The sequence below is a fragment of the Panthera tigris genome, chromosome X (genome assembly GCF_018350195.1).
Source record: "Panthera tigris isolate Pti1 chromosome X, P.tigris_Pti1_mat1.1, whole genome shotgun sequence".
NCBI classification, from domain to species: domain Eukaryota; kingdom Metazoa; phylum Chordata; class Mammalia; order Carnivora; family Felidae; genus Panthera; species Panthera tigris.
Genome location: NC_056677.1, coordinates 96,512,408 through 96,656,586, shown reverse-complemented (window position 1 = coordinate 96,656,586; position 144,179 = coordinate 96,512,408). Strand labels below are relative to the sequence as shown.

General features: G+C 40.7%; 1 protein-coding gene across 1 annotated transcript; it reads right to left on the bottom strand.

Annotated features, from left to right (window-relative positions):
- Positions 1 to 42,801: 42,801 nt before the first annotated feature.
- On the bottom strand, positions 42,802 to 123,610 carry WDR44 (WD repeat domain 44). Its single transcript, XM_007091734.3, has 20 exons — positions 123,017 to 123,610; positions 93,746 to 93,779; positions 87,297 to 87,371; positions 81,911 to 82,547; positions 81,291 to 81,421; positions 79,606 to 79,701; positions 77,102 to 77,238; positions 75,987 to 76,070; positions 72,727 to 72,833; positions 71,600 to 71,751; positions 69,197 to 69,335; positions 67,795 to 67,859; positions 57,412 to 57,525; positions 53,482 to 53,604; positions 49,260 to 49,451; positions 48,976 to 49,077; positions 48,396 to 48,511; positions 47,414 to 47,541; positions 46,268 to 46,402; positions 42,802 to 43,343 (listed from the first exon to the last, which is right to left on the bottom strand). The coding sequence occupies exons 1-20, from the start codon at positions 123,091 to 123,093 to the stop codon at positions 43,249 to 43,251; spliced, it is 2,739 nt and encodes a 912-aa protein (XP_007091796.2). The 5' UTR covers positions 123,094 to 123,610; the 3' UTR covers positions 42,802 to 43,248.
- Between the last annotated feature and the right edge of the window lie 20,569 nt (positions 123,611 to 144,179).

Genomic DNA, 144,179 nt, shown 5'->3' with positions numbered 1-144,179 from the left:
TGTTGTCGAGCGAGGTGTTTGTGTTCCTCTCTCTTCCCCAATGAATCTATTCAGAATGGTTCCTTCAGAATAAGCTACAGTGAAAAAATATATATATATGAGGTGATGGTTACATGTATATACAGATATATTAATATATATATAACAAGTGTGCTTTATTATTTATAAATGTAGCTTAATAAAGTTGAACGTGTGTATATATATATATATACACAAAATATATTTATATACTATATATGTGTGTATAAACACTATATATATATATATACACTATATACATAGATGATAGATGATAGATAGAGGATAGGTAGAGATAGAAATAGATATTCGCGTGTGTGTGTGTGTGTGTGTGTGTGTGAATGTTGGCATGCCTGAAGGCTCAGTCTTTGGACTTCTTTAGCTACTCTTGCATCCCTTGATGATCTGTCTTGTTTTTTTCAATGTTTATTTATTTATTTTTGAGAGAGGCAGAGAGTGATCAGGGGAGGGGCAGAGAGAGAGAGAGAGAGAGAGAGAGAGAGAGAGAGAATCTCAAGCAGGCTCCTCACTGTCAACACAGAACCCAACCGAAAGATCAGGACTTGAGCCGAAATCAAGAATCACATGCTTAACCGGCTGAGCCACCCAGGCACCCCTCCTTGGTGGTCTATCTTATCCAGTGTTCATGACTTTATATTCCATCTGTACCAGCACTGTCCGATAGAAATATAATGTGAGCCTCATATATCATTTAAACTCGATTAGCCAAGGGGCACCTGGCTAGCTCAGGCAGTAGAGCATATGACTCCTGATCGCGGGGTTGTAAGTTCAAGCCCCACATTGGTATAGGGATTACGTAAAAATAAAATCTTTAGGGGCGCCTGGGTGGCTCAGTTGGTCAAGCATCCAACTCTTGACTCAGTCATGATTTCACGGCTCGTGAGTTGCAGCCTCACGTCGGGCTCTGTGCGGACAGCTCAGAGCCTGGAGCCTGCTTCGGATTCTGTGCGTCCCTCTCTCTCTGCCCCTTCCCTGCTCACACTGTCTCTCTCTCTCTTAAAAATAAATAACTGTTTTTTAAAAGTTAAAAAAAAAAATCTTCTACTAGACATGATCAAACAGTTAAAAAAAACCCACAACAGGTGAAAATAATTTTCTTTAAGATTTTTTTTAAAAGTAAGCTAGCTCTACACCCAGCGTGGATCTTAAACTCACAACCCCGAGATCGAGAGTCACATGCTCTACCGACTGAGCCAGGGAAGCGCCCCTCGGTGCATTTTCTTTAACCCAATACAGGTTGTGCCCACTACGTTAGAGGAGAACATTGCCCTAAGTGAGATTTGTCATAAGCCAAAATGGCATAAAGCAAAGAAGCAATTACCATTAATTTATACGGAAAAAGGTTTGAGTGTTCCCAGACCTCAAAACAACCCGTCTTGGGCTTTTCTGATACCGTAGGACACATTTTGCTAATGGATGCACAAAATAAGTGGAGACAGAGCACAGATTCTCACAGACACAGCTCAAAGCTAAGGCTGCTGAGATGCCGAGATGCCGAGCGCTTTCCCAGGGCAGGGGCTTGGTGGGGCCACTCTCACGGTTTGGGGTGCACTGCCCCGATAACAGCTCACTGCCAAGCAAACGTAGTTTTCACCCTTTTTGCCTTGTCTGGTAAAAGTGAAAAAAAATCCTTGGACTTCTTTCAGTTAGCGAAAGCAGGTCCCAACGCAGGTTTTTAGTAAAAGCCAAGCGGCGGGACGCGACCTTTCAAAAGGCAAGGGAAAGCCGTCCATCCAAAATGCAATTTCAACGTGTGATTAATATAAAGTAAATATTCGTGAGATATTTTACTTTCGTTTTTTTCTGTGTTGTCTTTGAAGTCCAGTGTGCGTACGGGGCGCCTGGGGGGCTCGGTGGGTTAAGCGTCAGCCTCTTGATATGGGCTCATGTTGCGATCCCGCAGTTCGTGGCATCGAGCCCCGCGCTGGGCTCTGCGCGGGCAGCGTGGAGCCTGCTTGGGATCCTCTCTCTCTCTCTCTCTCTCTCTCAAAAAAATATCCACCCCCAAAACCAAGAGCACACTGTATACACTGTATTTTAGCCAACTTGACAGTAAATTATATTTAAAAAGTAGAAATAAATAAATAAAATACAATACAATTGCACCCACCTCCACCCCCAGATTCCTTCTTTTTTCCCCTTCCCTGTTTGATATTCTCCCTGAAGTACTTATTACCTACATCTTTTGTTTGTCTCTCCCCCGTAGATTATAAGCTCTGTGCGAGCAGGGGCGCCTGGGTGGCTCAGTATGTTAAGTGTCCGACTTCGGCTCAGGTCGTGATCTCGCGGTCTGTGGGTTTGAGCCCCACGTCGGGCTCTGGGCTGACGGCTCAGAGCCTGGAGCCTGCTTCCGTTTCTGTGTCTCCCTCTTTCTCTGCCCCTCCCCTGCTCATGCTCTGTCTCTCTCTCTCTCTGAAAGATAGATGAACATTAACATTTTTAAAAAAATTTTTTAAAGAATCAGACGCTTAACTGACTGAGCTATCCAGGTACCCCATATATATTTTTTCAGATTTTTAATTTTTTTTCAACGTTTTTTATTTATTTTTGGGACAGAGAGAGACAGAGCATGAACGGGGGAGGGGCAGAGAGAGAGGGAGACACAGAATCGGAAACAGGCTCCGGGCTCCGAGCCGTCAGCCCAGAGCCTGACGCGGGGCTCCAACTCACGGACCGCGAGATCGTGACCTGGCTGAAGTCGGACGCTTAACCGACTGCACCACCCAGGCGCCCCTTTTTCAGATTTTTAAAAAGTAATCTCTACACCCAACGTGGGGCTCAAACTTACAACCCCGAGATCAAGAGTTGCACGTTGCACCGACTGAGCCAGCCAAGCATCACACACTGTTCTTGTTTTTAAACAAGATTTAAAAATTCTTTTTATTTAAGATTTTTTTAATTAAAAAAAATCTTTTTGAGGGAGAGAGAGGGGCTGCAAGTGAGCAAGGGGCAGAGAGACTATCCCAGGAAGGGCAGAGGGAGAGAGAGAGAAAGAGAAGCGGGGCTCACCCAAAGTGGGGCTCATGCTTTCCCAAAGCGGGGCGCGAGCTCACCCAGTGTGGTACTCGAACTTACGAACCGTAAGATCGTGACCTGAGCCAAAGTCAAATGCTTAACAACCAAGCCACTCAGGCGCCCTAATGTCAACATTTTTGAACATTGACTTTTATGTCACATTTTATAACAAAACTTAATAAAAATCTCTGGGCTTAATATATTGTGTTTTTCATAAATTAAAAATAAAGGCACCTGGTCGGCTCAGTCGGTAGAGCACGTAACTCTTGATCTCAGGGTTGTGAGTTTGAGCCCCATGTCGGATGTGGAGATCAAATTTTTTGAGAGAGAGAGAGAGAGAGAGGCAGAGAGAGAAAGGGACAGAAGATCCGAAGTGGGCTCTGTGCTGCCAGTGGTGAGCCATACGTGGGGCTCAAACCCACAAACCTTGAGATCATGACCTGAGCCAAAGCCGGAGGCTCAACCGACTGAGCCACCCAGGCATCTCTAGTGTGGAGATTACTTTTAAAAAATAATAGAGTCAAGGGGCGCCTGGGTGGCACAGTCGGTTAAGCGTCCGACTTCAGCCAGGTCACGAACTCGCGGTCCGTGAGTTCGAGCCCCGCGTCAGGCTCTGGGCTGATGGCTCGGAGCCTGGAGCCTGTTTCCGATTCTGTGTCTCCCTCTCTCTCTGCCCCTCCCCCGTTCATGCTCTGTCTCTCTCTGTCCCAAAAATAAATAAAAAACGTTGAAAAAAATTAAAAAAAAGAAATAAATAATAGAGTCAAGGGGCACCTGGGTGGCTCAGTCAGTTAAGCCTCTGACTTAACTCCAGAGTTAAGTTTTGGCTCCAGTCATGATCTCATCGTTCATGGGTTCCAGCCCCGTGCTGGCCTCTGTGCTGATAGTGTGGAGCCTGCTTGGGACTCTCTCTCTCTCTCTCTCTCTCTCCCCCCCTCCCCTGCTTGCTCTCTATCCCTCTTTGTCAAAATAAATAAACATTTTTTAAAATTTTTATTTATTTATTTATTTAGATGTTTTTATTTTTGAGAGAGAGACAGAGCTCTAGCAGGGCAGAGGCAGAGAGAGAGAGAGAGAGAGAGAGAAGGAGACACAGAATCCAAAGCAGGCTCTGGGCTCCGAGCTGTCAGCACAGAACCCGACGTAGGGCTCGAACCCACAAACTGTGAGATCATGATCTGAGCCAAAGTCAGACGCTCAACCGACCGAGCCACCCAGGCGCCCCATCATTAAATAAAATAATAATGATGATAATAATAATAAAATCTTTAAAAAGAAATAAAATAAAAATAATTTAATCTTCTAAATATGCTACCATTGGTATTTTGGCATCTTAGACAATTTCTAAAGCCTGTGAATCAAATCACAATCTTTTCTTGAAGCAATCAATTTTCCAGAAAACATGTTTGGTTTTTGGCTGTCTACTTTAATTCAAATGGGCATTATGTCTTGAGCTCCTGGTGGAGTTCTGGTCACATATGATAATTTTAAGAGTGTCCCTTGGTCACATACATGTGGGAAATGCTGTTCAGTCTATTACCTTGTAGAAACTACTCTGTCTCCTTGGCCCTTTACTTAATTTTCTAGACTTCCGCCAGCTTGATGACTTATTCTGGTTATTTGCTCTTCTCCCGATTTGTTAACGTAGGAAAGCCCGAATCTCTCCACACCAAGTGCTTTGCCATTGTATTGCTTTTCCCCTAGTAGTTAGGGAGCGATTTTCAATTTTTCCTCTGAAAGAATATATTTTTTGTATCTAATCCTTGATGGTTATTGACTTTGGCTTCATGTTTCTCTCGAAATGGCTGAAAATGTCTACTGAGTCAGTATATTTTTAAGTCTTTGTCCTCCTCAGAGTGCTCCATGTGAAAAGCTTTGTGAAATTTTCTTTTTTTTTTTTAAGTTTATTTATTTAAGTCATCTCTACAACCAACGTAGGGCTTGAACCCACGGCCCCGAGATCGAGCGTTTCATCCTCTTCTAACCAAGTCAGCCAGGGGCCCCCTGGAATTTTCTTTTTCCGCAGTTGTGACTGGTAGTTCATTTGAAATTTCGGGGCTGGGATCAATCTAAATGTTCAACTCTTTCCTCATATCCTCCTTGCACTAGCAAAAAATTACAGATATATAATATGCATACCTATCGTTATGTATATATCAAATGTGTATGTATGTTTGTACATATTTGTTCACTGTGGCAGATTCTGAATAGTCTGTTAATTAGTATGGTGAATGATGAAAATATATTCCATTATGCACACGTATGGTTATGGTCTGAATGTTTGTGTCCCCCCCCAGATTCTCATGTTGAAATCCTAATGTTCAGCGTGATGGTATTAGAAAGTGGGGCTTTTGGGGATTGGTTAGGTCATGAGAGCAGAGCCCTCATGAGTGGAATTAGTGTCCTTTCTAAAATTTTTTTGTTGTATTTTATTTTATTTTTAGAGACAGAGTGCGAGTGGGGGAGGGGCAGAGGGCAAAAGAGAGAGAGAGAGAATCTTAAGCAGGTTCCATGCTCAATATGGAGCCTGACACTGGGCTCGATCTCACAACCCTGGGATCATGACCTGAGCCAAAATCAAGAGTCAGATGCTCAACCGACTGAGCCACCCAGGCGCCCCGGGATTAGTGTTCTTATAAAAGAGACCCCACAAACCTCCATAGTCCCTTCTTCCACGTGAGGACACAATGAGAAGTCTGCATTCCAGGAGAGGGCCTTCACCCAACCATGCTGGCTGGCACCTTGAACTCAGACTTCTAGTCCCCGGAACCGTGAGCAATGAATTTCTTTTGTTTATGAGCCTGTGGTATTTTGTCACAGAAAAAAAAAAAAAAAAAAAGAGAAAGAGAAAAAAAAGAGACACATGCACACACATAGGTAAATATACATATATTCGTACACACATGCATATGTGTGAATATTATGTATGTGTATACATAGAGTTGGTGTATATATTTCCCATGCGAGTTTGTCTACTTTCACTACATGTGTACTTATCCATAAACAATATATAGTACCTCCCCTCCATTCCATTGCCTATTTTCTAGAATGAATCGGCTACCACTGCCTCTCCTGCCTTTGACACTTGTTCCTCAGCTGCCTGCCACCTGGTCTCTCATCACTGCCTGACACAATCTTCTTGCCTGCGAGTGTTCACCATGTTCAGCAACCTTTCCCCAGTCCTCACTGCCTGGCTCAGCACTGTGTCTTGCTCTTTTCCTCGGGAGTCTCTTCTCTGTGAGGGGCTTATATGAAAGCAAGCAAGCAAGAGGGAAGGAAGGAAGGAGAAAGAAAGAAAGAAAGAAAGAAAGAAAGAAAAGAAAAGAAGGAAGGAGAAAGAAGAAAGAAAGAAAGAAAGAAAAGAAGGAAGGAAGGAGAAAGAAGAAAGAAAGAAAGAAAGAAAGAAAGAAAGAAAGAAAGAAGAAAGAAAGAAAAGAAAGGAAGGGAGAAAGAAAAGAAAGAAAGCAAGAAAGCAAGCAAGAAAGAAAGAAGGGAGGGAAGGAAGGAAAGAAGGAAGGAAGGAGAAAGAAAGAAAGAAAGAAAGAAAGAAAGAGAAAGAAAGAAAAGAAGGAAGGAGAAAGAAGAAAGAAAGAAAGAAAAGAAAAGAAAAGAAAAGAAGGAAGGAAGGAGAAAGAAGAAAGAAAGAAAGAAAAGAAAAGAAAAGAAAAGAAGGAAGGAAGGAGAAAGAAGAAAGAAAGAAAGAAAGAAAGAAAAGAAAAGAAGGAAGGAAGGAGAAAGAAGAAAGAAAGAAAGAAAGAAAGAAAGAAAGAAAAGAAAAGAAGGAAGGAAGGAGAAAGAAGAAAGAAAGAAAGAAAAGAAGGAAAGAAGGAGAAAGAAGAAAGAAAGAAAGAAAGAAAGAAAGAAGAAAGAAATAAAAGAAAGAAGGAAGGGAGAAAGAAAAGAAAGAAAGCAAGAAAGCAAGCAAGAAAGAAAGAAGGGAGGGAAGGAAGGAAAGAAGGAAGGAAGGAGAAAGAAAGAAAGAAAGAAAGAAAGAAGGAGGGAAGAGGGAGGGAAGGAAGGAGAAAGAAAGAAAGAAGGAAAGAAAAGAAAAGAAGGAAGAAGAAAGAAAGACAAAGAAAGGAAGGAAGGAAAAAAGGAAGGAAGGAGGGAAGAAAAAGAAAACAAAGGCTCGTGTGACCTGGTCCCGGTGACGTGAAAGAGTGGGCTTCAGGGCCAGTGTCCTGCTTTGCCACTCCCTGTACACAGGCCAGTTTCCTGTCCCGACCTCTGGCTTCTCACATCCTAATGTGTGTTTCTTAGCTGGATGTTCTGCTGTTTCTTTAAGCTGAACGTGCCCGAAATATACCTCCTTATCTTCTACAAAGCCAGCTTCTCCAGCTTCTCCTTTCCTGTCAATGACATCATCACCAGACACGAAACCTGAGTCATCTTGGACTCCTCTCTTGACTTCAAACCCACATGCACCCAGTCGTGTTGGTTCTTTAAAAAAAAAAAATGTTTTGGATTTGTGAAATATTTCAAACACGTAAAAAAGGATCAGAAAATAAACGCCTATTTAATCACAGCTCAGACATGACAAATCCTACTATTTTCCAATATGGGCTTCAGAGATTTTCTTTCTCTTTTTTCTTTAAAAGTTTTGTTCCATGGGGCGCCTGGTTGGCTCCGTGGGAAGAGCGTGCCGCTCTTGATCTCGGGGTTGTGAGTTCGAGCCACACGTTGGGTGTAGAGATGACTTAAATAAATACATTTTAAATACATAAATAAATAAATAAATAAATAAATAAATAAAATTTTGGTTCCAGTTTTCTTTTCTTTTTTTAAGATTTTAGTTTTGTAAGTAATCTCTACCCTCAACGTGGGGCTCAAACCTACAACCCTGAGATCAAGAGTCGCATTCTCTACCGAAGGATGTACATGTTTCCATGTGCACCTGTGTAAAAGTGTCTCTGGAGTTTGGAGAGCCAGGACCATCCTTACCTTTCCCATGAACTAGCGATTTGCGAAAATTCCCTTTTCTCCTTATCCTCATGACTGTGCTTACCAGACTTCCTTCCGAAAGCATTCACATTCTGTTTTTGTATTTAAGTATTTAGTTATCCCGGGATTTATTTTCGCGCACGGCGTGTTAGTGATGTAACCTTATCAATCTCTTCCATTTGGACAACCGATTTTTCCAGAAGCATTTAATAACGAACAGTCCATCCTGTCTCTCCTCTTACTTATAGCCAGCTCAGTCATGTAGTAAGTTTCCGGATATGAGAGTCTGTCCTGGTTTCTCTGTTCCATTCCATTGAAACGCTTATCTATCAGGGCGCCTGGGTGGCTCAGTCAGTTAAGCCTCCGACTTCGGCTCAGGTCATGATCTCCCGGTTCGTGGGTTCGAGCCCCGCGTCGGGATCTGTGCTGACAGCTCAGAGCCTGGAGCCTGCTTCGGATTCCGTGTGTCTCTCTCTCTTGGCCCCCACCCCCACGCATACTCTCTCTGTCTCTCTCTCTCTCAAAAATAAATTAAAAAAAGACAAAAAGAAACTTACCTATCACTGAGCCAATACCACAATATCTTCATTGCTATATCTTTATAATAAGTCGTCAATATCTGGTACAAAAAAATTCACTCGTATTGTTCTTCAGAATGTGCCAAGTTGTTCAAGGGCAAATACCATGCCGGGCTGTCTTAACAAAATATTGAACTTTTAAAGCTTAACAAGACAGAAAAGTCATTTATAAGCTAAAGATCTGTGCTGATTATCTGCTCTGCCAATTGACTGGATAACCATCCCATGTTGTTTTAATCACGTTCTTTCAGTTTTAGATATTTTCATCTGTAGGCTTATATCCACTAAATGATAAAGGCCAGGTTTGTCTTGTTAACTATGAGAGTCCCAGGATCTTGTGTTTTATTCCTGTCAACTCTGCACCCTGCACATAATTAATGCTCAATAAATAATTGTTGGGAAAAAAAGAACGTGTGACTTATTGACACTTTTCTCTTACGTACAATTGGAGGACCAACTTATCAAATTTCATACACACACACAAACCTGCAGGGATTTTTATTGGAGTATTGAATTTATAGATCAGTTGGGGGAGAATTGATCTCTTTACGATATTGTGTCTTCCCATCACTGAACATGGTGTACCTCTCTTTAGTAATGTCATCTTCTAATTTTCACTAGAAATGTTTTACATGTTTTGTTAAATTTGCCTAACAAAAAAACTAGCTTAATAGCTTTTGTCCTATGATGAGTATGATTTTTTTCTACTTTATTTTTTGATTAGTCATTCTCAGTATATGGAATCCTACTGAATATATATATATATATATATATATATATATATATTTTTTTTTTTTTTTAACAGTAAGTTCTAGGTCCAACATGGTGGGGCTTGAACTCACTACACTGAGATCAAGAGTCATATGCTCCACCGACTGAGCCAGCCAGGCGTCCCCATTGGTTAACAATTTAGAGAAAAGTCTATTTATCATCACCCCACTCCATGGACATTCAAAGGTAAAAATAAATAAGTAAAACCATAAAAGTCTAGAAGACAATATAAGTGAATATTTATCTGATCTCTAGAAGGGGAAAATTGTTCTATGTACAGGGGCGAGGAAGTAAGAGATTGATCGTGTAAAACCTCTGTAAATAAAAGGGTCATGAATTAAAAGATTAACAATAAACCAGACACAGGAATATTTAGTATATTTATAGTATACTATTGTATATTTAGTATATTTATTGCATGAAGACCCCAACAGAGAAATGATTTGCACAAGACTGATCTGTTCACAAAGGGGGAGATAAAAATACTGAAGGATTGAAAAGTGGTTCAGTCCCACTAAAAATCCAAGAAAGGTAGGGGCACCTGGGTGGCTCAGTCGGTGAAGCGTCCGATTTCTGCTCAGGTCATGATCTCACTTTATGGGTTCGAGCCCCCCAGCAGGCTCTGTGCTGACAGCTCGGAGCCTGGAGCCTGCTTCAGATTCTGTGTCTCCCTCTCTCTCTGCCCTTCCTCGACTCATACTCTGTCACTTTCTCAAAAACAAGTAAACATTAAAAAATTAATTGAAAAAAAAGAAAGGTAAATTAAAGCAATAATTAAATATCATTTCTTACCTGTAAACTAGCAAACATTTTTTTGAAGTGAGACTGTTGGTGAGTTAGAAATTCCTGTTTATTGTTGGTGCTTCTTTTTATTTATTTATTTTTAAATATTATTATCATTATTATTTAGTTTAGAGAGAGAGTGTGAGCAGGGGAGAGGGGCAAGGGGAGAGAGAGAGAGTCCTAAACAGGCTCCACGCTCAGCACAGAGCCCGAACTGGGGCTCAACGTGGGGCTCGATCCCATGACCCTGGGATCGTGACCTGAGCCGAAATCAAGAGTCGGACACTCAACCAAGTGAGGCACCCAGGCTCCCTTCGGTGCTTATCTTAAGTAAAGCGATGTGATAGTGTGGGGAATGTTTGAAATATTCACTCGTGGCCGCCCATCGCCTTTGGAACAGCATTTCTGTTCACGTTACCAGGTTTAGCAAATAGAAACATAAGACACCTGGTTACCTTTGAATTTCAGAGAAACCACAAATAATTTTTAAGCGTAGGTATGTCCCATAAATGTTTGGGATGCGTGGATGTTAACTATTATTCATCGCTTCCCTGAAATGTGGACTTAACCAAGTATCCCGTATTTTATCTGGCAGCCTTATTTTCTATATTTGTGGAAATTCCGAGTTTCCAAGCCCTGCGTCAGATTCTCAGGCCCTTGCGCTAGCCTGGAAGCAGGTGACCTCACCCCTGCTTTCGGGAGACTTAGATCTGACAGTGAGGGTGGTAATTAAACCAGACTCTCCATGGAGCTTCTCTTTTTGCTGACATAGATGATGAAAGGAGAGATCCTGCTTTTTCCTGGTGCTGGTGACAGTGTAGGGCAGGGGGGTTTTTTATAGTGAGGTTCAAAGCCCTCGTCTATGTACACCTCCAGAATGTGCCATTTCCTTAGGCCGTGATATCTTTTTCATCAAGCTTGTTCAGTGACCTGGTTTCAGGCATCGTTTCTGGCAGTTTAGACTTGATTATCCAGTCCTGCCAACAATTCTGTGAAAAACTCCATATTCCTTAGTCAACTCCTTTCCTGCTTAACCTTCCAGAGTCAGCTTCTATTGCTTGTGATTAAGAATCCTGACTGATCGGGGCGCCTGGCTGGCTGAGGCGGTGGAGGGAGCGACTCTTGATCTCAGGGGTGTGGGGTTCTAGCCCCACGTTCGGTGGGGAGATTATTTAAAAATAAAATCTTGGGGCGCCTGGGTGGCTCAGTCCGTTAAGCATCCAACTCTTGATTTCTGCTCAGGTCATGATCGTAGGGTCATGGGATCAAGCCCCTAGTGAGGCTCCATGCTGACTGTGGAGCCTGCTTATAATTCTCTCTCTCCTTCTGCCCCTCTCCCCTGCTAGTACTCTCTCTCTTTCTCTCTGTCTCTCAAAAAATAAATAAATAAACTTTAAAAAATGTGCATAGTGAGTCCCCATTCTAAAACATTTACCTAAGTGTGCACTCTGTAATGGGGACAAAAATTTGTGCACAAAGGTGTTCATCTAAGTATTATTTCGAAAATTGAGGGACGCCTGGGTGGCTCAGTCAGTTAAGCATCTGACTTCAGCTCAGGTCATGATCTTGCGGTTCATGGCTTCGACTTTTGCGTCAGACTCCATGCTGACGGCGATTGGAGCCTGGAGCCTGTGTCAGATTCTGTGTCTCCCTCTCTCTCTGCCCCTCCCCCGCTTGCTCTTTCTCTCTCTCTCTCTCTCTCTCTCTCTCAAAAATAAACATTAAAAAAAAAGAAAATTGAAAAACTGGAAACAGTCTAAACCTCTAACATCTAATTCTAGGAATCAGGACTCTGTTCTAGAAATCATTAAATGGAATCATTAGGAGAATATTTAAGGACACAAAAAATGCTGTAATATTAAGGGACAAAATGAAGATAAAAATTTACATATGTAGTATGATCTCTATTGTGTAAAAACAAACAAACAAACAAACAAACAAACAAACGGCAGGGAAAAAAGCTGGAAGAAAATTTGCCAAGATGGGGCTGCTCTGGGTCATCAGCTTATTTTTTTCCTGCCTTTTTTTTTTTTAATACTTTTCATTTGATTTGTTACACAATGAATAAGAATTACTCCTGTAGGAGCACCTGGCTGGGTCAGTCAATGGGGTGTGTGACTCTTCATCTTGGGCTGTGAGTTTGAGCCCCATGTTGGGTGTAGAGATGACTTAAAAATAAAATCTTAAAAAAAAAAAAAGTGGGGCACCTGGGTGGCTCAGTCGGTTAAGCATCCGACTTTTGGTTTTGGCTCAGGTCATGGTCTGTGTTTCGTGGGTTTGAGCCCCGCACTGGGCTCTGTGCTGACAGTGGGGAGTCTGCTTGGGATTCTCTCTCTCTCTCTTTCTCTCTCCCTCTGTCTCTGCCCCTCCCTAGCTTGATCTCTCTGTCTCTCTCGAAACGAATAAATAAACTCAAAAATTTTTAAAAACAGAAAAAAAAGAATTACTCTTGTAGTCATAAAAAGAAATCTCTTCTCAGGGCGCCTGGGTGGCTCAGTCGGTTAAGCATCCGACTTCAGCTCAGGTCACGATCTCGCGGTCCGTGAGTTCGAGCCCCGCGTCGGGCTCTGGGTTGATGGCTCGGAGCCTGGAGCCTGCTTCCGATTCTGTGTCTCCCTCTCTCTCTGCCCCTCCCCCGTTCATGCTCTGTCTCTCTCTGTCTCAAAAATAAATAAAAAAAAAAACGTTAAAAAAAATTAAAAAAAAAAAAAAAGAAATCTCTTCTCTAACCCTATTGGACCATCTATATCTTACCAGGCAGACACATTTGCCTTGTGTAAACAGTCCGTGGGGGTGGGGATTCTGTAGGCATGGGAGGTGACATCCCGAGTCAGGCCATGAGAACACAAGAGCAAAAGAGCTCACTGCTTCTTTCAAAACGTTCACAACAGAACTCCTGGAAAAATACCCCAAGCCCCTTGGAGTAATGTCTCACTTTGAGTCTCATTATTTGCTTTTCACTTGTTTAGGAGCCCCTGACTCCCTTCTGGCATCCTTTTTGGGGGATCCCTCCTGTATGAGGTGGAAAAGCCTAGCCAGGCAGATCTAAATATTAGAATCTGGTTAACAGCTTCATCATGATTAAAAAAGCCTGTTTCTCAAACAGAGATAAACAAGCCTATGGAAGAATGGGGTCAGATGGAAAAGGGGTCATGTGTAAAGCAACAAAATGCATCTTCTTGGAGTGTCCATTTTTACGAGATGGTGAGTAACTTTAAATGTTTTTTTTTTTTTAAATCTTATATTTAAGTCATCTCTGCACCCAATGTGGGGCTTAAAATCACAACCCTGAGATCAGGAGTCTCAGGTACCCAACTGAGCCAGTCAAGTGCCCCTAAGTGGCGTTTTTTTTCAAGTTTAAAAACACTTATCTATTTTGAGAGAGAGAGAAAGAGAAAGAGAGAGAGAATGTGCACACACACGCACTCGTGCGCAAGGAAGTTGGAGAGGAGCAGGGAGAGGGAAAGAGAATCCCAAGCGCAGAGCTTGATGTGGGGCTCGAACCCACAAACCATGAGATCATGACCTGAGCCGAAATCAATAGTCAGACGCTTACATGATTGAGCCGCCCAGTTGCCCCTTAATGGTATTTTTATATTATAACAATCCTAGATGTATTATGTAGTAAAAAGCAAAATGTTGCATGGGCTTTTAAAGTCAAATCCAAGACTTCATGAAATTTTATGCTTGTAGCATTCATACACCTCTACTTTGGAATATTTCTGTGGGAAAATGTGGGAAGCACCGAAGGGCATACTTTTGCTTCTCTGTAAGGTGGGTATTCCATTTCTCCCTGTATCGGAGCCATATGGTTCTTCAGAGAACGTCTCCGACTGCGTAGGGAGCCCGGGGGAGGGGGGAGGTTGAACTTGAGAATAAGACCCGTTTTATTTAATAACAAACGTGGATTTGGGGGGGGGGTGGGTAAAGAAGTTGCGGTAGATATACAATGGAATACTATCTGGCCATTAAAAAAATGAGGAAATCTTACCATTTGTGACATGGATAACCCTTGGAGACACTATGCTACGTGAAATAAGTCAGACGACGAAAGACAAATGCTGTATGATCTCACTCACACGTGGACTCTAAAACGAAACAAAACCGAACAAACCCCAAACTCATAGGGACAGCTGGCTGGCTCGGTTGGTAGAACATGCAGTGCTTGATGTCGGGGTTGTGAGTTCAAGCCCCACGTTGGGCTCTCCACTCTCCGAAGCAGAGCCTGCTTCGGATCCTCTGTCTCCCTCTCTCTCTGCCCCTCCCCAGCCATCTCTCTCTCTTTCTCTCTCTCTCTGTCAAAAATAAACCTTTAGGGGCGCCTGGGTGGCGCAGTCGGTTAAGCGTCCGACTTCAGCCAGGTCACGATCTCGCGGTCTGTGAGTTCGAGCCCCGCGTCAGGCTCTGGGCTGATGGCTCGGAGCCTGGAGCCTGTTTCCGATTCTGTGTCTCCCTCTCTCTCTGCCCCTCCCCCGTTCATGCTCTGTCTCTCTCTGTCCCAAAAATAAATAAAAAACGTTGAAAAAAAAAATTAAAAAAAAAAAAAATAAACCTTTAAAAAAAATTTTAAAAAGAAAACACACACTCATAGAAAAAGAGATCAAATGAAAAGTACAGAATAGGGAATATAGTTAATAACATTGTAGTAACATTGTATAGTGGCTACAATTATCATCGTGAGCACATGAGTAATGTATAGTATTGTTGAATCAATGTACGGTATGCACTCCTGAAACCAACATGCCATTTTATGTTAATTATACTTCAGTTAAAAAAAAAAGAGAGATCGGGGCGCCTGATCTGGCTCAGTCAGTGGAGCGAGCGACTCTTGATCTTGGGGTTGTGAGTTCAAGCTGCACATTGGGCACAGAGCTTACTTTACAAAAGAGAGAGAGAGAGAGAGAGAGAGAGAGAGAGAGAGAAATCGGATTTGTAATTATGGTTGAGGGCAAGGGTAAGGGGGAATTGGAGGAAGGCGGCCAAAACGCACAAACTTCCAGTTATCAGATAAGTGAGTACCAGGGATGTAATATACAACGTGACAATAGCTAACACTGCTACGTGATATATAGGAAAGTTGTTAAGGGAACGAATTCTACAAGTTCTCATCACAAGGAGATTTTTTTTCCTTTTTCCTTTTCCTCATTTGTTTCTTTTTTTTTTTTTAACGTTTTTGATTTATTTTTGAGACAGAGAGAGACAGAGCATGAACGGGGGAGGGTCAGAGAGAGCGGGAGACACAGAATCGGAAGCAGGCTCCAGGCTCTGAGCCATCAGCCCTGAGCCCGACGCGGGGCTCGAACTCACGGACCACGAGATCGTGACCTGAGCTGAAGTCGGACGCTTAACCGACTGAGCCACCCAGGCACCCCTCATTCGTTTCTTTAAGATATTTATTTATTTATTTATTTATTTAGAAGTATTTATTTATTTAAGTAACTCTGCCCCCAGTGTGGGGCTTGAACTCATGACCCAGAGATCCAGAGTCACATGTTTTACCAGCTGAACCAGCCAGGGCCCCTCTTTTCTTTTTATTGCATTTATATGAGAAGATGGATGTTAGCTGAACCTATTGTGGGAATCATTTCACAATACATGTAAATGAAGCCGTCATGCTATATGCCTTAAGGGGTGCCTGGGTGGCAAGGTCGGTTAAGTGTTTGACTTTGACTCCTGTCATGATCTCACGGTTCGTGAGTTCAAGACCCGCGTCGGGCTCTGTGCTGACAGCTCGGAGCCTGGAGCCTGCTTCGGATTCTGTGGCTCCCTCTCTCTCTGCCCCTCTCCTGCCCGCACTCTGTCTCTCAAAAATAAACAAACATTAAAAAAATTTTTTTTTGTAAATTACACAGTGACATATGTCAATTATTTTTTTATTTTTATTTTATTAAAAAAACTTTTTAATGTTTATTTATTATTGAGAGAGGCAGAGTGAGAGCAGGGGAGGGGCAGAGAGAGAGAGGGAGACACAGAATCTGATGCAGGCTCCAGGCTGTGAGCTGTCAGCACGGATCCCGACGCGGGGCTCAAACTCACAAACTTCGAGATTGTGGCCTGAGTTGGAGTCGGATGCTTAACTGACTGAGCCACCCAGGAACCCCTTTCTTTTTATTTTTTTAAAGCAAGCTTTATGCCCAATGTGGGGCTCGAACTCATGACCCTGAGATCAAGAGTTGCAAGCTTTACCAACTGAGCCAGCCAGCCACTCCAATTATTTTTTCAATAAAACTGGAAAAAAAGATGTATTCAACACAACTAAGTAAATGGGCAGCAATGATTTCTTTTCCCCCCTCCAAGCTTGCATGAAGAGTTTTTCTTCTTTGTCTACCTGGTTTGTCCTAAAGTTTTTGTGCAAGACTGGACAACAATGTTATCTCTACTCAACTTAACCCTATATATGCCAGAAATCAAGTGTCACCAGAGAGGACTTTCTTATCAAAGCTTTCCAGATACATTCTATGATTGCAGAATCAGACCTAAATAAATTCCAGCGTGCAGGTTCCCCTTCTAGAATCTCTTCAATGAATCTTTGTCCTTTTGTAATATTTTCTTCCAAACCCTGACAGTGACCTTTGTTCTCTGAAGTGATTGCAGGGCATTTCCGGCTGCACTGTGAAACACTGAGATTCTAGAAGGAGTGGAGGGTCATGTAAAAACTCTTAATGGAACACACAGAGATCTATTTATTCATCCATTATTTCAACAATGCTTAATAAATTAAGCGTCTACTAGGTATCCAACAATAAACCAGAATTTTATTTTGTTGAATTGTTATTTTCTTTTCTTTTTTTTTTTAGTTTTTTTATTTATTGAGAGAGAGAGAGTGAGCATGAGTGGGGAGGGGTAGAGAGAGAGGGAGAGAGAAAATCCAAGTAGGCTGTGCACCGTCAGCAAAGAGCCCGACATAGGGCTTGATCTCACAAACTGAAAGACCACGACCTGAGCCGAAACAGCAGTCAGACGCTCAAAAGACTGAGCCACCCAGGGTGCTGAGTTGTTCTAAAAAAAACAACAAAACAAAACAAAACAAAAAGCATCTGCTATGTATGAGGGACTGTTCTAGATGCTGCAAATTCAATGATGAGCCAAACCCAACACCATCCCGACCCTCGAGGAGCTCTTACCCTGTGTGCAAGGGATAGGCCTTAATTAAATAAGCCGTGAATGCATGAATAATTATAATCAGAATAACATAAACAGACATGTCAACTCTTCTCTGGTGTATGGACAAGAGTGCCCGGAATGTGGGATCACTAGTCTCTTCTCTACCTTCTCCCTACAAAAGAAAGATACATGCTCACCCTTTGCCGGGCAACTTCCCAGCACATCCCACCCAGGGGAGTAAGCGGAATGTATTTCCCCATTCCATGGACTCTGGGCTTGGTCATCTGACCTATTCTGAACAACAATTCCATTTGGTCCATATTCATGGGCCAAGTTGATAGCGTCTCAGTCCTGAGCAGAGGCTTTAAGAGGCGTTGTGTTTTTGCTTTCGTATGCCTGTATTTTTGCTTCCTGCTGCTCTGCTTTGGCATGGGTCCTGAATGAAGGAGCAGACCTGAACTCAAGCCTAAGAAGCCAGGTTAACTGAGCCTAGGGGGCCCACAGCCAGCCCGCAGAACCGCAAGGCAAGGGAGAAAGATTTGTCGTCTCTGAGATTTGGGGGGCTGCTACTTAAGCAAAAGCTGACAGTCCACCAGTTTGTGAATATTTATTGAGTACCTACTATATGCCAGGCACTGGGCTAGGGGCTGAGATTAAGTAGTTAGCAAAACCTGACCTTGTTCTCATGAAAATCACACACTACCTCTTCCTTTTGTTTGGCTGATGTATTTTTTTTCTCATTCTTTCTGTTTATTTCCTCCTTGAGGTGGGGCCAGCACAATGTACTAAGAAATGCTTGAGATCTCAATGTTGTCTGATCTGGTCTTGAGTTTCCACCTCCTTCCAGTCCCCCAGTATTTTTGTAGCCTTTCCTTGGGCTCTGAGAATGGGGATATTACCATCGAATTTTCATGTCCAATGGCATGGAAAACCTGTCTTCTTTGGGAAAAGAAGGGTTTCCTTGCCAGTGTCCAGGAGCTGAAAAAGATTGTTAACTACCCATATTTTAAAATTCTGTCTTTTAGTTAAAGTTTATTGATTTATTTTTTTGAGAGAGAGAGAAAACACAAGTGGGGCAGGAGCAGAGAGAGAGGGAGAGAGAGAATCCCAAACAGGTTCTGCACTGTTAACACAGAGGGCGATGCAGGACTCCAGCTCACGAACTGTGAGATCATGACCTGAGCTGAAATCAAGAGTTGGACGCTCCACTGACCGAGCCACCCAGGCGCCCCTAAAATTCTGTCTTAAGTTGTAAAAAACTTTCCAGTAACTGAGTGCCTTTAAGATGCTTCATAGATGGGGCCCCTGGGTGGCTCAGTTAAGCATCCGACTTCGGCTCAGGTCATGATCTCACGGTTCGTGGGCTCGAGCCCCGAGTCGGGCTCTGTGCTGACAGCTGGGAGCCTGGAGCCTGCTTCAGATTCTGTGTCTCCCTTTGTCTCTGCCCCTCCCCTGCTCGTGCTCTGTCTCTCTGTCTCTCTGAAAAATAGATACACGTTAAAAAAAAAATTTAAAAAAAGATGCTCCAGAGATGGGGGCGTCTCGGTGGCTCAGTTGCTTGAGCGTCTGACTCTTGATTTCAGCTCAGCTCATGATCTCATGGTTTGTGGGTTCAAGCCCTGCCTCAGGCTCGATGCTGATAGGGGGGAGCCTGCTTAGGGTTCTCTCTCTCTTCCTCTGTCTCTGCCCATCCCCCACTCACGTGCGCGTGCTCTCTCTCTCGCAAGATAAATAGATAAAAACCTAAAGAAAAAAAGATGTTTCATAAATGTAAGCAGAGTGTGCCTGTTCCCTGTTTCCTATCTGATCACAAGCATGCAAGGTAGAGGCACTCCCACCTTTGTTCTGTGAGGAGACATCCTCATCACTCCCGAAGCTTTGATAGAACTGCCGGGGCCTCAGCTCAAAAGTTACAAACTCGTTCAAAAGTTACAGCAAAGGACATCAAGTGCTATTTACATCGTCTTCTTTAATCTTCCCAGCATTCCTAAGGTGTAAGTCTTCGTGAAAAACATTACTGAGGGGCGCGTGCGTGGGTGGCTCAGTCGGTTGAGCGCCCGTCTCTCGATTTCAGCTCAGGTCACGATTTCACAATTTGTGAGATCGAGCCCCGTGTCGGGGTCTGCACCGAGTGTGGAGCTTGCTTAAGATCCTTTCTCCCTCTCTCTCTACCTGTCCCCCGTACTCTCTCTCTAAAATAAAAATAATAAGAAAGAAAGAAAAGAAAAACATTACTGAGGGCTTACTACGTGCCAGACGTTATTCCAGATGCTTGGGATTGCATCATGAAACAAAACAAAGACCTCTGCCCTTGTGGGCAGTGGGGGAAGACGGAAAAGAAATGATTCCATTGTTAAATAAATAATATTTTAGAATATCATAATTACTATGTAAAAAAAAAAAGTATGACTAGTATCTTCTTTGGAAATGGGGTATCAGTGTCAGACCTGCGTTCAAATCTCAACCTTGCCACTTAATAACTAGGTGATTTAGGGGCGCCTGGGTGGCTCAGTCGGCTGAGCGTCCGACTTCAGCTCAGGTCATGATCTTGCGGTCTGTGAGTTCGAGCCCCGCGTCGGGCTCTGTGCTGACAGCCTGGAGCCTGCTTTGGATTCTGTCTCCTTCTCTCTCTGCCCCTCCCCACTTGTGCTCTGTCTGTCTCTGTCAAAAATAAATAAAACACTTAAAAAAAAATAACTAGGTGATTTTGTGTAAGCTGCTGAACATCTCTGAGCCTCAGTTTCCTCATCTGGAGAACCATGATCGAACCTCTCTTCAAGTACTATCTCAGGGACTGAGATAATGCAGGTAAAATGCCTGCCACAGTGCCTGACCCATGGTAAGTGCTCGATGGTCGGTAGCTGCCTCTGCTGTGAATTCGTATATGTTGTCTGTGGTCATAGAGATCTAAGGGGCGTGGCCACATCTTCTATTTTAAGCTTTTAAATTGAGAAATAATTTCAAAATGACAGAAAAGGAGCACAAATAATAATGGTACAGAGAACACGTATTGCTGTCATTATAGCTCATTTGTACCTGCTCTCTCTCTCTCTCTCTGTACATATTCTTATTTTTTTTCTGAGCCATTTGAGAATAAGTCACATAACTTATGACCCATTACCCCGAAATACTTCAGTGTATATTTCATAAGAGCAGGGAGATGCCTGGCTGGCTCAAGTTGGAGGAACATGCAACTCTTGATCTCAGGGTTGTGAGTTTGAGCCCTACGTTGGGCGTAGAGATTATTTAAAAAAATAAAATCTTAAAAGAAATAAGACTAGCGATATTCTTTTACTTAACCATAGTACAGTTACCAAGGTCATTAAATTTAATATTGATATAATTTTCTGTAATCTGTCATCGTATTCCACTTTTGTCAATTGACACAGTCATGTTCTTTATGGTGTTATCTCCCCCACCCATACAGGCTCCAGCCTAGGATCAGTTATGCATTTAATTGTCGTATCTTTTTAGTCTCCTTTAATCTGGAAACATTGCCAGAGATTTACTTTGTTTTTATGACGACAGGTTTTTTTTTTAATGTTTTATCTTATTTTTTTTGAGAGACAGAGAGTGAGTCGGGGAGGGGCAGAGAGAGAGAGGGAGACACAGAATTCCGAAGCAGGCTCCGGGCTCCGAGCTGTCGGCACAGAGCCCGACGTAGGGCTCGAACCCACGCTCGAACCGTGAGATCATGACCTGAGCTGAAGTCGGTTGCTGAACCGGCTGAGCCATCCAGGCGCCCCATGATGTTGACACTTTGTAAGGTTTTATTATTTTTTTTAATTGTTTTCAATAATCTTTTTGCCCCAATATGGGGCTCAAACTCACAACCTTGAGATCAAGAGTCGCGTGCTCTACCGACACGGACGTTTTTGAAGAATACAGTCTTCGTGCCCTTCTTCTTCTTCTTCTTCTTCTTCTTCTTCTTCTTCTTCTTCTTCTTCTTTTGTCTGTTTGTTTCCTTCAACAGAACTTTCCTTATTTGGTGTTTGGTGAAGTTTCCTCATGATTAATTTAGGAGATGCATTCTCAGCTGAAATACTACGGAGGTGACGCTGGGGGTCTTTCTCAGGGTCTCACGTCTAGAGACACATGTCCACCTGTTAATTTGTGGTGTTAATTTTGATTGCCTGGTGAAGGTATTGTCCAATTTCTTTGCTGTATCATTATTTTTCTTTTTACTGTGCAGTGAGCAAGTACTTTATGGGGTAATATGTTAAGACCATGCAAATATCCTAGTCCTAATCAAAAGCCATTGATGATTCTTGTCTGACTAATATTTAAGTAAGATCCGTCCCCTCTCCTTCATTTTACTTATTTAGTTAGTTATGTTTCTTATTGATACGGACTCATGGCTTTCTATTTTTTTTATTTAAGAGAGAGTGTGTGAGCCAGGGAGATGGGCAGAGGGAGAGAGAGGGAGAGAGAGAGAGAGAGAGAGAGAGAGAGAGAGAGAATCTTAAGCAGGCTCCATGCTCTCTAGGGTGCCTGACTCAATCCCACGACCCTGGGATCACGACCTGAGCCAAAATCAAGAGTCAGATGCTCAACCAACCGAGTCCCCCAGGTGCCCCTGGCATTCCATTTTTCCAATGTTTCATAATTTATTACTGTACTTAATTATTGTGATTCTCAGTTTGTCCCAGATTTGGCCAATGGCCCTTTCAAGCTGCTTCCTGTCCTTGTGACATACCCCTGTCGTTTATTTTGAGCACTTCCTTAATTTGTGGCATAACAGTATGTTCCAGACTGGTCTTGTGCCTACCTTGCCCAGCCCTGAAATCAGCCATTTTTCCAAGGAGCTCTGCGCAATAAAATCTTTTGACTCTGGTTTGCAGCTCTTTCTATCACACCACGCCTGGGTCAGTCTTGCCAACACCAAGGCAATGTTTGTGAGATTTTTATGGAAAGGTGCATCTCAGGGGTGCGGGATAATTTCTGGGGAGTAATGGGACACAAAGTTGATTAGAAAGTTGCCTAGAGAGCTACAACTTTTTGTGGTAAGCAAATGGAAATCAGTGAAGGTTCCTGATCAAAATTCTCAATTGGGAATCCCAGGAAAAAGAATGGGAAAGATTGACTCAGTAAAGATTGAACTTCTTAGCTGGGGATAGACTGTCTGGACACAGCATTATTAATCAAGTTTTTTTATTTTCTCCCCGAAGATTTTATTTTTAAGTAATTTCTAAACCCAACGTGGGGCTCAAAGTCACAACATCAAGAGAAACATGCTTCACTTACTGACGCAGCCAGGCGCCCCAGCAATCAGGTATATTCTTGATTTCCTTAAATGGAATAAAAAGGAAATCATGTAAAACACCTCTGTCATAATCTCTTTGTGTAATATATTAGGAGCCTAACAGCTACAATAAATGAAACCAACAGAAAATCGCTATTTTGTTTTTGTCCATGTAACATCAATTTTTTCTGCCAACTTTTTCTGGGGGGGCGGGCGGGGTCAGGACTAAATGCAAAGAATACAAGTAACTGTTTCGAGCCTCATCTCCTTTCTCTGGCTACCCTCTAGTGGAGGTGAGCTGAAATTATACAACGGCCTAAAAACTGATTGCTGAAGGGAAAATAACAAACCAGGTGAATTAAGGTGGTATAATCACCAGTTAGACCTGGAAGGCCTTGAAATATCATTGTGTCCAATCTCTATTCTTGCAGATAGGGAAACTGAGGTCCCAGGAGGGAGGAAGCTATGTGGTCAGTCATGAAGCTAATGGCAGAGAGCCAAAATATATGTTGCTGTCTGGTAAGCACCACCATTTTAAATAAATCCTTAAGGGACGCCTCGGTGGCTCGGTCAGTTATGCATCTGACTTCGGCTCAGGTTATGGTCTCGCGGATTGTGGGTTCTGGGTTCGAGCCCTGAGTCTGGCTCTGTGCTGACAGCTCAGAGCCTGGAGCCTGCTTCGGATTCTGTGTCTCCCTCTCTCTCTGCTTCAGCCCCACTCATGCTCTGTCTCTCTCTGTCTTAAACATAAATAAAAACTTTCCAAAAAAAAAAAAAAAGAAATTCATTTTTAGGAAGAGGGGGGCAGTCAGTAGTTATTCCAAAATACCAATTCCCAATTTTTTTTTTATTTTTTAAAAAATTTATTTATTTATTTTGAGAGAGAGAAAGAGAAAGAGAGAGAAAGCACGCATGGGGGAAGGGGTAGAGAGGGAATCCCAAGCAGGCTCTGAGCTATCAGCCCAGAGCCCAATGCGGGGCTCAATCCCACGAACCATGAGATCATGACCTGAGCTGAAACCAAGAGACAGATGGTCAACTGACTGAGCCACCCAGATGCCCCCCGTCCGCAATTATTTTTTTAATAACAGCTTTATTAAGATGCATTTCATACACCATAGATTCATACCATAACAATTAACAGTTACCACCATGTCCTTCAAAAACACACAGGCAAGCTCTTCTTTTAACAGTTGCAAACAATGGTTCTCTTTTCTCCTTGAATGTATACAGTAGTCCCTCCTTATCTGTGGTTTCAATCACCCATGGCCAGCCACAGTCCGGAAACAGGTGATCCTTCTTCTGACATGTCTTCAGATGGTTGATAGCAGCCTAAGGCTACGCCACAGTGCCGACATCATTCCCCTCCCTTCGTCTTGTCACGTAGACGCTCTACGATCTCACGTTGTCGCAGGAAGAGGGGTGAGGGCAGGGCCGTGAGATAATTTGAAAGACCACATTCACATAACTTTTATTGGAGTATATTATCATAATCGTTCTAGTTTATTATTGCTGTTCATCTCTTACTGTGCCTAATTAATAAATTAAACTTTATCATAGGCATATGTGTATAGGAAAAAATAGCATATAAGGGGTTCAGTAGCAGTATCTGCATTTTCAGGCATCGACTGGGGGTCTTGGGACATATCCCCCATGGATAAGGGGGAACTACTGTACTTCCATTCCTCTTACCTCAGATTTGTATCCTAATGTAATATATTTTTATTCTTGAAAGTGTCTCTATTGATCATCCTGTCATCCTTCTCTGCAGCCAATCTAGATACGCACATTAAACTTGTATTTTTCATTTCCTGTGACCACAAAGCTCTGAATGTTTAACACTTCTCTTCTGAATCAAGTTAGCCTTACAGTTTTGTTACTACACACGTGATCGATATAAATGCAACGATTTTAACCAAGGGGCACCTGCGTGGCTCAGGCTCGGTCGGTTGAGCGTCCAACTCTTGGTTTCAGCTCAGGTCATGATCTCACGGTTCGTGGGATCGAGCCCCGCGTTGGGCTGTGTGATGAGCGTGGAGACTGCTTAAGATTCTCTCTCTCTCCCTCTGACCCTCTCCCCTGCTCGTGCTCTTTCTAAAAAATGAAAAATAAATAAACAATTTATCCAATAATTATTAAACATGAGAAGCAAATTTTTGTTGGAAGTATGGGGGTGCCTGGGTAGGTAGCTCAGTTAGTTAAGCGTCTGACTTCGGCTCAGGTCGTGATCTCATGGTTTGTGAGTTTGAGCCCTTCAGATCCTCAGTTCCTCGCTCTCTCACTCTCTCTCTGCCCCTCCCCAACTCACGCTCCCTCTCTCAAACATAAATAAACATTAAAAAAGAAAAGTTTAAATGAGGTGTATGGGACCATATGTAATTAGTTCATATTTCTGTGGATGACTATTTCTTAGTGCTAAAAGGAGACAGGGTTCTGCCTCAATTTTATTCCTATTTTTCTTTCCTTTTACAGGTGTAAACACTGAAGAACCTTATTCACAATTTTAAGTAGATGACAATTTTGCTATAGCAATGCCACTCAATTCTTTGACTCCTTTCCAAGTATATACAAAGAATAGCAGTGACCGATTATCAAAGTTAATTTTTTTAATGTTTATTAATTTTTGAGAGAGAGAGAGAGAGAGAGAGAGTGCAAGCAGGGGAGGGGCAGGGAGGGGACGGGGACAGAGGATCCAAAGCAGGCTCTGCACTGACAGGAGCAAGCCCGACGCGGGGCTCGAACTCACAAACTATGAGATCCTGACCTGAGCTGAAGTCGGGCGCTCAACCGAGCACCACCCAGGCGCTCCTCAAAGAATTTTTTTTTTTAATAAATGGGCAAATGTGCCTACATTTAATTTTCTTTTTAATGTTTATTTTTGACAGAGAGAGAGAGAGACAGAGCATGAGCGGGGGAGGGGCAGAGAGAGAGGGAGACACAGAATCTGAAACAGGCTCTAAGCTCTGAGCTGTCAGCACAGAGCCCGATGTGGGGCTCCAACTCACAGACCGCGAGATCATGACCTGAGCCGAAGTCGGAGGCTCAACCAACCGAGCCACCCAGGCGCCCCCTTTTTTTTTTTTTTTTAAAGTAGGCTCTACACCCAACGTGGGGCTCGAACTCACAATGCTGAGATCAAGAGTCGCATGAGCCAGCCAGGTGCCCCTACCGGAGTTCCTGCTTCCCTGTTGTTGTAGTCACTCATTTTCTGAGCCCCAGGCCCAGTCGTTTGAATTGTCTTTCTGTTTCTGTCTAGGAGGTTTTTATACCCTGGGGGCAGTCCCCGCAGTAAGTTTTGGGCTGGATGAGAAGGAGGATTTTCTTTTGTCTCTCAAGGGAGCTACAGGCACTCAAGAAAGGGGACACAGGAAAGGAGGTTCTGCATGCTGCCTCTTCCTCAGGTGGATGGATTTTAGGAAGCCTGAGAACATCTGAAGTGCAGAGTCTGGAAATTGATTCCTCTGACACTATTTGTGCCCATACTTGCCTTGGAAGGTCTTCGCGCACCCTCGCGGGTATGTGTACTTATCTTTACAGTGGTGGCAACCCAGGGGTTCTCAGATTTTGGTGCTTATCAGAATTGCTTGGTGAGTTTGTCAATATGCACGTTCCGGGGCCTGGCTCCCCGTGATTCGGATTCAGGAGGTTTGGGGCACGGCCCAGGACTCTGCATTCTCAGCTGCCCTCCCCCCGTCCTTCCCCACATGACTCAGGTTTTCTGTGCTTGGCACTCAGGGTCTCCTGGGCTAGAGTTTGAGATGCAGAGGACAGCCTGCCTGTGGGCTGCAGGCATACACACATACCCAACCACCTGTGGCCTTTTTTCTTAGCTCAAGGTCTAGAGCAGGACTCTGACTGAGGCTAAAATAGCTGCCTCGTGGGTTCTGTGTGGCCCCCGAGGAGTGAACAAACCAATAGCAATGGGTGGATGTTGGTCACTGGCAAAACCCATCCTTTTTATTTATTTATTTTGAGAGAGAGAGAGAGAGAGAGAGCAAGAGAGAGAGAGAGTGCATGAGCAGGGGAGGGGCAGAGAGAGAGGAAGACAATCCCCAGCAGGCTGTGTGTTGTCAGCACAGAGCCCGACGCAGGGCTTGATCCCACGAACCGTGAGATCATGACCTGATCTGAAATCAAGAGTCAGATGCTTAACAGATTGAGGCACCTGGACACCCCTCCTAGCTCAGGGATTTTTTTTTTTTCTTAGAGATTTATCATTTTTAAAAATTTTAATGTTTATTTATTTTTGAGCGAGACAGAGCATGAGTGGGGGCGGGGCAGAGAGAGAGGGAGATACAGAACCCGAAGCAGGCTCGGGACTCCGAGCTGTCAGCACAGAGCCCGATGCGGGGCATGAACTCATGAACTGCGAGATTGTGACCTGAGCAGAAGTTGGCACTTAACCGACTGAGCCACCCAGGTGCGCCTCAGGGATTTTTAAACTCAAAGGTCCAAACGGTCTTCTAGAAAGGTTTTCAGAATCGATTCCTGACCCTCCCCCCTAATTCTGAATCAGTGTGACCCGAGAGTCTGCATGTTTCACGGGCTCCCAGGTGCTTCTGAGGACGGCGGGCCAACCAGACAGACCACAATTTGAGAAGGGCTGCCCCATCAGACTGAAGGGAGAGGAGCTGGAAAAAGGAGAAACAAAATGTCCTGTTCTTGACATGAATGCATGAGAGTGAAATGCTTTCATGTAATTGTTTATATTTATAAGCTTAAAATAAACCCTTTCCCTAATGGAGATGCATGAGAGCTTGGCCGATGGGACCCAGCCTCTAATGGTTTATTGCTTTGATTTAGTGAATGCTCCTGTCAAGGAAAAATCGAACCAGGGAAGTGACACATAATTTCCAATCTCTCTCCCGTTACTCTAACCCTTTCCACATTGTACTGTGCAACGCAGCAGACACAATTCAGATGGGACATTTGTTGAGCACCTCATGGTTAGAAGGCCCTGCGGTCAACTTCCATATGCATTCTATGGGTCAATCCATAATGACCAACAAGGAAGTGGAATGATTCTCTTCTGGCTTCTGTATGTAGTTCAGCTTGACTCCCAGGGGGTTTTAAGACTTTCCAGCACCTTCCAGACCCATTGCTGCCTGTGCAGTCTGCACCTCGCTGGCCTTGTAGACCAACCGTACCTTTCTGGGGCACCTGGGTAGCTTAGTCGATTCGGTGTCTAACTCTTGGTTTCAGCTCAGGTCATGACCTCACAGTTCATGGGATTGAGCCCTGCGTTGGGCTCCACGCAGACCAAGTGGCGTGCCTTTCTTTTTTGCCTCATCCAAAACTCACCTCTTAGAAGACTCTCCTGATTCTGGACTCTGACTTTCCCAAGCGAGATTCAACTGAAGTTCTCTTTGGCCATTATTTTAATAGTTAAGTTTTACTCAACGTCAACGTTTTAAGAAAATGGGTTTAGTTCTGGTTGGCACTTTTTTTTTTAATGTTTTTATTTATTTTTGAGAGAGAGAAACAGAGAGCCAGCAGGGGAAGAGCAGAGAGAGAGAGAGAGAGAGAGAGAGAGAGAGAGAGAGAGAGAGAGAGAGAGAGACAAAGAATCCGAAGCAGGCTGCAGGCTCTGAGCTGTCAGCACAGAGCCTGACACGGGGCTCGAACTCATGAACTATGAAATCATGACCTGAGCTGAAGTTGGATGCTTAACCGACTGAGCCACCCAGGCGCCCCTGGTTTACATTGCTTCTACTAAACCCTCGGTTTTGCAAATAACTTAGGTTAGTTTCATGGTTCCCTAAAATATACATGAAGTTTGTTTTGGCGTCCAGCAGACTAATGCCGTTCATCCCTGTGTTTCGGTTCCCTCCGTTTGGTCTGGTCCCAGGAGAAGCAAAGCACTGCCATCTGCCATCTGCTGCGATATTCCTCCCCACCCCCCACCCCCAACTAGGGATGGTGAAAATCTAAGCCTTTGTGTTTGGGGAAAAAACATTAGGGAAAATGCTTCTGATTTGGAGCATCGTCAGTTCTAATTAGAAAACCTAGGGGTAGAACTCGGTCACCGATTGTGCCATTTTGGTGCCCCCGGTCAGAAGTTACAACGTCAGCATGAACATCAAGACACTAAGAACAAAAACCAGTGGATACACAAACCAAAAGCAGAGCCAGACCTATACATACAGAGAGCAAACTGATGGTTGCCAGATGGGGGGGGGGGTGGAAAGGGTGAAAGCGAGCAGGAGATATAGGTTTCCAGTTATGGAATGAATAAATCACGGGAATAAAAGGCACAGCACAGGGAAGACAGTCAGTGATACTGTAATAGCGATGTAACGGGACAGATGGAAGCTATATTCGTGAACAGAGCATAAGGTACAAACTTGTCAAATCACTGTGTTGTACACCTGAAACTAATACTGTGTCAACTATACTAAAAAAAAAAAAAAAAAAAAAAAGGCATTAACAGCACAAAGCCGGACCTGTCCTGGCAGCTGGGTGAGACAGGCGATGGGCTTTGGCGCAGATGGGATTCCTAGTTGCCATTCCCAGCTCCCACATCTGCTTCCCTTTCTTCCTTCTTGGTATCTTCCAACATTTTCCCAGCGCCCTATTTTTCTTTTTGCTCAACTAAACTAGTTAGTCCTTCCCAGGGTGAAACACCTTAAGACCCAGACAAACGAGGCTATGGAAGTATAACAAAGGCGGGGGAGTGATATCCCTGGATGAGGCGGCTGACCTCCTAGACATGTGGGGAGAGGTGAGCCGATTCTGTCACCCACCCAACTTCTCCCATCAGTCAGTTCTGTTGCCAGGAATCCCATCTTGGGAAACGAGCTCCCAGGGGTGACTTCAACAGACTGTTCACATGGCTGTGACTTTACAGGGGACGTGAACTGTGAGTGCCTTGCATAGCAAAAGTCCTCCATCGTATCTGAGGAGTAAATAAATGAAGGTGGGTAAATCCTTAGCTACAATGCCTCTGATGGATGGAATGTGGACAAGTACATGGACCATTAGAGTTAGAAGGAATCTTAATAATCTAAATACCTCATTTTAGGGGCACCTGGGTGGCTCAGTCGGTTAAGCGTCTGACTCTTGGTTTTGGCTCAGGTCACGATCTGGCTGCTATGTGGGTTCAAGGCCCCAGTCAGGCTCTGTGCTGGCAGCACGGAGCCTGCTTGGGATTCTCTCTGCCCTCCCCTCTCTGCCCCTCCCCCACTTGTGCTCTGTATCTCTCAAAATAAATGAATAAAGCTGAAAAAAATTTAAACACCTCATTTTATTAAGCTCTCAGAGAATTATTGTATTTTTATTTGTTTCCCAAATTTTTATTTAACTTCTAGTTTAGTGAAGATATGGTGTAAAGTGTTTTCAGGAGACTCCGATACAACACCCAGTGCTCATCATAAGTGCCCTCCTCTATCACCCATCTAGCCCATCCCCCTGCCTACCTCTCTCCATCAACCCTCGGTTTGTTCTCTATCCTTAAGAGTCTCACGGTTTGGGGCCCTTGGGTGGCTCAGTCGGTTGAGTGTCCGACTTTGGCTCAGGTCATGATCTCGCCGTTGTGAGTTTGAGCCCTGCATCAGGCTCCCTGCCATCAGGGCAGAGTCCACTTCAGATCCTCTGTCCCCCTCGCTCTCTGCCCCTCCCCCACTCTCTCTCTCTCTCTCTCTCTCTCTCTCAAAAACAGATAAACATTAAAAAGAGAGAGAGAGAGAGAGAGTCTCATGGTTTGCTTCCCTTGCTCTCAGAGAATTATCTGACTGTCCTGAAGTTACAAAGCTACCAGAACCAGAACTATATAAACTGGGGCTCCCAATTTCTGTGCAGAAGATCGTTGTCATCTATGATACTGCTTATCCTTAAGAGTTCATGTTTTATGTTTTCATTTAAAACATCTACCATCTTAAGTCAATAATTAGAAATTCTGACAAAGATATTTACCTCCATATCTCCCATTGTTACTCATAGTGATAAAATACAGGTAAATCCTGGATGTTGGATAGATTGCTTAACCTGTGTTCGTATGATGGAACATTTATACACCAGAAAAAATGGAAACTGCCTATATGTAGCATGAATATTATTCAAATTACGGTGTATAACTGTATAAGCTCTTAAAAATATGTATGCATCAAGTTAAATACACCAAAATGTTAGTACTGGTTATCTCTGAATTACGGGATTACGGGTGATTATTTATACTCTTTGGAATAGGTCAGGTTTTCTGCGTTGAGCAAGTATTACAGTAAAATAAATAAAATTTTAAGTTAAAAGGGATTTCTCATAAATTTGTGTCAGCTTACAGATCTGGTATGCCAGCAGCTGAATCCTCTCTAACGTGTAAGCCTGGCTGCTAGTCCCAGCCAGCAATCAGCATATAGACCCCAACTCTGCTCCCACGGACGCTGCTGCCCTGAGGGTAATTGTTTGCATGTAAATAAACCTTTTTTTTTTTTTTGGAATTTATTTTTAAACTTTTTTTAAAAGTTTATTTATTTTGAGAGAGAGAGAAAGAGCGGAAGAGAGAGAGCCAGTGAGCGAGAGAGAATGAGTGGGGGAGGGGCAGAGAGAGAGGGGGACAGGATCAGAAGCAGGCTGGGGCTTGAACTCACGAACCATGAGATCATGACCTGAGCCAAAGTCAGACACTTAACTGACTGAGCCACCCAGGCGCCCCTGCACGTAAATAATCCTTAAGTCATGGCTTCTCTATAGATTTTTACCAAATCCTCCTAAGATTTAGGTTTCCCACAAAACTGAAAGTTGAGTAAATGTGTAACAGATCTTCACGCTGTTTATGCCCTTGCGTTAATCTGAAGAAGCTTTATTAACAATTCTAATAGTGGGAAAGCTTTGTATTAATGAAGGGTGTTCTGGCTGGGACTTTTGATGCCTTATTATCTTTCTATCCTTTACATTACCTAGTATAGTGGGAACTCAGAAACTATGCAGCAAAATGATTGAAGTCATAATTGTAACTCTTTCATGAGTTTCCAAGATCCAAAGTGTATATATTATAAATGGTTCAAGGCAACCCAGGTGATTATCTGAAAATTATTTGCTTTGAAATTTTCCTGTGTTGTTTTAGCCTCAACCAGCTGCTTCAAACTGGGTTCACACAGACTTTTGAAGTTCTGATGAGCCCTTCAGAAATACATCAAAAATATGTTTCGTCAGAGAAATTAGGATTACTTTTCCCATGAAATACCAAAAGTTTCTGCAGAAATCACCAAGCTGATCCTCAAATTTATATGGAAATGCAAGTGACCCAGAACAGCTAAAAGAACTTTGAAAGGGAGAAACAAAGATGGAGGTCTCATAGTTCCCAATTTCAAAAGTTATTACACAGGTGCAGTAATTATGACAGTTCGGTACTGGGAAGTCAAGTGACTTTCGCAAAGGATGTCAAAGCAATTCAATGGGGAAAGAATGTTTTTGGGAAATGATGCCACAACAAGTGGATATCCACATACTCAAGAATCAAATTGGACTCTTTCCTTATAACATACATAAAAATTAAGTGAAAGTGGATCAGAGACCTAAATGTAAGAGGTAAAAAACCGTAAGACTTTTATAAGAAAACGTAGGAATAAGTCTCCAATTGAATTAGATAGTAGTTTGCTAGAATTGGAGAAAATATTTGCAAATCATGTATCTGATAAGGGATTTGTATCCAGAATATATAAAGTACTCTTATGAGTCAATAACAAAAAGAAAAATAATTCAATTTAAAAATGGACAGAGGCGTCTGGGTGGCTCAGTCGGTTAAGAAATCGACTCTTGATTTTAGCTCAGGTCATGATAACTTGGTTGTGGGATTGAGCCCCGTGTCCGGCTGCACACTGAGCAGGGAGCCTGCTTGGGATTCTCTCTCCCTCTCTCTGCCCCTCCCCCGCTTGTGGTTTCTCTCTCTCAAAATAAATAAATAAACATTAAAAAAAATAATAAAAATGGGCAAATGATTTGAATAGACATTTTCCCAAAAATCTACAAATGCTGAGCAAGCACATGAAAAGATGCTCAACATGATTAGTCACTAGAGAAATGCAGATCAAAACCACAATGACAATGGACTTCACACCCACTAGAATAGCTATAATTAAAAAAATGGACAATAACCAGTGTTGAGGATGTGGAAAAATTGGAACCCATACACACTGCTAGTAGAAATGCAAACTGATGCAGCCATTGAAGAAAACCGCTTGGCAGTTCCTCAAAAATTAAAAAGAGTACCATATGACCTAGCAATTCTATTCCTAGGTATATACCCAAGAGAACTGAAAACAAATGTCCACACAAAAAGCTGTACACGAACGTTCAACACATTACTACTCATAGTAGCCAAGGATGGGAATGTCCATCAACTGATGCGTAAACTAAATGTAAATGGAATATTGTTTAGAAATGGAACGGAGTACTGAAATATGATATGATATGGATGAAAATATTAAGTGAAAAGAGCCAGAGACAAAAGAACACACATTTTAGGATTCCACTTATATATCTAGAATAAGCAAATCCATGGAGACAGAACTAGATTAGTGGGGCTGGGGCTGGGTGAATGGAACTGGGAAGTGGGGAGAGATTGGTATGGGTACAGGATTTCTTCTGGGCGTGATGAAAATATTCTAAACTTGGTGGTGATGATTACACACCCAAGACTATTGAATTGTACACTAAGTGGGTTTTGTGGTATGTGAATTATATACCAATAAAAATGTTTACAAGTGCATGAGAAGGAATGACTTTAGATTTTAGACATTTATTTTAGTATCTGTATATGCGTAAACACCACACACACACACAGTTGACACTTGAACAATGTAGGGGTTAGGGGTGCCAAACCCCCACGTGGTCAAAGATCCACTTACAACTTTTGACTCCCTAACAATTAACTACTAATAGGTTACTATTGGCTGGAAGCCTTACTAATAACATAAATAGTTAATTAACACATATTTTCTAGGGGCACCTGGGTGGCCTAGTCGGTTGAGCATCCAATTCTTGATTTCAGCTCAGGTCATGATCCCAGGGTTGTGAGGTCCAGCTCCACACTGGGCTCCACGCTGGGCATGGAACCTAACCTGCTTGAGATTCTCTCTCTCTCTCTGCCCCTCCCCCCAGCTCACACATGCGCACTCTCTCTAAAACAACAAACAAAAATGCATTCATAACACATATTTTCTATGTTACACATATTATATACTGTATTCTCTCAATGAAGTAAGCTACAAAAAAGAAAATGTTAAGAAAGTCATAAGGAAAATACATTTATCATACTATATTATATTTACCAAAACAAAACAAAACAAAAAGTCTGCTTCTATGGGTGCCTGGCTGGCTTGCTTGGTAGAACATGTGACTCTTGATCTCAGGGTTGTGAGTTTGAGCCCCACTTTGCGTGTAGAGGTTACTTAAAAAAATTTTTTTCTTAACGTTTATTATTGAGAGACAGAGAGAGACAAAGCATGAGCATGGGAGGGTCAGAGAGAGGAGGAGACACAGAATCCGAAGCAGGCTCCAGGCTCTGAGCTGTCAGCACAGAGCCCGACATGGGACTCGAACCCACAAACTACTAGATCATGACCTGAGCCGAAGTTGGACGCTCAACCGACTGAGCCACCCAGGCACCCCTGTACAGATTACTTAAAAAAAAAAAAGAAAAAAACCTTTAAAGAAGAAAAATCTACTTATAAGTGGACATGCTCAGTCCAAACTTGTGTTCCCATGTTATTCAAGGGCCAACTGTGTGTGCGTGTATATATATATATATACATATATATGTATATATATGTATACATATAAACACATAAGCCCTGATATTCTATTCGACACTGTCAATTTGCTTCATATTTGAGACTATTTTAGATGGATTTCATGTATAACTCTAAACACAGGGCCTGGGGGCACCTGGGTGGCTCAGTCAGTTAAGCATTCGACTTCAGCTCAGGTCATGATCTTATTGTCCGCGAGTTCGAGCCCCACGTCGGGCTCTGTGCTGACAGCTCAGAGCCTGGAGCCTGCTTCCGATTCTGCGTCTCCCTCTCTCTCTGCCCCTTCCCTGATCACACTCTGGCTCTCTCTCTCTCTCTGAAAAAAAAAAAAAAAAAACATTAAAAAATTTTTTTACATAAACACAGGGCCTGAAAAAACAGGCAAGGGCTGTAGTAGTTCTAATTTCCCTGTGTTTCCTCTTGTTACTACAGTTTTATCATTTTTAGATGCATTTAAAAAAATTTTTTTTTAACATTTATTTATTTTTTAGAGACAGAGAGAGACATGCTCTCTCTGAGCATGAGCAGGGGAGGGGCGGAGAGAGAGGGAGACACAGAATCTGAAGCAGGCTCCAGGCTCTGAGCTGTCAGCACAGAGTCCGACGCAGGGCTCGAACTCACAAACCGCGAGATCATGACCTGAGCTGAAGTTGGACACCTAACCGACTGAGCCACCCAGGCACCCCTAGATTCATTTTAAATAAAATGGCTGTTGTTAGGGCAGTGTTATGGACTGAATTATGTGGCCCCCAAATCTGTATGTTGAAGCCCTAATCCCCAGTACCTTAGAATGTGACTCTATCTGGAGATAGGGCTTTTAAAGAAGTGATGAGGGGGCACTCGGGTGACTCAGTTAAGAGTCAACTCTTGATTTAAGCTCACGTCACGATCTCATGGCTGTTAAGATCGAGCCCCATGCTCTGTGCTGAGGCTGAGTGTGGAGCCTGCTTGGGATTATCTCTCTCTCTCAAAAATAAACAAATAAATAAAGAGGTGATTAAGTTGAAGTGAGGCCTTAAGGTGAGGCTTAATCCAATTTTACTGGGGTCCTTTTAAGAAGTGGAGATTAGGACATAAAGAGAGACGACAGGGACACATGTGCACAGAGAGATGACCGTGTGAAGAGGCAGCATGAGGGCGGCCATCTGCAAACCAAGGAGAGAGGCCTCAGAAGAAAACAAACCTGCCAACATCTTGACTTTGGACTTCTAGCCTCTAGAACTGTGAGAAAACAAATCTGTGTTGTTTAACAAATGTGTGTTAGGACAGACCTAGCAAATGAATGCAGGCAGAGTCCTTTGCAACTGAATTACGGGCTGTCAGGCTGGCCTCTATGAAGATGCACAGCAAGAATCCCAACAAACAATAGACTCAATTTTTAAAGTGTCCATTACAATGGCTACACTTCCATGTCTTTTCATCAAGAGAGAATGAAGGCATTCATAACTTAGAAAGGACTTTCTTTGAAAGAAAGGCTTTCCTATCTTCTAATGAATTACTAATTCTTCAAGATGACACTAAATTGTATACTGTCAAATGTTTGCTTTTTGGTAACTCAGAATACTGCTTACATATATACAAGGTATAATCAATACCTGCTTGCATGTTGAATTAGAGAAGTGGGTTTCTACTTAACCTGACATTCTTTATATAAATGTATTCTTTACACAAAAATTACATATACACAAATATACATATATATATCCCCTCTCTGTCCATAAATGGTTTGGGATTGAGGTAAGAAAATCTGAAGATGACCCCTTTAATCATGTAAAGATAGCCTTAATGGAATTATCATTCTTGTCTGTTTCTCCTATTAGACTGCCTCAAGATCTTGACACAGACCAAGCACTCGATGTTTGCCGAATGAGTGAGAAACCCCAGTGCAGTAACAGGATGGAACTGTAAAACTGCTTTAGAAAATGCTAAGCATCTGAAAGCGAGCCAGGAAGTGGTCCACAGGAAAATGCCACTGCTCACTTACTAAATAAGGATGGCTATGTACATCAACAAACCCCGATAGATTTTATTAGAGGGACAGATCATTTACTCTAATATTTCAAAGATACCGGGGGCGCCTGGGTGCCTGTTGTTGAAGCGTCCGACTTCGGCTCAGGTCATGATCTCGCCGTTCCCGAGTCCCAGCCCTGTGTTGGGTTCCGTGCTGACAGCTCGGAGCCTGGGGCCTCCTTCAGATTCTGTGTCTCCCCCCTCTCTCTTTCTCAAAAATAAATAAACTTAAAAAACCAACAAACAAAAAAGATACCGGGGGTGGGGGAAAAAAGGCACTGACCTAAGTAACTTTGGAAAACAGTGTTGTGACCAGTAATTACGACACCAAAGATAAAGAACTATATGTAAAAACTGAACTTCCAGTTGGTAAAGTTGCTTCTCATGGGGCTATGGGCTAGCAATTCTCAAACTGTGGAATGTGTTATGCTGGGATTGAATAAGTAAATGAAGTAAATGGAGAGTAAATGGTGGGAACCAGGTTCCTCCCGGTTGGAGAAGATTATTGGTAAACAAGAAGAGAAAACTACAATGATGCATGTATTAATGGATAAGTCAGAGACATCAATAAGAATTCGTAATTAATCAAATATTGACGGTTACACAGAAATATTTCTAGGTATTTGTATATACAGGTATTAGTACACATACATTTATTTCTTTGCTCTGCCAGCTGAGAAAGCCTAAGACAAATGACACCTCGTGGCACTGAGCAAACCTACCACCCAGATCTTGGTTTCTAATATCCCTCTCCAATAAAAGGAACGAGTGCTCCTTGAGAAATATACAAGATGAGCCCAGAGCATCTTGGAGTAACAGAAAGTGCTCAAAAAAAAGAAAAAAAAAAAAAAAAGGATGAGCTATCAATGGGACACAGAAGCCACCTTGAAAGAATTCTGAATTGCTAAGGCTGGAAGAAGTGGAACAGCAAAATAATATACAGTACTGGTTTGCAACTCAAAGCTTAAATACCCACAAGCTCACGCTAACATAAATAAAGGGTTGGGTACTAAATAAATCGAGGGAGAAGAGACCTACCTCTCACACACAGCAGTGCCCCGTAAGTGGTATAGCTACTTGCCCCTCAAGGAGGTGGGCTTTAACTCCTCCCCACCCTTAGAGTTTGGCCTGTGCTTAGTGATTCATTTCCAAAGAGTAGATTTATAGAAAGAAAAAAAAATTAAGTTGATAGTGGAGAAACCTGCCAAACACTACCTCAGCCAGCTGGTAAGTCAGGCTGATAGTATGTATCCTTAAAGTGATGTAATGAAAATAGCAATTTACCTCTGTGATCTTCCTCCCCGGAAGTCCATACACCGAGTCGAATCAGGAGAAAAACATCGGACAAACCCAAACCCACGGACATTCAACAAAATACTTGACCAGTCCTTCTCAGAACTGTTGAGGTAATCAAAGGCATGAAGAATCTGAAAAACCGTAATAGCCAAGAGGAGCCTAAGAAGACCTGACAGAGACATGTAATATCATACCCTGGATGAGATCCCAGAACAGAAAAAGAACATGAGGTTAAAAACTAGTGAAATCTGAATAAAGCATAGAGTTCACAGCATTGTACCAATGTTGGTTTTTTAACGCAAAAAATGCACCACAGTAATGTAAGACGTTGGCAATAGACAAAGTGGTGCAGGAGATACTTGAGAACTCTTGGCAAACTTTTTCTCAAAATCTAAAACTATTGTAAAGTTAAACGTTTATTTAAATGAAGAAAGCATGTGCCTAAATGCACTATGATATTCTAGATTGGATCTTAGAACTGAAAAAGGACACTAGTGGAAACACTGTACAGGTTGAATAGTCTGGACTTCACAGTAATGTACGAGAATTGGTTTCTTAGCTTTGACTAACGCGCCATGGTAATTAATGGAAGACGTTAACGTTAGGGGAAGCTGAGAAAGGAGTACATGGGGATTCTCTATTTTCCTTGCAACTTTTTTGTAAATCTAATTGTTTGTCTAGCACAGATGTTCTCATCCTGCCACATCAAGGCCATGATGAAATTTTCACAGGAGAAATTGGAAAAGAAGGGAATATGGTTATTTTTTTTTTCAGAAGCTAGGTTTATTCACTTTAATAGATTGTTCACTTCTCCAAGATGAGCAGACTATACTTTAAAGTTATTCCACAATAAAAATTTTATTTAAAATAGTGTAAAGGCACCTGGGTGGCTCAGTCAGTTAAGCGTCTGACTTCAGCTCGGGTCATGATCTCACAGTTTGTGGGTTCAAGCCCCACATTGGGTTCTGCACTGACAGAGTAGAGCCTGCTTGGGAGTCTCTTTCTCTCCCTCTCTCCCTCTCTCCCTCTGCCCCTTCCCTGTTCATGCTCTCTCTCAAAATAAATAAACAAACTTAAAAAAATATAACGCAGGGTAGCTGGAGGTATGAGCAAATTCTATCTGCTTGGACCACCCACTGCATGATGGTATTTGATTTGTTTGGGACTCTGCAATATATCTCTTCCTTCATGTCCACACTCCTACCCCTCTTGACCCCCCTTCCCACTGGCCCTGCTGTGTCAATCTGAATGTATTTCATACGCATGAATCTATAGCAGAAAAGTGGCTGTGGTTAACAAGGGGAGCCTGGGTTCCCCAGGAGCATAGATGACTCAAATCTGGACAACAAAACGGAACAAAACAAAACAGGCAAGGCTTCAGAACTGAAGGGAACAGGAGAGCAGGTGAGGAGAGGGGAGCTATTAAGCAGGAGTTAGCTCAAAGCAGAAGACAGTGAAGATGTCTTGGGAAATAACAGACAAAGATTTTAGGCTGGGAGGAGAGGACTAGAGGCCAGGAAAAATGATGCCATGGAGGTACTCCACTTCTCTGCCTCACCTATGGCTTACTTTTAAACTCTGTTACCCATATTCTCCTCGCTGCTCGTAATATTAGGTGAACAAAGATTGGCCTGACATCAACTGGCTGCCACGAGTTACTAGGAGGGGGAGAACAGACAGGGGTTAGGATGAGAAGGGGCATTTCTAGGGCCACAGGCACAAGACACTTCCAAGCCTCTTACTTGTTTCTGTGGGCATCTTCTCCACCAGATCGTGAGCTCTTCTGGCACAGGAATGCTGCCTTATTCTTCTCTAGTCCCAGCAGTGCTCCGCATACAGTAGGTGCTCAGTAAACATCTGCTTAATGAATTAGTAAGTCAGAGCGCTAGAAACTGGCGAAACTGGGCATGTTTTTCTTTTGACAAGTTATGGAAACATTAAATCCCAAACATGTCTTTACCTTGAATCCCCATAGTAATGATTTAAAAATATTCCGATTGGGGCACCTGGGTGGCTCAGTTGGTTAAACGTCTGACACTTGATTCCGGCTCAGGTTATGATCTTACGGGTTCATGGGTTTGAGACCCATGTTGGGCTCGGCGCTGACAGTGCAGAGCCTGCTTGGGATGCCGTCTCCCTTTCCCTCTTGCCTGCTTGCCTGCTCGCACTCTCTCCCTCTCTCTCAAAATAAATAAATAAATAAAAACTAATAAAATTCTGATGATTTGATTCTTTTTCACAAGTGGGGATATCTGGTCTCTGATTCTCAAAATCATACAACTGAAATTGGAATTTGAGGGATAATATATTAATGTTAAACATGCATTTCAAAGAATAAAAAGTCACTGCCCAGCTGTATAACTTGAAGATCGGAGAAAGTGGTATGCTAAATTATGTTGTCATTCATATTGGAATCCCAATTAAGGTAAACAAGAGAGAGAGAAAAAAGCTCAATATGACTTTCAAAGAGCTTTTGATAAAATGTGCTTTTAAACTTGTTTGTCTAGCACAGATGTTCTCATTTTGCCACATCAAGGCCATGATGAAATTTTCACAGGAGAAATGGGAAAATAAGGGAATATGGTTGCTTCCTTCAGAAGCTAGGTTTATTCACTTTAAAAGATTGTTCACTGCTCCAAGAAGACTGTACTTAACTTTTTTCTTAGTATTAAAATGTTCTCTTTTCTGAAGAGGTGATGGTAGATGGCTTTTAAAAATGTCAACTTGGCAAAACAAAGAATGTTGGTACCTTATGTCAATCTCTCAAATGCTATGCATCCGTGAACTCTCAATGTTTAGAAAGCGTTTCTATATGCTGTTTTTGGGCCAAGGAGGGTCCAGAGGGCACCCAGGGATTTGGGAAAGACAGTGAGAAATATACATTTGTTGACTACATCTACTGGCTAGACACCAAGCTTTACACATACATGATTTCTCAGCAAATCTTACAATTTCAGTTAAGTGTTCTCATAGTACAGATAAGTAGAAATTAGTACAGGATAAATAACTTACTCAAGGAATGTACTAATAGAGGAAACCAAATCTAAGTTTATCTGAGTCTAGAATCTGTGCTCTTTCCATCTGACTTTGGCTCAGGTCATGATCTGGCAGTTCATGAGTTTGAGCCGCATGTCGCATTCAGCGCTGACAGCTTAGAGCCTGGAGCCTGCTTTGGATTCTGTGTCTCCCTCTCTCTCTCTCTCTGCCCTTTCCCCGCTTGTGCCCTGTCTCTCTCTCTCAAAAATAAACCTTAAAAAAAATTTTTTTTAAAAAGAATCTGTGCTCTTTCTTATACCACACCACTTATTACAGTGAGTTTCTAATCCTCATTTTAGGGAAAAAGATCATTCAGTTTTTCTTTGTATACATCTTTTTCTTTAAACAAAAAATTTTTTACTATTTATTTATCTATCTATCTATTTATTTATTTATCTATCTATTGAGAGAGAGCGTGCACGTGAGCACGCACGAGCTGGGGAGGGGCAGAGAGAGGGAGACAGAATTCAAAGCAGCCTCCGCGTTCTGAGCTGTCAGCCCAGAGCCCAACATGGGGCTCGAACTCACGAACTGCGAGATGGTGACCTGAACTTAAGTCAGATGCTCAACAGACTGAGCCACCCAGGCGCCCTAAACAAAAAATTTTTTTAATTTTTATTTATTTTTCAGACAGAGACAGAGAGAGCAAGTGGAGAGGGGCAGAGAGAGAGGAAGACAAAGGATTTGTGCTGCCAAACCAAAGCCCGATGCAGGGCTCGAACTCAAAAACAGTGAGATTATGACCTTAGCCAAAACCAAGAGTCGGATGCTTAGCCAACTGAGCCTCCCAGGCACCCCTCTTTGTATACGTCTTGATTCTGTTTTCAAATTCACTTTGTGATTTGTAAACCTGCAGTGTATTTATGTAGTGATAGCAAACATTCTAAAAACTAAACTGAGCTATGTCAGTGTTACTCTCTCAAACTTGCATCCCAACTATTTTTTGCCTTTTTGCTTCAGAAACCACATAAAACCTACCAGGAAGTATTCATACGGCAACATCCCAATCATCTGCAGTTTTAACGATTAGCACCACAGTGGACTACAAGTCCTCAGGCAGAAGTCAGTGAAAGCCAAGCTGCCTTGAAGAGTTGAAGACATCAAGCTCTTTGAAACACTAGACCGTCCTACTGCCACCTAGATCTGGAGACTAAAGACACTGACTGGTTAGCAAGCCAGTGGGGTAACAGCTCCATGTGTCAGGCAGAGTACAGAAGAGTGAGCAGAGAGGGCCGGGAGGGAGGAGAGAATAACTCCGGAAAGAGGAGGAAAGCAGCACGGGGGGCGGGGGGAGTGGAAACCAAGGCAAACTAGAATATCCAGAACACTCCAAGACCATGCTCATTGATAAGGATAGGATCATGGCTCCCTGACTTCTCACGTAGATACCGAAAACAAATGCAATAAAGAACACATAGACGTTCAGATGAACTCTTATTCAGAAATAGAAAAAAACTATTATGTTTCTTAAAGGTATGTAGCCAATGCATTATAACGGGGTCTAAAATCTGACCTTCTGCTTGCTAAAAATCAAAGCATAAAACAAGACCTTGTTTTTCTTACATTGCTCAGTTTGCCAAAGTCATCAGAAAATAAAGTCACATATTTAACAAGTGTTTGGCGACCAACTTTTAATATACATATTTAATTTTCAGAAACATATGCTAACCATCAACAACATGATCAGGGTTCCATTGCCCCAGATGTTATTTCATTGGTACATTATATCAATATTTACAAAGGCTTTCAAATTCAACAACACAAAACAGAACAGCTTAATTTTTAAAACTACAATGCTTTAAAAAAATGTAAACAGTTCATTTTTACATTATTGTAAAAAAGAAGACTCACTCCTTAATGCGGCTTAATTTTTTTAAGTGAGCAAAGCCTGGTGCTCATGGATAAAGAATGAAAAGAATCCTTTACATAGAAACATTGTGCTCCAGTGTGGCAAAAAAAAAAAAAAAAAAAAAAAAAAAAAAAAGAAAAGAAAAGAAGAAGAAGAAGAAGAAGAAGAAGAAAAAAGAACAAAGGAAAAGAAAGAAAAAGGCAAAAAGAAAAAAAAAAGAAAGAAAAATTATGTATATATACATACAAAGAAAAGAACCCTAAGTCCACAATTTAGACCACAAAAAAAATCTTGTCTCCAAATTGAGAAATTTATAAAAACCATTTACACATGGTTGTTGACCTATTGAAAACCTGTATAACATTTTCAAAACAGTAACTCAGTCAATACCACTTCTCTGAAAAATGAAATTCTGTGCAAAAGAAATTGTTTAAGCTAGAAACAAGACTCCCCCCCTCCCTGTAAGGGGCCAAAAGGGCCACTGAAATAATTTAACTCTGTTAGATTTAGTGCATGTAACCAAAAGGCACACACATGTGATTAATATATTAATATATTTTCATGCAGAAACCTGTGCATGTTCACAATTATATAACAAAAACACAAATATAACAAAACATAAAGCCTAATGTTTGGCAATGTTATTCTAGCCACATTTCTTTCTAATCTATCAGTCCAGGGTTTAGAGCTCATTAACACTGCCTCTCAAAAAATATATTATATTTGAACAACTTCCAATAAAAATTAAAAAAAAAAATGTTAGCCTGAAACAGTATATTTTTTTCAGTTCTGATACATATAGAAACTTACTGATATGTTTATTTTAAATGTCATTTCAAATTAAGATACATTTTTCCTTTTGTTAATAAACACTTTGATAGCTCCAGTGAAGTCAGCAGAAAGAAGAACTTCTGTATTATCTGTCTTCAGAATACCTTAAAAGCATAAAAAAAAGTTTTTAGTTGATTTTAAAGGAATGTAGAGCCTGCCATTATAAGTGTCACACGCTCATGACCCCACACCTTTTCCCCACGTTTTGTCTTTTTCTTTTTCTTCAAGATTTTAAGTAATCTCTTCACCCAACATGGGGCTCGAACTCACAACCCCAAGGATCAAGAGTCACACGCTCTATTGACTAGACCAGCCAGGAGCCCCATGGTCTTTCTTTTCTAGCTCGCTCCTGTAGTCCTTTCACTCTCCTGTACCTCTCCTCCTCTGTGAGGCTCACTTCCCCTTACCATATCTTAGCTGGTCTTTCCCTGGCAGGGGATTACAGTCGCTAGGGGCTGGATGCCTGGACTTACTGCCAGGCAGCAGAGGCTTCGAAACTGCCCATTGCTTCACTTCAGGGCAAGAGGCTACTGTGTGATTCAGCCCCAGAAATGGAACGCTGGCAGCATGGGATCAGCTGGGCAAGTGTGTTGCTAACAGGGGTCTCTAATGAGGTTGACAGTGAGGTTCACTGTCAGGCAGACATACTGAAATCGCCATGAAATGAAGTACGTACGATCGCTCTGGGAATGCTGAGAGACTTTTTGCCTCTATGGTTTGTACTGGAGAGCTAGGTAGCTATGCTGAATGGCAAAATGCTTACCTCTCATTTGCCGTAAAAAGCATTTAACAAACAAAATTCTCGACTCTACTATGCATAGGCAAAAACCGTAGATTTATGAAGTACTGATTAATAAGGAAGAAAATAATCTAAACTTTAATTGGAAAGTTGTGCACAGAACGAGTTAAGACCAAATGGCTTCATTTAGATTTGCTAAAAACACATCCTAAGCCTGTGAACATTCCTTACCACCCTTTGGCGTATCTCAAAGTTGTCCCATGCGGCAGTAGCAGCAGCAAAGGACTTGAGATATGAGACATGAGAAAGGCTAGAGAAAAAATAATTCGTCATGTACAGATAAATGCTTTATAAGATATGACAATAATGAAGATGACTGGTCTACGCACCAGGCATTTTGCTAGACACTTTATATATTATACATTCTTTTTCGTTTTTATTACAACCTTATAAACTAGGTATTGTCACTATTTTCTACACGAGGAAAATGAAGTGTAAATTGCCAACTATGTCAGAAATAGAGAGGGCAATCAGATCTATTTTATGATTTTATACCACGAGTTTCAGAGTTTATTCTTAGATTTTACCTCAATAGGTACAAAACGGCAAACAAAATCTGAGTATGACACATTAAAAGTTGTGCCTTTTTAGAAAGGACCCAGTGAGTTAACTGAACCTTGTTAATATGGTGCAGGGTGTTTTTTGTTTTTTTTTTTTTTAAAGTTGGCTTCATGCTCCCACAGAGCCCAATGCACGGCTTGAACTCATGAACCTGAGGTCAAGACCTGAGCTGAGATCAAGAGTAGGACACTTAAACCAACTGGGCCACCTGGGTGCCCCAATATGGTGCAGTTTTGAAAAGTTTTTTTAAAAACTTTTTCGGGGTGCCTGGGTAGTTGCTCAGTCAGTGAAGTGTCGGGACTCTTGATGTGGGCTCAGGTCATGATCTCACGGTTCAGGAGTCTGAGCCCCGTATCAGGCTCTGCGCTGACAGTGCAGAGCCTGCTTGGGATTCTCTCTCTCTGCTCCTATCCTGCCCTCTCTCAACAAATAAACATTAAAAAAAAAAAAAAAAGCCAGAAATTTCAGTGAAATGTATACAGGAGTTGTATAGAGTTTATATAGAAAGGTATTACTGGGAGAGGAAAAAAAAGAAGAAGAAAAAACCCCAAATGCCTTAAAAGAGAATGCCAGATCTGATTCAGAGAAAAAAAAAAGACAAAAGAAAAAGAAAAAAACTATTTTCAAACAGGCGGTTTAGTAAAGGTAATCCCGACTTGGTGTCTTTCTAAATCTTGTGACTGAAGGGAGTACTAGGCTGAAGTTGATCCCTGCTCTTACAGACAGAAGAAATACTGTATTCTGTGCAGCGTACCGTGCAATGACACCACAAGGGAAACCACCTGAGATTAAATGAAGTAAAAATACTTGAGAACTCTCAAGTATTCAAATACTTTAGGAAGCCCCGTTTGTGCACTGTATCTTCTGTTGTGTCTTTAAAAGTCTCTAAAAGGCCTAGTTGTAGGCCGCAGAACAACAAAGGGATTTAATAAACTGTTCTGGAACTCGTCTTAATAATACAGATTTGTTAACAACTAGTCCAAATTTAAACGGTCTCACCATACACTTAAGGACTAGCAGGGACCATTTTTATATAATGGGCACCTAATACTACTTGTTGGTGGTTTCTTTTCACTTCCTAATCTGATCATTTTATATAACTGCAATTACTCCTCATTTCTCTAGGCGTATGCTGCAAATCGCAGGAAAGCAAAGGCTTGTAAATAGCTATGTATCTGAGAAGTTACAAAGCTATAAATTTGTGGCAAGTAGAAAAAGCACTGCTTTCGTTTTGGTTTAATTCATTTGTTCAACACGTGCTTATTAGGACCAAGTAGAAGCAGGCAAGCGCTGTGCTAGGCCCCGGCACTCCAACAACACACAGGACATAACAAGTCTCTGTTCTCAGAGAGGACAGTCTACTAGAAGAGGCAGATAATAAAGAAATTTTGTATTTGTATGTCTTGTTAGCATGTCTCCAAGGGAAACCGCCCGTAAAAAAATTACGAACTTGCAAAATTTTCATTTTTAATTCCCAGATAAATTTAAATGAAGTAAAACTTGCAAGCAACAGGTTACTGAAATAGTCACAAAGGGATACGACCATCACGTTGTAAATAAGAAGTATTCTCTGTACTCATGAAAACCTCATAATACCCGATGTAGGTCAATGAGACTACTAAATGCTGGCTAGAGAAAACGTAGGACAAACAAAATAGGAGTACCTACCAGAGGGCATGGTATCCAAAACTTCGGCGTCTTCACCTTTTTCGTTCCCTTCTGACTTTTCAGATTGCACATCCAAAGACAACATCAAACTTGGGTTTGGAGCAAAGATGGCCGACGTAACAACTGCATTATGTGCTGGGGAAAAAAATTTACTTCAGATTAACTCGTAAATTTGATTCTAAACATCAAGACAAAAAGTGTCATATGCAAAAAATATAATAGTGTATGTTTATGTTAATATCCTTTAAAATGAAATATCCCAAAAGTAGGGGTACCTGGGTGGCTCAGTCGGCTAAGCAGCTGACTCTTGATTTTGGATCAGGTCACGATCCCACAGTTCAAGGGATCAAGCCCTGCGTCAGACTCTGCACAGACAGTGTGGCGCCTACTTGGGATTCATTCTCTCCCCCCACCCCCGCCTCTCCCCGCTTGTGCGTGCGTGCTCTCTCTCTCTCTCTCTCTCTCTCAAAATAAACATTGAAAAAACAAAACAAAAGGATATTCTAAAAAAAAAAAATACCTCATACAAGCGTACCTCAGAGATATTGCAGGTTTTGTTCCAGACGATTGTAATAAAGCAAATATCACAATAAAGCAAGTCAAATGATTTTTTTTGGCTTCCCAGTGCATATAAAAAAATATGTCTACATGTACTTAGTCTATTAACATACAACAGAATTAGGTTTACAAAAACACTGTACATACCTTAATTAAAAAATGCTTAATGCTAAAAAGTAGTAACCATCATCTGAGCTTTCAGTGAGTCATAATCACTGATCAGTTCACCATAGCAAATATAGCAAAAGTTTGAAATATTACAAGAATGACCACAATGTGACAGAGAGACACAAAGTGAGCAAATGCTGTTGAAAAAAACCTCCCAATTTGTAAAAAACGCAGTATTGGCGAAGCACAAAAAAATGAGGTATGCCTGTACAAATTCTGAGATTCCATGACCTCCCAAATTTTAGACAAGTATAGGTTCTTCCTTGGTATGGAGAAATCAAACAAAGCCGAATACAAAGCAAAAGCGGTTATAACTGCCAAACTGTCTCTGAAACAATGCCTACACAAATTTACTCATAGTACACCTCCACTTTAACTTTATTCGCTTAAGAAGTCACACAAAAGTAGGCGTTTACTTACCTTTAATACCTTCCCAAAAGTCATTACGGTCTCTCCTGACTGAAGTAAACTTGCTGAGGTCATGGTAAGTACTCCAGATATAAACATACTTATCTTCTGAGCCACTGACAAGGTAACTAAAATCATGGCTAGATTTGGGAAAGAAAGAAAAAAACCTCAGTTTGGATTTATTTTTTTTAAGTTTCCCTCTATGAGTGCTTCCTCCTTGAAAACACCTAAGCAAACACCCGAGAGAGCGTGTTGAAATATAGACTCCTAGTCTCACTCCAGAGGATCCGAACATGCAGGTTTGACACGGAGGCCAGAGGCGTGAGGATTTTCGTTAAAGCTCTAGGTAACTGTGCTGCTAGCTAACCCACACTGGGAGAAACGCCCACGTGAGACAGGAAAGAGAGGAGAATGCTTTACCAGTTACATTTCCCGGTAATTACTGGGTAACTCAAGAAGAAAGGAGAACCGTGAAGAAAAGGGCTGAAAGAAAGAGGGCTCTAAGGAAGAAGAGGCAGTTCTTCCAGGAGAGTCTCCAGACCCCAAATTAAGAGTTCAAATAATACTGTCATGCAAAGGCGTAAATACAGGATACTGTACTTTAGGGTGTTAAAATGCCTTATTAGCTTCAGTACCTAAAAGGATAAAGACCATGGGTGGGTGGCAGATAAACTTCCTCTTAAAAAGCTTACATAATAAAGTACAGATGCACAAATTCCAGAGCTGGGAGTCTTCTAATCCTAGCGCTGCCACTAAGCAGTGACTTTAGACCAGTTACTTAATTTTCCGAGTCTGGGTTTCTTTGACAGCAGAATAGGGGCAATTCTAACTGTATCTACTAAACAGGTGGATAAGCTAAGTACTGAATGATAATAACAAGAGACAGCAGTTGTAAAAGTGCGAAGAAACTAAACATAAGGCACAGATCAAAGAAAATATGGGAGCAGGGGAGAAATAGTCTAGCTCTTTTGGGAATTTTTCATTGCCGATTTACCTGAAACTTGCTTTGATCTGGCTGCTACTGTTGACATAACCCTTATACTTCATGGACAGTGACAAATCTCTAAGATCATATAGTCTGATTCTGGAGTCATTTGAGGTTACCAGTATCTAAAAATAAATTAAAGAAAAAGTTAAAAATATCATCTTTTTTTTTAAAAAAAAATTTTTTTTTTTAACGTTTTATTTATTTTTGAGACAGAGAGAGACACAGCATGAACGGGGGAGGGGAGAGAGAGAGGGAGACACAGAATCAGAAGCAGGCTCCAGGCTCTGAGCCATCAGCCCAGAGCCCGACGCGGGGCTCGAACTCACGGACCGCGAGATCGTGACCTGAGCCGAAGTCGGACGACCAACCGACTGAGCCACCCAGGCGCCCCAAAAATATCATCTTTTAATCTACGTTAAGGTATAACCAAAAACGGTATTACGTACACATATATAGTGAGAATATACCTCACAACTACAAAATGCTGTATTTCACATGAGAGAAAATATATTCTTAAGCCCACGTAGTAAGAGTTTTCAGGAGTCTATATATAGTGTGAAGAGAGATGGTTTTGAATACTTATTACCTTATTTTCTCCGGGTAAAGGTTCAATGCCAGTAATTTTTCTTCCAACTTTGTTGCGTCCTCTGGTAGATCGGACATGTATTTGTGTGTGGTATTTCAAATGCTAAAAAGAAATCACAAATTTAAAACACGAGAATAAGAAGGAACCTCAAAGATCATCTGATCCAACTTGTAGACAGACATGGTGTTATTGGCCCCGATTTATAAAGCCCAGAGAGGATACACCAAGTTTATATAAAACCACTAAGTATTCCATTATGTAATTTATACAAGATAATCATTTACCTCGGTATCATAGAAAATACATCTGCCATCATATGTCCCAATTACTGCGTATTTGCCATTCTGACAGAAATTTGCAGCTGTGATCAATTTTGTTTGACCGTCTACTTCATTCCACAAAGCCACTTTTTTGTCAGGTATGTTCCAAAGGCGGAGCTTTCCATCCAATGACCCACTCAGAAAATACCTGTCATCCTAAAAATGTGGCAAAAGAAAAAGCTTTCGTTTTACCAGATCAAGAAAAATTCATTAGTGAATCAAAACATAAAGCCTATTAGGAAATAATGTTGAAAATATGTAGATCCTGAGGCGCCTGGGTGACTCAGTCGGTTGAGTGTCTGACTTCGTCTCAGGTCATGATCTCATGGTTCCTGTGTTCAAGCCTCGCGTTGGGCTCTCCATTGCCTGCACAGAGCCTGCTTTGGACTTTCTGTCCCCCTTCTCTCTCTGCCCCTCCCCTGCTTGTGCTGTCTCTCTCATAAATAAATAAACATTAAAAAAAATTATTAAAAAAAAATGTAGATCCCATTGAAAAAATATTATTCTTCAAGCATTATTATTATTATTATTTTAAGATTTTTAAGTAATCTCACTCAACGTAGAGCCTGAATTCAAACCCTGAGGAGATCAAGAGGGCTCGGTTGGTTGAGGGGCACCCAGGTGGCTCATTTGGTTGAGCGTCTGACTCTTGATTTCGGCTCAGGTCATGATCTCACGGTTTGTGGGTTCGGGCCCTGCAATGGGTTCTGCGCTGACGGTGTGGAGCCTGCTTGGGATTCTCTCCCTCTCTGTCTCTCTGCCTCTCCCCTGCTCAGGCATGCTCTCTCTCTCTCAAAATAAATAAACTTTAAAAAAAAAAAAAAAGAGGGCTCAGTTGGTTGAGCATCCAACTCTTGATATCAGCTCAGGTCATGATCCTAGGATTGTGGGATTGGGCTCAGCATGGAACCTGCTTCTCTCTCTCTCTCCCCCCTGCTTTTTCTCTAAAATTAAAAAAAAAAAAAAAAAAAAGTCATACAGTCCACCGACTGAGACAGCCAGGCGCCCTCAAGCAAACATTATTTTATTCACTAAGAATAACAATTAGAGGGGCGCCTGGGTGGCTCAGTCGGTTAAGCGTCCAACTTCAGCTTGGGTCGTGATCTCGTGGTTCGTGAGTTGGAGCCCCACATCGGGCTCTGTGCTGCCAGCTCAGAGCCTGGAGCCTGCTTCGGATTCTGTGTCTCCCTCTCTCTCTGCCCTTCCCCTGCTCACACTCTGTCTCACTCTCTCTGTCAAAATGAATAGACATTAAAAAATTAAAAAAAAAAACCAAACCGATTAGAAACTTCAGTATTCGCTTTGGAAATAGGACTTTCTAATTGCTTTATCATATCCTCAAACTGCTTTTCCCAAGGTATGGATGTTAATGGATAATGTGTTTAGAGTGTATATTGTGTAGGAGAACGGTTCAAGTAAGTTTGAGACATTCTGGGTTCCAGAAAGTTAAAGAGGATTCTCAGTTAACATGCGTTCTCAGTCTCCAAAGGAGGGATAAAGTATGTAGTGTTCTCCAATTTATTTAACCAGGGACTTTCCTGGTGGGGGGTGGTGGTTGGGAGGGAGTCAGGCAGGAACTTCAAGGAGCAGGCCTGGGTAAAAACTATCCCGTAATGATACGTTTGTTCACATCCTCCTCCTCCCTCTGGGATACATGTAAATACTTGGATAGAAGAGTAATGCCGGTTAGCCCACAGAACCAGTTATTTATGTGGGAACTTTGACAGGGTGTCAGTAGGAAATCACTTCAGTATTCAAATTCTCAGTCTCAAAGCAGGGGTTCTCAACAGGGGGCACTTTGGCTCCACAGGGGACAACAAACAATGTCTGGAGACATTTCTGACTCTCACAACTTGGGGGTGGGGGGCTACTGGCATCTAGTGGGTAGAGGTTAAACATTCTGCGATGCACAGGACTTTCTTCCCTCTACAACAAAGAATTATCCAGCTCAAAATGTCAACAGTGCCGAGGGTGAGAAACCCTGCTCTAAACTAAACCAGGCCTACCACTAAACTAAACTGGTCTAATTTTTGATAACATAAGAATTAAGAGTAAAATAATTGGGATGCCAAAACAAGAAACCTTCCCTTCTCTGCTCAAGGCTATTATTCTTACCCACCCCAGGGCCTGTCAAGAACAATCTACGCAGATTGGACACCTTTATGGCTATGGTAGAGTAGGCTCTGCTCAATGTCTACCAGTAGAAGAGCAGAACAAGTAAAAATACTTCATCTTGGTCTTATAATTCAGAATTTTATTTACATACATGTGTATATGTGTGTGTGTGTGTGTGTGTGTGTGTGTACATGTGTGTGTGTACATGTGTGTGCATGTGTTATCTTCATTTTACTATTTCTTTTGTAATTCTGCTACCCTCCTTCCAGGTAACATTACATAAGAGAGTCACATTTCCTAAGAAAATGTCAACACCACACCATCCTTCCCTAGCCCCTCTTAAAAATCCTTCAGATCTGTAGATTTTTAGAATTAGGGCTTTTTAGTTTCCAAAATAGAAACCAAATAAAAGAAGAGAAAAACTACTGGCTAGAGAGGAACCTTAATAAAAAGTACTACATAGATAACCATCACCACCCAATACCTCTCTCTTTCCATCCTGACACATTATAGTTAAAATAGAGGTGAGGGAAGGATTTTGCTCACGGTCGTGGACAGGAATAAAGCCATTCTTTTGTTGCACCTTGGATGACAGGATGGGGGTGTTATTCTGAAAGAAGCCTCAAAAAGCTTGATGGTCAAAACGGATAAGGTATCAACACAGATGAAATATTTTTAATTTGCCAAAGGTCTTAACCAAAGTCTTCTAAGGGTTCAAAATTATTACTGTCTCCATATCATAAACCCGCCCAGGGAGGGAAATTATACTGAGGAAGAAAAAAAGTCCTCTCCTAATCTGGGAAAAAAGGGGAAGAAATGTGAATATATAACCGAAACGTTGCATTAAAATGACAACGGGTGTTAAACATACAGAGATGAGGACGTGACTAGAAATGTTGATTCACACATCCGCGTAGGGGAGGGCAAGTCAGGTCGGCTCAAGGCCTCCATTTAGTTCGATCTAGCTAGTGGAGTGACACCACACAGGACTCCTCTTGTGCTTCTAGTTGCGAAGAGCAAAACGTAATTAAAGCCTTACTCATTTGGTGGCTCTATCCTACAAAAACATAAGATAGGTCAGCAATTCCATGATGAATTTTCCTCCTCTGGTTGAAATCGTACCAAATACTTCCTTTTCAGAGGAAAGATAGGGATTTTCTACACTGAAAATGAATAAGGATGGACCTCAAGATTAACAGTATTTTCAGGGGCGCCTGGGTGGCTCAGTCGGTTGAGCGTCCGACTTCGGCTCAGGTCATGGTCTCATGGTTTGTGAGTCCAAGCCCCACACTGGGCTCTGTGCTGATGGCTCAGAGCCTGGAGCCTACTTCAGTGTCTGTGTCTCCCTCTCTCTCTGCCCCTCCCCTGCTCCTGCTCTGTCTCTCGAAAATAAATGTTAAAAAAAGAAATTTAAAAGTAAATTAATTAAAAAAAAGATTAACAATATTTCCAGGGAGCCTGGCTGGCTCAGTCGGTAGAGTAATGGGACTCTTGATCTCAGGGTGGTGAGTTCAAGCCCCACATTGGGCGTAGAGCTTACTAAAAAAATAAAAAAACAAAACAAAAAAACACACAAACCCCTCCTGCAAACACACACACACTGTATTTCCAGACATTACACAGGAATTCAGTATATCTTGTAATGAATTTTGGTCTTTGCCTCTTTCAACCTTTTCCTCTTTGTCTCTTCCCACCCTACCCCTCCCACTATTCTTGCCTATATGCTTCCCTCTTATTTATTCACCTGCTGTCTCCTCTTCTTCCTCTGTCTCTAATCTCTCTCACCTTTAATAGGATACTTGAGTTCTTTATTTATACCCTGCATGTCTTATTAAAGATTTGGGATGACTTTTCATTCTTATAGTTGGACCATAACACTTCCAGTTCTTCTAATACAGATTAACAAAATATTTCCTTTCTAAGCAAAATGAAACACTAAATTAAGTTGTCCTTAACTATGTGGCTGTTAATAATTTTTTTTTTTCCTGTAGTCCAACTGTCCTCCAGAGAAGCCAGGTTCCCTCACCTTCCTTATAGTACAACAAAAAAAAATACATAAACAATTACTTACTCTTGGATGGAAAGCTATGGCAGTGACAAAATCTATATGTTGAAAACAGCAAAGGCATTCTCTTCGGGAAATGTGCCATAACCTGACTGTTTTATCCATCGAAGAAGAAAGCAGGAAGTAGTTCTATTGAGAAATTGACATTGATCATTTTATCACCCTATGAAAAAATACTACGCACACAATAATAAAAGCAAACTTTTGGTTTTATGTATCTCAATAGTTTTGTTATTGCTATATCTAGCATCAGAAAGAACAAAAAGATTACCCATTTCATTTGGAAGATCCCATTTTTTCCCAGTTAAATACCGTATTCTTTTGATTCTAAGACTTTCCTGTATTACCTGTTCTGAAATTAGAATCTTATGATCTAGGTGAAAAAAAATCTGCTAGGCACTAAGAGAGGACTAAGGTGTATCTTACTTATTATAGTCCGCATATATGGAAACTTAGCTATGAATACAAGGCATCTATTCATTTGATTGTCACTTCAGTTCAGTTACCCTGACATTGGCAACGCTGGCGAATTTTAACTCCCCAGAATTCCCTAATTGTCACTTAAAATGCCTTCAAAAAGATTACCCTATAATGCAGCATGCAAATGAAAAATTACTGTGCACCTGTCACACCACAGGCAAGAAAATGAGAGAAGAGAAATCGTCAAACGTCTCAGAATAGATCATAGAATTTTCAAAGGTAAAAGAGGGTAGTGTAACTGCTTTAGGCATTGTGATGGCCCCATCACCCAGGAACCAAACATTTATCTATCAAATGCTTCAGCTGGCAGAAATTCTTTAACTTTTCAACATAATCTATTTAAGGAGAGAACTATGAGTTATACTGAACGAGGAAACCCAAATGAGACACTATTCTTTGGTATGCCTAAAGGTGCTAAACAAACCAAAGTAATGGTGACATTTATTGAATACTTGCAATGTGCTAAAGACTGTTCTTAACACTATATTATGAGGTAGGTATATGATTATCCTTTTACAAATGAGAACACTGAGGCACAGATGCTAAATAATTTGTCGAAGACTACATAGCTCATTGGTGGCAAAACTGAGATTTAAACCTATGTAGTCTGCCCTTAGGTCCAGACTCTAACCACTACATTCTTCTGCAGAGTGCTTAAGTAGAACACATGTTTAAACAAAAAGCCACAAGATGCTTTGTCATCTACTAAAAGTAATAAACAATCTTTAATCTTTGAATGTAAAAAGACTAAGTGCAAATACTGATTTAGATATGTACTGCAATGATAAATAAATGCTATTTGGGGCTAGTTTTAAAAGTGTACACTTTGTGTGGTATGCCTGTTTCTAAATAGATCATGAAACGTACAATTAAAAAATTGAACTTTGAGGGGTGCCAGTTGGGTAAGCGTCTGACTATTTTGGTTCAGGTCAAGGTCTCATGGTTCTTAAAAGTTCGAGTCCCGCCTCAAGCTCCATGCTGACAGTGCAGAGCCTGCTTAGGATTCTCTCTCTCCCTCTCTCTCTGCCCCTCTGCTGTTCGTGCATGTTCTCTCTCTCAAAATAAATAAATAAACTTTAAAAAAAAGCCCTGGGGCACCTGGGTGGCTCAGTCGATAAAGTGTCCGACTTCGGCTCAGGTCATGATCTCACGGTTCTTGGGTCTGAGCCCTGCGTCGGGCTCTGTGCTGACAGCTCGGAGCCTGGAGCCTGCTTCAGATTGTGCCCCCTCCCCTGCTCGTGCTCTCTCTCTCTCAAGAATAAATGAAATATTAAAAAAAAAATTCCCTAAATCTATGGTTTGCTCATTAAGTTGATTTTATTTGATTCTTGCAATAGTCCATTGCTTTAAGCATATGAAAGAAATATGAAAACATCCCTAAAAGTGAAGACACTAGAGACATGCTAAGACGTGTTTCACTATGCCAAGTTCTGTTCAGTAAATACTTATTGAATACGTGAAATTAAATAATTTTCTTGAATTTCATGATCTTCAGAAGTCAAAGAAATTAGATTCAAACCTAAGTTCTACCTATAGCTAGTTTTGTGGTGTCAGATGGGTCAGAGACCCAGCCTCCTCAACTACAAAATGAAGTACCATAGGGGCACCTGGGTGGCTCAGTCAGTTAAGTGTCTGACTTCAGCTCAGGTCATGATCTCACAGTCTGTGAGCTCGAGCCCTGCGTCGGGCTCTGTGCTGATAGCTCAGAGCTTGGAGCCTGCTTCGGATTCTGTGTCTCCTTCTCTCTGCCCCTCCCTCACTCACACTCTGTCTCTCTCTCTCTCTCAAAAATAAACGTGAAAAAAAAATTTTTTAAGCAAAATGAAATACCATCTACCTCACAGGTTACTGTAAGAATTAACAAGGTAATTCTCATTACCTGGCACAAAGTAAGTCTTCAAGACGTAGAAAACCCACTATAAATACTGATTACGCTAGATCCTGAAGAGAAACAACAGTAAAATAAAATCTGGTCCCTACTCTGGAATGCCTTACAATCCTGTTGTAAATAATACCTAGAAATGTGCATGAGTAAACAGGTAAAAAAGAAAGTTAAAGAGAAGAACATCCAGACAGACAGATGAAGGCCTTAAGAACAAAAAAGTTTCCTGGAAAAGAAATTCTGCCTTATGATCCCAGAGTGACTCCTGCTGAATTTCTAGCCTGCCAGACTGCCCTACAGATTTCAACTTGGCTACACCCACAACTGAGCGATCCAATTCCCTAAAATAAATCTCCTTATGCATATATGTTCTCTTGGGTGTGTGACTCTGGAGAACCCTGACGGATAAGTGGTCAATGGAGATCTAATTTCTTCCAGTCAGCATTACACCCGTACAAAATATTGGGTTGCTTTAAGAAAATAAAAGGAGTGCAAGGTTCCCAATTATGTGCTTTGTACTTCTTATCCCAGATGAATGTGATTATCAGATTAAGGACACTTTAGATTTCCATCTCTGACAACTCAGATTTCACACAGGGTTGGGGAGGACTATAAAGACACAATCAGGGCTCAGTTTAAAACCAGACTACCAGGTGAGGTCTAAGCTTCTTCCGAGTTAGAGAAAGACATTATGACAGATGGTTTTTGAAAAGCATCCAGAACATGTAAACAAGTACGGCAGGAGTAGCAATTCATAAATGGAGTGATTCAAAGCTGGAGCTCTGAGAAAGCCTGACTTGCCTAAGGAAACCAGCAGTAACTTTGTGGTACGTGAGGTTCTCCTGACACAGTGAAAATATATGGGCAACACTGGTATCTCTAATAGTATTCCGTTTACTCCGTTGACTTTTCTCAGTTTAAGGCTTTTCAATATTCTAAATATATTTTAGATCCTGATTACTGACAAATTTTAATACGAAGGAAGGGTAAGGTATTACGCAAAAATTCAAAACACTGTTTCATGCTTTAAACATGTTCAATAAAATTTGAAGTATCTTTAAATTTTTGCAAAACTGCTCAGATATTTGTTCCGTGGCAAAATAGACCCTCTACTTCTGAAATAATTTTGCTCTAAGGAAAAAAGAAAACATAAAACGATGCCTTATCAAAGATTCATATATTTGCAAACTTAATGATTTAACAAATATAGCAGATTAGCCAAAGCAGTCCTGATTAGATAAATCGGACTTCACCTTCGCAGCGAAAGTCGAAAGTCGTATCCATTTTGCAGAGAATACTTTGCAAAATTACTTTGTAAGAGAAGCAAAAAGTACAAGTGTGTAGACAGATCCAGACAGAAACTGTTAAGTAATATAAACATTTTCTTATTTGCCTAATGTGATGTTTCTTTCTTTTTTTTTTTTTTTTTATGTTTCTCCTCTTTTAATCGATAACTTCCAGGAAGTAAATACAATCACTCGACAGTGTGACAATCATACAGATAAAACATTTGTTTTTATCCTAAAGTCATAGTTACATAGGATTCATACACACTTCGACTAAGAATTTCTTACTTTGGACCATGAAAGATCAAGGAGATCAGCAGTGTGTCCTTTGTATTTGCAAAACGGCCGCTGCCGAAATGGTGCATTTTTGTCATCAGGGTCTTCGTCGGCTCCACCGCACACCTATTTAGACACAAAGACAAATGTTATAAGTGGAGAAACAGAGGCTTCGTACTCGTCCCACCCCATCCGTTCTCTCGGCATTCTGTATGCTGCCTGACTGAAATCTCGATCTACCGAAAACAAACTCCCCTTTACGATGAACCTCCTACTGATCGCTTATTCGCCTCCCTGTCCTAATGAAACAGGATCGTCCCTGAAGACACTGTGCTGTCACCATCTTTCCCTCCCTGACAGAGCCCCTGCCTTGTCCTTTTCTGAGCATCTGTTCCCTCAGGAGAGGTGGGAGCCAGCCCCAGGGTGTGAATCATGCTTGGTCTGAGCTAGTCACGATGAGCTCATTCCCTTTCCCAGTGAAGACCGGTTTGGGCATGGGCATGCGCTACCATTTTTGTCAATTAGGCAGGAGGGCAAGTTTATTGAGGGGAGTGAGGGGGAAGATAGGGGGACGTTTCTAGAAAGATGTCCTCACTCTTAAAAAGGGCCACACTAAAGGGACGCTCCTGCCTCTGAACACTGCTGTCCGTGTGACACCTGAGACTGTAGTTGCCATCTTACCACCGTGAGGGGAACAGACCCAAGAAAGGCAGACCAAGAGCAAAGCAGGAGGACGGTAGAACCCTGGCGACATTACTGAGCTGTGGAATTAACCAACCCTGGAACCGCCTTACCTCCAGACTTGCTTCCTCATTGTTTAAGCCATTTTCAGTTGGATTTCTGTTATTTGAAGTCAAAAGCATCCTGACAGAGGTAGGTAGAAAATAATGCCATACATGTGTGCCACGCATTTAGTTTACAACATGCTTTTGTATTCATTACCTGAATGAATCCTAATGACTCTGTCAAGGAGGTATATTAACATTATGAAGATGAAGAAATTAAGAAAAAAACCCCGAGGCTCAGAGAGGTCAGGATAACATATTAGAGGACACACGGCCACCTGTAAACAGCAGAACCAAAGCAGAAATACAACTCTAAGTTCAGAGATCGCCCCTCAAATGTTGTCGAGGATGTAGCCTGAGCCAAAACATGGAGCTCTTAGCGATAAGCTGTGCGTATTTACGGAAGGGGGCGGGATGACGGGGACGGAGGAAGAGCGCGTGCAGACACGGCGTGGGACTAGAGCGGACAGGTACTCTGGGAACAGACTGTAAAGAGCCTCGGATTTGCGGCTGAAAAGTTCAAACATTCTAAGGCGATGGGGAGAGCCAGCACAGGTTTCTGAAAAGAAAAAAAATCACACGAGGTGACTGGCGCTTCAGAAAGAGGAAGCTGGGCAAGAAGGTAACAGACGGTATGGAGAAAGAGCGGAGGCAGGAAGGGCCGTCGGTAAAGTGTACCTAACACAATGAGGGCTTAAACTAGGACGGTGGCCATGAGAACAGATAAAAACTACCGCTACTGTGTGTCTAGAACTTTACGGTGTATAATAAAAACCTCCTCCTATCCTCTGTGGAGGCAGAGCAGCCGCAACCCATGCCCTGACCTTCCGCCAGGCACTCCCACTCCTGCAGGACTCCAGCCGCGCCCTCGAACTGTGCTGCCGGCCTAGCGAGCGCGCCTCGAATACAGAACACCCAACGGGCCTGCCCTCTTGCATAAAATTCGGCATTCTGCTTAAGAATCACTTCCATTTCAGGAACTTCTCGGCAGAATTCCTCTAGCAGTGATTCCAGATCTTATTTTTCTCCTCAGATGTCCCTTTTCTTCTCCTTATATTCTGTATGTCTTTCCAAATGACTTAAATAAATTCTTTGACTGTAAATACATGCCCAATAGAGACTGCTGACAAAGCACGGGAAGTAGAGAAACTAAAATTAAAACAACAATCTGCTAACATTTTGATTGCCTTCATCTTTCCGTTGTAAACAAACATTCACTGAAATCATGGTGCACAAGATTCACTGTCTTCTTTTTATTATACCACGAGCATCCTAGGTATTTCACTCTCTGAAAACATTTACTAGCTGCATATGCATGTGCCATAATTTAATCACGCTCCGACTTGTTGGTCATTTAGACATCTCCAACTTTTTGCTAGCATAAACGGCAATTCACTGAACATCCTGGAACATAAACCTTTACCCCGATTTTATTATTTATCTTAATACAAAAGGTATTATGGTCAAAAGGTTTAAACCTGAGACTTTAACAGCATCTTCTGTTATTTGTTTTAATAAAAGCGGGCCTATTTACTAAACAGAATTTTAGAAATACAGAGAAGTATAAGGAATCAAATAAAAATGACCTAAAATCCTACCACCTAGAGATGACTACTAGTAATAATTTAGCATTTTTTTCCCAAAGATTTTATTTTTAAGTAATCTCTACACCTAATGTGGGGCTTGAACTCACAACCCCCAGATCAAGAGTCCTATGTTCTACCGACTAAGTCAGCCACGTACCCCTATCTGGTGATTTCTTTCTGATAGGTTTTTAAAGGTAAAATTATTAATGGTAGAATCACCAAGTAAAATGTATTTTATCTATCTATCTATCTATCTCTCTCTCTCTCTCTCTATAGATATCTACACCTAGAGAGAGATTTAGACCTTCTAAATCACCATATATTTATATCTCCATATAAACATATATAAAACTTTATTATGGCCATTTCAAACATACACCGAAACAGAATAATGTAATAAATGGTATAACAAACCCATACATACATCACCTGCTTTAATGATTATCAGTATCTTACTCATGTTGTTTTAGCACTCTCCCACTTTTAAGTTTTGTTTATTTTTGCTGCAACACTTAAAGCAAGACCTAAACACTGTTGTTACCAGTAAATGCTCATGGGCTTTATGTATTTCCAACTAATAAGCGCTCTTTTAAATATAACTACCATGCCATTATCACACCTAAAAAATATCATTCGTATCATCTAATGTCTAATCCATATTCAAATATCCTGGTTATCTAAAAATGTCATTTTAAAGCTGGACTGCTATGAAAACTTGTAAGCCTTTTGATATTTATTACATTGACTATATACCAGATAACTGTGTTAATTATCTGAGATAACAAAATAAGACACTTCTTACCTTCTTATGATCTAGTCTCAGTACTTAAAAGACAGAAGGAACCTTTTACAATATATCAGATTATGTCATATTCTCTGTTCAAAGACCCTTCACTGGCTTCCATCTTTCTCAGAGTAAAAGACACAGTCTTTGCATTGGCTTGCAAATCGACTGCCCCTCCACACCTCTTGTGACTTCATTTTTTCTTTTCTTTTAATTAAAAAATACATTTTTTAATGTCTATTTTTGAGAGAGATAGAGTGTGAGCTGGGGAGGGGCAGAGAGAGAGGGAGACACAGAATCCAAAGCGGACTCCAGGCTCTGAGCTGTCAGCACAGAGTGCGATGCGGGGCTCGAACTCACCAAGCTCGAGATCGTGACCTGAGCTGAAGTCAGCCGCTCAACCAACTGAGCCACCCAGGCACCCCTGTGACTTCATTTTCTACTACCTTCCCCCCTTGCTCACTAGCTCTGGCTACTCAGGCCTCAATGCTCTTGATGGTTTTTTTTGGGTTTTTTTGGCTTAAGTTTTTATTTTAATTCCAGTTAGTTAACATACCGTGTTATGTTAGTTTCAGGTGTACAATAATTCAACAGTTCCATACATCACTCGGTGCTCATCACAACAAGTGCACTCCTTTATCCACATCACCTATTTCACCCATCCCCCATCCCCCCAATAATGCTGTTTCTGGAACACACCAGAACTCATTTGCCATTCCCTCTACCTGGAATGCAAGACAGCCACATGATCACTCCCTCACTTCTTTCAGATTCTGCTCAAATGACCACCTCTGGGTGAAGCTTTGCTCACCCACCTTATTTATTCCCTGTTACCTCACTTTATCTGCTTTATTTTCATCTACGAAACTTACCACTTTCTAATAATCACAAAACTATGTATTTTGTTTCTCTGTCTCCCACCACTAAAATTTAAGCTTCACAAAAGATATTTTTGTCTCTTTTGCTCACTACTATATAGCCTCGATTTCCTACAACACTGATGAATACATAGTAAGCCCTCAATAAATATTTATGGACTAAATGAAGACACAGTGCTAGACCTTACAATGACAATCAGTGGAGCATAATGGTTAACAGCATAAGTTTTTCAAGACAGGTCAGAGATGGGTTCTAACTCTGACGCGATATACCAACTGTGTGAAACCGGTGAGTTGCTTAACATCTCTCAGCCTTCCTCATCTGTAAAACAGGACTCTTAACAGTACCTCACAACAGTACCAGGGCTATTGTGAGGTTAAACGAGATAAGATATCAACTGCACTTAGCAAAGCACATGGCACAGAATAAGGGCTCATAAAATGTTAGCTGTTGTTACATAAACTGATGTATTATATAGTGAGTGCCTTTAAAAGAAATATGAGCAAAGTATCATGAGGACAGTGAGAGAGTATATGAATACTTATGCACTGGGCAAAGCAAGAAATGCTCAAGCGAGGAGACTTGACTCTTAAACGAATTGGCCAGGCAAAGGCGAGTAGTAAATATACTCAATCAACAAAGGGTTTGACATTTTTGTTGGGGCAACAATGAACAACCGAGTGAGTTCAGAACATAAGGTTTGCGAGAGGGAAGGGTGAAAAATAACAATGACAGCTGAGGTCAGGCTGATCTCTGAAAGACTGAGCCAAACTAAGGAATTTGGACTTAAATCTGTAGGAAAAAAAGAGAGAACTAAAAGCAGTACTTAAACAGGAAAGGAACATGATCAGATGTGTTTTATAGGAAAGTAATTCTGTTAGCAGTGAGGATGAAAGACTGGAATCTGGGAGAATAACTATCATGGTCCAAGTAAGAGATAAAGGCCCAGATTATAACAGTGGAAATGAAAGGAATGGCCAGATTCCAAAGACATTTCTGAGATCAAGTGGGCGGGATTTGATGAATGAGCAAACGTTGAAGGGAGAGAAGACTAAACAGTGAACACAGTTTCTAACTCGGGGAAGATACGGGTGTTAATTAACTGACATCAAGTACACTATCAAAGGAGGGGCTATCTAGGGAAAATGATACTTAATTCTGCTTTGGACATATATTATCACCATTGATACTGGTTTTTTGCCACACAGGGCTCCTTGACAGGAACTGTCCATGGCTCCTTTATATTTTCAGTGCCTAACACACTGTAGAAATGTAATAATTGTTGTTGACTGAACCAAAGCTAAACCAATGCATATTTTTAATAAAATGCTATACATGTACAATTTCACAAAAATTACCTCTCACCCCCCCTTAATCCAAGTTTTATGTCCAAATAATCTTGAAGGAGATCAGATTGTGTGACCTCAAATATTCCCTTTGCATAAAGATTATTTTGAGCTGAAGGCAACTGAAAAGAAACAGACACAAGAAAAGGTATCTGCTCTCCCCGCTTCTACCTGAAAGCAGAGCATGAAATTCTCTTTGTGAAGGTATCTCCCCTTCACCTCTTCTTTGCCAGGAATGGGAGAATAAAGCTTACCTCTGGAGACAGTACTAAATAATCTTCATCTTCCATTAGTTTCCCCCAAGATTTTTACCTGGTCACAATTTACTATACCTAAAGCCCAACCCCTCACCTCCTTTGTGTTGTCACTTCTCCACAAACTTACTGCTTTTGTCAAAATGATGTATGAGCCCCTGGGTCTAATTGCTTCTTTAGGTATTCACTATTCTTCTATGAGGGCCTCCATATGCATGTATAATAAACTGTTTCTCCTACGAATCTGTCTTTTGTCAGGTTATTCACGGATCCTAGCTGCAAAATCCTGGCTGCAGAACCTCAGAGAGTAGAGCGAACTTTTTCCTCCCCTACAATCTCTGAAAAATTCAAAGCAGCAGTTAAATGCTAGAACACCCATACTAATGTTCCACTAATCAAGCACACCAAACATAGATTTAACCCAAGAAAAGCACCCATTTCTAGGTAAACCACATAGTTACAACACCTAGTGTCAAGGAGAGATTTTACAAAATCTCTAGCGTAATGGAGCAAACGAGGCATGCCTTCTTCCTTTCTTCCTTACTTCAACGGAGCTACTTTTGAAAATCAACAGGAATGGAGAGCATAAGAGGCAGAATTCTAGGCATGGCATGACCAATGAGCAGGTCCGTGATCTTGGGTGTGCTGGTCTGTATGCCCAACTGTACAATAGGTACTTTTGGGTATTCTATTTTACATGAATGCTAACGAAAATGAGGATGCAGGTGGAAAAATAAATATATCACTATCACGAGAAAAGAGGAAAGAACACACACATCAGGAAAATAAAAAAATGAATAAGCTACGCCGTGTATACTGCCCCTCACTGCAGCTAACGCTAGGTTCAAAGATAATAGCAGATACCACACTCCAAAGGCATATGAAGTAGAGGATCCTTCTAACGGTCTCCAAATAGAATGACCAAAGCGAAGGAGCACCAATCTTTTCCTGAAGACAACAGATACAAATGCTACTCCACTGCCACAGGAAAAAAGCACAGTACTCCAGGGGTCACTACTTTGGTGTCAAAGAAATACTACACTCCTTATTTAAAAGGACTGTTTTCAAACAAGATCGGGAGTTACTTGGGTCTTTTGGGGGATGGGGTGCGGTGGATGGACATAGTTAAGGAAGTCTGTCGGTAGGGTTGTTGAAATAAGCATAACACAAGGTGGTGCAAATAGTTCCCATTTTTAGTGGTCGTCGATGTCTGGAAACCTTATGGGGAATTAAACTAATAAAAGCAAACCCTTTTCCCTAAAGCAAAGTGGTTAAAATCTGTACCGCTACATTAGTCAGGGAAAGCTTCATGAAGGAAGTAGGCCTTGAAGACTGGGCAAGCTTTGAATAGAAAGAAGGGAGCACCGCAGGCATCCAGATAAAGGAGGGCAGGAACGAAGCACAGAAGCAGGAATCCAACACCGATTCGGGCCCACCACAGTAAGGCACCAGGTCAGGTTCCAAGGACACTAAAATCTGGGAAGTACACTTTTTTGCCTTAAATCAGCCTAGAGTCTAACCAGTGAGACAAACTCGTAAGTAATAACAGTGTCAAAGGACCTGTAATGTTCTGTCAGAACACAAATCAGGGACAATTTTGCCTGCTTGATTCAAGGAAGATAATAAGAGAAGAAGAGAAGAGATTTGAACTGAATCCTTGTGTGTGTGTGTGTGTGTGTGTGTGTGTGTGTGTGTGTGTGTGTGTGTACTGAATCCCGAAGGATGAGCCGGGCTCAGCCCCGTGAGGAAATGGGGCAGGGAGGGCGCTGCCGGCAAAGCAGACACCGAAGACGAAGGCACGGGAGTGATAGATACCGTAGGGTAAGGACAGACCTACGTTCGGTAAGGCAAGTAGGATACATAGGCACCAGGGAATTAGAGCGGAGTTAAAAAGGTAAGATGAGGCAAGATCAGGAAGGACCTTATCCTGCAGGTGACAAGGAGCCACTGGAAGATTTTAAACCACAAAATGGCATCAGATCTATTATTTTGACAAAAAGCTGGGGACGGCAGAGAAAATGAACTGGGTACAGACCAGAAAAGCAATTAGGAGGCTACAGCAAACATTTAAATGGGTATTCAGGACCTAGATAACGTGAGTGACAATGGGGAACGAGGGGACGGATTCTGTGGGCATTTGTAGGTGGAGGAAGCGTGGATAGAAATTTATAACTAATTTCATATGTGGGTAAGGAAAAAAATAAGTAATGGAGTATTTTCTGACTGAGTTAGAAAAGGAACTTATGGATGGTAATGCCATTAAAGAAGGCTCACAAAGGGCACCTGCGTGGCTCAGTTGGTTAACTGTCTGATCTTGACTCGGGTCATGATCTCAGTTTGTGGGTTCGAGCCCCATGTTGGGCTCAGTGCTGACAGTGCAGAGCCTGCTTGGGATTCTTTCTCTCTGTCCCTCCCCTGCTTGCTCTCTCTCTCTCAAAAATAAATAAATAAACTTAAAAAGAAAAAAAAAAAAGATGAAAAACTGAAAAAAAAAAAAAAAAAGGCGGCTCAAAAGAGAGAGGCAGGGTTGTGGGTAGGTGATACAAATATCTCCATAAGTGACCATTCAACACCTAGCCAGTTACCCAATCTGGACAGCTGACACTCATCCTTGGCTACCATCTGCCTCCCCACCTAGTCGGTCACCTAGTGCCAGAGGTCCGACTTCTTTCACATCTCTCAAATTCAGCTCATCTTTATGGTTTCTAGACCCACTGCTTCATAATCGAAGTACTGTTTCTCTCCTGGGTTGGTAACCTCTTAGGTGGTCTCCCTGTCTCTAGCCTGGAGCCCCGATCTAATCAATCCTTTCCAGCGCTACCAGAATGCTCTTTCTGAAACAAAAATCTGAACGTTAAAAAAAATTTTTTCAGTGTTTATTTTTGAGAGACAGAGAGCGAGCGAGCGAGCGAGCACGGGGGAGGGGCAGAGAGAGGGGAGACACGGAATGTGAAGCAGGCTCCAGGTTCTGAGCTGTCAGCACAGAGCCCGATGTGGGGCTCGAACTCATGAGTTGTGAGATCTTGACCTGAGCCGAAGTCAGATGCTTAACTGACCGAGCCACCCAGGTGCCGCAAAAATCTGAACATTTTAATTAAGCTCCTGATCGAAATCCTTCAAACCCTTGTTCCCCCAGCAGCCTGCAGGACAAAGTCCAAATGTCTTAACACACAAAAGGTCATGTAAAATCCTAACCCTGCCCGCCTCTCCTCCAACTCTCACACAGGCCCACTCTGCTCTAGCCGCTTGGAACTTGTGGTAGCACCGTTCACGTGCCATGCTGTTTTGGCCTCCAGGCCTGGGCACTCGCTACTCGCTCTGATGAACCCCTTCCTTCCTTCTCTCACACAGTTAACTCCTGGCTCACTCACAAAGCCTCCAGAAAGCTTTTCCTCACGCGCTGATTCATAAGGATACCTCCTATACTTGTGTAGTACCCTCCGAAGAGTATTCCCATCCAATACTAGAACTGTGGGTATATACTATTTCACTAGTTGGCATAGCCCTTGAGGCCAAAGACTAGGTCTCACTGGATTTGCAGAATCTAGCAGTATCTGGCACACGTAACAAGCAGTCAAAGAACATTTGTCAAGGGACTTCAGTTTGAGACCTATTCATTGACGTGCGTGGTGAATGTGCTGATGGAGAGATTCTCTATATATTGTGTTTTTTTTTTAATCTTTATTTTTGAGAGAGAGAGAGACAGAGTGCGAGCAGGGGAGGAACAGAGAGAGAGGGAGACACAGAATCCCAAGCAGGCTCCAGGCTCTGAGCTGTCAGCACAGAGCCTGATGCAGGGCTTGAACTCACAACGTGAGATCATGACCTGAGCCGAAGTCGGACGCTTAACCGACTGAGCCACCCAGGCGCCCCAAGATTCTCTATATATTGTTATGTGAAAAGGGCAGCATGCCCAATAAGATCTCATCCTTGTTTAAAAACCATACAGCTATTAAAAGGAAACAGGAATTATGAAGGTAAAGCCAGTTCAGGACTGGAGGCAATGAATGAATATGTCAAATGAGGATGGCCAAGGACACAACCCTGAGAAACAGCAACATTTAAGTGGGAGGAAGAGGAAGAGACGGCATGCATATAGGAAGAGAACGAGGGAAAACAGAACCATAGAAAGCTGAGAAGAGTAAGTTTAGAGTGGGGAATAGTGTCAAACACTACAGAGCCAATGAGACCCCAGGAAAATACTGCTGAGCACGTGGACATTTTAGGTTCTTTGTATCATTCCTGTGTAGATCAATACACACGAAGCACAGGGAAGAGCTCAGAATAATAATCCTTCCATTCTGCTTTTTAGGTTTAAAATTGGTTATATTTGACCTTCCAGCTCTGAGACCAAATGAAAATCAAGATATTTTAAAGTACCTGAAAGTGTGATAAAGCATTTATTAAACCAAAAAGGTAGAAAAATCTAAATAGTTTAGTATCTTTTTTTCTTTCCTTAATCACCCCTTACTCAGTATCCATTATTTTTTTAAATTCTAACATGGATTTGAGGGGAGGGGATTTTGTTTTATTTAAGTTAACATTGGTAGTTTGGTAGCTTGAGTAGTATCATTCACTGTATGACAACTTTTCAATATCACAAATTTTCATTTACTAATTCTAATAGAAAAAAACTTTTGTTTCTAACATATCTTAATTTTACATTAAGTGCTTTCATGAACTACAATTTCTAATAGACGATAAGGCACTTCATGGGAAACAAATCAAATTATATTAGTAACTATTAAATAAAGAACATACCCCTGTATCTGTATCAGACTTTGATGAGTTCAGACTTTCCTGAGAAGGTGATGGAGACACACGTCCTAAAAACAACATAATGATAAAAAGGCATATGTGTATACACACACACACACACACACAAAACATCAATCAGAAATAATGACATAGTAACACCTAATTAATAGTTGTAGAATGTAATATTCTGAAAAAACACATTTTTTAAAAATAGGCTCCATGCCTAATGTGGGGCTCGAACTCTCGACCCTGAGATCAAGAGTTGCAGGCTCTACTGACTGAGCCAGCCAGGTGCTCTGAGAAAATACATTTTCAAAATAAATGAAGCGTTGACTCGTTAGACACCAAAATATTGTTTTTATCACTTTCAATCAAAAAATCTTTATAAGCCATATTCCCACTTTAATAAAATACTGTTAGATCCTCATTATTCGTAGTGAATACAAAGATGAACAATAAAGGGGCACAAAGGGTCTAGGTTAGTAGAAGTCTCGAGGGCCACTTAGTCTTTCTGTTCCAGGCAGGGCAATAAAAGAAATGTATCGTAAACATAGCTTAACTTTTTGCCAACCCGTTATCATCTTCAATTATGTATCATAACATAATGCAAGCAATACCCACAGGGCTACTAAAGTGTACAGGGCCTCGTTTGCCAGTTTAGTGGATCTCCCTGGGTTTCTATGTTCCTCAAATTGGTGCTTCAAATATACTCTATACTCCAGCCCATGGCCACTGATTCTCCTTTCTCCCATCCCTTAATTTCTTGTTGCAGCCTTAGTTGACTGGGGAAGGGACAGGTTTGTGGAGAAAATGTATTGGAGTTATGTAATTATGAGAAAAGAATCCCATAAACATAAAGCTTCTATTTACATTGATTCAACAGACGTTCCTGATAAGTTACCAATATACAGAAAGATTTCACAGTTGTAATCATTGTGTACATACATCACTCTCTGAGGTTTCTCTTTTCCATTTAACCTTTTATCATATACCCTTCGATGTACGACAAATCACATTTACTTTTCATGGCTATGTCTCCTTTATCTTTATTATTGGATGGATATTATTATTCTCATTCTTTTTCTAGAGTTATCAGGTCTTTCATTTTAATCCAGGATAGAACTAAAGGTTGCCAGGGGACACCAAGTAACCTTGTTCCCAATGGTTGATGAAATAAACCCTGCACTACACCTCAAAAGGGATCAAGTCAAAAACTTTGTGGTAGCGTTTTTCAGGGGATTTAGATGATTTTTCGGTGTTGACTTCTGTCTACTTTTGGGTTTGTGGCTATTATGAAAAGTAGTGATTGCTGCAAATGGTTGCCAGATAAAAGAGCATTATACCTAAAATGTAAAAATACCAGATGTCTCTAGAGTTTTAAAGCCCACAAATAAGTGAAAAATACCTTCAGTATTGTATTTCATTCGCATATTGTTGAAATAGTCAAAAGCATTTTTTAAGGCCCATATTCTCACTACATTGTCTTGTCCAGCTGAGGCAAGTAATCGGCCACAGTGAGAAAATTTCATGGTCCAAACGGCTCCCTATGAAAAGAAAGGAAGGCTCAAAGTTATTACTTTAAAAATTGAAACGTTATTTTCTTTCAGATTTTATTATTTTTTTTAAGTTTATTTATTTTGGGGGGGGCAGAGAGAAGAGGGAGACAGAGAATCCCAAGCAGGCTCCACATAGTCAGCACACAGCCAGATGTGGGGCTCAATCCCAAGACCTGATCCTGGGTCTCACTCATTCATGGAGTGAGATCACGACCTGAGCCAAAACGAAGAGTTGGACACTTAACCGAATGAGACACCCAGGCACCCCTCAGGTTTTATTTTTAAGTAATCTCTACACCCAACATAGGGCTTGAACTTACAAACCCGAGATCAAGTTGCATGCTCTACTGACTGAGCCATTCACGTGCCCCTAAGAGCTGAAACATTATTTTTAAGCCAAAGTAAGGAATTATGCTAAATTATACATACTAAGGTAAGGCTCACATTACTAACACCACTTAAGGCCAATAGTCCAATGATGCTACAACAGCACAAAGAGGAACTTTTAGGAGAAAGGCGGGATAAAATAGTAATTTACCATAACCTAAACTAACAACTTCAAAGCCCCAAGCCATATCCACATATTAATGGAAATGGAGTTGTGAGGTGGCCACGAATCACTGTAAAAACAAATCCTGGGACGCCTGGGTAGCTCAGTCGGTTAAGCGTCTGACTCTTGATTTTGGCTCAGGTCATGATCTCATGGTTCATAAGATCGACCCCCATGTTGGGCTCTGGGCTCTCAGCGTGGACCCCATGTGGGATATTCTTTCTCTCTCGAAATAAATAAATAAACATTAAAAAAACCCCACAGGTCTTAGTTTGGGATCTCAGTCTCCTAGCTGAACATAAGGGGGAAGTGGGATCGGAAGAGGCAGAGCCCTCAGGCTAGCACTAGCACTCCTGCTCAAGGCTGAGGGAAATGTAAGGGCCACCTTAGCAGGGACCCTCATGGCACTGGGCATTTATAAGTATTGAAATGCTGTGGTCTCATTCCTGTTTTTTTCCCCCCAGAAACAAGGTTTCAGAGTATATGGCTAGAATTCCCTGATACTGCTAACAATAGGGGAGTGTGTGTGTGTGTGTGTGTGTGTGTGTGTATGTGTGTGTGTGTGTGTGTATGTGTCTGTGTGTTGGGGGGTGGTTAACGAATATAAACCCTTAAATTGGAAAAGCCAAACGTTATTACAAGAAATACTGTTATGTCTACTATTACAACACATACCTATGCAGAACAAAAAGATTATCCAAGTTATGGGGTGCCTGGCTGACTCAGTTGGGAGAGCATGCGACTCTTGGTCTCAGGATTGTGAGTTAGAGCCCCGTGTTGGGTATAAAGATCACTTAATAAATAAACTTAAAAAAAAAAAAAGATACTCCTCCCTTTAAAAAACAAAAAAAGATTTTCCAAGTTAGAGGCAACAGCTCATTTACTGGAATAACACTGATTTCCACAAAATTCAAGTATATTAAAAAATTTGTAAAAAAAAAAATTTGTTACTTGGAACCTACTACAATGAGATTTTACTTAAAACTGGAAGTAATGAAAGTGAATTAAAACAGTACAAAAAAATTCATCAGTTCCTTAAGGACATGACTATAATCAAGTCAAACATTTCATATGTAGATTATAAGCACCAAAGTTTAAATTCCAATCTGGCTGCCATCTGATAGGTTTATGGTTGCTTCCTTCCAATTAAGCCAAATTTTAGAGTTAAAATCTAAATAGATACATAGATTCCCTGATCAAGGAGCCATAGCATCATCTGTCCAATTCTGAGTTCAGTACCACCTTCCCTGTGTTCCTAGCATTTTAAAGGGGCAACTGCAATATCATTGGTACATTTTAACTGATAGAAAACTTGTACCTCTCTCTCCTGGTTTTAGCCGCCATCTTACAAAATACATCGAACTACTGAAATATTTGTTAATTATTTAAAATATACCCAGGGAACATTTTAAATGTCTTCCAAAGTGTGATAGACCACCTTGTAAATTTAACTCTTTCAAATTTGGTACCTTTACATAGCTTTCTTAAAGATACGAGCTTAGAGTTGACTTATTCAATAACGTTCACTTCTTGAACAGTAATTCGGAGAGAGACTCTGAAGTCATCAAATCATGTTAATATCAATTTATTCTTCTTGAGTCAGTTTAGAAAAATTACATATATAACAAAGGATTGCCTTTATAGAAGCCAAAGTACTCCTCTCAATGAAAACAGAATCCTGAAAAATATAAACGTTTCTTACCATATGCTCACCACTAAGATCTTGCACCACTTTGATCTGATCAAAATCATAAGGTCCTTTGAAACCATGCGCTGCTTTGAATTTGACTGGTCGCGTGTATGGCATTCCTTCATCATCACTCGATGAAGGATCATCTTGATCAGTATGAAACACTGAATAGAAAAGCAATATAAAAATCATCACTAGCTAACATAGATATATAGCTACTATCATATTTTCATATCCATTGTTTACTAAGAAAATTCATTAAATGGGAAAGCAAAATCTATTACTAAATAGCATATTAGTTAAGAGCATGGAATCTGGTGCCAGATTGTCTAGGTCCAAATCCAGCTTTGTCATTTATCATCTGTATGACCACAGCTATAGCACTGGACCTTTTTGTGCCTCGGTTTTCTCATCTATAAAAGGGGGTAATAACAGTACTTACCTCTTAGGGCTTTTATGAAGATTAAATGAGTTAATATAGGTGAAAATGCTTAGAACACTGGCACAAAATAACTACTATGTTAGTGCTTATTAAATAAAGCAAATGAGTACAACAAAGGCACAGGAAGTTAAGATCTGTGCAATTCAGAAAATTTACCTAATTTTGAAAATGTTTACAAAAACTAAATAGCCTTGGGGCACCTGGGTAGCTCAGTCAGTTGAGCATCTGACTTCAGCTCAGGTAATTATCTCGCGGTTCATGAGTTTGAGCCCCGCATCGGGCTCTGTGCTGATAGCTCAGAGCCTGGAACCTGTTTTGGATTCTGTGTCTCCCTCTCTCTGCCCCACCCCCGCTCATGCCTCTGTCTCTCTTTCACTCTGTCTCAAAAGTAAATAAACATTAAAAAAAAAAATTAAATAGCCTCAGATAGCTAGTTTACAACTGATTATTACAACTCTTCCAGGTTGCCACAAAGTACGTACAAATTCATGTTTAAGATGCACAAATTTCTTTTTCTTCCTGTTCATAAAATTAAGTGATAGATATCTAGAGTAACATGACTTACTGAAATGCTAAGGTGTTAGCTATAAAGGCTTATTACTTTCAACAAAATAGAATGTTTCTTATAAACTACAGGCTAAATTTGGACAATTACAAATCATTTAAATATTCAGTTGCAATGTTCTATTTCACTTACCTTCGTCTCTAACGCTTTTAACTTTATTTACAGCACGTTCACCATATTCCTCTGCAAGGTGCTTTGCTCTCTTTACTGATTTTCCTAAGAACTTCTTTAGTTGAGTCCTTACCAAAATTACAAAAACAACAAAATTATTTCTTATTAACTAACTGTAAAAATTCAACAATTCACAGATAATCTCATTAGCTGTGACAAGTATGTATTTTGAAATAACTTCTTTTTAACGTAAATAGTAGGTCTTTGAGTTCCTCTATCCCTTGTCTATGGAATAAATATATAGAAGCCAATATGACTACAAAGAAAATACAGACACTTCTTCCCAAAGTACAATATCATACTCTAAGAGCACTGGCTTTTCAATGGTGAATAATGAATTGGTGGGGATGGAGTGGGAGGAGAGTGTTTAAAGTGCATGAACTTGAGATCCATCTGTAGATCATCTGATTTAGAGGGTCTGGGGTGAGGCCATGAATCTGCAATGAGAATTGCTTTGAGAAGACAGCTTTAAAGCGTAATCCTTAAAAACACATTTTATCAATAAAAATAAGCTATAAAGAGGTATTTATTTACAGAATAGGATGTTTGGTACCCTCTGATGGCCCTTTGTCTCTTCTCTTTCAGTTTGGGTGTTTGAAAGCAATACAGTCAGGCTGAGCTTTCCCAGGAGGCATTCCCAAACACAATGTAATGCAAGTATGCATCTCACACTTCCATAAATAGGACTTATTTATTGCTTTTTAAATAATCTTGGTCTCAAATTTCATACATTAAGATTATAAAAAACAAAGCACAGTACATAAATGATATCTAAAACCAAAGCAAAATTTACAGGAGTAAATTTTTACCAATTCATGGGAGCTCATGATATTAAGGACAGTATCTGAAAGACTTGCTAAGCTACATATACAAAGATGTTCACTACAGCATTATTAACAAAGTGTAGAAAGTAGAGATTTCTCACAAAAGCCCTCCTTGACTCTTTAGAGCAGGTTTTCCTGTTTTATACTCCCAGAGTACCCCATACATTTTTTTACTGCAATTACTACAAATGTAGTTAGATTTATCTGTGTAATTATATTTAGTATCTATTTCTCTTATTTAACTGGAAGCTCTATGAGGGCAGAGACTAAGATTGTCTTCTTAACGATGGTGTCTGCAGCACTGAACCCCCATATCTGGCTGATAAAAAGAATACAATAAATTTACTATTGGTACTGATATGAAGATATGTCCATTACATATTAGAGATTTTAAAAAAGCAAGCCAACAGGGGTGGTTGGCTGGCTCAGTCAGTAGCGCATCTCAGGGTCGTGAGTTCAAGCCCCACATTGGGCATGGAGCCTACTTAAAAAAGGGGGGGGGGGGCAAAAGAAGCAAGCCGACAAACCAGACGCACAGTATTATTTCCACTTTTGTGAGGGAAAACATTCTATGGAGAATACACCTAATTATTCACACAGATTATTTCTGGGGGTAAAAGTATGAAAGGCTTTCATTTTCCATTTTCCTCTATTTATTTTTTGAAATGTTTATTTATTTTGAGAGAGCACAAGCAGGGAAGGGGCAGAGAGAAAGAGAGGAAGAGAGAGAATCCTAAGCAGGCTCCATGCTGCCAGCACAGAGCCTGATGCGGGGCTCAATCTCACTAACTATGAGATCGTGACCTGAGCCAAAATCAGGCATTTAACAGACTGAGCCACCCAGGTGCTCCTTGCAATCAAAATATGACCTGACATTCTTTTTTTTTTTTTTTTTTAATGTTTATTTTTGAGAGAGAGAGAGAGAGAGGAAGGCAGGCAGAGCACGAGCAGGGGAGGAACAGAGAGAGAGGGAGACACAGAATCCGAAGCAGGCTTCAGGCTCCAAGCTGTCAGCACAGAGTCCTATGTCGGGCTCGAACCCACGAACCGTGAGATCATGACCTGAGCTGAAGTCGGATGCTTAACCGACTGAGCCACCCAGGCACCCCATGACCTGACATTCTTATGTGTCGACTTACCTGCTGTCACAGTTTGCTACTTTTATTTTGCCGGGAGCTCAGACGAACCAGATAACCAGATATTAAAAAATTATGTAAAAAGTAAGTACAGTGGCTTTGAATAAACCTAAGGAGCTTTTCTTTTGGAAAACTAATGAGCTTTGGGGCACTTCTCTCTCAAATAAATAAACATTTTTTAAAAATTAAAAAAAAAAAAGCAAAAAGAAAAATAATGAGCTTAAATGAATGGAGTAAGGGACAGCTCTCCTGGATGTTTACCCATCTCCTTCATAATTCCTAATGTTTCCTATTCCTGTTAGTTGCCATTGCTGACAACCAAGTTCCAGACACCTGAGCTTTCATCCTATCCCTGCACTGTGGGTAAATCTTTTCGAAGAATTCTCAATGCTTTCTTTCCACACTAGGAAAAGATCAGACTAGAGTGGAGATTTGCTTTGGACCCTAAACTGAATTATTGTCAAATAAGTGACTGGTGTATAATGAAGCAAAATCTACATGCCCACCATTGTCTTGACGTTTGCGAGGGAAACAGAGGGATGGCATGATCACAATCCTTTTGCAACATATGATTTAGTTATTTAGCCCCCATTTATCTCGTTTTTTAAAATTAGAAAACAATTTAAAATAAAATAAAGGGGAAATGTAAGTTACGTAGACCGTAGGTGCCACTGAAATTGAGACAAGCAAATTTACTATGAACTGGAGAAGTTAGGAAAAATTGTGTTAGTTGGGTTTAGAAAAACAAATAGGATTTGAGAGCAACTTCAAGGACAATCATGTCCCTCTACGAACACTTCTCATATCTACTGTCAGAAAAATAATCCAGGCATGATGCAAAATTTATTGATCATTTAGCATTTCTCAGATACTATAGAAATGACCAATAATACAGCCCCAAGTAATTCGTCATCCATTGGCTGGGGGTAGGAAGTGGTGGTGGTAGACAGACATATACACTAGATGGGACACAGACTGAAAGCAGTAGGGCAGGGGCGCCCGGGTGGCTCCGTCGGTTAAGTGTCCGACCCTTGATTTCGGCTCAGGTCACGATCTCACAGTTTGTGGGATCGAGCCCGGTCAGGCTTTGCTCTGTCTGACAGGGAGGAGTCTGCTTGGGATTCTTTCTCTCCCTCTTTCTCTGTCCCTCCCCCCGCTCACGTGTACTCACTCACTCACTCACTCAATAAATAAGCATGGCGATTCTCATAATTTTTAAATAAAAGCTTGGAATAAAGAAAAAGGATGCACTGTAACTCACGTTTTCTGTTTTAACCTTCCACCATCAGTATCTGTTGTTTGAGACTGCAACTTCTCTTCATCATCTGACTGTGCTGCGTCATTACTACAAGAAGGGGAAGAAATGATTGTAAGAGAAGACATTTCCCCATCACCTCAAACGTCTTATGGATACTTATTATATACTCAGATACTCGGAATAAGAAAAAAAAAAAAGACTGTTAACATACTTTTTGTAAGTTTCATTTAAATGATGATCCTGAGAAGTTAGACTTGAGAGATCAAATAGAATCTTTAAGCATGGTATAATGTACAAAATGCAAGTGAAAGCAATTTAGGAACTCATGGAAAACCTACTACCAATGAGCCTTTTTGCTGGACAAAACCTGCTGCACAGAAATGACAAATTAACTTTCTCCTAACTCTTCAGGCACATCATGTATTATACTTTATTAAGATTTGCTTTCAAAATAATTATTCCTTCGATCTATATATATCGCACAGTAAAGTCAATCCCCTTACTCTGAAGCCATTTTCTGACCTACAAAGATAATACAATTACTTTTAAAATCTGTGGCCCTTAAAGCAAGGTTTCAGAACACCAGGTGTTCATTCTGCATGGCTTTTTACCTTCAACATGTTTCAATAATGTCTCTAGTATTATGTACATCATTTTAAAAGAGAAACCAAGGAGCGCCCGAGTGGCTCAGTCAGTTAAGCATCCAACTTGATTTCGGCTCAGGTCACAATCTCACAGTTAGTGAGTTCGAGCCCCGTGTCTGGCTCCGCACTGACAGCACAAAGCCTGCTTGGGATTCTGCGTCTCCTCTCTCTGCCTCTCTCCTGCTGGCGCATGCGCTCTGTCTCTCTCAAAAATAAATAAATCAACATTTAAAAAAATACATAAGAGAAACCAAATACTATGAGATTTAAGATATATACTATTGTCTCTAAATAACTGTATGGTCTTAAGGGAGAACAATGTTGAAGAATACATACATCAACTAACTCTATTTTAATTCCAAATTAAAAAAAAGAAGATTGAATGAAACCACATTAGGGTCTGTTAGAGTTCATAAACAGAGAAATCTTCACCACTCCGAAATACTATGAATAAATAATAACAATAGCCCATACCTTACATATTCCTTAGTTCTTCTCATGATGTGCAGAGTGAGGGGATTAATACCTGTTGGCAGTTTCTCTTCCGCAAGACTCAAAGGGATTTCTTCGCCAGTATCCAGGTTTTTAATCATGACACTGGCTAAAATTTCCTGAGGTAAAGAACAACACCAAGAGGACCTATAATTTAATTATCTTTTTGAGTCTACGAAATCCTCAAACATTTAAGCTAAGGACTTTCTGGATACCTTCAGTACCGTGTACAATACTTTTCAACTTTTTCAGTGAGATACAATTCACACACTGCAAAACGCACTCATTTAAAGTATATACAGTTCAATGATTCTGAGTAAAATCGGAGTTGTGCAACCATCACCATTATTTAAGTTTAGAGCATTTCCACTACCTCAAAAAGAAACCCCACGCCCATTAGACAGCATACCTCATTCCCCTCTCCTCCCAGCCCCTGGAAACCACCAATCTGATTTTGTCTCCGTGGTTTGCCTATTCCGGACACTTCATATAAATCAAAACATACAGTACGTGGTCTTCTGTGACGGGCTTCTTTCACTTAGGACCATATTTTTAAGGTTCATCCACACTGCAGCATGTTTCAGAACTTCACTCTTTTAAATTGCCAAAAAGAAGTGCCACGTGCCCTTGTTGGGATGAGCACTGGGTGCTACATGTAGGGGATGAATCAATGACTGGATTCTCCTGAGATCATTATCGCACTAGATGCTAACTGACTTGGATGTTAATTTTATTTATTTATTTATTTATTTTTTAAATTTTTTTTTTTAAACGTTTATTTATTTTTGAGACAGAGAGAGACAGAGCATGCACGGGGGAGGGGCAGAGAGAGAGGGAGACACAGAATCGGAAGCAGGCTCCAGGCTCCGAGCCGTCAGCCCAGAGCCTGACGCGGGGCTCGAACTCACGGACCGCGAGATCGTGACCTGAGCCGAAGTCGGACGCTTAACCGACGGAGCCACCCAGGCGCCCCTGGATGTTAATTTTAAAAAAATTAAAAGAAAATAGTCCACATGGATAGGATATACCATATTTTATTTATCCATTCATGAGCGATGAACGTTTGTGTTGCTTCCACACTTTGGCTATTATGAATTTTGTGTGTGGACATAGGTTTTCATTTCTCTTTGGTGTATACAGAGGACTGGAATTGCTAGGTCACGGTAACTCAATGTCTAATATTTTGACCAACTGCCAAACTGCTTTCCAAAGTACAATAGGTTTTTAAAATGTGTTTAAATGAAACGAAAACTGGAGCACCTGGCCGGCTCAGTCAGTGGAGCATGTGGCTCTTGATCTCAGGCTTGTGAGTCTGAGCCCCACGCTGGGTGTAGAGACTACTTAAACTTAAAAATTAAAAAATAAAATCTTCAAAAAGAAGAAAAGAGGGGCGCCTGGGTAGCTCAGTTGGTTAAGCATCTGACTCCTGATTTTAGCTCAGGTCATGATCTCGCGGTTTGTGAATTCGAGCCCCGCATCAGGCGCTGCACTGACAGCAAGGAGCCTGCTTGGGATTCTCTTCCTCGCTGTCTGCCCCCTCCCCCGCACTCTCTCTCTTTCTCAACGTAAATAAACTTGAAAAGAAAAGACACATGGACACTAAGATTTTGCTTCAAAACTTCATTCGGAATAAATTGGCCAATAGATGTATACTAAATTTTAACGGTAAGAAGCACTGAGTCTGTACTGTATATTACCTAACAAGTATAAAAACATATAACTATAATTAACATCAAGTTCTTTTTAAGCCCACTTGCTATAAAACTTGAGCCTTGTTTTCAACACATTTATTCTATCATAATTATATAAAAAGGCAAGTTTAAGTTACAGTTGCAAACCCTAGCATATTAAAGAAACAAAAATGGGGCACCAGTCAGTAGAGGATGTGACTCTTGATCTTGGGGTTGTGAGTTTGAGCCCTATGTTGGGTGTAGAGTTCACTTAAAAATAAACACATCAATAAATAATCTTGTAAACTAAGAAAATCATCATGGGGCGCCTGGGTGGCTCAGTCGGTTAAGCGTCCGACTTCAGCTCAGGTCATGATCTCACAGTTTGTGAGTTTGAGCCCCGCGTCAGGCTCTGTGCCGACAGCTCAGAGCCTGGAGCCTGCTTCGGATTCTGGGTCTGTCCCTCTCCCTCTACCCCTCCTCCCCTCATGCTCTGTCTCTCTGTCTGCATCAAAAAGAAATAAACATTAACCTAAGAAAATCATCAATTTTCATTTTTTCTTCTACATGTTTTTGCTTAACGGCAATAAACTTAAAAAAAATTTTAATCCTGGTAAAATACACACAATATAAAATTTAACCATTTTAACCATCGTTGTATAGTCATATAGTTCGTTGTATAGTTCAGTAGCATTAAGCACATTCACAATGCTGTGCAACCATCACCGCCATTCATCTCAAGAACTTCTTCAACTTCTCATTATGATTTTTGTATTTTATGTTTTTAAGAACAACAACAAAAAAATCTAATTATACCTCATCAGTAAGCTCTCTCCCAGAGTTGGATCTAGGTCTCTGAGGGCCCATCACTTCACCTGCTATGGTCTGCCCATCAGGTGCTTTTCCATTTTCCTAAAATTATAATTTCATAAATAGAAAGTAGATGGAGTCAATTTCTATAAATACTCAATTATTCATTACCACACACAGTTCTAAAGAATTCCATAATTCAGATAATGGAGGCTACTGAAAATTTAAATGAAACACTCCATTTCAGTCCTTTATTATTCCCAGCATGCTGAAAAACATTAGGTATCAAAACCATTGCTGCCCATGAAATAATGTCTTAGTAGTCTTGAAAGCAAATAGATGTTCTATTTGAACCTGACCCAAAAGCAGTTCTCTACTAGCAGAATGCCAGCACTAACAATGCCATTAATCAGGGCTATCCGTGCGCATATCTCAAAGGCAGGGGCTGGCAAACTTTTTCTGTAAAGAGCCAGATAGTAAATATTTTAGGCTTTTTGCTTCATATGTAGTTTCTGTCATGTATTCTTTTTTTTTTTTTTTTTTTTTTTTTTTAAACAGCTCTTTAAAAATGTAAAGACTGGAGTCAGTTGAACGTCTGACTCTTGGTTTCGGCTCGTCATGATATCATGGTTTGTAGGTTCGAGCCCCTCATTGGGCTCCACGCTGTCAGTATGGAGCCTACTTAGAATTCTCTCTCTCCCTCTCTCTCTCTGCCCCTCCTCTGCTCACTCTGTCTCTCTCGAAGTAAATAAACTTAAAAAAAAAATGTAAAGACCATTCTCAGTTTGGGGACCCTATTAAAAACAGACGATTGCCAGTCTTTGCTCTAAGGCTACGACAAGACCGGAGTGCTGTATCTCTGAGTCTGCTAACCTGCCCCAACCACAGCTACCACGTAAGTAAGCCCCGAGTCCCAGAAACCGGCCATGGTAATATACATGCCATCAGGTCCTTTCTTTTTTTTTTTTTTTTTTTTTTTTTTTTTTTTTTTTTTATTTATTTTTGGGACAGAGAGAGACAGAGCATGAACGGGGGAGGGGCAGAGAGAGAGGGAGACACAGAATCAGAAACAGGCTCCAGGCTCCGAGCCATCAGCCCAGAGCCCGACGCGGGGCTCGAACTCACGGACCGCGAGATCGTGACCTGGCTGAAGTCGGACGCTTAACCGACTGCGCCACCCAGGCGCCCCATCCATCAGGTCCTTTCTATTGCCTCACATATGGATATATAGCCTAGTACATGAAGTTTTTGTTCATGATTATATAAAGGCAATTGTAATTTGACCACAATTATCAATAACTTTGACCACTATAGGTCAGGTAAATGAAGACTGTAGTTGATGTTTATTAGTATTACAGTAATATCACAAAATGCAGCATTCTTTCGTTATTTTAATTGTCTACTGAATGCCAGGTGCTTGGCCCACATTAGCTCATTTCATCCTTTAAGACACCTTCAGGGAAGGTTTTCCCCTCATCCTATCCATGGGCCATCTGAAACTCAGATGTTAATATAGCTTTGCTAGAATCACCGAGCTATGCAGTAGCAGAGCTGGCAAAGGGACAGAAGAAAGCCAGGTTTAGGGACAAGGAAATAATTTTGCCTGAAGAAAGAAGGCCCAACAAGCAACAAACCAGCCAGCTGCAGAAAGTTGTTAACGCTTATATCAAATACAACATGAATTCACCAACCTGGGCAGTAACTATTTTATCTCCACTGGTAGCACTCGCCAAATCAAGAGAAGGCTGAGAATCCTTGACTGTATTCTCTGAAGCCATGTTCGTACTTAGGAGAGTATCAGATGTAATATTCTCTTTGGGAACTGCAATGATGATGATGATAATAATGATGATGATGACAATGGCAACAACTAGTATTTATACAGGACCTTATATAGAGCTTGAAAAGTGCTTTAACCTTTGTCCGATTCTTATGACAATCCCACGAGGAAAGTGGTTTTATAATTCTCATCTTATATATGGGGACACCAGGGTTCAAACAAGTTATTTAAATTCTTCAAAGCTATACAACTTATACATGAAGAGATCTAAGTCTTGAATGCAAATCTTAAGCCCCCAATGGAAACGGATTTCAAAGTTTGAAGTCTGCTGAAATGTTCTGTTCGAGTATAGTAATGTAACTTACGACCAATGTAAAACACTGTCACTTTTAATTACTAAAATAACTTTTAGAACTTGGTCATGGTCATCAACATGGCTGTATATGGTATAAACTGAAATAAAATTGGAAAGTTAAATAGTTTCAACTCCAAAATCTCCCCACCAAAAGTTATTTCTCAGTTAATACTTGCCATCTAGATCAGGTGTTTTAAGGGCCTCAAACTCCAATTCGCTTTTCTTTTTTCTTGGTGGCGGAGCAGGTCGAGATGGAGGTGGGGGTCTAGGAGGTGGGAAATTAGTTGGAGGGGGAGGGCGTGCCGGAACAGGCTTCTTTGTACTAGCCACTATATCGGGTTCCGGAGTAAGTTGTCTTGGGGGTTTGGCAGGAGCCGCTTCTTCCATGGCAGCAAAATCTTTAGTAGATAAAGAGTTTGAGGACAGAGGTTCTAGAACATCACTTCCTTTGACTTCCACGGCTTCCTTGTTCAATACTTCTGCTTCGCTTTCAGGCACGTTATGCTGCTCAGCTGAACTTATTTCAGTTAACTTCGTGATTTCATCTATTGACTTCTCACAGGTGTCATCAGAAGGAAAACATCTATTCGATTCTAATTCAGTTTCTTCTATGGCATTTTGACTGTCTGCCTTTTTGGAATCTTCCTGCAGGACTTGATCTATGGCTAACAGTCCAGGTATGTTGCTAAGATCTGATCCAGCTCCAACAGGACTGGCAGTAGCCTGAGCAGAGTGTCCTTTTCCTTTGGAATCCGAAGAGTCATCTTCAAGCTGTAGTACTTTCTGACTCTCCTCAATAATACTTTCAATAATCTGGTGAAAGGTTCAAAAGCAGCTTTTGAAAAATGAAGCTATTTATAAGAACATAATAACAGCTAATCATTTACATAGTACTTAGTATGTGCCAGGGCATGTTCTTAACACTTTACACATTTTAATCTTCACAATAACCATATGAGATAGCACTCTTAATGTCATTATACAAATGAAGGAACAGAGCATAGAGGGATCAAGTGACTTGTCTGGGGTCACAGAGCTAGTAAAGCGATGAAGCTGGCAAAACTCCAGGGAGTTTGGTTCTGGAATCTGTACTCTTAAACCATCACAGAAGGGAATCTGTTAGTAGGTATAATCACAACAGTTCAACCAACCCTGTAAAGTTCAAACCTAAATTTACATTTACACTCTTGACGTCCTAGCGCACGTACATATTTACGCCAAGTTAGTTTTAGTAACAACCTGTTGCTTTGAGCCTAGTTAACAAAACCATGAGAATCAAAACCACCTAGCGCAAGAGTTCAAACTGTTTAGTTCTGAACTTAAGCCTATGACAGAAAAAGCCAGCAGGTGCAGAGAGATTAACATTCTTAAACAAACTACACCTAATACTCCAATATTCAGAGAAACAGTAGGACTACAAAAAGGGTTCAAACACTCAGCTCACCTTGCTTTTTTCCCTTTTATTTCTTGCCTGTAGCTGAAAAATACAGACAGGGTTTTTATATCTTCTAACATTTGGAAAAAAAGATGTTCTCTATCCAGCCCTGTCATTATTACCACTTAAAAACTCCCAGTCCACTTATCTTTCCACCAGGCCCAACCATGGATGACGTCCGCTTTCTCAATTCCTTGGCTCCGGAAAGTTAACAGAACGTGTCACAGGACCATCCTGATGTGGCGTACCACAAATTCACGCTGACTTCAGCTGGATATGACTGCTGCTCAACAATATTCCTCCCTGATTTCCCAGCACGGTCCACACATTAATTGGTCTCAACCTTCACATTTTTATCCTCATCTTACCACACTTTTACCCGAGGGATATTAACTAGAGTCCACCTACTTTGTCAATTAGGGGGTTACTGAGCGCTGAGTACCCTAGTGATAACAGAAGCCAGCGGGTTGAAGAAAGAATAAGAGGTGACAACACAGAGATAGCCAGCACGATGTAGGTTTTCCCAACGCTTGGCTGTAAGCGGAAGAAGCTGCAAGAAAGTGACCCAGCACTTTTATAAGCTGAGTGGAAGGAGCCAATGGAAAGTAAGATAACAAAGTTCTGGAGAAGAAGGGAAAGAGGGTCTCTTGTGTATTAGACCAGTACACGTATTTTCCATTTAATCATCACATAGGCCTTGACGTAGCTGGATTATCTCCCTTCTACGGAAACAAGAAACAAGAATCTGAGGTAAAGCCATTAAGAATTTTGTCCAACGTCCCACAGCTAGTAAACTACAAAGTCAAAACTGAAATCCAGGTTTTTCTCAAAAATCTAGTGGGTTTTTTTTTTTAATGTTTATTTTTGAGAGAGAGAGAGAGAGAGAGAGAGAGAGAGAGAAAGAGCAAGCAAGGGAGGGGCAGAGAGAGAGAGAGAGAGAGAGAGAGAGAGAGAGAGAGAGACAGAATGTGAAGCAGGCTCCGAGCTGTCAGCACAGAGCCCGACGCGGGGCTCGAACTCATGAGCCGTGAGATCATGACCTGAGCCGAAGTCGGACACTTAACCTACTGAGCCACCCAGGCGCCCCCAGGCTTCTTAGTCTCTAACGTGTACATGAAGCAGCTTATCTGCTGAAAGTGAGAAGGATATATAAGTGGGCACAGTGAATGTGAGATGACTGTAAAGGTCTGAAATAATCACTATGCATAATGGAAAGACTGACACCAGAAGAGGGGTTAAAACAAGGTTAAAAATCACAGGTCTTCTCTGATCCCTTATATGAGAACAATTTCTCCCTTGACTGAACTCTACCCTTCTTACCGTTCACTACAGTGTGAACTATAATATAAACACAAGGTGGTACATGGGTTAGCTCTACATAAAGACTTTCTCCATGGCAGATAAATAGCTCTTGAAAAATAAAGCCTGTGTTGTCTTCCTCCTGATATGCCCCCATAGCACCTACTACCAGTCCCAAGCTCTGCTTCAGGAGGTAGCAAATAGGGGAAAGACCCAGAGAACAGTGGGGATTAAGACCAACAATGGAGATGATCGTGCTAAGGCGACTGTTGGCTTCCTATCACCTCCCTGCTTCAAAAAACTCACTGCTTTTCCAGTGACTGTACAATAGAAACCAGATGTGTTAGTATGACCTAAGAGGCATTCCCATAATTTGGCCGGAACCTTGGTCTCTATTCTCATCTGCAAACATGCTGCACGTTTCTCCATGCCTTTGGTTATGCCTTTCAACTCCCATCTTTGCCTGCCCAAATCTTATCCATTCATCGAGAACCAGCTCAGATGTTACTTCCTCCATGAAGTCTTCCTCATTCCTATCCTCAAGCAGGAAGTAAAGTCTCCCTTTCTGTTCTTATAATAGTTTGTAAGTCTACTTGAACACTTTTTACATTCAGTTTTGTGTTCATCTAATTTCCTCTACTAAAATGTAAACTACGGGGGACAGGGATTGTGTCGTGCCTGGTGCAGTGTATATCCCACAGCCTTTATCATTCATTTGTGATACCTAAATTGATCGAAAAAACTAGAGCTTAAAAAGTGAGACCGAGTCTTGAGCCTCACTCAACTGCTCCAGTGTTTACTATGTTTTTCAGTTTCTAAACTACTTAAAAATCATTTTTTGGCCACTATTAGTTACCCATTTGCATCCTAAGAAAAAATTCTTAAAAAGGAAAAGAAAAACTCTAGTGGGAAACACAGAAACGTTCCAAGTTTTCAACAATAAAAATGGGCTAGATACATTGTAATATATTTGCTTGATAGAAACTGACACATGAAATAAAAACTGAGTATTGAGACTGTGTGATGAAATATGATGAAAAGTAGTAATGGCAAGAGGAAAAGGTAAAATATAAAATTCTATCTACACTACAATTAGGTAAAAAAAAAAAAAAGGCATGCAAATGGGTGAGAACCAGAAAGGAATGCTGAAAAATTAAGATGGCTGTTTGTTACAATGTAGAACTGTGGACAATTTCTGATTTAAACAGAAAAAAAAGGGTATTGCTCATATCTTACTTATGCTGATACACAATACGTTTCTCCCAAAAAAATTCCTTTTAAGGGGGGAAGTATGATCACTATTGAAATATGGAGTCCATTAAATGTATAAATTCCGTAAGGGTAGAACAATGGAACTTCATTGGGGGGTGATTTTGCCCCCACACTCCTCCCCAGACATTTGGTGATGTCTGTAAGACATTTTTAATTGTTGTGATGGAGTGGGGGTAGGGAGGAATCTATTGATATCTAGTGGGTAGAAGCCAGGAATGCTGCTAAATATCCTACAACGCATAGAATAGTCTCCCCTTCCCTCTGCAACAAAGAATTATTCAGCCTAGGGGCACCTGGGTGGCTTAGGCAGTTAAGCATCTTGATCTCAGCTCAGGTCTTGATCTCAAGGTTGTGAGTTCAAGCCCTGTGTTGGGCTCCACGCTGGGCGTGAAGCCTACTAAAAAAAAAAAAAAAAAAAAAAATTATTCAGCCCAAAGTGTCACTGTTGAGAAACTCTGGGATAGAGAATGTGTCATTTTGCTGGTCCCCAGAAACCCACTGGCTAGAACGGGGCCAGGGGCACAGAAAATACTCAAAGTAACATAACTGAACAAACACACAGCATCCTTTCTCCTTGGGTTTTATCCTGATACTGTGAACTGCCCATGGTCAAAATTTTTATCTTGTGTTCTGTCCCTTCTAGTAAACCAAACTCTGAAGCTTTTCTTTTCTTTTTTTTTTTTTTTTTTTTTTTACTGTTTATTTATTTATGGGAGAGAGACAGAGCACAAGCAGGGAAGGGTAGAGAGAGAGGGAGACACAGAATTGGAAGCAGGCTCCAGCCTGAGCTGTCAGCACAAAGCCTGATGTGGGGCTTGAACTCACAGACTGTGAGATAATGACCTGAGCTGAAGTAAGATGCTCAACCGACTGAGCCACCCAGGCGCCCCCAAACTCTGAAGCTTTAAAGCATCAATTCTATAAAAGGTATTGAAGGCACTATCAGAGTAATGATTTCTTATAACCTCTAACTCATAAAGACATCAGGATTTGTTGCACTGAGCGTTTTAATACCTTTAACTCTTGGTAGTAACCTCAAGAAGAGCTGTTCTGGGGCGCCTGGGGGGCTCAGTCAGTTAAGCGTCCAACTCTTGATCTCGGCTCAGGTCACGATCTCATGCTTTGTGAGATGGAGCCCTGCGTTAGGCTCTGTGCTGACAGCGCGGGTTCTCTCTCTACCTCACCCTCTGCCCCTCCCCCGATCTCTCTCTCTCTCAAAATAAATAAACTTAAAAAAAAAAAAAATGAATAGTTGTTCTGATAATGGCCTCTAAGAACAGCTTATTCTAATACAAATACAAGCATAAAAAATAAAAACACATTACATTTTTCTAAATACTGTTTCAAGGAAAAATTATTGATTAGTTCGATTATCAAATGACCTCTAAAAAGCCTGATGTGTCTTCAATCAGAAACTCAAGATTCAAAGAACATTTACTGAACATCCAGCAAGTACACAGCACTATACTAAAAGAATATAGAAAACTTTTCCACTTTAAATATATCATATAAATAGAATATCTGTTAAACTAATACTGATATTATATCTTACTAACCTTTTTAGACACATCTTGTTTCAATTCTTGTACAGGAGACTCATTTCCAATTTTGTATGCAGTGTTCTCAGTTTCCTATATTAAAAAGAAAAAGCAGAGACCAAATGATGACTTGCTTTCTTTAAAATTCTGTTTAAGGGGCGCCTGAGTGGCTCAGTCGGTTAAGCGGCCAACTTCAGCTCAGGTCATAATCTCACAGTGTGTGGGTTCAAGCCCCACATCGGGCTCTCTGTTCTTTAGCGTGGAGCCCACTTCGGATCGTCTGTCTCCCTCCCTCTCTCTCTCCCTCAAAAATAAATTTAAAAACATTAAAATTCTTTTTAAGATGGGTACAAATTAGAAAATACAGCATTGATAAAGCAAAGGCCCATAGAGCTTAGATGTTTGTATACTGAAGATGGCCGAGATTTTATGTCAACTGGGACAATCTGATTTGTGTAAGGTTACCAATCAGCAATTTTCTATTTTTGTACAGCAATCAGATATTTTCCTTTAAAAGTGCCCCTCTTTTTAACATTAAAAACCATACCGGAAGATAAGAACTACCAAGTACCTCTGTAGCTTAAAAAGATTCAGGATTTAAACAAAGGGTTGAGTCAGAATTGTTCTTTTTCCCAGAGTATTGCTCCATAAATATGCATAAATATAAAAGTACATAATGCAGAAAACCACATTCAGAGAATAGTTTTCTTAAAAGCTCTACATGTTTTAGATGAAAGCAATCAAGACAAGAAGTTAAATCAAGTTCCCCCAAACAGTAAGAGATGAAAAACATTAAACCCACCAAAAATACATATATATCTACGTATACATTCATATACACATACGTACATATATATATATATTTGGGAGGTCAGAGACGGTAGAAATGGATACAGTTTTTCTGCTGGAAAAAAATTCTGGCAAAACAAGACAATCGCACATTTGCAAATGTAGCACAGTATTTATCTCCATCCTAAATTGTCACTACATTTACTAAAGTATAGCAATTTGAGTGCTACTAACAACACTAAGAAAAAAAAACTTTTCATAATTTTTATACACAACATAGAGTTAAAAAAGGTCACTATAACCATTTTTGACAGATAAGCAACCTAAGGCACATAAGGATGTGTGTAAGTATCAAGGTAGCACTTATACAAGTATTAGGATATGATCATGATCGGTGCCATGATAAAATTACTCCAGATCAATATAATGCTGAAGATTTAATGTGCTAGAGAAATTTATGTAGAACTTCTGATATCTTCAAGCTTAAAAGCTGTTTCATGGAATTTTAAGTGTCAGGTAAAACGCAAACTACCACAACCCATGAGGGCCTACATCTTTGCCATCTGTATTTCTCACCTCCCTTGTCCACCACAACCCCACAATTACATTTTGGCCAACTGGATGGTTCTTTACCATCCTTAGAGCGATAGCTCAAGTGTTTTTAGAAAAGGGTGCCTGGGTGGCTCAGTTGGTTAAGCATCTGTCTGACTCTTGATCTCATCTCAGGTCTTGATCTCAGGGTCATGAGTTCAAGCCTTACAGAGGACTCTCTGCGCTGGGTCTGAAGCCTACATTAAAACAAACAAACAAACAAACAAACAAACAAACAAAAAACGCTTTCCCTAACCACCTTAAAATAGCCTTACCTGCTTAACTTTCTATCACATTATCATATTTTCTGTTTCTTCATTGCAGTTATCACCATCTGAAACAACCTTGTTTACTTGTTTATTTATTTTTTTTGTCTCTTCCCTGCCCCACTAAAACGTAAGCTCTATGAGAACAGAGACTTTTTCTGTCTACCACTGCACAGCCAGTACCTAAAAGAGTGCTGGGCAAAAGTAACCATTTGCTAAATGAATGCTGAATAACACATGCCTCTGGCTTTTCTTCAGTAAATACACATATCTTAAGTTTACATATCCTTTAATCAAATCCTGGTTTTACACTAAAAAAGAACAACTCTAATCAAAACCAATTAGTAAGATAATCTTGACAAGACCAGGGAGAGAGAATACTTGAAAGCTGATGGTCATTAAGAACAGTTAATGAATATTAGAGAAACACCTTCAGCTGTCGTATGAATTAAGTATATTTATCCAATTATCCTCCAATAATTGTTCATTAATAGGAAAATCAGAAGCACTGCACAACATAATCCCATGGGTATGTTTCCTAAGTTAACCAAAGCAAAAATACACACTCATAATTCCTGTACCTCGATTTAATTTGTTTTAATTAAGTATTTACAAGGGTCACAGATTAACATTCTCACACTGATCAAAACTGCCAAGCAGTGGGGCACCTGGGTGGCTCAGTTGGTTACGTGTCTGACTTTGGCTCAGGTCATGATCTCAGGTCATGAGTTCGAGTCCTGCATTGGGCTCTCTCCTGTCAATACAGAGCCTGCTTTGGATCCTCTGTCCCCCTCTCTCTCTCTGCTCCACCCCACTCTCAAAAATAAACATAAAAAAAAAACAACTGCCAAGCTAAGCAGCGATTGCACTTCTATCTTACTTGGCTTTAATAAAACTCTCCTGGACTTTGAACCTTTGAAAGGTATCAACCTCTATAAGGTAAACTGTGATTAAGTCACAAGTTTAATGGAGTGATATGGCACCTACCAGAGGATCTAATCTCCAGAGAAGTTCATCAGAAGATTTCTCAGTAAAACTTAATTTGGGGTTTATATAGTCATCTATGACTCTCAGTGGTGTGTAAGGTCCAGGTCCTTCCCCTAGCATCTTGATCAGGCTTGGGAGATGAAACCATGGAAGCCAAAAATGTGTCTGCAGACAACCAACACCAGCTTAGACTTCACACACTCCTCACTTATCACCTCCTTCTGGAGATGGGCCTGCCCCATTACTAAAGCACAGGGCCTACTAAATCCCAGCTTCCCACCATTAGGCCGTTTCTTGAACCCCTGCCGATCACAACCTCAGAAACACACGTCCTTAAAAGGTATGGTAGATCATTCAATTTCTAGTCATTCACACCACGGTTTCCCTCCACGTCTGTTGGATATTAGAGAGCTGCGTGGACCCTCCTCACAGTATTCAGTTCTATGACTAGAGCTTTTAATTTTAATAAGCACATCCAACAAAAGACTAATCATTTTCACAAATCATTTGTACAAAAGTAATCTACGCTCAAGGAAATCTTCACTATTATTTACTAAAGAAGAGTAAGCTAAAAATGTTAGTTATTGAGGCATCTGGCTGGCTTAGTTGGTGGAGCATGCAGCTCTTGATCTCAGGGCTGTGAGTTCAAGCCCCGTGTTGGGTGTAGAGAATGTTTAAACAAACTTACAAAAATTCTTTAAAAAATAAAATTAAAAAAATGCTAGTTATTAAAAAATTCAGGTCACTTCTAGTTTTTAGTAGCGAGGAATGGGAAGGTATTAACAGTGACTAAAGTGAAATTTTATTTATTTTTAAAAATTTATTTATTGCCTTTTTTTGTTAGTAATTTCTACCCTCAACGTGGGGCTCAAACTCAAGACCCTGAGATCAAGAGTCCCATGCTCTTCCGACTGAGCCAGCCAGGTGCCCCAAAAATGAAATTTTAAAAAAAACGTTTTAGAGATGTGATCTCTACTCTTTTTTGCTGAGAAAAGTTAAAAAACAAAAACAAAAACAAACAAACAAAAAAGGAACAACTCTTAAATAGTGGTCATGTCCATCCACCGATTCCTATCAATGTGATCCCTTTGTCCAAGTCTCAAGTCTTGACATTCTAACTGCCTCTTAACAGCTCTCTGCACTTAGTCTCTTCCCTCCAAACTGTCTCCCACCCTTCCACCACTTATCTTTCCATTAATTCCTCCATAAAAAAAAACAAAACAAAACAAAACTCTGAAGAGCACAACTGTTAGACGTATAAAACCTGACTTTTAAAATGTCTTGCTTCAAAATTTTAAAGCCCAGAGTTCTTAACCTGACATTCAAGGTTGATCGAAATCTGGCCCCACTTTACTTCTCCATCATTTTACCACTGAAACGTTTACATGGGTCACGCCAGTCTTTCAATGCTCCCAGCAAATTCTATAGCTTTGCATCGTAAAGAGCTCATGCTACTGCCTAACATACAATGCTTTCCCAGTTTTTCTCTGCCTATGCAGATTTCTCCCAATTTTCAAAGCCAGACACAAGTTCTACCTCTTCCCTGAAACTTTTCCCTGATACACCAGGTACCTGTGCTCTCGGGATTGTTCTATCTTCCCTTCCCCTTCCAAACTCGTTGTGGCACTTCAAGTCTATTCTATTCTACAAATCATCAAAAATCATCTATTTTGATTCTACAAATCATCAAAATTTTCTTTGGATTGCTTAAAATATCAATAGGTATGCTGCTATACATGATATGCATTCAATAGTCGGAGAACATTCACACCACAGACTACCATTTAACAATACAAAGGAATAAACCGTTGATAACACGCAACGACTTGGATCTCAATCCTTTGAGCCAATCTCAAAAAGTCACACACTATATGACTGAAGTTATAGGACATTCTCAAATGACAACATTACAGAAATGGAAAAGAGCTTACGGGCTGCCTGAGGTTAGGGATGATTTGAGGTAGATGGCGGGTGTGACTTTTATAAAAGGGTACATAGCTCAAGGGAGAGCTTTGCGGTGATGAAAGAGACCTCCATTCTGTGGTGGTAGTTACACAAATATACATATGTAATAAACTGAAGCAGAACTATACACTCATATTGTACCAATGTCAAATTTCTGGTTTTGATATTGTACTATAATTGAGATATTGTACTATAATTAAGATATAACCACTGGGTGAAATGGGTGAAAGATACACAGGAGTTCTCTGTACTATGTTTATAGCTTCTTGTATCTATAATTATTTCAAAATGAAAAGTAAAAACGAACACTATCCAACTGCATGTTTATTTACTAAATATGTATATTTTCTAACTTTATTCAAGTTAAGCACAATCTATAATTACTGAGATAAAGTAAATTTCCCAAACCTGTTTGTTACAACCTAAAAACATCTTAGAGCTAAGTGGCTCTTAAAACCTACAAGCATAAACAGCAATTGTCTCTGGATATGAGGATTGGGAGGTGGAGGATGAGGAATGGGAGGGAAGCTACATTTTCAACCATCTACTTTTTGTACTAGACAAATTTTCACCATGTCCACGCATTATTTTTAAAAATTGTTTTTATCAAATACAAGTAAATTTGTATAAAATAGAAGAACTAACTCTCCTTAAGCATTCAGTTTAAGAAAAAGAACATTACCATTAGCTTCCAATCTCTTAAATACCCTTCTCCATCTTCATTATATTCTTTCTCCCTGAGAGATGACTGATACCTTCAAACTTTGTGTTTATTATTCCCTTGCCGTTCTTTATAGTTTTACTGTTTGTATCTTTAAAGAATATATTCTTTAATTTTACATGATTTTGAACTTAATATAAATGGAGTATTACTGTATGTATCTTACTGTGACTTGTTCTTTTCCCCCACTCAACGCTATGGTGCTGAATTCATCCATGGCATTGTACGTAATGAATTCATTCATATCTACTGCTGTAGAGGATGCCACATGAACATGCCACAATTTATCAAAAAGATCGGTATCCAATGTGTATAAATAGAAGGTAAGAATACTGGTAGTAAAAAAAAAAATTCGGCACATTTGAGATTATATATACATTATATACAGACACACACAAACATACACAAACAGTATGTACTCTATTTGACGTAAATAGTTCTGTTGGGTGATGTTCTTGGCCTTAAAATGGCTCTCATTGGCACAGTATCTCATAATGTCTCAACACCAAACTTCTTTGCTTGGATATAAGGCTGGGATTGCTTTTTATATATAATGATGATACCAATGCATGTGCCCATAAGAAGTATAAAAGTGTTTTGGGGCGCCTGGGTGGCTCAGTCGGTTAAGCGTCCGACTTCGGCTCAGGTCACAATCTCGCGGTCCGTGAGTTCGAGCCCCGCGTCAGGCTCTGGGCTGATGGCTCAGAGCCTGGAGCCTGCTTCCGATTCTGTGTCTCCCTCTCTCTCTGCCCCTCCCCCGTTCGTGCTCTGTCTCTCTCTGTCTCAAAAATAAATAAACGTTAAAAAAAAAAAATTAAAAAAAAAAAGTGTTTTGGTTATTCCACATTTTTGTCATGCAAGTATTACTTTTTCAATTAACACACACGTATTTTATAGTATTCTTTTATTCTAAACATTATAAAACAAATGGAAATTAGTGGAAATCTAAAAAACGTACAATCCTTTTCCTCATAGCACAATATTTGTTATTTCTAGAGCACCCAACCACACCTAGTAAGATACAGTGACAATACTATTTAACAAAAATAATAAGCAACAGAAAAGCAAGAAAATTTACATAAAATAGAAAAATGAGTGAAAAGTATACACAATTTGTAGAAATAGAATTCTCAGAAAACACAGCTTACCTTTAATGTTGAAATCCCAACCTTTCCTGGAGACCTGTATAGAAATAAAAGGAAGGAGGTATTGAATAGTGGAGGCAAGAAGGGAAATACATCTACACACTTATTAAAGACAAGCCCACATTTTAAAACACTTATATACTTTGTGATTGAAAAAAGTCTTCTGTGCACATAGAAAATGTAGAAAACATAAAAAAGAGAGAAGAAAATTAAAGTGACCTATAATCCTACGATCTAGGGATTTGAGTATGTACCTTTTGTCTTCCCATATACATATGCTGTATAATACTATAATAAACATTCTTGTAAATAAAATTGGGGCACCTGGGTGGCTCAGTTGGTTAAGCGTCTCTTGGTTTTGGCTCAGGTAATGATCTTGTGGTTCGTGAGTTCGAGCCCTACATCCAGCTCTGCACAGAGCCCACTTTTGGGATTCTCTCCCTCCCTCCTTCTCTTTCAAAATAAATAAATAAACTTTAAAATAAGCATCCTTCATAAATAAAATTGTGTGCTCTTCCATGATAATTTTTTTTAAGTGTATTTATTTTGAGAGAGAGAGAATCCCAAGCAGGCTCTATGCCGTCAGCACGGAGCCTGATGATCCCACAGAACTGTGAGATCATGACTGGAGTCGAAATCAAGAGCTGGATGCTTAACCGACTGAGCCATCCAGGTGCCCCCATGGTAAATTTCCTTAAAATAAATTTTCTAAAAGTGGAATTGCAGGCCAAAAGTATACATATTTTTCAGCATTTTGAGAAACTTTCAAAGTGCCCTTCAGAACAGTTGTACCAGTTTATACTCTCACTGCTCTGAGTGCCTGTTTCTTAATACCCCCGCCAAAAATGAGTGTTATGTTGAAAATCTTTACAAATTTGACAAGGAAAGTATCTCATTATTATCTTAATTGCAGTTCTTTGATTTGTAGTGTAGATGGAAAGTTTGATATGCATTAGACAGTTACTCTGCTTTTGAAGAGAGGTACCCATTTTTGTTTGTAGCTCATTTATCTACTAGAGCAAAACTATTCTTTTCAAAAAATTTTTTAGTGTTTATTTTTGAGAGAGAGACAGAGTGTGAGTGGGGGAGGGGCAGAGAGAGAAGGAGACACAGAATCTGAAGCAGGCTCCAGGCTCTGAGCTGTCAGCACAGAGCCGGATGCGGGGTGAACTTGGGAAGGGCAAGATCATGACCTAGGCCAAAGTCAGACTCTTAACCAACTGAGCCACCCAGGTGCCCCAGTAAGAAACACTTTTAAATGAATATTAATATGTCATTTCTAAAACTTTTTTGTAAAATGTAATGATTACAGATGATACTTTATTTTGAAAGGCATCTTCAACATTATCGAATCAGATAGCCTCTTTTTACAGATAAAGAAACAGAGGTGCTCAGAGGTTAAATGAGTTTCCCCAAAGTCACATATTTAGGGGATAAACCAAGAGAAGCATCAAGTTCAACTACCATGCTCTTCAAATGGCAAACTGAGTAATCCATATTTGCTGTAGCAATCTTGAACTTCTAATCAAAACTTAGTGTGCTAAAAAAATTATTTTGGTCACTTAACAGAACATCAACCCCTTTATTCAACAAACACTTATGGAATATCTACTATATACCAGGGACTACAGATATGAAGATGAATAAAACATAATTCTAGTTTAGGAGGTTTTTAAAGCTCGTTTAAAAAACAAAAAGGTAGTAGGGGCACCTGGGCTGCACAGTCGGTTGAGCATCTGACTCTTGATTTCGGCTCAAGTTATAATCCCAAGGTCATGGGATCGAACCCCACATCGAGAGCATAGAGCCTGCTTAAGACTCTTTCACCCTCTGCCCCTCTCCCTGGCTCATGTTCTCTCTCTCTAAAACAAAAAAACAAACAAACAAACAAACAAAAAATGGTGGCTATATAAAATAGTGCTGACCATTTAGCCATAGTGCCCAGACAATATAATTTCATGTTGACAAAGGACAATTTGCAGAAATGAAAAATATATTCCCAATTATTTGGCTTCCCTGGCATACCTATACAGTACTGCTATGTAACAAAATCCTCTTTATCCAGGGGTGATTAGGACCAAAGCTACTCTGATTTAAAAAAAGAAAAGAAAAAAAAAAGTGTTTGACTCTTGATTTTGGCTCAGGTCATGATCTCATTTTTTGAGTCTGAGCCCCAGCACTGGGCTCTGCACTGAAGGTGTGGAGCTGGCTTGAGAGTCTTTCTCTCCCCCTCCCCTGCTCTCTCTCAAAATAAATAAACTTAAAAAAAAAAAAAGAGGGGTGCCTGGGTGGCTCAGTGGGTTGTTTTCAGCTCTTGGTTTAGGCTCAGGTTGTGATATCACTGTTTATAAGTTCAAGCCCCGCATTGGGCTCTGTGCTGATAGCGCAGAGTCTGCTTTGGATTCTCTTCTCCCAGGCTCACTGCCCCTCTCTCTCCCTCTCTCTCCCTCCCTCTCCTTCTCTCTCTTTGGCACGTGCACACGCACTATCTCTCAAAACTAAGTTAGCATTAAAAAAACTAAAAAAAAGAGAAAAGATTCTACACAAAGGATGTCTAAATGTAAGTGGAAATCAAAAGAACAAAAATAAAAACAAAAAACCTCGAAGGTTATCGAATTTCTACATGGCACATATTCTGACTGCCAATTAGAAAACACAAATCATCTGCCTCAGAGGTGTAACAGCAAATGGAAATAAGATTAAAAAAACCTCAAGCCCCAGGGCACCTGGGTGGCTCAGTTGGTTAAGCATCTGACTTTGGCTCAGGTCATGATCTTGAGGCTTGTGGGTTCAAGCCCTGCATTGGGCTCTGTTCTGACAGCTTGGAGCCTGCTTAGGAGTCTGTGTCTCCCTCTTTCTCTCTGCCCTTCCCCTGCTTGCACTCTCTCTCTCTCAAAAATAAACATTAAAAAAAAGGGTTTTTTTTAAATGCCTTAAGCCCCATATGAAGTAGACAGTAGAAGAAAAAGAAAATCTGCCTTCCCATGACCCTCATCACTTCAAGAAATCTGACCAGGTTTTTAATTTTTTTTTTAAGTTTATTTATTTATTTTGAGAGAGAGAGAGCACAAGCAGGGAAGGGGCAGAGAGGGAGAGAGAATCCCAAGCAGGCTCCACGCTGTCAGCATAGAGCCTGATGTAGGGCTTGAACTCACGAACCATGAGATCATGACTTGAGCAGAAACCAAGAGTCAGACGCTTGGGGCGCCTGGGTGGCTCAGTCGGTTCAGTGTCCGACTTCGGCCCAGGTCATAATCTCACAGTTCGTGAGTTTGAGCCCAGCGTCAGGCTCTGTGCTGACAGCTCAGAGCCTGGAGCCTGTTCCGGATTTTGTGTCTCCCTCTCTCTCTGTCCCTCCCCTGCTAGCTCTCTGTCAAAATAAAGAAACATTTAAAACTTTAAAAAAAAGAAAAAAGATGCTTAATCAACTGAGCCACTCAGGCGCCCCTGACCAGTTTTTTTTAGCTGTCAAAAAAAGAAAAACACACACAGAATGGGGAACTACATTTATCTCTTGTATGTAACATTTAATAAAGGGCACTTTTTGGCTATTGATTCACAGGGTCTAAATTATGGACTAATTGTTGACACACATGGAAATATTCCAGATTGGTGCTAACAGGGCTTTACCTATGCGTGTACAAACTATAAAATTTATTATTTTTGAGAGCTAAGGGAACATAGTGAAAAGAGCAAGAGCTTTCAAGCATATGGCCCCCGCTTAAATTAAATATTCTTCCTACCATTTACTCTATGTGTGATCTTGATGAAATCACTTAATTTTTCCAAGCCTCAATCTCCTCTGTAAAACAGGGTAAAAGCACTCTACTTCATAGACCTTTCTGTAAGCATTAAATGAGAGCACATGGGGCACACACAGTAAGTGGTAGCTTCTTCAGCAGCTTCGAATTGCTTCATCGAAATTCACAAATGAGGACCTTCAGCAAGTTTCTCTACGGTACTTTGGCAGTCTGTTGGTAGTGGGGAGACTGAGACCAATTTCTTAAACACAGAAAAGATACCCTACAGGCTGTCAAATTCCAGTCCACCTACCAACAGGGAATACGAGAAAAACCAGATTATATTGAGCTGGTGATTAAAATGGGATCCGGCTTACATTTTGTGATGGCATTAAACAAAAAACTAATAACAAAAGACAGTCATGTTTGAGACATATTTTAAATGTTACAAAGTTGATATGATCTTGATAGGCAGTAAAACAGCTTCTTCTAGGCTAATCAAGCCTAAAATTGTCTTTAATAGGGGTAGCCTATATGACCAGGATTCTTTTGTGATACATTTTTTTGATCCATTTATAGAACACTGGCATCTAGTAAAAAGTGAAAGCATATTTATAATTTGTAAAGTTGGCTAAAACAACGTGTATGATTTGTATCACGCACCAAGATGAGAAAGGAACAATGCGTTTCACCCTAAGAAACGGTAAATCATAATTTAGTATTCCCACAGGAAGTATTCCTAATGGGGCATTATAATAATAACGAAACAATGGCCATCTTTTATTAAGCATGTGCCCAAAACCTTGCTAAGACTTGACTTAGTTTTAACTTCTTTTGTCCTCACAACTTTCCTATGAGGTAGTGTTATTACGTTCCCTATTATACACAACAAAACATTTGAGGCTTGGGTCAGATTAGGTCACCTAAACTGCACTGCTAGTAAATTGTAGGGCCAGAATCTGACCCCAGGCAGTCTGACTCTAAGAGCCCACTCTCTCAAATACTTTGCAATATTGCCTCGTTTCCGGGCAAGGTCTTAAAAGATGATGATTATGAAAATACTATAATTGGCGCTATGAACACCAAAGTGAAGGCAATTAGTGCTGCTTCTTGGGTTGGACTAGACTAAGTCAAAGGCTCTGAATCCTGATCTGCCTTTAACAACTACAATTAACACCTAATTGATTTGGCACTGCTAGGGAATAAAATAATGAAATGCTCCATATATAAAAGTTCAAGAGTGATGAAGCTTCTCTTTTAGTGCCAAACTTCTGAAAGTATTTTAATTATTTTTGAATTTCCATTTCAAAAGCAGCTTGTAAATAAGTACATTATAGGCTAAGCCTTGCCCTTCCAGTAATCTTTCCCTTGCAAATACCTTCTTAAACAAAGGATATACAATTTTCCCTTTCTTACTGACCTGGAGTAATTATGCTCAAATACCACACTATGTTTTAATATAGTAATGCCCTCCAGAGACATTTATTTGCAGGGGATTTATTTGCCTTCACACTACAGGACCCCAGGCTATTATGCCTGGAATGTCTGTGTTTTACAGTTTTGCATCACTTTCCTCAATTTAAGTGGTCACTTTAATTGGTCACTTCTTCCAGTTGGCCATGTGCCTGTCTTTAAAAGCTTCCCTCCCTTTCTAATTTTTGCTTCTAATCTGCGTTGAGCTGGGAAACCAGGTTTTTAAAAATGGAATTGTACGGTAAAGGAAGAATCCAGAGATTCTCAGTAAAAGTCTCCCGTGAAAAAATTTTTACACGACTTTACTGTGGACTTCATGGCACATTGTTTGATTGGTCAGGGGCTGTTTAAGTGATTATTTCTTATTTTCAGCTGTACTGGAGAATCTATTACCAAAGAAGTGGCTGTCAGGTAAGCAAGGTGTCACTAATCTTTGGTATCCCTGGACAACCACTCAAGTCTTCTCTGTTTCTCAGTCTCTGACTTCAAAGTAGAGATAAGAACATTATACGATTTCAAGGTGATTATGTGCCTAAAGAAAACAACTATTCATGTTCAAGTTTGGAGACAGGAGAAATGGGCATCTAGAGGTCAAGAAAATTAAGTTCTATTCTAGGTTTTCCCAGCCAACTAGCTACATGACCTTTAAGCATGAGTTTTTAGACTTCCCATAATTTTAGAAAATTTTAAGACCCTTCATTAGTTTGAGAGTGAAGGTGTTAATTTATACCATGATTAATGGTCTAAATTTTATATCTTCTGATATCCCTTAAAATTGAGAAAAATTGTAGGAAACACTGACATAATCCAACACACATACATCCTGAAATGCCCAGTAATACTTTGATACATCTAGTTAAGTAGAAAAATAGTCCTTCAAGATTTCTGTAGATACTAATTATAGCAAATTAGATTCCTCCTGTTTACAGGTTAAGGTCAGTAATTTTTCCCAGAAAAAGTCCAAATGCCTACATAAAATAACTTTTATTGCACCCCACACAAGAGAAATTTTGAAGAAACTCTGAAATGGGGCACCTGGCTGGCTCAGTCGGTAAAACATGCAACTCTCAATCTCAGGGTCATGAGTTCAAGCTCCATGTTAAGGTATAGAGCCTACTTTAAAAAAAAAAAAAAAAAAAAGAGGAAGAAAAAAAAAGAAACTCTGAAGTAACAGGTAGACATATTTAAGTATTGGTGGTATACCCCACTTAAATAAAACTTAAGAAACCAAAATGAGAGCTTCAAAAGTTCATTTTTTCATTTGGAAAGTTTTTATTGTAGGGTATTTTTAAATGAAATATTTTCAACACATTTAAATATCTGACAAAGCTTAATTCAAATAATAAACGTGCTTCTTATGAAGTTGAGCAAAAATATAAAGGGCTAAACTTCCTTGATTACCTAATAGTGTAAGAAAAACTTCCAACATACGAATACTAGTTACAAACACAGAAAGTCTTTGATTTTTGCAGCAGTTTCTGAAACTGAAAACATGTCTACCAATTGTACTATTAAATTTAAACATGAAAAACAAGCAACTTCTAAAACAGCTTCAAAATACAATCTGCTTTAAAAAAGTATCGGTATTCTGCTAAAAAAAAAAAACACCCTATACGGCTTACAGATCAAATATTAAAATTATTTTTAGTGTGGTTTCCACTCAGCTTTTGAATATAAAAGTAATTTTCAAATTTGTACTTCAGTAACTTACAATACAGACAGAATATCTTAATTCATTATACCTTAGTTTCTAAAAGAGTTATTTTCATGTACTCGTTATGTTGAGTTTATACTAACAAAGCTCATGTTTGAATATAAAATAATGTGTGACAGATGCTTTCTCAGAGTCCCTATCCATTTAGCATTTTAATTACAGTTTTCCTTTTGCAGCTAGGGTATTTGTGTTTAGAACCAATTCATTTTAATGTCTGCACAACATTCATTATTTTTAAAATTTACGTGGCTTCAAAACATTGCTTTGTGGATTTTGCAAGACAGTATAGGAATTGTTTTTCTTTTATACACTCTGACCTGATCCAGCGATAGCCTTCACATACCTCAAGCAAAATTTCATTAGAATAATAAGTTCACTAATCCAAAGGTAGGTCCTGGATTTGGATCTGATGACAAAAACTGCAACTTACCTAAAAGGTTGCCCACCAAGTTTCCACAGGAAGCACAAAACTCTGACAAAATAATACTGCATTCAATACAATTTCAGTGAACACTAACAAATATGCAAGCAACACGTTTTATTAACCCTCTTAGCTTGACTTTGGAACTTGCTAAACCTGACTCTCTGGTAATGTCGAGAACAGTACTCATTTACTTTAAAAAAACAAACTCAATCTCACAGAAAATGCATAGCACGAGGCTATTTTCAAGAGATCTGGATGCACCATAACTGTGGGGTTTTCTGTCACAGGTGCTGGAAGTGAGTATCCTATCTATTGATGTTACCTAGCACCAAAAAAATTTACAGTAATCCCTCTCAAAATTCTAAAAGGACTTTAAAAAATCAGTCAGAAAGGAAGAATAATTTTTTTAAGTGTTTGAAGGAAGCTTAAGAACCATTTAGACCGGGGCACCTGGCTGGCTCAGTGGGTAGAGCATGCGACTCTTGATCTCGGGGTTGTGTAAGTTCAAGTCCCACATTGGGTGTAGAGATTACTTAAAAATAAAATCTTAAAAACAAAAAACAAACCAACCAACCATTTAGACCAACAATCTCATTTCACATGTGAGGAAAAGAAGCTAAATAAGGTTAAATGAATGGTTAAATGAATCCATTCATTTAACCTTTACCTACTGCTTACCATGTACCAGCATTGTGCTAGGCACTACGTGTAATAAAACAGTGAACAAGGCCGACAGGATCCCCACCCTCCTAGAGCTTAAGCTAAGATCAAAGGCCTACTTAGGACTTGGACTCAAGTCTCTGCGGATTTTAACAACTCATGCAGCCTGTGAACTCACCCTAATAATTCTAAAAACCCTTCATGGTTTCACATGGGTAGGTAGCCAATCAAGTAAAACTGGCCATTTATTAAAGCCTTGATTACCTAAAATACCACCACAAATTTCCCAGGGAAGATTTGGGGATCCCAGAGACTGAAAGGGCAACATGACATCAATTTGGAAGTAGAAGGACTATTAAGCTTATCTACATAGTAAAAAAAAAAAAAAACAACAACAACAACAAAAACTGAGAGCTGGAATCAGGAGATCTGTGTTTTAGTCCTGAATCTGCTAGTAACAAGGACTGTGGCCATAAAAATATATTCTGGGGGAGTTTTTCCAACTTTTAATTGTGGCCATTTCAAACATACACAAAATTGGGAGAATAATATTATGAACCCACATGTACAACATATCAGCCATGTTCAATAATGATCAATATCAATACTCTTCCCTCCACACCCCTGCCATATTATTTTGAAGCAAATCCCAGAAATTGTTTTATTTTTACCCATAAAAATGTCATACATATCTAAAAAAGATATTTTTTTTTTAATTTTTTTAACGTTTATTTATTTTTGAGACAGAGAGAGACAGAGCATGAACGGGGGAGGGTCAGAGAGAGAGAGAGGGAGACACAGAATCTGAAACAGGCTCCAGGCTCTGAGCTGTCAGCACAGAGCCCGATGCGGGGCTTGAACTCACGAACCGCGAGATCATGACCTGAGCCGAAGTCGGACGCTTAACTGACTGAGCCACCCAGGCGCCCCTCTAAAAAAGATATTTTTTAAGACATAACCACAACACTATTACCAATTTAACAATACCTTATTATACACAGTCATGATTCATACTTTGATACACAATTCATACTGCCCAGATTGTCTCAAGTATTTTTTACAGTTGGTTCATTTCAATTAATATCCAAATAAGGTTCACGTGTTACAATCAGTTGCCACATCTCTCTCAATCAGTAGGTTCCCCTTCAATCTCTTTTATTTCTTGCTATTCATGTGTTGAAGAACTAGTTTATTCATCCTGAAGAGGATTTTTAGGGCAGTGAAACTATTCAGTATGATACTGTAATGGGGGATACCCGTCATACATTTGTCCAAACCAGTAGAATGTACAACACCAAGTGTGAACCCTATGGCAAACTACGGACTATGTATGGGTGATTATGATGCGTCAATGTAGACTCCTGAATGGGTAACAAGTGTACCACTCTGGCAGAGGATGCTGGTAATGTGGGAGGCTCTGCATGTGTGCATGGGAGGAGGTAAATGGGGAATCTCTGTACCTTCCTTTCAATTTGGCTGCGAACCTGTAACTGCCTTAAAAATATAGTCTTTAAAAAAACACCCAAACAAACAACAGCAAACAAAGAAATGAGGTCGTCCATCCTGTAGAAATTCTCACGGTCTGAATTTTGTTGGTTGCATCTCCACCATGTCACATCATAAAAAAATATTTTAAAGGAAAACCTTCACAAGAGGCTGGAGGGATGGAATGTGCACATACCCAAAGAAAACTGCAAACACCTATAAGAACAATATCAGAAAGACTGGTGCTTAGAATGTGCTCGGATTAAAAAAAATTCCAGACACAGCTTTCCTTTATTTTAATTTATATTCAGAACAAGAACAACAAAAGGTGCGGGTCTGTTTACATGTAGACAAAGAGTATAATATAAAAGGCTGCTCCAATTCTTTTTTTTCTAGTGAAGATTACCGATAGTCAAACCAGAAAAGGAAAAACAAATTGTAATGAGGAAACTGAATCCCAAAGCATTCAAGGAGATAAAAGTACCTAGATAATCTAAATGAGTTCAGTTCTCCCGTCCCAGACAAATTATATCCCAGCATACCCTAAGAATGTACACAGCTTCTTCCCTATCTAAAGCCTTTAAAGAATCAGGTAGGATAGAAGAGGAAAATGAGAAAAACACTCAATAGTCAATAATGGAGAGCAGGTAAATGCTAAAAACTATAAGCAGATTTGCTTGATGTCAATCCCAAGCAAAAAAAAAATTTTTTTAATGTTTGTTTATTTTTGAGAGAGAGACAGACAGAACGTGAGCAGGGTAGGGGCTGAGAGAGAGAGGGAGATGGAGACACAGAATTGGAAGCAGGCTCCAGGTTGTGAGCGGTCAGCACAGAGCCCGACGTGTGGCTCGAACTCACAAGCTGCGAGATCATGACCTGAGCCGAAGTTGCACACTTAACAGACTAAGCCACCCAGGCACCCCATTTCCAAGCAAAATTCTTAAGCACACTGTTAAATGGTTTGAGGGCCCTAGGCATGGGTAAGATAATCATTAAGAGTCAGTAAGCATTCAGGACACCTTAGGTGGTTCAGTGGGTTAAGTGTCCACACTCTGGATTTCAGCTCAGGTCATGATCTCACAGTTTCTGAGATCAAGCTCTGTCTCCCTCTCTCCTGCTTGCATATGTGCTCTCTCCCTCAAAATAAATAATAAACAAACCTAAAAAAGAAACAAAAACAAAAACCTAGTTTTAAAAAAAGAGTCAGTAAGCATTCACAGAAAGCCTGTCATACAAGATTAACCTAATTACCTTTTTTGATAGGGTAACTGGCTTAGAATATAAAGAGAATACTATACACACGTGAAAAAAATTTGGATTTAAGCACTCAATTTTATAATATTCTCACCGATATCCTCTTTAAAAAAAAAAAGATTTCATTTTTATTTATTTATTTATTTATTTATTTATTTATTTATTTATTTATTTTTATTTGTGAGAGAGAGGCAGAGCGTGAGCAGGGGAGGGGCAGAGAGAGAGGGAGACACAGAATGTGAAGTAGGCTCCAGGCTCTGAGCTGTCGGTATGGCGCCCAACACGGGGCTCGAACCCACAAACTGCGAGATCATGACCTGAGCCGAAGTCAAATATTTAACCAATTGAGCCACCCAGGCACCCCAAAGATTTTATTTTTAAGTCATCTCTACACCCAAGTGAGCCTCGAACTCACAACTTTGAGATCAAGAGTCACATGCTCCACTGACTGAGCCAGCCAGGTCCCTCACAAAAATATCCTTTTAGACAAGGATATTAACAAGGAGATGTTAAGCTAGAATACACTTAGATGGGTTTGTAACTGATTGAACATTACTCAAAGTATGCTGATTAATGCATCAATAAAAAACCATAAGGAACTATCAAATAATTTCTACTGTACTCTATCCTACTTATTTTTTTAAGATTTTTTTTATTTTTTATTTTTAAGTAATCTCTACACCCAATGTGAGGCTCGAACTTATAACTCCAAGATCAAGAGTCACACCTTCTATGACTGAGCCAGTCAGGTGCCCCTATCCTACTTATTCTTATTAATGTCTTGAATGTGGACACTGCTGGCATATCTACCTAATTGGCAGATGACACAAAGTTGGGAAGCATAGAGAATATACTAGCTGACAGCACCCACAAACATTTTAAGAGTTTACAACAATAAGCCAGTCTTAACAGAATGCAATGGAGTGGGGATAAATATAAAATGAATGATTGGGGATATACAACTTAACAGCAAACCATGTAAAAACATTTAGGTATTTCTGCTGATTGCTCAGACACAGCAAAGGCTGTGATATGGCTGCTGAAATAGCTGGTGTAATCTGAGGAACTATTATGGCCAGGGCAAGGGGAGTGGTTCGATTCTGCTCTACTTCTCACTGATAAGAACACATTTGAAGAGGAACACTGATGAAAGAGAACAGATCTGCAAGAGAAAAACCAATTTGGTGAATGTTCTAGAAACCAAGTAGAATGATATACAGAACTAAGGATGCTAACCTGATGAAGACAAGGAAGAAATGAATACCTCTTTATTTGGGGGATCTGGGATTTATTTTGGTAAGTACAGGCAGTGAAACTTTGCAGGTAGTCTGATGTTTTCATTGCAACCTATATTTTAACTCTTAAACTGATATTTTATATTTGATATGCAGCACATACATGTAACTATGAAGCATAACAAACAAAATGAACTGTGATTCACCATCTTACCTGACAATGAGAATAGCACGAAGACTAGGACAGCTACTGTGTTGCCCTATTCCATCTGCTGCCTTTCTCTTAAAGGGAACCGGTAGCCCAGATTTGATTTATTGTTCCCTTACTTTACCATTTTAAAAAGATAAGGTATCCCTGAACAATGTATTGTTAAGTTTTGTTATTTCTGAGCTTTGTTTTCACTGATGCACTTCCAAAGAAAAAAGTGTTGGACCCTAAAATAAACATTGCACTCAAAAATCTTAGTATTCCTGTCAGAGTAAAGGCTACCTTTTATCACTGCACACTCCAGTTGTATTTAAGTCTCCTAAGTGTGCCCATACCCACCAGTCTTCTGCTTCTCCCCCACCAAGGGATGCCAGATTTAGCAACCAGAAGTACAGGCTGCCCAGTTAAATTCCAATTTCAGATAAACAACAAATACACTTTCAATATTAAATGTTTATCTAAAACTGGAATTTCACCGGAAGTCCTGTATTTTATCAGGCAACCCTACCCCACACCCAAGTTAATTAAGTGGACAATTAATCCTATGATCTGTTGCTATGTGATAAAGGGACAAAGCGGGAAGAACTGCATGGCCAATGTCATTGTATAAACATTCATCTAAGTATTCAACAGTGTTCACTGACCAGAAAAAAAATAATTTGCACATGTGTGAATTCAAAGTTTTCCCAGACAGTGCATTCAGTGTGTATGCCCAAATGCAAATACCACTGTATATATGCAGTTAAGTACATTTTTCAAAAACACTCAGTGAAGAATAGGAAGGTATATTAATAGCTTAATTATGTTGGCTTGGATTGTCCCCTCTCCAAAAAACCAAATTCTCTAGATATGTAAATTGACTTATAACCATTATGTAAACATATTCATATCATTTGTAAGCTGTCCTCAGTATGTTCAAAATGAGGTTAACCTATATAGGTTAAATAAACATCAAGCCAACTTTCTAAATAAATATCAATTAAAATGATGTTGTCATTAAAAAGGGATTCAAGGGGCACCTGGGTAGCTCGGTGGGTGGAGCATGTGATTCTTGATCTAGGGGTCATGAGTTTGAGCCCCATGTTGGGTGCAGAGATTACTTTAAAAAATAAAACCTTTCAAAATACATAAAGAGGGGCATTTGGGTAGTTCAGTCGGTTAAGCGTCCCAGTTTGGTTCAGGTCATGATCTAACGGTTTGTGAGTTCAGCCCCGCATCGGGCTCCCTGCTGTCAGCACAGAGCCTGCTTCAGATCCTCATTCTCGCTCTCTCCCTCTCCAAAATAAACATTCAAAAAATGTCTTTTAAATAAATAAAGGGATTCAGTTACCATATACACAAAACTACTTTAGGACACGCTTCACTTTACAAAAAGGGATACCAGAAATATTTCAGATGCAATCAATACAGGTGTGTATTAAGAACGTACATGGATTAGATTCCCCAAACAGAAGCTAGTAACATGCACTCTTTTGCCTGGCTTACTAACCACAAAGCTCATCTTTTGGAACCAGGTATTGAAATGTCTGACTGCATAGGAGTCTTGGTTTATCAGAGCTGCAGCAAGTGGTTTCTCTCCAATCACTGGATCACCTTTTCCAATTTTCAGCTTAAATCTTCATCACTCATGTGCTATGGCTTTAGGGTAATCAGGCCTTAAAATCACGTAGCAAGTGCTTAAGTCTACTTTAGAAAAGAACACTGCGTTTGTATGGTTTCAAAGAGCCAGATCCCATAAACCATCCTACCTCTAGTGTCTCACCCTTTAGCTACAGACAGATCCTTCTGCCTTTTGGGCTTGGTGTTTCTTTACCTCTTACCTGAGGGTTATCCGAAAAACAAACAAACACAATCTGTAAGCCTTCTGAGAGCAGGCAGGAAGAAGAGGGCAAACTAAACCTACATCTGCCACCTGCTTCACGGTCAACTGAACAACGAGGAGCTCAAAGACCCACCTCCTAAAGTACACAAAGTATTAAAAGCAATCTCACACTTCACATTCGTGTTTCCAGACTTCTTACTGTACTGGGTGAAAAGAATATACCCAAACAATTTGGCAGCACACAGAAAAACAGACGAACAAAGTATTTTTCTGTCAGTAAGAGGATGCACCTTTTTTTAGGCTCTGAGAAAAAAAAGGTGGTTGGCTCTGAAGAAGCCTCTTGTCAGGTTGCAAAATTCCTGACAGGCTCCTAAAGGGTAAAATGAGGCAACGACATAGAAGGAGGGAGTCAGTCAGCTGGAATAAAGCTGGTAGCCTGGAAAACACTGTTCTTCTAGGAAGGTGACTACCAGGGGCCAACAGAGAATTACTCTATAGCTTGATTTTGTTTTTATCCTCCTCTTTTTTTTTTTTTTTTTTTTCGCCTTTGCCATCAGGAAAACGAAAAAGATGAGCCTCAACAGTTTGTCAAGAAACTGAATCCACAGAACAGAGAACAGCTTTCCTGTACAAAGAAGGTGCTGGAGAATCTAAGGCCCTTGAGGTGAACAGGATATGAGCATAGATAAGGCCTTAGCCAGTCATTAGAGTAAGCAGGTAATCAGAAGAGTTTTGCTTTCTAAAGCCCAGTCAACTGAATAGGAAATAGTCTGCTTAGGGGAAACTGAGATCAACACAAAAGTGCTAAATCTAAATTATGAATCAGAAGGGTTCTGGTGATTAAAACACCCTGACATAAAGATTTTCTACCCACTAAGGCCAGGCAGAAAAACAACATCAAACACAAAGCCAAAAACTAAAACAAAACCCAAACCCCAGGTTGAACAAAAATTGAAAACAGTTCAAATTTAGATAAGATACTGTTTTATTTAAAAAAAATTTTTTTAACGTTTTTATTTATTTTTGAGACAGAGAGAGACAGAGCATGAACGGGGAGGGGCAGAGAGAGAGGGAGACACAGAATCGGAAGCAGGCTCCAGGCTCTGAGCCATCAGCCCAGAGCCCGACGCGGGGCTCGAACTCACGGACCGCGAGATCGTGACCTGAGCTGAAGTCGGTCGCTTAACCGACTGAGCCACCCAGGCGCCCCGTTTTATTTTTTAAATCTTGCTCTAAGTGCATAGTTTTTAAAATTTGGTATGCAATACTGTTCGTTGGTATTGAAGTGTATTTACGGATCTTATTAGTTACATTCTTATGGGACATTTTATTAATCATATGTGAAGTAATAAAGTCACCCATAGAAAGTGGAAGTCAAGTAACACCTTCAACTAACAACAGTCCTCAAATTAAAGAAATGGGATCTAAGAGAGAATCATTTGCTAGCTTTTCAAAATCAAATCATTTATGACAGTATCACATCCATTCTCAGAGCTCTATTTTAAGTTGGCTACTACCAAAAGTGACAATCCCAACTAAACCTGAAAAGCCTAGGAATAGCAGGAAAAACATAAGTGCTAGGCAATCACAAACAAGTCTTATTTTCCTAGTATAACCTATCATGTCATGTTTTCACTAGGCAGTTGAAAATAGGACTCATTCATATTTCCCTAGATACATGGTAATACTGACTTATTAACAAGATTAATAAAAAGCCAAGAACATACTTATAATTATCAAATAAGGAATTAACTGAATCCCTCAAGATGTGAATTACTACTTCTAGTATTCTTTGAAAGGCCATTTTATGTTTTAAATACTATGAAAGCCAAGAACAATGTATCTAAAATACCTAATAACTATTTTGTCAATGACATTAATGGGAATAGATGGTGAAAAATTTGGCACAATGGCTGTTTTTTGAAAGCAGGTTTTGTGGCAATATTTATAAATGATCTTTAATAAAATAAAACCTCATGAAGAAACATAAATCTAGTCACATATAAAGTAATTACAAACTTTAAAAATAGACTCTTAAGCAACTGTGTGTATTTTGTCTAAAATGACAACTTGATTTTTCAAAATTGATTTACATAATTTATGTAGTTTTATGCCATATTCCTGAAGGAATATCTTGATAATCTACTTACTGACAAAAATAACAGAAAAGCATATCCATTCCCTGGGCCCACGCAAAAATTCTAAACTAAAAACATTCTACTTTGCACATTTACAGCCATTCAATAAATACCCACATTGAAACAATAACTCCAGGAGAAGACATCTATTTCACAATGTCCCAATTTGTTAAAGGGGGTTAGTTAAAAATCATATCTATTAATGACTTAAAGTAATTTGTAAAGGGTGCCTGGGTGGCTCAGTCGGTTAAGCATCTGACTCTTGACTTTGGCTCAGATCATGATCTTGCAGTTGTGAGATCAAGCCCTGTGTCAGGCTCCCTCACTGAGTGTGGACCCCGCTTGAAATTCTCTCTCTCTCTGCTTCTGCCCCCCTCCCTTGCTCTCTCTCTCTAAATTAAACTAGGAAAAAAAAGTAATTTTTAGGGGCGCCTGGGTGGCTTAGTCTGTTAAGCGTCTGACTCTTGATCTCAGCTCATGTCTTGATCTCAGGGTTGTGAGTTCATGCGCTGTGATGGGCTCTATGCCCAGCGTGGAGGCTGCTTAAAAAAAAAAAAAAAAAGTAATTTTTAGTAAAATCATAACAGAAACAGGTAACTAAATTTATGACTGCCTGGAGAAGTCAATACTAATGCAGTCATGCTAAATCACTTTTAACTTATTTTTTAAAAAGTAAACAAGAGGTTGGACTACAGGCTGTATCGGAAGTGTTATCAAGTTAATGTGCTAATATGATTCTGTAAATTATCTAAAACACCCTATAGTGTACTAATCTTAAAAAGTAAATGCCCCGGGTGCCTGGCTGGCTCAGTAGGTGGAGCATGGGACTCTTGATCTTGGGGTCATGAGTTTGAGTCCCACATTGAGTCCCACCTGACTGACTTACTTGGTAGAGCATGTGACTCTTGATCTTGGGGTCATGAGTTCAAGTTGAATGGTGGGCATAGAGCTTACTTAAAAAAAAAAAGTAAATGCCAATAACTTCTAAGGTCACCCTATATAAAAATTAGAGCTCTGAAGAATCTGTCACAACCCCCTCTTTAAAAACTTTACATAAGGGGTGCCTGGGTGGCTCCGTCGGTTGAGCGTCTGACTTCGGCTCAGGTCACGATCTCACGGTCTGTGAGTTCGAGCCCCGCGTCGGGCTCTGTGCTGACAGCTCAGAGCCTGGAGCCTGCTTCAGATTCTGTGTCTCCCTCTCTCTCTGACCCTCCCCCGTTCATGCTCTGTCTCTCTCTGTCTCAAAAATAAATAATAAAACATTTAAAAAAATTAAAAAAATAAAAAAACTTTACATAAATGAATTCTATAATCAGTGAACTGATTACTCAGACTTTGAGATCCTTTGCTTTTCTCCTTCTGAGTTTACTGCTCAACACCAAAGATGGGCAGAGGAACAAAACAAACAAACAAAAAAAATCAAAGCAAACCATTTATTTTTAAAATTTAAAAAAAAATTTACTGCTGTGATAAAAGGTTTGATGGGAAAGGAAGTTGTAAACTAATGACTGAACTGAGGTTTTGGTATAAGTGGTAGCTTTTAATTATTCATGTTCTCCCTCCATATCATGAATAATAGAAAAATGAACATATTTCTGTACATTTAATATTAAGCATTTTATTTAAATTTTTTTTAACATTTATTCACTTTTGAGAGACAGAGAGAGATAGGGTGTGAGTGGGGGAGGGGCAGAGAGAAAGACACAGAATCCGAAGCTGTCAGCAAGCACAGAGCCTGACTTGGGGCTCGAACCCAAGAACCGTGAGATCATGACCTGAGCTAAAGTTGGACGCTTAACCGACTGAGCCAGCCAGGCATCCCAAGCATTTTATTTTATAAATTTGATTACCATGCTTTATGTATCTGAATTTCTACTTCTGCATTCTTTAATGAAATATGTATTAGATACTTGATAAACACTCTAGAAAAATCTCAAATTACCTAGAATGCTTACCTACGTAAAACATTCTGAGTGGCAAGTTTATTATTGATTATAAAAAAGGCTATTCAATCTTATTTATAGCCTAAATGGTAATTACTGACAATGTAGGTTTTGTAATTACTTAGCTACTATGAATGCATTTTTCCCATTAATTTGACAGCCAGAAGAGGTTTGATTAGGTGGAAAATATTAATAACTACCACATGCATTCATTGTGACTGCTAAAACACACCTTTGAAGGGGAAGAAAAACAAAACAAAACATGGTGTTTCCAATTAGTGGCTTGTAGCCAAAAATATGAATCAGTTATACTAAAAAAAAAAAAAAAAAAGGAGAAGAAGAAAAAGAAAGAAAGAAAGAAAAAGAAAGAAAGAAAGCCACAAAACCGTGGCCTAAATAAACAACTGACAACAATCTACAAAACAAATACAGGGAAAAAAAATCCAGGATCAAGACGTTTTGATGAGGCACAGAACACAGAAGCCCCATCAGCACTGGCTCACATCTTGAGGGGTTTTCCCTTAGGAACAAAGAACATACCCTTTGAAATGCAGTAGCAGTATCTGGGATTCCAGCGCTTTCAGTAGCAAGGTCATTTTCTGACCTAGCTACTGTACCATAATCAATTCCATCAGCGCTTAAAAAGAACATTAAAAATACTGCTTTTTGGGGCGCCTGGGTGGCTCAGTTGCTTAAGCGTTCGACTCTTGATTTCGGTTCAGGTCATGATCTCCCAATTCATGAGACTGAGCCCCGAGTCAGGCTCTGGGCTGAGCATGGAGCCTGTTTGGGATTCTCTCTCTCCCTGCCCCTCCCATACTGGCTCTTTCTCTCTTTCAAAATAAACAAGTAAACTTAAAATATATATATTGCTTTTGGGGGGACGCCTAGGTGGCTCAGTCAGTTAAGCCTCTAACTCTTGATTTCGGCTCAGGTCATGATTTCCCAGGTGCTGGGATCAAGCTCCGCAGCAGCCTACCTTCTGAGCATGGAGCCTGCTTCAGAGTCTCTCTCTCTGCCCCTCCCCTACTCACACTGGCTCTGTCTCTCTCAAAATAAATAAACATTAAAAATATACTTTGTAGTGGCGCCGGGGTGGCTCAGTCGGTTAAGCATCTGACTCTGGCTCAGGTCGTGGTTTCCGAGTTCGAGGCCCCATCGGGCTCTATGCCTAGGGCTCAGAGCCTGGAGCCTGCTTCTGATTCTGTGTCTCCCTCCCTTTCTGCCCCTCCTCCACTCGCACTCTATCTCTCTCAAAAGTAAATAAACATTTAAAAAAAATTATATAGATCCTTTTCATTGTTTTAAATGAATTACACATACCCAAACAGCAGAAGAGTTAGTCTCATCATTCTAAGAATTCACATTTAAAACTTAACATCACAAACGTTTATAGTTTAGAAAAGAAAAGTAGGGCAAAACCTAAGGTTTTATATCTTCATTCAAAACCATCATCTTAATTACCACAAAGTGGTAAAGCTCCACTTTTGCTGGCTGGCCCTTATCTACCCTGAGTTTTATTTGCAAAATTAGGGTAATAATTGTCCTACCTGTCTCACAAAAATTGTCCTTCTGTTTCACAGAACTGCAGGATAATCAGAAGAGATAATGTAACCAAGAGTACTTTGAAAACTAATGCCCAACATTGGTAGAGAGTATGGCATTACCATTCTTTACAAGTAACAACATAATACTTCTTTCTTGCTGTGAACACATTCATCCCTGGAAGAAACAGTTGGTAACAAGGAATTGATATGGCTATGGGATAACTGGAAACACCTCCCAAGGCTTCACTGTTAACATTTAATATTTGCTGAGTACAGGGCGTCCTCAAGTTACAAGGGTTCCATAAATCCAAACCACTGTCCTTGCCTCAGCCCCCTCCATTTCCTCCCTCTTTGCTCTTAATAGGAACTGGTGTGGGGGTGGGAGTACAGATTTGAGAGAACCAGGAAGTTCAAAAGTAGAAGAAAATGTGAAGAGAAGTGGAACACCACAGAGCATGCCTACTCACCATCCCTATCACCATCTAGACCTTTCTTTCACTACTACACATCAGCTGTGGACATCTCTCTATGCTGGGAAATAAGGCAAAGGTTAGAAGTCAATAGCTAAGAGCTATGACGTGGAACAAAAGAGGGATAGTAAAGTTCACTTAAAGGAAAAACAACTGATCTCAGTCATTAGCCATAATCTCTAAAGCCAATCCAAGAAAGTCAAAATACCAATTGCAAAATATTGACAAACCTACTCACTTTCACTCACAAAGGTGCTAGTGGGGTTTTTATTATTATTATTATTATTATTATTATTATTATTTTTTAGTAATCTCTACACCCAATGTGGGGCTCAAACTCAGAACCTCAAGATCAAGAGTCGTATGCTCCTCCGACTGAGCCAGCCGGGCACCCCACAAAGGTACTAGTTTTCTCAAGCTACCTATTTATTCATTCTGCTCACCTACCTTCCACTAACCCAATGAACTACCCTCACCTGCGATGCTAACCAATCCCACTTACCAATGTATTTACAATATCCAATTTAACCAATCTTTCCCTTGCTTGTTCTCAAAGATCCACCCATTATATGTCAGCCATCATGGTCCCTTCTCAGTTTTAAGGGACAGACAATAAGTTATTGAATCTCTGTACTGATGACATTGGGTAATCGAGGAAGGAGACAGCTGGGAATAAGTGGAGTAGAATTGAGCCTGCAGAAATGTTCAAACAACCTGCCATTTCAGTTTGACAGGAGTAGATAAGTGTATTTTAAAGGAGATTTTTTAAAAAAACACACAAATTGTTAATAGTACTGCTAATAACCAGAAAGAGGATTTCCTCAGTCTCCCTGAGGATTCTCCTCAGTCAATTTAAACAGACTTTCAGGAACAAATTTAAAAGAGAACTATGGATATTAAGTTCATCCATGGCTAGTTTTTCCAGTTCAAGAGCAATGCCAGAAAAAACACTCCCACCTCTTCTTTTGAGCCTATTTAGTAACCAGTGGGTTTGAATACAGCTCTACATTCTATTTACTGGTTCTCTAGAAAGTCTGACCTGTAAGAATGCCTACAGTTCAATGAATTTGTACTGGAATAGTCTGTGACAATTAGTAGTGGTCAAGTAGGTTTTATACAGGTATGGCTTGCTCTGTACAGGCTGCCTACTGGAAAATATTGTTAAAATTTTCTGTCAGAACCTTCCAAAAATTTTATGCTTCATGCTTGGCCTTTAAAAAAAACAAAAACAAAAACAAAAAAAAACACATTTTCTCTCCCCCCTGCCCACCTCCTTCTTTCTAAAAATGTTAAGGATTGGGGCCCCGTGGACAAAGTAAACCTTTTACTGCCCCTAAATCTATTTGTGCAACTAAAATAAAGTTCTCCTTGGAGCATTAGCAGAATTTAACCACAGTTTTGATTAGGATACACAAGTCTTAAAATGAAACCGTTCTAATCACAATTTCAATAAAAATTCAAACCAGGAAGATTTAATCATTTCATAAACTTACAGTCTTACAAAATAATCTTTTATTTAACAAGATAAACACTTGGGACGTCTGGGTGGCTCAGTAGGTTGAGCGTCCAACTCTTGATTTTGGCTCAGGTCATGATCCCAGGATCATGGGATTGAGCCCAGTGTTGCCTGCTTAAGATTTTCTCTCTCCTCCTCCGTGCACACACACACGCACGCGCACTCTCTCTAAAAAAAAATAAAAAGATAAACACACTTTGAAAAGTAAAAAAAAAAAAATCTTTTTTTAAATTAAAAAAAAATTTTTTTTAATGTTTATTTATTTCTGAGACAGAGGGAGAGAGAGAGAGAGAACGCATGAGCGGGGAAGGGGCAGAGAGAGAGGGAGAAATAGAATCCCAAGCAGGCTCCAGGCTCTGACAGAGCCTGACACAGGGCTCGAACTCACTATCTGTGAGACCATGACCTGAGCCAAAGTCGTACACTCAACTGACTGAGCCACCCAGGAGCCACCCCCGCAAAAAAAAAAAAAAAAAAAAAAAAAAAAATCTTAAGACTAAAATTCTACTTTGATTTTTAAAAGATTATTTATCGTTATGTATGGAAATGGATACTATTTACTAAATCATAGTGATTATGTCACTTAATGTCAGAGATTAATTGTGCATATTTAGAAGTCACTACTACACCCTACAATATTAACAAGCATGAGCACCAAAGACAAACACTAACACAAATACCAGCAGTTTATATATCCTAAATATTTGTTCAATATATTTTTTTGTTTGTTTATTTTTGTTTTAAGTAGGCTCCATACCCAGCATTGAACCCAGCTCGGGGCTTGAACTCACAACCCTGAGATCAAAACCTGAGCTGAGATCCAGAGTCGGTCGCTCCCCTGACTGAGTCAGCCAGGCACACCCCTCCCCGCTGCTTCTTCTTCTTTTTCAAAGTAAACTCTATGCCCAATGTGGGGCTGGAACTCACGACCCCAAGATTAAGAGTTGCATGCTCTATTGACTGAGCCAACCAGGTGCCCCTTCAATATCCTTATTTTTAGCAAGACAAGTAAAGTCTTATGGTTCAAAACTATTTTATTTTCATGAATTCTGAGGTTTTTAAGAGATAAAAAATGTACTTGTCAAGTAAATATGAAGACTTCTATTATAAAGACCCATATAATAATTCAGTCTTTACCTTTCAGAATTTTCCTGTTTATTCCAAGGCTGCAAAGGAAAGATAACCCTTCCTATTAAATTTCTAAACAATTTTTCTCAGATTAGAATGAATTAATCTAAGGGCTAAACATTCTTTCTGCAACATACAGAAATCATTTTTGGTAGAAGCCAGATTACTTATTTGGTAGCTGCTGATAAATCAAGGTGTTTTTGGGTCACTTCATTTAGTGTGTGATGATACCAAGTCTAAAATCACATTTACAAATACATTTCTTAAATGGTCACTCTTGATCTTGAAATTTATTCTAGCTTGTATCACAAAAGGATGGCCATCGGATGTCAGTTGTGCAATGTACTCAATCTTCAAGACAATGACTAACAATGGAACTGAGAACAGGAGTATGAGGAACCGTTCCCTAAATGCATTCTTGTTAAATTCTGTATGCTTAAAATGTTTGGAGACAAAAAGGTTTTGTGGACTTAAAACTAATTGACCCTGATGGAATGCCAAACTGTAAACTGCCAGACAGCTGCAGCTGGTAATAAAATGCTAAGACCTGAAGAGCTTTAGCAGAACCTGATTATATGGTAATCCTAGTAGCTGAGAGAAGGCAAAAGAGCTAGAAGAATAACTGATAGGCTGGTTGCTATGGTAACCAAGACAAATTTGTATACTGACTGGGGAAAACATTGGGATTGCCATCAGGTATGAGGCCCACACTATGTCTCACGTGCTTTTTCTTCAATTTTGAATCACGAGATGACAAACTAACACAAAGACCGCTCAGTTTGAAGAATAGGGTTCTGCTCTGAAGAGTAAGGAAAGCACCCAATTAAAGGTTTAGCTGTTTAGCTGCATAATTTGACAGCTAGAGGGGAACAGACTTTGTAAACGTTTGTAGAAATCAGTTTAACTCTGGGTAGAAAACAGAAATGTAGGTTCTTTATCAGTTCAATTTAGACGTCAGGAGGATATCATAAAGTACCTACAATTTTTGTTACTTTAAATTTTGTTTGAGGTTATTTCTTATGGGATATTAATCTTTTACAAAAAGGATTATTTAATTCCCACTATGTAGGTGTGAATGTAAAACAATAGTAACTGGTGTGCTTTGTTTTAGCTCAGTTATCTATACTCCAGGAAGTAGCCTTTTAACTTGGGTCTCTATTCACCACCTCTACCTCAATCACCACTACCCCCATCAACCAAACCCTTCCTCCACCTACACTACCCCGGAAGTAATTACCAGAATTGTGGGCAGAGTATGAGGAGGAAACAAACAGTGTCTTCAAGGGGCTTTCCTAGCAAAGTCACTCGACTTTATCTACAGTTAAAACAATGAGGAGAACACATGGATGGTTGTGGAGTGTATAGGTTACACACTTAGGTCTCAAATACCAATAATTAGAAATCATTTGCTGTTCTGTAGGGCTACAACTGAATTGTCACCATCCTACAAGGATGTAGGCTTTCAAGATTTTAAAAATCAAATTTTATCTACCCTATTTTATGCAGTTATCACAAGAACGGAGTAAAGTTTTCAGTTAATAGGAGTTTGTACAGATTCAAATTGAGTCCCCAAATTGCCATACTAATACAGACTGTTCTACCTCCATGAGTCACCAATTGATAGTTGGAGGCCACTAAATTTAGAGCCTGAATTTACCTTATATGTAGGTCCCTCTCCCCACCTCCATATAATGTTACGTGGGTGTGATAAACAGCATTTACAAATATATTTCTATCAATCCACAAAGTCAAAAGCAATCAAATATAATCCATGATTTATAAATATAATCTGATTAAATGCCAACCCATGAACAGCCATTTTTAAGGAATCTTTCCTAAAGTAACCCATACTGCACAAATTTTTTTTATTGAAACTTGTATCAATTTTCTCTCAGAAAGAAATGTTTCTGATGCTTAAGTAAAGTGAGAAGCTGCGTTTCAACAAAGGCAGCTATGCAACTTGTTGCTTTTAGACTGAACTATTCTTCAGGACAGTTTGATCTCAGTTCTCATCATTTAAAAATCAAGATTTCACCATTACTTCAATCTAAAATGATAGACTGGTGGGGCTCCTGCTTGGTTCAGCTGGTAGAGCATGCAACTCTTGATCCCAGGGTCGTGAGTTCAAGCCCCACATTGGGCAAGGAGCCTACTTTAAAAAAAAAAAAAAAAAAAAAAAGAGGGTCACCTGGGTGGCTCAATTGGTTGAGTGTCCAACTCTTGATTTTGACACAGGTCATGATCCCAGGGTCCTGGGATAGAGCTCTGCATCGGACTCCGAGCTGAGTGTGGAGCCTGCTTAAGATTCTCGCTCTCCCCCTCTCCCCTTCACTCTCTCTCTCTCTTAAAAAAAAAAAAAAAAAAAAAAAAAGAAGAAAGAAAAAAGATAGACTGGGGTTAATACTAACTAGACTCCTTTTTCTTTTGTTTCTTCCTAGACTCCTGAAACTGAACTAAATAACAACCACTGTTCTTAGATCAACCTTTCTGCCACCTGTTTTCATCCTGATTTGGAGAAAATTAGTGGGCAAAAGTTAGAATCCTAGACAGAACAGTCAATATCCTCTGACAGCAGGGCATGAAAAAACAGAATCAAGGTAGACAGACCATCTTAAGATCCCACTAACAGGGTAAGGGCCAGTAACCTAGAGCAGGGATAGCTAGCAGTATTTTCCCTCCTTCCACAGACAAGGCAACATGGTATAAATGAGGAATCAGGAGACTTGGGTTCTAGTTTCAAGTCTGCTACTAATTAGCAATGTGTTGCCTTCCCTCACTGAGCCTCGTTTTCTCTTTCACAGTTAAATGGGAGGGCTGGACTGAATGATCTCTGATCCTTTCCTATTCTAAAAATGTCAACCATTCTATCCTTCCTTCCAAGGCCTCAAAAATATTTTGGTTGCCATTAAAAAAAAAAATAAAGAAAGAATGCTCAAAAGGTCACATTTATTTTCATAACATGTTCTCACTGCCAGCCTTTAGTATGCGTATGTATGTATAATCCACACAAACTAGCAGGAGCATTCATCTTATATCTAATTTACCCAGTAAACATTTAACTTAAAATCAATGGGTCTTGAATCATGTACCAAATATCATCAAGTCTGCTAAACTAAAAACTTTTTAAAAAAATCATGGAAAGATTTCCCAAGAACAAAAGCTTATCAATAAAAGCACACTATTAAACCTCAACACGATGACAGATTTTTAGAGTTGCAGGAGTTCTCAGAGTGTAATCTCAATTTAAAGATGAGGAAATGAAATGACTCAGAGTCCAGGGCTTTTTTTCTACTATACCTCACTTCCTCCTCCCTTTCCTGCTTTATCAAAAGACAGCATAGTAGCAAAAAGAACGCTAGACTGTGAGACTGACCTGGATTCCAGTCCTCATTGACATTAATTTGCTGTGGCACCTTGGACAAGTCATTTCCCCTCTTTAGGCTTTGGTTTTCACAATATTTTATATGTAGAAAGTTAACTGTATGCCCCTTCTACCTGTAACATGCTAGGATCTTATTAAATTCTTATCTGATACAACAAAATACACATTCCTGAAAGAGAAAGTGGAAATTTCTAGTCAAGAGAACCAAAAAGCAGGCTGCTGCTTTTAAACAGATGCATCAGTTCAATTTAGCAAGCTGGTCCTAAAGCAATTTACTCCAGAATCTCTTGGAAGAAGATATCCCCGCCCCACCCCCGCCTCTAGACAGACAGACAGACACACACACACACACACACACACACACACACACACACACAAAATGTGAGGCAGCTATGACATACTGCAAAAAAAAAAAAAAAAATACTGGACTAGGAGTCTGAAGAACTGGCTTCAAATCCTAGCTGTCACTTACAAAGCTGTGTGTCTCATAGGCCAATTCATTAACCTCTCTGAAGCCTAAGGTTCCTCATATATAAAAACGGAGAGAACAAGGAAATCTGAGCTAAAATATCACTCAAAAGAAAGCTTTACAAATGTGGTGCATATTGCAAAGCTGGGCAAGTGGAGATGATCTGCCACTATGGAAAAGTAGGCTGGACTAGAATGAAGTCTGTCTATTAAAAAGCAGGGCTGATTTTTAACTTACTAAATTTGCTTTCCAAGACTAGAACAACAAAGTTGAAGATACCACTGGAGGGGAACAGAAGAAATAAATCAATTTTAGGAAACGGACTGTGTATTTGGATTCTGATTAACAAAACATATGAGATAACTCTCGACTGTCTAATCAGTTCACTAAATTTCATGAAATGGTCTGTGTACTGTGGCACACCCAACAGCAAGGAACACTTCTTAGTTTGCAAACTCAGTCTGTTAACCTCTTAGAGTTTGCACGGTGTGCCACTCCAATTCCTATCAAGGGACAGAAGGCATTTCTGATAACCAGATATCCAGTGACACCATCTGTTTCCACAAATCAAGATTTCTCACTGCATTTCTAGGTTGTTAGTTACCCGGCCAAATCTCTTCACAGTACGTTATGCAAAAGACAAAACCTGTCACAAAGGGTAGAGGAAATGTTAATGATGCCAACCTTTTTCAGTCCTCCCAGTACTGCTAGTTCTTTTCAGATTCAATTCTCCAGATGAGTCTAATTCTCTTCCAAATTTCTCCCACGAATACAGAATGAAACCGTGAAATTCACAGACTGACACCATAGTTTTATCCATACAGCTCAACACGTTGAATATTTGGACAGGTTATAGAGTCAAAATTAGAAGGGTGGATCCCAAAAGACGTTTTTACTTTTCACCTACTACAGAAGGATCAAAGTGCTTGAGAAGCTCTATTATCCCAAGAGGCAAAAAGTGATTCTATTAATTCTATCAAGATGACTCACTGGGTTCAAATAAGTTAAATAGCTCCAAGTTCTGCATACTTCCTCCCAAAGTAAGCACCGTGTGAAGTTAAATTTGTTAACTCCAAGAAAGGAAGGAGAAGGGAATGGACATTTGAGTTCTTCCTCTGTGCCAGGTACTAAGCTAGATAATATACACTCCTGATATAACTGTCCTTCAAAATTAAATGTTTCGTTCATTGAAAAGAAACAATACTCACATATTTCTAAATTGATTACAATCATATACATAGATTGTTATTTCCTCCCCCCACTCCACACACATTCAAAAGGTCTGTCATTTAACCTAAATCAACAGTTCCTTACTTTGAGGGGAAAAGCACAAAAACAGAATTTTGAGGGTATCCAATGTATTTGGAAATCCAAAAGTATTTTCAATCCTCCACCGTCTAGCGATGAGCTTGTTTCAGATACTGAACTTGAAGGAGACTCCGTGCCATCTCAAGATTGGCCACTGCCACCCAAAAATCTTTTAATAGTGATAGGAAGGTTGGTGGAAACACATCTGCGACCTACCAATGAACATTTCTGATTTTCGTGCTGTAACTCTTTGGGTATATATCATATATAATATATATTAGGCTTTCGAATGTCTTCTAGAAAGTACAAATAACTTGATTTGCAGCAAACATGATATTTCTTCCATGGGGGTAAGCTTGAGAATTGAAGGCAGATCAACGCCTGTAACCATACAGCGTCTACTGACACTAACATACGAAGTTCACCAATTCTCAAGTTCTTACAGCACGAAAATACATTTCCCTGCCTCTACTTCCACACAAGCCCGCAGAAGAGTTCGGCGAAATAGCTTTAAATCCCGTTTCAACTTTGAGAAGAGGAGGAGTGGGTAAGAACAAGTCCCAGGCAAGCGGAGCATTCCAACTACTGCACTTCCTTACTCAGAATCTCCCATACTAATCATCACTAAAACATCTTGCAGAATTAGATAAATAACACAAAGCTGTGGCTCTCCTTCCAACCACCAGATTACTCAGCACTTGTTTGTATCTCTGTAGCCGGTTGTGTACAATTGCGTCCGGCTCTCCTTTTAAGACAGCGTCCTCCCGAATGGGAAGGACCTCGTCTTCGATTTCCTTTGCCTCGCCGTAAGGTGCTATTTTAATAAAACACTGTTGATCTAGAGTACATCAGCTAGAGGACTCCCCGAAGTAAATACCCAACCTTCCCCCCCGCTCCTTCTCTTTCTGGGCAACGAAAAGAGGACGGCGAACAGTTACGGCCACCTCTGAAACGAACAGGCAAGTTAGCGGCACCAGAAAAAAACAAACGAGAAATGCAATTTCTCCTTTAATCCGTGGTCCCCAAGGCCAAAACGGATGTTTCAAAGGTAAAGCGCGGAACCCCACCAATACAGATCGCCGGCTCTCGGGCACGTAAACTGTCCCACCTCGAAGAAAGCCGGACGAGACGAGAAAGGGGCTCCGTAGCCCCAGGGACCGCTCGCCCAGGGAATGGAGGGGGTTTGGCCGAGGTGGGCGATTCCCCCTCCCCCGAGTCCCTCTGAAGTGCCCGAGCGAGACACCGAGGAGCAGCGGTGGCGGACACAGCGGGACCCGGGAGGGGTGCGGTGGGGAGGCACTGGGGGAAGCCGGGGGACTGGAGCGCCCGGCTTCTGGGCCGTAGCTCCAGTGACTTACCCCACAGGGTCGCCGCCCCCTAGGTGCACATCTTCGGGGGCATCAAAGAATTCCTCGGTGTCGCTTTCCGACGCCATTTATAGGACACACCCGCGGGTGAGGGGGCCGACGCCGCCTGGAGGGAGGGTGACTTTCGTCTCCTCCTCGTCGTCCTCCACCCCGGCGAGACCGTGGGGAGGTGGGTCCCGGGCGAGGACAGGGACGGAGCGGACTATCTAGAGTGAGGAGCCGGTGAGGGGCAAGGGGCCGCCGTCAGCTGCCGGGCTGCGAGGATGACCGGCCGAGCGGCAGCCTGAGTAGGCGGCGGTGGGTCCAGGGACTGTTGCTGCCGCCGCTCCCGGCGATAGGTGTACAAGGAGAGCGAGAGAAGAGGCGGTGGCTCTCTGTGGGGGAGGGCGGGCTCGCCGACGACAGCAGCTCCAATTTCTCCCGCAGCAGCAATTACAGCAGCTGGGAGAGCCAGTTGCCCGCAAAATACGGACGCGCACCTAACCTCGCGAGATTTCGGGAGGGGCCGGTGAAAGCGTGGGCGGGGCGAAGAGAAGGCGGGGGCGGTTCCAGAGCGGCGGCGCTCAGATTTCTTCCACCCGAGAGGCCTATCAAAACGGCGCAAGCGCGTTGAGCGCGTTCGGCGAGGGCCGGAAGTAGCGGAGGGGGGCGGAGAAGAGCCTCCTGAAGGGAGGAGCCGAGAACCTGCGCAGGGGCGGCGTGGTGCCTCGGTTCTGAGGGAGAGCGCCCGGCGTGGGTGGGGTCGTACAGATCGACTCGTCCCCTAACTCGGCAGATGCAAAGACGGGCATCTTCAGAGGGGTGGTGTTGAGTCCTTTTTTTCCCTTGTGAGGAAATGCTGTCGGGAGACGCTGGCATTGTGTCATCAGCATTTACGTCGTCCTAAGGTATCCAAGCCCAGGATATCCCACCACCTCTAGGACATAGGCAAGTCCATCACCTCTAGCGTTTCGGAAATAACCTGCCCTAGGTACTACAAGATTTCTAATTGAGATCCCTAGATACGACCCTGCCGGCCAGAGGGTGGGGTCCATGAGAGCTACTTGGGGAGTGTGCCAGTTTCATGGAGTAATGATGGATTTGTTGCTGGAGCTGCGCCGACGTAAGGCCTCCAGTTACTCTTTCTCTCCGAATATTTGTTGCCACCCACACTTAACGTGAGGGAAATTCTTACAGACTGGCCGAGGTGTGCATCAGTCAAGTGGTAAATATATATTGAACAGATACCGTTGCAAAGCTAAGAGCTAGTAGCTCCATTCTGACCCTCGATTGCCCAATGTCCAGCGATGAAAATAGAAAAGTATTTTTTCAAAGACCAAGGTGGTCTTTCTTAACGGGTCATTGACCACCAAAGTGAAAACATTGACTTTCTTCTCTAAGAGCGCTGAAACACATTTGTTTCCCATTGATGTCACGACAGGAAGGCTCTCAGACCTGTTAGCACAGGCTCAGCTAACTGCTCAAGATGGCACCCGGGAAAGACCGGATTGGGTCTGGGTGCATGCCCTTAGAGGCTAGAATGGGGTTCTAAATTTCTGTTTGTAATGCAACCAGGAAAAGACCTGGCGTTGCCTGCCTTACTTGAGTAAAACCGAATGCCATACACTGTCACTTCTGTAACGTCCCAGGGAGTTCGGGGGAAACGCTGCATATTCAAATACTGTAATATTTTTTGCCGCAAGCCACGTGATTATTGATACGGGGTAAAGGAATACCGGTAAATAGCCTCATTCAGTTCAGGTCAGATACTACGGCCAAATAAGTTTAGGTTAGATCAATTAGACTATCAAATAAGTTACTAAAACTACAAAACAAAATTTTTAGTTTCCAGAGCTTTTTGGATTTCAGAATTGCAGACAAGGGATTTCTGGGTCCTTGTGAGGATGTGACTTTTGTCACGACCTAGTAATTATTAGCTTTTATGTGTTTTAAACATGTTAATTTCCCGGATAGAAAACTGTGTCTCCGAATACTTTTTCTTTTGTTGCTCACTAGGAAAGATACGCTTTTTTCCTTATGGAGTTTGGAAAGATAAAAGTAAATAAACTACCTGAATTTATTCTCTTCCTAGTCATCTAATAGTGAATTTATGTTTGCCTTAAAAATTAAGTTTGGGGTTGGGGTGCCTGGTTGGCTCTGTCGGTAGACCATGTGGCTCTTGATCTCGGGGTCATGACTTTGAGCCCCACCTTGGGTGCAGAGATTACTTTAAAAAAAAAAAAAGATGAAGACAATTTAGTTCCTGTCTTCCAGGAGCTCACAATCTAGCAAAGGATCCAAATATGGATTCCTAATTTGGTATCTTTTTTCACCACACCGTATTACCATATCACCTCTCTTGGACCTTCTTTTTCTCTCTCTCTCTCTCGGACCTTTTAAGGTACCTTAACATTATACTTAGAAAAAGTCAAGAGTGGAGAAATGATTAGGTGATAACATTCTTAGAGCTATTAAAGTTGTCGGTTTAAATGCTTTTTATCAGTTATGTGAGAAAGTGAATTTCTGGTAACATGAAAACATGTGTACTGCATGTCACAATATTTTTATAAGATTTGAAGCAATTTCTACACCCAGCTGGGGGCTCCAACTCACCACCTTGAGATCAAGAGTCACACCCTCCACCAACTGAGCCAGCCAAGCCCCTCCCCTCCCCCCCCCCCCCCGCCCCACGTGTCATAATTTTAAGAGATTAAGAGATGTTTTGGCTAAATCATCTAAAGTTTTAAAGCAGCAGATTTTAGGTCTAGTACAAGGCAGTAGTTTTAAAGCTTTTCTCCTTATTAGAACTGAAACTTATTTTTTTTAAGTTTATTTATCCATTTTGATAGGGGTGGAGGGGCAGAGAGAGAGAGAGAGAGAGAGAGAGAGGGAGAGAATCCCAAGCAGGCTCTGCTGTCCGCACGAAGCCCAACGTGGAACTCCATGTCACAAACCATGAGCTTATGACCTGAGTCGAAATCAAGAGTTGGGCTCTCAACTGACTGAGCCACCCAGGCACTCCTAGAAATGAAACTTTTTCATCAAACTTAATTCCATGCAAAAGTGTACTTCTCATAAAAATAATAACTGCTCCAGTTGAAGCAAGACTAGTCCAGGTCCCTGCCTGCATGGCCTTCCCTGAGGTGCCAGAGACTGCCCCAAGGAGCCGTTAAAAAAAATTGAAGGCTGTTGGTCCAAAGCAGGAGTTGGCAAATTATGGTACACTGGACAAATCTGTCCCACCGTCTGTTTTGGCAAACACAGCAATTCCCCCTTATCATTATTTCGCTTTCTGCAGCTTCAGTTGCCCGAGATCAACTGTGGTTCAGAAGCAGATGGTCCTCCTGACGTATCTTCTCACGGTACATCAGAATACCTACATCATTTACCTCACTCTATTTCATCACACAGGCATTTTGTCATTTCATGTCACCACAAAAAGGGGTGAGTACAGTACAACAGCATATTTTGAGATAGACCATATTCACATAAGTTTTATTACAGTATGTTGTTACAATTATCCTATTTTATTATTAGTTATTGTTAATATTTTACTGTGCCTAATTTATACTTTTTTAAAGTTTATTTTTACTTATTTTGAGAGAGAGAGAGAGAGAGAGCAGGCAGAGGGGAAGCAGAGAGAGAGAGAGAGAGAGAGAGAGAGAGAGAGAATCCCAAGTAGGCTCCATGCTGTCAGCACAGAGCCTGACATGGGGCTCGAACTCATGATCCGTAAGATCGTGACCTGAGCTGAAATCAAGAGCCAGATGCTTGAGCCACTCAGGTGCCCCTATAAATTGTACTTTTCATAGGTTATGTATGGATAGGGAAAAACATAGTGTATATAGGGTTTGGGACTATGTGTAGCTTCAGGCACGGCAGGGCCCAGTTTCACTGGGGGTCTTAGAACATAGCCCCCGTGGATAAAGGGGGACTACTGTAAAGTTTTATTGGAACACAGCCAGGCTTATTTGTCTCTGTACTGTCTGTCTGCTTTTAGGGTGGAGTTGAGTAATTGGGACAGACTGTATGGCCTACAAAGCCTAAAATATTCCCGATTAGGCTCTTTGCAGAAAATTTTGCCCACCTTTGGTCCATGGGATACTATTTTCTAAGGTACCTCAGAACTGAAAACACACGCACATTAAATGGTTATTTGAATTCGTTTCACGACGCAATTGTATAATGCCACAAAATCGTATATACAGATAAGAATGAGGATAGAACCTTTTCCCACCTGGCTCGTTCCTAGTGACTTTAAAAACTACACAGACCTAGTGGAAACTTTTCATGCCTCCTTTTCTTACTCTCTTCTCTTGGCAAGAATAATACAAACTGGCAGTGTACTTGGGGCCAATTTTTCTGCAACCTCAAGGGTAATCACTGGGAACATCAGTAACCAGACTGTCATGGGCATAGACTTTTGTTACAAACAAGAGCTAAAGTGATAACTCAGGGAAAAACTTTTTTCCTTTAATTTTTTTGTAACATTTCTTTATTATTTTTTAATTAAAAAAATATTGTAATGTTTATTTATTTTTGAGGTTGGGGGGAGACGGAGTGGGGGAGGGGCAGAGAGAGAGAGAGAGACAGACAGACTCTGAAGCAGGCTCCAGGCTCTGAGCTGTCACCACAGAGCCCAACGCGAGACTCAGACCCACAACCCGTTAGCTCATAACCTGAGCTGAAGTCAGATGCTCAACCGACTGAGCCACCCGGGAGCCCCAGGGAAAAACCTTTTATATACAGGGTTAGATGATTTATATACAGGGTTAGATGATTTGAGAAACAATATTGATGTGAACTGATTTAATATTATAATCTCCATGAGAGTTTTTATGGATTTTGAAGTGTCAGAATCCATAAAAGAAAATCATTCTGAAACTGGCCAAAATTTCTCAGGGGCAAGATGAAATTCTGTAATCATCAACCTTCAATTATGTTTGAAAGGTCAGCTGTGTTCCAGATTACAATGGTAAATATTAAAAAAAAATTCTATTTGGCTTTGGAATCTTTATATATTTTTTAGGTCCATACCACCTTCTTCATAATGTTTTGTTTGTCTTAATATTAAAATGAATTTTTGACCTCTGAGCACATAAGAACTGAAAGTAGAGAAAGCTGGTCTGAAATTTGTTAAGAGATGAAGAAAAGCCCATTCGGGATTTAAATTGTGTTATTATTGGGGCGCCTGGGTGGCTCAGTCGGTTAAGTGTCCGACTTCAGCTCAGGTCATGATCTCATAGTCCGTGAGTTCAAGCCCCGCGTCGGGCTCTGTGCTGACAGCTCAGAGCCCGGAGCCTGCTTCGGATTCTGTGTCTCCCCCTCTCTCTGACCCTCCCCCGTTCATGCTCTGTCTCTCTCTGTCTCAAAAATAAATAAACATTAAAAAAAATTAAAAAAAAAATAAATAAATTGTGTTATTATCATGTAATAGAATACTAAGTAGCCATGCATGTATTACTGTTCGGGACGCTGGAATAAAACTAACTGGGGTTATCTGAAACACAAAAAGGGAATTTATTCATTTGCACAATCAAATACAGACTGCTCCCACTTGTCTGTTCCTTTGCGATTAATATATTAGAGAGCAATTTGAGCATAAGGTGAATTTTGCATTTCCTTACGTGTGATTCTGCCAGCCAGAAGCACTAGGCGAAAGCAGAAAACTACACCCAGCTGAATCAAGTCACATAGGAATGCACAAAATACACACACACATACCTCAGACAACTACCATCTGCTTCGGTTCATCGTATGTGTTTGAGTCCCACCCATCCCTGTCTAAGTGTTACTACTTTCTGTCAGAGTCTGATTTCAGATCACTCTCCTATCACTTCACAAGAACTCACAAGCCCCAACCCATTTCCACACGAAGCAAACTTCAGGCCTTTTTAATTTATTTTATTTTTTATTTTATTTTATTATTTTTTTTAATGTTTATTTATTTTTGAGACAGAGAGAGACAGAGCATGAACGGGGGAGGGGCAGAGAGAGAGAGGGAGACACAGAATCGGAAGCAGGCTCCAGGCTCTGAGCCATCAGCCCAGAGCCTGACGCGGGGCTCGAACTCACGGACCGCGAGATCGTGACCTGAGCCGAAGTCGGACGCTCAACCGACTGAGCCACCCAGGCGCCCCTCTTGGTATGGTTTTTAAAAAATTTTTTTGTTTGAATACAGTTGACATACAGTGCTATGTTAGTTTCAGGTGTACAATATAGTAATTTAACATCTCTATATCTAAAGTTTTTGAATGTTGTACTCCTAGCCTCATTTTCCACGTAAACCCTGGGGTTTTTATTGAACAACTTTGTGCAGTGATTGTGAGGAAAGCATATGTCACCGCCTAGCAGCACTAACTGTAGTCCAGATGAAGTAGCTTTAGGCGTGGCTGGATCCAGGGTCCAATATATCACTTCTCTCTTACGTCCATCTCTCATCTTTGCTGATCTCTGCTGCTTTTTGTGCACTGGCTTCAACTTTCCTGTCGCAGACAGCTTCCTTCTTGAAGCCAGTGAAGAGGGCTGCAGGCAGCTTTGGTTTATAATGTCTTAATAATTGTCAATCCCAAAGGAAGCGAGACTTTCTTTTCCCCTGTGGTCCTATATTAAATCCGAGAGATGATGTTGATTGGCCTCAGGAGATTCCTCTAGCTAAGGACAAAGAGAACTCTTCTTTGTGAGGCCTGGGTCAGCCAATTCCCTGCTACACACCAAGTGGGGAGAGACTGCTGTGAGTATTCCAGGACCACATAGAATATGCCATGGTTGTTTTTGTCCAAAAGAGAGTTACCAGCAGACAGGAACAATGTGCTAACCCCAGTTGTTAATGGTTCAGTCTCTGTACTCTTCGACATGACAAAAGCTCACGATGTGTTAAATGAAAACAGATGTTATGAAATACTGCATGTGGAATAATCCCATTTATGTAAAGTCATTTATCTGTGTATATGTGTATATAAGCACAGAGAATTCTGGAAGAATGTTCACAAATGATTGATGGTGATTGTGTTTGGCTGCTGATTAAAATAATGAGATGTGTGCCTTATTTGTACCTTCATATGATGATTGAGTTTTCTACAGTGAATATGTACTACTTTTTCTGTAATTTTTTTATTTTTTTAGATTTTATTTACAAAAAATTTAATGTTTATTTTTGAGAGAGAGACAGAGTGTGAGCGGGAGAAGGGCAGAGAGAGAGGGAGACACAGAATCAGAAGTAGGCTCTAGGCTCTGAGCTGTCAGCACAGAGCCAGACTCAGGGCTCGAACTCACAAACAGTGAGATCATGACCTAAACTGAAGTTAGATGCTTAACCAACTGAGCCACCCAGGTGCCCCTAGATTTTATTTTTAACTAATCTCTATACCCAAAGGGGGGCTTGAACTCACAATCCTGAGATCCAGAGTCACATGCTCTACCAGCTGAGCCAGCCAGGCATCCCATATTACTTTTTAAATGAGAGAGAATAGTAAAAGAAAATATATAACCAATCATATACAAGGTAGACTTAAATACAAAATAAAGACCCGAGATTCATTCCCTATATGGTACATGAGTACGAGTCCCGGGCCTTATTGTTAGCTTCTGGAACATTTCAGTAAGTACCACTAAGGAGCTGAACTTGGACAAAATACCCACAAAGGAAATCTTGAAATGTAGTTAATCTACCAATAAAAAGTACTATTTTTTTGCACTGCAGGCCTGACACACAGAGAATGGTAATGGGAATTTCCAAAGCAACTATGAAATGATGGACTGATGTGAAGCTTCTAGAGGAAAGGATAATATTAGAGGTTCACTTATGAACTAACCGTGATTTTGTTTTGCAAAACAATAAGCAATATATATGGCCTGATCTAAACAGGGATAAATAAAGACATATGAACTTTATGCTTCAAAAAATTATTTCAGGTCAAAAACTAGAGATATTTTTGTTTTTCTCCTGTGACATTACTTACATTTTTTAATTTTTTTTTAATGTTTATTTTTGAGAGAGACAGAGCATGAGGAGGGAGGGGCAGAGAGAGAGACACACACACAGAATCCAAAGCAGGCTCCAGGCTCTGAGCTGTCAGCACAGAGCCCGACTCAGGGCTCGAACTCATGAACCACGAGATCATGAACTGAGCTGAAGTCAGATGCTTAACCAACTGAGCCACCCAGATGCTCCTTTTACATATATTTTTAATTGCTAACACTGAATTGAATGGCAAACATTTGTATAACAATATCAGTCATCAGGCTAATACACACGTGTGCATGTACACACACACACTCAACAGCAACAACTAAAATTTCATGGACACATACAATTAGAAGGGACTTTAAAGATCATGAGTCCAAACTGCACTTCTGATATATGAATTCCTTTTAGAAGTTTCCCTGATAAATGGTCATTCAGGGACCTGGCGCTTACTATTTACCCGATACGCTTTTTTTTTTTTTTAACTATTGTTTTTACTTTATTTTATTTGTTAACTAATCTCTGCTGAACATGAGGCTCAAACTCATGACCCCAAGATCAAGAGTTGTATGTTCTACTGACTGAGCTGGCCAGGCACCCCTACCTCATCCGCTTTTTGATGAATGTTAACAAATTTCTTCCTTGTATTTAGCCCAAATCTGCATCTGCATTTCTTTTTTTTTTTTTAAGTTTTATTTATTTAAGTAATCTTTATACTCAGCGTGGGGCTCGAACTCACAACCCTGAGATCAAGAGTCGCATGCTCTTCTGACTCAGCCAGCCAGGCGCCCCCCACCCCCACCCCAAATCTGCGTTTGTAATTTACATCCACTGATTATAATTCTGGCTACTAAATCCATATACAACCTTTTAATCTATTTAAAGATGGTTATCAGTCCTCTTTATATTTTTTATTTTGAGAATAGACACTGATGTATTTACACTAAATGTGTTCAGAGACAAAAACAAATGGGAATTTCAAATGCACAAATGTATGTTAATTAAATATGGGATAATAGGTATACATACTAAACATGTCCACCTATATATGGAACACTTGTCTAGCGGTATGCTCTTTGTGTGTGTACCTAGTAATAATATATTACATTAGAATAGCTCTTCATACTTTCTGAGACAGCTTCACATCTCTTAATCATTCAATGATAATAAAATAACAATAATTGCTATCATTAAGTTACTGCTAGGTACCTTATTAAGGGCTTTGAATATATTATTTCACTTAATCATTATAATATATGAGGAATATACTATTTTCTAAGCATGGAAACAGGTTTAGACGAGTTGAGCAACTTGCCCAACGTTTCACAGCTCACATTTAGTGGTCAAGATTTGAGTCTAAGGTCACACTTTTATTTTATTCATTATCTCCCCAGAGTTTGCTGTAGTTTTACTACCCTGTAGCAACTGAGCCAAGTTAAAGAGTGAAGTGTCTGAAACCATAATATGGCAACAAAAAAATTAAAGCAATTGGTTGACATTTCTTTTCTTTTCTTTTTTTTTCATTTTGTAATGCTATTCTTAATCGAAATGAGTACGTCTCAACATTGGGAGTTGTAGTAGGCAGAAGTTTAAGATAGACCCCAAGATTTCCTAGCTTCTGGTGTACTCACCGTCCCTCCCAGTTACTCAGTTCAACACTAATCTAGGTGCCGCTGGGAAGGGATTTGGCAGATGTCATTAAAGTCCAAAATCAGTTGACCCTAAGATAGGGGGGATTATACAGGTGGATTTGACCTAATCACATGAGCCCTGTAAAGGCAGAGTTTTCTCTGGCTGGTGGGGAAGAGGAAGTCAGAGAAAGGCACTCGGGCTGGCCTGGAGGAAGGCAAACAGGCTGTGAACTGCGTATGAGGTGTGGAATGTGGCCTCTAGGAACTGAGAATGGTCCCCTGCTGATAGTCCGTGAGGAATCGGAGACCTCGGTCTTGTGGTGCAGGGAACTGAACTCTGCCAACAACCGGAATTTGTATTTTTTAAAGCCACTAATTTGTGGGTAATTTGTTATGAAGTAATAAAAACTATCACAGGGAAGGGGCGTCTGGCTGGCTCAGACGGTGGGGCATGTGACTCGATTTTGGTTGTAAGTTTGAGCCCCACGATTGGGTGTAGAGATCACTTGAAAGTAATATCTTTTTTTTTAGTGTTTTTATTTATTTTTGAAGGAGAGAGAGAGAGACAGAGCATGAGCAGGGGAAGAGCAGAGGGAGAGGGAGACACAGAATTCGAAACAGGCTCCAAGCTCTGAGCTGTCAGCACAGAGCCCGATGCGGGGCTCGAACTCACAAACTGTGAGATCATGACCTGAGCCGAAGCTGGATGCTCAACTGACTGAGCCACCCAGGCGCCTGAAAATAATATCTTAAAAAAAAAAAAAAAAAAAAAAGAAGGACAGATCTAAGTAGGTCATGGTAAAACAAGTGTAATTCATCAACAGATGCTTGTTTGCTTTCTGAAAGGCTTGAGTGTACTTGGGAATAAGTGTAACACTGGAATGAACATTAAGGTATAATTTAACAGAAGAGAAAAACAGTGAATTTAGAAAAAGTAACTTAACATGCATTTAAAATATGAAAGAAATATCTTGCTTCACATACACTCACAGACAGACCACACCCCAGATTCAACTCCATTTGCAAAATATCTAGAGCCTAGTAATCCTGCTACCCATGTGGCGTTAGGGACTGTCTGATCCCCTGCTTCTCTGGTCTTTCACCATCGCACGAACCTGCTTGCATTCAGAATTTGGGCTTAGTTTCAATGTTACTCTTACTACTGACCTCCCAGTATTGTTATCAGACTTCACTGTGGTTGCTTGATCATCCATTCATTCACTCAACAAGTATTTATTAAGGGCTTACTGTGCACCAGGCATTGTGCCATGTAGTGGGTTAACAATGGTATGGCCTAGTCCTTCTGGGTTGGGCTATTCATCCTGTCATCTACGCTCTTGATCTGAGCTCTGACTTATAGCTTCAGTACCCTGCTCCTGGAATCTGGCATATGTGACCTAGATCGTCTGGGAATGGGGCTTCCCCTGGTCATTGCTCAGCGTCTGAATAACTAAATCTCTAGCTTTTCATTTACGGCTTTTGCTTATGTTCCTTATCTTTGAAGCCTAAACTTCTGGACATCAGTCTTTTCTAGTTTTGGAGAAGCCTTGACCACAGTCTTCCTATGTTCCCTGACTAGTGCTAAGTTATGGACTTCAAGTCTAGCTTGCCCTGCCACATCCTTTCGCCTACTTCAGTTCTCCTGTCCACCTGAGTCTCATTGGCTGGCTGTTCTGGTTTGTCATTATCTCTTCAATCCTTAGACCCAGTTTGCCCACATAGATGTTTAGGTTGAGAAACAGTAGATATAATTTTAGCTTTTCAAATTTTCTAACAAAGTTTTATACCCCAAATGATCATTTTGTCAAGAGTAGATAATTTTAAACAGGTTATCTGTGGAGCATGCAACTCTTGATCTCAGGGTTGTGAGTGGAAGCTCTATGTTGGGGGTAGAGCTTACATTTAAAAAAAAAAAAAAAGAAAGAAAGAAAAAAAGTAAAAAAAAAAAAGACCCACAAAAACTAATCTTTGATCTGGCCTTGATCTGGTCTTTGATCTGGTCTTTGATCTGGTCTTGGGTAAAAAGTTTGAAAGTCATGACCTAAGAAGAGAAATGGGGGATGAAAAGAGGATAGTCATTTGTTCTGTACCAATATTCTGGCTAGCATTTAACATTTTATCTCAATCATTCAATTTTCCAACCTCCCCACCCACTGTGCTTTTATTTTTATTTTATAGGTGGAGACCTGAAGCACAGTAGCAGGGTCAGAATTTGAACTTAGGTGAAGCTGGCTTTTTTTTTTTTTAAGTTTATTTATTTTTGAGAGAGAGAAAGAGAGTGCACAGGAGGAGCAGAGAGAGGGAGAGAGAGAATCCCAAGCAGGCTCCACGCTGTCACTTTGGAGCCCCGATGCGGGGCTGGAACCTAAGAACTGTGAGATCATGACTTGAGCCTAAATCAAGAGTCGAACACCTAACCGACTGAGCCACCCAGGTGCCCCTGAACCTGGCTTTTCAATGTATGCTTTCGCTAGTATATCTCACCAAAATACATACTTTTATTTCTGCTTTTCCTTTTGGAAATTGCAGAGTTAGAATTAACAGAGCTCACCTACCAGATATCACTTCGGACTCTGAAGGAATGGTCACGTTGACTATACATAATCTCAGTTCTAGCATTCTGAAAAAAAGAAAAAACCACAAACACAAACAAACAAACAAAAACACATGAGGCTTATTCAAGCAACTCCACTAATTGTCCTTTGCTCCTTTTGGGGATGAGACATGACTGGGTACCTCACATAGGTAAATGAAGGGTTGGCCTTATCCTATTCAGTTTGGTAGACAGAGGAAGGTTGCTACGTAAATGTGGAAATCTGAGGGTTTGTTTATTTCACTAATTGTGGAATGTGCTCAGCCATTATCTATTATATATTGTCTCTCTTCTGCTTTTTTTTAATCTTTAAAAAATAATCTAAAAAAAAATCTCTATATCCAACGTGGGCCTGAACTCACAACCCCAAGGTCAAGAGTCACATGTTCTACCCACTGAGCAATCCAGGCACCCCCTCTCTCTTATTTTCTAATATTTCCTTCTAGGACTCCCATTAGATGCATTTTGGCCCTTCTCATTATATCCTTTATTTTTTTAAGTCATTTATTTATTTATTTTGAGAGAGACAGAGACAGCATAAGGAAGGGAGGGGAAGAGAGAGAGAGAGAGAGTGAAAATCCTAAGGAGGCTCCACACTGTTAGTGCAGAGCCTGACATGGGGCTTGAACTCGGGAACCGTGAGATCATGACCTGAGTTGAAATCAAGAGTCGGACACTTAACCGACTGAGTCACCGAGGCGCCCCTCTCATTATATCCTTTATATGTTTTAACGTGTCTTTCATTTTTGTCCTTGTGTGTGTGTGACATTTATTTGTGAGCACACCTTTATTGTAACCTTCTCTTTGGAGATTCTTTGAGATCTGGGTTTGAAGTGAATTCTTCCAGAAAAGAGGTGCACTTACTCCTACTAGTAACTTGGAAATCCATTTGGCCCTTGAACAACGTGGGGGTTAGGGATGCCAACCCCCTCTGTGGTCAAAAATCTGTATGACTTTTGACTCCCCAAAAAGTGAACTAATAACTTGCTGTCAAACAGAAGTCTTACTGATACCATAAACAGCTGATTAACACATATCTCGTATGTTACATGTCTCATATACTGTATTTTACAGTCAAGTAAGTTAGAGAAAAGAAAATGTTAAGGAAATCAGAAGAGAAGCACCTGCCTGGCTCAGTAGGTCGAGCATGTGACTCTTGATCTTGGGGTTGTGAATTCAAGTCCCACATTGGGCATAGAGCTTGCAAAAAGAAAAAAAAAAGAGAAAAAGAAAATCATAAGGAAGAAAAGTACATTTATAGTACTGTACTGTATTTATTGAAGAAATCTGCATGTAAGTGGACCCATGCAATTAACGTTTATTTATTTTGGGGAGAGAGGGAGACAGAGTATGAGCAGGGGAGGGCCAGAGAGAGAGAAGGAGACACAGAACCTGAAGCAGGCTCCAGACTCTCACCTGTCAGTACAGAGCCCAACGCGGGGCTCGAACTCACGGACCATGAGATCATGACCTGAGCTGAAGTCGGTCACTTAACTGAGCCACCCAGGTGCCCCAAGGACCCATGGAATTAAAACCTGTGTTGTTCAAGGGTCAACCATACTGCCAATACAGACCTATTTTAAGCTAAATTTCTGGTATGAGGTGTTTTGGCCATATAGGTAATGTGAATTCTGGACCCAAGCATGCCTGAGTACAGGTTTGAGGTTATGATGTCTAAAGGGAATTTTTCTCTCTCTCTTTTTCTTCTTCTCCTTTTTCTTCTTTGTCTTCTCCTCCTCCTCCTCCCCGTCCCCCTCCCTCTCCCCCTCCCCTCCCCCTCCTCCTCCCCCTCCCCCTCCTCCTTCTCCTTCTCCTTCTTCTTCTTCTTCTCCTTCTTCTTCTCCTTCTCTACCCAGAGCACAAACCAAGACAAGCACATATCTCTATCATCTGCCTCTGGGTAGTGTTTTTTTGTTTTTTTTGTTTTTTGTTTTTTGGTTTTTTTGGCCCTGTTCATCCATTAAAGGCGTCATCTTTAGGGATGTGACTTTGAGCAGAGAAGGAGGGAGATGCTGTGTACCTGATTCAACTTATAACCTAGCCTCGACCCCTGGATTTGTTTCTTTTGTCCCTTGCCCTTGATTGGCCCATTAAAACGATTCCCTAGTGTTGCTAAGAACCAGTAGCTATCCCAAGGTAAATGCCAGCTTTAGAACTTCCTTTTTTTCCCTCTGGATTAGCACTGACATATTCCTACTGGCTCTTGTTTTCCCACCATCTCAACCATCAGCCCTGCATTTAAAAGGAGATTGTCTATCTGTCCCCTCTCTCTTTCTCTCTGTCTCTCTCTCATCTATCATTTTAAGATGTGCTATACTGGAAGTATTTCTTCGGTCATCTCTGCTGCTATGATACCTCAGTTCAATTCTGCTGCACAGAAAGACAGCGATTTGATGAGGCGCCCGGCTGGCTTTGTCAGTGGAGCACGTGACTCTGGATCTCGGGGTTGTGAGTTCGAGCCCCACTTGGGTGAAGAGATTACTTTAAAAAAATAAATTAAAAAAATTTAAAAAAAGAAAGATAGGGATTTGGCTAGGTGGATTAAGTTCTGGTAGAATTGTCATGGAGGCAGTCTTTCAGGCAAAGAGTAAACCTGTACAGGAGCTTTGCCTTTGGGTTTATATTGATAAGACTATTATATAGTTGTTGCGGTGAATGTGTTGTTACCAGACTTATAGTGTCTTTTTTTTTTAAGTTTATTTATTTATTTTAAGAGAGAGAGTGTGTCAGCAGGGGAGGGGCAGAAAGGGAGAGGGAGAGAGAGAATCCCAAGCAGGCTTCGCACTGTCAGTGCAGGACCTGATGTCAGGCTCGATCCCACAAACCGTGAGATCAGGACCTGAGCAAAAATCAAGAGTGAGACGCTTCACTGACTGAGCTACCCAGGCACCCCCCAGATTTAGAGTGTCTTTGAAAAAAATAAGGATGTTTGAGGTCCTGAATCGGGTAGTGTGTTGTAACTATTACCAGCGACAGGTCCTGAAGAGGACGCTTTCTGGACTGGAGAATTGCAGAAAGGGGATCAATCACTGTTTGGGTGGAAAGTGAGCATCCGTTCTCCCTGCCTAGCAAGTATGGAGGTTCGATCTGATTGAAACTGATTTTAAAAATAAAAATTTCAGGGGCCCCTTGGTGGCTCAGTCGGTTGAGCGTCCAACTTCGGCTCAGGTCATGATCTTGCGGCCCGCGGGTTCGGGCCCCGCACCGGGCTCTGTGCTGACAGCTCGGCGCCTGGAGCCTGCTTCAGATTCTGTGTCTCCTTCTCTCTCCGCCCCTTCCCTTCTCATGCTCTGTCTCTCTCTCTCTCTGCCTCTCAAATATAAATAAAACTTTAAAAAAAAAAAAAAAAGCTGAGTACAGAATATATGATGGAAACTGGATGGCACAGCAACCAGGGAGTCAGCCTGGAGAGAGAAAACAGACAGAAACTGCAGACCATTTAGGATGCTATAATCCTGAGCTCAGGGATTGGAACAATGTGGGATCAGGGTCTCTGTCACAAGCAGGGAGGAGGAGATAGAAACAGGACATCCTGGGAGCAGCCAGAAGGAAACTAAGCCCTGTGGGTGTTGAAAGGTGGTCAGGAAGTTAGTGCTGTTTCACTCCCAAAGCCCAAAACCATGTCTGTTGAAGGCCAGATAACAAAGGACTTTGCTTCTCAAAACACCAAAGAGCTTATATTGTAATCTGAGATTGGGAGGTGAAAGTAGGGAAAATTAATTAGAAAAACTAGACTGCAAGGTCAGAGTCTACTGACTATTGTGAATCCTCTGGACTCTAGGGAATGTTACCATGACTACTGGAAGGACCTAGTCAGTAGCTCAAGCTGTTGCAAAGTTGAGCAATACTTTTCCATCACTACAAATGTAAATCGCTTTCCCCCTGATCTTCCTCTTAGTGCTTTAAGTTTACTTGTGTCTGGAATAGACCAAGGGAGCTGGTCAGTAGAGAAAGGAGGACCCCAGCTAGAGGGCATCCGGGTGCATTTCATCCCATCAGCAATCCCAGTAGACCTTTCGGTTGAAGAACAAGATGCTCACCCTTTAAGTCCTGAGAAGAGGAAGAATGTTTGCCATTTTTGTCTCCAAGCAGTCCTCCTGAGACTAGAGCTGAAGCAACAATGAGCCTCCAGGCCGTCAGTTGCTTTAGATTATGCTTCTGCGTATATGATGGCCTTATCAAATATTCAGGTCCCTGTTCGCTCGGAAAGGGATAATGGTCCTGGTCCACAAATACCCTATGTATGTCAGGTAAGGTGAAAGGAGTTGAGAGGGCCCTTTAATAGGACACCCCTGTCAATGCAGGGTGTAGATTAAGACCCAGCTCAGGTCAGACCTTCACATTTCCCCTTGGCCAGAGACCTCCAAATCATGAGTAGGCACTCCTACCTGGGGTAAAGGCCCAAGTTTTCTGGTATCTTCTTTGTTGTGGAATGACATCAACAGATGTCTTCTATTTCCATGGTCTCTCAACTATCTTCTAATCCCAGAAATATCTTCAGGTTCTTTGGGCTGGGTTGGCTGAGCTGTCCTCGGGACTTTTTAGCTCAGCAGCTGTTGATAAGAATGTGATGGCGTAGTGAAGGCATCTAGGGAAGCTGCTCGGGGGATAAATTGTCCTTGGTCCCAGGATCAAGTTCTATCTAAAAAAGAAAATTTTAGGTGGCTTCATTGCACTCTGTGTCTTGGAATGTTGCTGCATATGCCAGTAGTAAATCTATCCCCACAAAATAGGACTAGCTAGAATTATAAATATCCTCTGAAGAGATTTGTTAATTTACCTACAATGGTTTTATAATACATTATTCCAGGGAGCTAGAGTTATTATGGCTCTATCTTTCAGCAGGTTGAGGTAGTTTTTAGTGAGGACAATCACATTCTTTACGCAAGTAACAGTAGTTAGTCCACATCAGCAAGACAATTCTTGCACTCTTACAAGGTAATGTTGCAACATATTTTAAATATATATTTTTAAGTTTGTTTATTTTTGAGAGAGAGAGAGAGCATGAGCAGGGGAAGGGCAGAGAGAGAGAGAGGGAGACAGAGAATCCCAAGCAGGCTCTGCACCATCAACGCAGAGCCCAATGTGGGGGTTGGTCCCACAAACCTTGAGATCATGACCTGAGCCAAAGTCAAGAGTTGGACACCTAAGCGACTGAGCCACCCAGGCGCCCCTGCATCATATTTTTACAAAAGAGAACTGTATGTGGTTATAACAAAAATATTAATGGAGGGGATTGGTAGAGCATGCAACTCTATTTTTTTAAATTTTTTATGTTTATTTAGTTTTTGAGAGAGAGAGAGAGAGAGAGAGAGAGAGCAAGTGAGCAAGTCGGGGAGGGGCAGAGAGAGAGGGAGAAAGAAATCCCAAGCAGGCTCTGTGAGCCTGACATGGGGCTTGAACTCACAAACCCTGAGATCATGACCTGAGCTGAAACCAAGAGTCGGACGCTCAACCAGCTGAGCCACCCAGGCGCCCCTAAAGCATGTAACTCTTGAACTCAGGGTCATGAGTTCAAGCCCCACGTTGGGAGAGAAGCCTACTTAAACAAAAACATTAATGGAAACTTGTGTTTTTACATTCCTGATAAGGCTTATTCACTCATTCATTTATTCTCCATAGGATTAAATTGAGTAAGACATGGTTTATTCCCTCAAAGACCTTAGAGTTTAGAAAGGAGGACAAATATGCAAAAAACTGGTTGAAACACAGAGTAGTGTTAGAGATATATGGTAGAAGTGGTTCGCAACCTTGGATACAGATCAGAATCACCCGGAGAACTGTGAACAATTCTGATGTCCAGATACCCGGAAAAGAGAGGAAACTCTGTAGCTGAATTTTGAAGAATGAGTAGTTCACCAGGTTGGAAAGAAGAGGAAGGCCTTATAGGCAGAGAAAATAGCACTTGCCAAGGCACAGATAGGGGGCCTGCAAGGTTGGAGACGTCAGATCTTAGTGTGTAGAGAAGGGGCTACGAAGGATGTGTTTGAAAAAGGAGGCAAGCACCAGGTCTTAAGAGGCCCTCAAGAGATATTTATTATCCATGGAGCCACTGAAGGGTTTTAAGCAGGGGACTGTCATGATCGTGGTCAGCTTTTTGGTTTTATTATTTTTATTATTATCATTTTTTAAAAATTTATTCATTTATCCTGAGAGAGACTGAGACAGTGCTAATGGGGGAGGGGCAGAAAGAAAGGGGGACAGAGGATCCCAAGCGGGCTCTGTGCTGATATCAGAGAGCCCAATGCAGGGCTCGAACTCACAAACCGCAAGATCATGACCTGATCTGAAACCAAGAGTTGGACGCTTAACTGACTGAGCCACCCAGATGCCCTGCACACACTACATTTTTAAAAAGTGTGTCCAAAAAAATAAATAAATAAATAAATAAAAAGTGTGTCGCTTCAGGGGCGCCTGGGTGGCTCAGTCGGTTAAGCGTCCGACTTCAGCTCAGGTCACGATCTCACAGTCCATGAGTTCGAGCCCCGCGTCAGGCTCTGGGCTGATGGCTCAGAGCCTGGAGCCTGCTTCCGATTCTGTGTCTCCCTCTCTCTCTGCCCCTCCCCCATTCATGCTCTGTCTCTCTCTGTCCCCAAAATAAATAAACGTTAAAAAAAGTGTGTCGCTTCAATTAATGTGATCGTGAAATGGATATTCAGAACCCTGATTTGCTCAAAATATTCTCATAGGAAGATTCCAGTATTAGTGCCTGGTGGTACATCTATGCAGCAAGGGTCTCAGATGGAGCCTGAAGTTATTTGCCCTAATTTGGAAAGAATCAAAGGACTTGTGGTTTCCTACCAGGAACCTATTTAGATGAGAAATCAGAGGGTCCTCCATGAAAGAATTTATTTTTTATTTTTTTAGTGTTTTTATTTATTTCAGAGAGAGAGAGAGACAGAGCATGAGTGGGAGAGGGGCAGAGAGAGAGGGAGACACAGAATCCAAAGCAGACTCCAGGCTCTGAGCTGTCAGCACAGAGCCCGATGCAGGGCTCGAACCGGTGAACTGCGAGATGATGACCTGAGCCCAAGTCAGACGCTTAACCAACCGAGCCACCCAGGCACCGCGAAATAATTTATTCTACAGCAGCGGTTGTCACCTTTGACTGCACATAAGAATCACTTGGAGTGCTTAAAAAACAATTCTGATGCCCACGATGCATCCCAGACCAATTAATCAGAAACTGAGGGTGACACCCGGACAGGCGTTGATATTTATTAAACTTCCTCGGGTAATTCTTCATGCAGCCAAGATTGAGAAGTGCTGCCCTGGAGGATGAGAGCATATTGATACACAGGGTTGAGTCAAGAATCTCGGCTGAAGCAGGAGAGGAGGAGCGGTTCTGGGTGCTGGATGCCACATGGGTCTACCAATCAAATTGCCCCTGGGTTCAGCCCCCAGGGAGTCCTACCTGTGGCCACGTCTGAATCGCCATACTGGAGACCTGGGTCTAAGGAGCTACAAAAGAGTAAAAGCTAAAATAATAGTGTCCTCTAAAACTCAGTAGGATAAGGGGCACCTGGCTGGTCAGTTGGTAGAGCATGCAACGCTTGATCTCGAGGTTGTAAGTTCGAGCCCCACGTTGGGTGTAGAGAGCACGTAAAAAAATAAAATCTTAGAAAAAAATAAAACTCCGTAGGATAGTAAGAACGTGAGGAATTAACAGCTTTGGCACTGGCAACGCCACTGGCAGTACTGGCGATCGTAATTCCTCCAGCAAAATTTTATTGAGAGCCTGTACTAGGAACTAGACACTAGTCTAGGTGCTACTGATATAGTGGCGAACAGGACTGACAAGGTTCTTTCTCTCTGGGATCATGGATTCTAGTAGTTTTGTCGGTGGGGATGGATTAACAAAATGTCAGGTGGTGAGAAGCACTATGCAAGATATTAAAATAGAGTGGTATAATAGAGAATGAGTGTCTATTTGATTTGGTAGGTCAGGGAGGTTGCTCTTTGCAGAGGGGACATTTAAAGTAATGTGTGAATGACAAGAAGGAGGCAGCCATATGAAATGCAGGGAGAAGAACATTCTAGGCAGGGGCAATGGCAACTATAATGACCCGAAGGCAGGAGAAGCTTGGCATGTTTGAGGAACAGAAAGGAGGCAGTGTGGCTGGACCAGATTGACTGAGGGCAAGAGTGGCACAAGATGAGGTTCTAATGATAGTCGGGAGCCAGATCATGTACAGTGTCAGCCACAGTAAAGTCTGAATTTTTTTGTTTGTTATTGTTAAATCTGAATATTTTCTTAAGTTTATTTACTTATTTTGAGAGAGAGAGAGAGAGAGGGAGAGAATCCCAAGCTGATCGCACGGAGACCGATGTAGGTAGGGCTTGAACTCATGAACCATGAGACCATGACCTGAACAGAAATCAAGAGTTGGACGCTTACGTGGATGGAACTGGAGAGTGTGATGCTAAGTGAAATAAGCCATACAGAGAAAGACAGATACCATATGTTTTCACTCTTATGTGGATCCTGAGAAACTTAACAGAAACCCATGGGGGAGGGGAAGGAAAAAAAAAAAAAAGAGGTTAGAGTGGGAGAGAGCCAAAGCATAAGAGACTCTTAAAAACTGAGAACAAACTGAGGGTTGATGGGGGGTGGGAGGGAGGGGAGGGTGGGTGATGGTTACTGAGGTGGGCCCCTTTTGGGATGAGCACTGGGTGTTGTATGGAAACCAATTTGACAATAAATTTCATATATTGAAGAAAAAAAAAAAAGAGTTGGACGCTTAACCGACTAAGCCACCCAGGTGCCCCTTAAGTCTGAATTTTAATCTAAGCATGATGGAAAGTCACTGAATAGTTATGAGCAAGGAATTGATAAAACCTAACATATATTGTTGTTTTTTAAAAAAATTTATTTATTTTTGAGAGACAGAGCGTAAGCAGAGGAGGGGCAGAGAGAGAGGAGGACACAGAATCTGAAGCAGGTTCGAGGCTCTGAACCATCAGCCCAGAGCCCAACGTGGGGCT

Excerpts from the sequence above, each read along its gene's own strand:
- WDR44 (XM_007091734.3), bottom strand. The coding sequence starts at position 123,093 with ATGGCGTCGGAAAGCGACACCGAGGAATTCTTTGATGCCCCCGAAGAT. Across the intron at positions 71,752-72,726 it reads TAAAAGCGTTAGAGACGAAG|TGTTTCATACTGATCAAGAT; the intron begins GTAAGTGAAATA and ends TTTTCTATTCAG. Across the intron at positions 49,452-53,481 it reads CCATAGCTTTCCATCCAAGA|GATGACAGGTATTTTCTGAG; the intron begins GTAAGTAATTGT and ends CCACATTTTTAG.